At 51.2% G+C, this 140,964-nt stretch overlaps 2 protein-coding genes and 6 non-coding genes across 10 annotated transcripts; 3 read left to right on the top strand and 5 right to left on the bottom strand.

The window, feature by feature from the left end:
- Positions 1-4,062: 4,062 nt before the first annotated feature.
- TRNAA-UGC (transfer RNA alanine (anticodon UGC)) lies at positions 4,063-4,134 on the bottom strand. Its single transcript has one exon. It is a non-coding gene; the product is annotated as a tRNA-Ala (tRNA).
- A 48,309-nt stretch (positions 4,135-52,443) lies between these two features.
- Positions 52,444-52,515, bottom strand: TRNAE-UUC (transfer RNA glutamic acid (anticodon UUC)). Its single transcript has one exon. It is a non-coding gene; the product is annotated as a tRNA-Glu (tRNA).
- An 11,785-nt stretch (positions 52,516-64,300) lies between these two features.
- Positions 64,301-83,446, top strand: LOC127042161 (zinc finger protein 3-like). Its single transcript, XM_050935777.1, has 10 exons — positions 64,301-64,451; positions 65,252-65,301; positions 66,816-67,037; positions 67,675-67,697; positions 69,031-69,146; positions 69,447-69,479; positions 70,340-70,444; positions 73,818-73,906; positions 74,644-74,770; positions 81,428-83,446. Exons 1-10 carry the CDS (start codon positions 64,301-64,303, stop codon positions 82,303-82,305), a joined length of 1,794 nt encoding a protein of 597 aa, XP_050791734.1. The 3' UTR covers positions 82,306-83,446.
- A 9,795-nt stretch (positions 83,447-93,241) lies between these two features.
- TRNAT-UGU (transfer RNA threonine (anticodon UGU)) lies at positions 93,242-93,315 on the top strand. The gene has a single exon. It is a non-coding gene; the product is annotated as a tRNA-Thr (tRNA).
- A 3,169-nt stretch (positions 93,316-96,484) lies between these two features.
- TRNAS-AGA (transfer RNA serine (anticodon AGA)) lies at positions 96,485-96,566 on the top strand. Its single transcript has one exon. It is a non-coding gene; the product is annotated as a tRNA-Ser (tRNA).
- Positions 96,567-103,389: 6,823 nt separating this feature from the next.
- Positions 103,390-124,182, bottom strand: LOC127042185 (zinc finger protein 660-like). Of its 3 annotated transcripts, none has more exons than XM_050935809.1 (5): positions 124,066-124,182; positions 120,154-120,243; positions 119,367-119,493; positions 111,249-111,362; positions 103,390-110,887 (listed from the first exon to the last, which is right to left on the bottom strand). In XM_050935809.1, exons 1-5 carry the CDS (start codon positions 124,129-124,131, stop codon positions 109,674-109,676), a joined length of 1,611 nt encoding a protein of 536 aa, XP_050791766.1. In that variant the 5' UTR covers positions 124,132-124,182; the 3' UTR covers positions 103,390-109,673. The 3 variants fall into 3 exon arrangements, with proteins under 3 accessions (XP_050791766.1, XP_050791767.1, XP_050791768.1); XM_050935810.1 differs by having other exon boundaries at positions 103,390-110,884; XM_050935811.1 differs by lacking the exons at positions 119,367-119,493; positions 124,066-124,182 and having other exon boundaries at positions 120,154-121,378.
- Positions 124,183-132,344: 8,162 nt separating this feature from the next.
- TRNAV-UAC (transfer RNA valine (anticodon UAC)) lies at positions 132,345-132,417 on the bottom strand. The gene has a single exon. It is a non-coding gene; the product is annotated as a tRNA-Val (tRNA).
- Positions 132,418-137,458: 5,041 nt separating this feature from the next.
- TRNAT-UGU (transfer RNA threonine (anticodon UGU)) lies at positions 137,459-137,532 on the bottom strand. Its single transcript has one exon. It is a non-coding gene; the product is annotated as a tRNA-Thr (tRNA).
- Positions 137,533-140,964: the final 3,432 nt, after the last annotated feature.

The following is a 140,964-nucleotide window of genomic DNA, read 5'->3' as shown; positions in this document are numbered from 1 at the left end:
GCTCAAGTCACAACAGCTAGTGGGCAAAAGACAGACTTTCATGGCCTTTGAGGAAGCAAGACAGAGCCTTGGAAGACCCAGTAGGGTTAGGTGCCACAGGAATTGCTCTCAGATCCCACTGAGACTTCAACTCAGATTGCAGGATTCAAAGTCCTGACTGCTGGCCCTTACACCATGGGACCAATAGGGAACACCCAGACCTCTGCTGAGTTCTGGTAAGGATGACCCTGTGTGAGCAACTCTGCATTTGCTCACCAAGTTGTCATGCAGCACTTTGCTGCAGCTCCCAGAAGTCTTTCTTAATCCAGACTGAGAGGCCAGCGGGCATGTGAGGAAGATGCCCCTTCAGTCCTAGGCAATACATGGCCCTTCCTAGGAAAGGCCAAGTCCTGGAAAGAAGAAGCTGAAGTCAAGGAGAGTCCTCAAGCGATACCTTCTGAAGATCTTAGAGGATATTACAGGGAAAACTGTCTTTTTCATTTACCAGTGACTTGAACCTTAGACCCTCATATTAAAAGCCTGATGCTCTGCCAACTGAACTAGCCAGGCTCACAGGGACAAATGGCAAATTTTATGCAGAAGAGAAATTAGTCATGAAAATGAGGGCAAGAAACAATACAGAAAACTTGCTACTCTTGCTTTCTCAGCAGTCCTAGCCCCAGCCTGCTCCTCCATCTGGCGCCCTGAGGCCTTATTCTTTCTTTAGTTAAATATCAAATCCAGGAGAAAACACAGTTATACAGAAATGTCATTGGAAATACAAAAATTAAAAAGGAAAATGCAACTCCCATCACTGTAGTGTATCTGGGCCATTCCTGTATCGTGAGCACCCACTAAGGTCCCTGTGTGCTTACGAGAAACCTGGAGGAACTCATACCACAACCTGAACATGAAACTCAACTGCTCCCAGGTGCTGCAGTAAAACCCTTTCCCTGCTGTGACGTTGCACTCCATAGGATTTTATGAAAATATGCTAATGAGTGTGAATATAAAGTAACTGAAATATGCTTCATGCAAAATGTCTCTTGTAAGGTATCATAACAAAGCTTATTATCTACTGTGTGTGTTCATCCTATTTGTACGAACCGATAATTCCTGTATCTGAAACTAGAAATATGAAATATAACTCTGAGGTCCTATTGTAATGATGCAAAGTGTAGGCCATTAATAGTGGTTTGGACTCTTGATGGCTCCCATTAACCAGGACAATGGACTGGAGATGGCTCTGTCCTGCACCATCTGTGAGTCAGGCCAGGAACAATGAAGGCTTGGGGTCAGCCAGGACATGTGACCATGTCACCTGGTACAGGAATCCATCTTAAACCTGGGCCTTTTCCCCAGGAGAGAGACAAAAGATTCCTGCCTTGTAGCAAAACTGTATAAGGGATGGAACAGAAGAAAGGTGGGTGCAGTCATGAGAAATCCCCTAGCTACCTTGAGCTGGAACAAGGACTAAACCTGGTGAAAAGATTGGGCCCAGACAAGAAATAAGTCTAGTCTGCGAAAGAAGCGTATTGGAAGATCTCTGAGGGTGAGACTTGATCTGTATTGAGTTTCATGCTGTATTAGGCTTGGACTTGCATGTTTTTGTTTTATTTTGCTCTATGGAGAATACAAATGGCGCAGAGAAGGAAAAGATAATGCCATAGAAAAGTCCGTGTGTGTGTTAGATGGGTGGGAGCTTTAGGCTCAGTACATATAGGACCCTCCTACACTGGTGACTGGGGCAGGGAAGGAGCCAGGGGTGTGCTGGAAGAAGCAGGGAGCTCTGGTGCCCACAGACCTGTCCTGGCAGCTTTCTCAGCAGCAGAGAAATCAATTTGTCCTGCCATTGAACAATCTCCTGGAACTAATGGCAGCACAGGGGGGATGTTTCCAAGCTGTGCATCTACTGCCACATTTTGGAACTTACTCTCCTTTTCCTAGCAGGGCACTTTCCATGGGAATTAGGCAAAGCAAACCACATAGGTACGAGGAACAAGCTGGGGAGGGTACATGGGGAACAGAATCCAGGGCTCCAGATAAGGCCTGAATTTCTAATCCCAGCAGCTTGCCCTTCTGCACTAACCAATTGCACCAGTGCAGATGCTGTTTAGATGGATTTGGGAAGCAGGCAGTTCCCAGTCTCTGTGGTTCACACCTTTGCCTGGTAATTGAAAAGCAGCTGGTTCAAACCTAATTCAAGATGCAGCTTTTCAGTGATGAGACTCCAGTAAGTTTTAACAGGAAGAAAATCTCCTCTATTCTGGTTTAGCCCCATTTGACTCCTTCTGCCCATCTCCCCCGCCCCCCAGTCTCTTTCCTTCCCCACTGGGGCCATGCAGAGAGGAGCCGCAGTCAGTCTCTGTCACAGAGAGTCTGTATCCTACAAACGGAGGGAGGGGTCACTCTAAAACACTGATAACGGGGAGGGGAGGGGTGTGCGTGGTTAGGGGGAGAAAGGATGGAGACCTAACGGTGGGGCCCAGAGAGATTCCTCCAAACAGGGGAGATCCCCTGCTGCCCCCCATCTGCCAGCTGTGGGAAGAACAACTGTGTGTGTGGGGTCTCCACATGCTGTCCCCGCCCCAAGAGCCAACTGTGGCAATGGGAGCTGCAGGGCTGGAGTCTGTGGGCAGCAGTGCTCAGAGATGCCCCCAGCCCTCCTGCTTAGGGGCTGCTGCCAGAGGAGGGTGTGGGTTGCTTTTGAGAGATGCCCGAGGTAAATGCTGCACCCTTCATCCTCTCCTGTACCCCCAACCCCCTGCCCCAACCTAGACTCCACACCTGCACCCAAACTCCTTCCAGGACCCTGCTCCTTGCACACCCTCCTGCACCTCAACCCCCTGACTGAGCCCAGACCCTGCACCCAAACTCTCTCCCAGAGCCCAGCCCCTCTTCCTCCCACACCCAAACTCCCTCCCAGAGCCTTAGGCAGGTGTGGGGAGGGTGGGCAGGACTTGGTCCCATTCTGGGCACCACCAAAAATTATACAAACCTGCCACCTCTGTCCAGCCCAACCTTCTGCTGATGCACCTCAGCCCACACCCGTGCAGAGTTTGAAGCTTCCATTGCTTAAATTCCAGGACACTGAGGGATTTCAGCTCCACTTTGCTCAGAGGGAACCTTCACCCCACTCCCAACCAGGTTCTTATCCATGGGATCACTGTAGGGGGGCTGGGTCCCTCGATGTCTTTTCTCTCTCTACGACAGGCCAGGGTGCAGTAACTGGGGCATCTGAGCACCCAGAACCTTCTGCGGGGCTGCCATTCCCCTTCCCCTTCTGTGGTCTCATCTGTCATTGACTCCAGCTTTTTTCTATCCATCGTCAGCACCATCCCAAGCAAGCTGCACTCACCTCAAAAAGACATAAAGTCCTGTGGCACCTTATAGACCAACAGACGTATTGGAGCATAAGCTTTCGCAGGTGAATACCTGCTTCGTCGGATGCATGTGGCAGAAATTTGCAGGGGCAGGTATAAATATGCAGGTAAGAATCAGTCTAGAGATAAGGAGGTTAGTTCAATCAGGGAGGATGAGGCCCTCTTCTAGCAGTTGAGGTGTGAACGCCAAGAAAGGAGAAATTGCTTTTGTAGTTGGCTAGCCAGTCACAGAATTCCCACTACATTCATCTGATGAAGTGGGGATTCACCCCTCAAAGCTTATGCTGCTGTACATCTGTTAGTTTATAAGGTGCCACAGGACTCTCACTTTTTACAAATCCTGGTTAACGCAGCTACCCCAGTGATACTCAAAATGACAGTGTCCCCTGTTGGGAGTACATCACTGACCTGTCTCCTCTCTGAGAACTGACTGCCCCTCTGTTTCCTTGCCTCTCAGTCTGAGCAGATGGGACCTTTCCCTCCAGTGCTGGAGGATTCGCCCTTCTCGTCTACCCTTGTCCCAAGCAGCGCAGCGGGTGGGAATCTTAAATGTACCAAGGTGACTTAGGAGCAGAACCCCTCCAGACCTTCCATGCAATTGGCACTTGCCTCTCACTGAGCAGGACTGAAACTGGTGCAGGGAGACTGGTAGGCCACATCCCCTCTTGGCATTAGCAAAGAGCAGGGTGAAAAATGAGCATGGAGATGCTGGGGAATGAACCCAGGACCTCATACATGCAAAGCATGTGCTCTACCACTGAGCTACATCCCCAGCTGGGCTGTATTTGCTATAGGTTACACTCAGACCCCTCCTGTTCTCACTGCATCCAGTGACCTATAAGCTTCACAAGAAGCCCATTCCCCGCTCTGAGGGCCAGGCCTGCTCTCCTGGAGTTTACTTGTTCATAGGGGTCACCTTTCAGCAGGGCAAGTTTCTATGTGTGGGGCGGAGAGAGTTTGTGCCCTGGACTCAGGGGGCAGGGATACACTCAGCCCTCTCTCCTGCACTGGGTGGCGGGGGTGCTGCAATCCCCTGCTGCAAGGTCATGGTGGGGGATGCTGTGAGCAGCTCAACACCTCACCCTGGTGGCAGAAATGGGGTGGGGGGCTTTAGGTGTTTCCACCTGCCTATGAAGTCCAGCCTTCCCCAGCACATTCACTGCGGTGCAATTGGGTCAGTGTTTCCATGGCTGAACAGCAAAGAATCACTCCCAGTTTCCCTTCTAGCTGCAGCAGGATTAGCCTGTGTCAGTGGTTAATGAGGTGGATCTGGTTGTAGATTGTTATTCATTCCCCACCTTGACAATTCACACAGTTCCTTTCCTACTCAAATCCCCAGCACCTCAGTGATCCTGGTAGCAGGGGTTGGGTCCTGAGACTTTGAGGGTCCTTTTTACCCTCCACCTGGAGTGAACTCAGCTTTTCCCTCATCCCAGACAATCCATTAAATAACAACAGGAGCATAAAGAAAGAGGGGAGGGAACATCTCACTGCCAGGGCTGGATGTGCCCAGGGCCCCAACTCATCCATTGTTTCCATGGAATTTGGCCCCCTGCTTTGCACAAGGGACAGAGAAAGATCTAGCTGTTCCTGTGGCTGTGCAAGGAAAATTGTGATTCTGTATAAAAGAGAGGAGGGAAATGGCCCCATGATGGGACAATATCCTCAGGATTAAGACCTAAGGACTCAGGCTGAGAACTGATAGAACTCCACTCATCTGGGATTTAACAAATTGTCTTCCATGGAGCAGGGCCAGATCCAGCATTTTTGTCACCCCAAGCGGAAAAAAAAATAAAAAAGCTGCAATCAGCAGCAGCTCTACCTCTGCCACTTTTGGCACTGAGTCTTTCCCTCCAAGAGGGACTGAGAGGACCCAATAGCCACAAAAGCCTCCCCATTCCATTGGCCATCCCTAGTGCCTGGAGCCATCCCTGCCATGGAGACACTGGGAAGATGGAGGAATCAGGAAACAGCCACAGATTTATTTACATTGCAAGTGAAGAATAAGTGAAGCTTTTTTTAAATTGAAGTCACTTTTCCCTGATTGAGAATTAAACCCAGGTCTTGGCAATGAAAGTGCCAAATCCTAGCCAATAGACCACCATGGAGCTGATAACACAGCTTTTTTTCTCACTTATGCTACACTTTCTTAGGTTACTTTCTATCCACTTTCTGACAGTATTCCATTGTCCACTCCCTGAGGGGTTAAGAACAGAGAGTACAGGAACCCCTGTACTCAGGGTCACAACCTCAGCCCAACACAAGCCACTGAAATAAACTCTAAGGATGCTTCCTCCAGCAGGATCACAGAGCCACACAAAAAAAACCCAGGAGGAACAATCCTCCTCTGTCTTCATTTACCCCATCGCAACCCTCTCAGCAGCCGACTCTTGCAGGAAGGACACTCAGATGATAGGAGCTCTGGCATAGAGACCAAGGGAGGGGTGTTGCTTTCTCTCACTGTGAGCTGATCACAGTCTGACTCTGTGCAACAGGGCTCTGAACTTTGCCATCTTGTGAGTTCTGAGAGCAGAGCTCCCCGGACTCTTCTGCTGAGAGCATAGTGATTGCACAACAGCTGCAAGGCCTTTTTCCCCTCTCCTTGGCTTCCCCAGACTTTCCCCACAAATGATTCTATCAGGAGCTGAAGGGATCTAAGGACCTGCAGGTTTCCCTCACCCATCTCTTAAAGAAAACAGTGATTCCCTTCTCTGACACTCCTGGGTCTGGGCTTCTTTTGAGTTTTTCCTAAGGGGGGGCCTGATTCCCTGTGAAAATGTGTGTGGCACCAGCTTGTCTGCCCCCTCTCTGGGAACCGAGAATCTTTTTCAGACTCTCCCCCACTAGATGAGTCCAACAGCACCTCCCCTTGGTGGGAGAATCCTAAATTCCGACCTCTCGCCCTCGTTGCTCTGACCAGCTGATGGCGGCAGCATGCTTAATCAACCCCAGCTTTCTGGTCTAAAAAGCAGCATCTAACCAGCCTTGTGACAGCTCTGGTTTGCTCGCTGGAGACATAACAAAGCAGGAAAGAAGGCAAATGTAAGACAGGGAACCTCAGCTCACAAATAAAAACCGTCAGGGCACCTTCTACACTGCATCTGGGCAGTTGACTGACTTTAAATCTAGCTAGCTCTGTTGGTAGAGCATGATGCTCTTAATCCCACCATCATAAATCCAAGCCCCATGGTGGGTGGTAGCGACAGCCCTTAGGTGTCACTCTTCTGCTAATAGTCACAGATCAAAATGAAACAAACTCTCTATGCTCTTTGGCAGGTCATGTTTCTTCTTCTCTCTGAGCTTCACTAAAACATGAAGAGAGAACAAACTGACATTTGCATCCTATGTTAACAGAGTATTTTCTCCTCTTCCATTGTACCCCAAGCAAGAAGAGGGGATAATAACCATTTAATGGATGATTGCAGAGGGAAAAGTTTGGTCTTAAGAAAAAGGACAATGATCAATTGGTCTCCATGTCCACTGATGGTAGGACAAGAAGTAATGGGCTTAATCTGCAGCCAGAGAGATTCATGTTATATATTGGGAACAGCTTTCTAACTCTGAGGGTAGTTAAGCTCTGGAATAGGCTCACAAGGGTGTCTGTGGAGTCTCTGTCCTAGGAGACTTTTAAGAGCAGGTTGAACAAACCTCTGTCAAGGATACTCTGCATATACTTGGTCCCATAGACAACCTGCTCTGGCTCTGGTTCCCTCCTTCTGCTCCCTGCCTGAGCCAGCTGCTGTGGGCACTCGATCCCACATGGCCCCCAATGCATCGTCTCTGCTTGGCCCTGCTTCAGCAGTGAGGGCTTGATTTCATGACCTCTCCAGGGCCCTTGCAGCCGTACAGCTCTATAATTCGATGCCATCACAATATAATATAAACAACAACAAAAGTGGAAACACACTAATCTAACATCTAACAATTCAGCGTGAAATGACATTCCACAGCACAAAGTGACAACACGTAGGAGTGCAAAGCCCGACAATTCAGCACCATGAAAATGAACGCCCCATGGGGCAAAATGACGCACTGCAAAAGAGCTCAGCTCAAACTGACACAACACAAGGCGGTGCAAAAACCATACAAAGCGAAACAATGTGTCAGAGTGCAAAGTGACACTGTGCAAAACAGCTCAGCGTGGAACAACGACACAGCACAAACCCACACAATAGAATCATATAGAAAGGTAGGGCAGGGAGGGACCCTGAGAGTCCGGGCCAAGTATCCCTAGGCCACCCCGACAGGTGTTTGAAGAACAGGGAAACAGAGGGCACCATGAACTTATGTTTTTCAGATGAGCCAAGAAAAGGGAGCAGCATTGTCCCCCTCGGGTAGCCCCTGTTCAATTCCAGGTCAGAAAACAAAACTCTTCTGCAAGATTATCCAAAAAATGTTGTGTTTCACTTCACTTCATAAGTACAGTTGTGTGGCAATTAAATGATGAGCCTAATGTTTCATAAAAGTGTGGGAAACACGGATATATTTGAGAAAATGGCTTGGAATGAAGGAAGACAAAAAATTGATCAGTCGAGAGAACAGGCACTGTTTCCACCTGGTTTGGAGCTTCTCTCACAGCTACTGGAATAGAAAAGCTAAGCAAATGGTGTTCTATTGTTCCAAAGGAGATTGAAGTGAGGCCATTTTCTCCAGATATAATTAAATCATAATGTCAGGAGTGGGATGTGAAACCACGTCTCTATGCAGAGACCAGAACACCCATGGGACTGGAAGAAAAAGAGTCTTATAACTAGCACTTTAGACCAGTCCACCATCCTGATACTACAAAGAATATGATTTATCAATCCTAGTTTTCATTAATAGTTGATGAACTCTTTAGGGAGGTCGAGATGGCACATCTCTTCCAACTCCTAGAGACCTTCTACAGCGCACCTGATTTTTAGACACATTCACCTGGACCTAAAGTTACATGTTTCCTGGAGAGCCATGAGTTCTGAGGTGTTAGAATCTCCCTGCTCACATTTTAAGTGAACAAAAGATGGGTGCTGGCATTCTGAGACAGTAATGATGAACCTCAAAATCCTGCCCTATGGGCCAGAGAGTTAAGCAACCAGCTTCTACCAGGATAGCATCCTATCTGGGAACAACTCACTGGTCAATAGCTGGGGTGTGAAATTCTCATTTCTTTGTTGTTCTGTCACTGTAGTCCCCACTTTGCTATTGCTTGTCTGTATAATCTCTGTCTGGTGCTGTGATTGTTTCAGCCTGCTGTATAATGAATTTGTTGGGTGTAAACCAATTAAGGCAGTGGGGTATAATTGGTTAGATAATCATGTTACAATATGTTCGGATTGGTTAGTTACATTTCAGTAAAATGATTGGTTAAGGCACAGCTAAGCAGAACTCAAGTTTTACTATATAGTCTGCAGTCAATCAGGACGTAAGGGGGGGAATGCGAATGGGAATAGGGTTAGGGGAATTGGAATTATGTTTTGCTAAGGGGGGGAATAGGAACAGGGAAGGGGAACAGAGACACAGGCAAGCCTCTGTAGTGTCAGAGCTGGGAAGGGGGATACTGAGGAAGGAAACTGGAATCATTGCTTGCTGGAAGTTTACCCCAATAAACATTGAATTGTTTGCACCTTTGAGCTTCGTGCATTGCTGCTCTCTGGTCACGTGAGAAGGACCAGGGAATGGGAGGGTGATGGGATAAACCCTCTAACAAGTACATCTTTCAGGGTGTGAAAAACCCTAGGACCAGTATAATTAAGCTGACCTAAGCCATGGTTAGATAGTGCTAAATGAAAGGAAAGATTATTCTGTCAATGCAGCTACTACAGGGATGGAAAACCTCTCCCCTCACTGTAGCAACTGTCTACTCCACAGTGCTACAGCAGTATTTTAAGTGTAGACAGCCTCAGAGTGAGACCAGATTTGGCTCCATGGATGCTCAGGCACTAAGACAACAACAACGACAACACACTAATGCTTCCGTAGTTGACAGGATTTGAACCTGCATGGGGAAACCCCTCCCCTCTCGTGGATTTCTAGCCCATCACCTTAACCACTCAGCCACAACTACTTGATGTGTAACTGCTTCACTACACAATATTTCTGTTCTCACAGAATTGTCACTTCAAATTGCTCAGACCAGCTCCCCCAGCACACTCACGGCTGTGCATTAGTGTGTGTCCATGGTGACAGGGAGCAGCGGGGGTTGGATGGTTAAGAGATGGGGGGGGCAGTCAGCGGACAGGCAGCGATTGGATAGTCATGTGAGTCCCAGGGGTTTGTCAGGGGACAGGTAGGGGTTGGGGTCCTGGGGGGAAGTTGATGAGGTCTCAGGAGGGGGCAGTTGGGGAAAAGGCGAAGGGAGGCTTAGAAAGGGGATGGGGTTCCAAGGGGCAGTTAGGGGCAGGGGTCCTGGGAGGGGGCAATCAGGGGACAAGGACCAGTGGTGCTTAGATAGGGGGTGGGGTCCTGGGGGGCAGTTGGGGCAAGGCTCCCAGGAGGGGGTGATCAGGGGACAGGGAGCAGGGGGATTGGATGGGTTGGGGTTTCTGTGGGGGGCAGTCGGAGGCAGTGGATGGTGGCAGGGTGGGGCTTCCCTTCCCCTGGAGTGTCCTGTTTTTTGAATGTTAAAATATGGTCTTCCTGCCATTCACAGTGCAACTCTCCACTCACAGCACGCTGCCGCATGAGGTCCCCCCCTTCTTTTCCAGTTGGTAGTGGCCAAGGGAATGCTGGGAAATGTAGTTCTTTCCCTGCTCCAGGGCTGGCTCTATAGGCAAGGAGCTAACGAAGAAACTACAGCTCCCAGAGCCCCCTGTTGGTTCTCAGCTCCCATGCTGCCCCTGCAAATGGGCTGCCCCAAGCAAGTGCTTGCTTTGCTGGTGCCTAGAGCCGCACTAGGGGGGTGACGCTCCGGCTCCGCAGCAGCAGGGCAGCCTGACCTGCAGTCCAGCCTGTGCACCTCAGGCTGCCGTGAGCGCCATCTTGCTACTGAAGCCAGAATTGCAGGGTCAGTTCCAGCTCAGCCTGAAAGCCTCAGCTGACAGAGAACATCTTGGTTCAGGGCTGGCTCCTGGCTTTTTGCACGCCCCCCTTCTCCAAAAAAAGGGGGGGCAGGGGCTGGAGTGCCGCCCCCAAGCACATCCTTGGAGCACTGGTGCCTGATCCCAGCACTGGAAATGGAACCTAGAAGTCCTGGCTCCCAGCCTCCCTTCCTCTAACCACTAGACCCCACTCCCCCCACTTTTGGGGAGCCAGGACTCCTGGGTTCTAGCCCCATCTCTGGGAGCAGAGTGGGGTCTAGTGGTTAGAGCAAGAGGAGCCAGGACTCCTGGGTTCCACTCTCAGTGCTGCTGTGTGACCCTGGGCCTCTGTTTCTCCTCCTACTTTTTGGGTATGGCAGCTTTAAACTTTCTGGGGCATGGCTTGTCTCTCGCTGTGTCTGGGCAGCGCCTGGCCCAACAGGGGTTTGACTCTGCCCCGCTCTCTGTAGGTGCTGCTGTTGTACAGATAAATAGTCACAATACTAAAAGGCATGGCAGTGTGTGAGTGCACCACCATTACCATGCAAGGGAAGAGCCGGTACAAATTACCGGGGCCCGGTGGTCCAGAAGAGGGCCCAAGGCCTAGTTTCCCTGGCTTCATTGCCCTGTTTAGCTAGTCCACCTTGCTGGGGGGCCTGAAAAAAAATTTCACTGGGCCTGAACCCGCTTTCAGTGGCCCTGAGGGTATGGCGGGACTTGCCCCCCTTCACAGAACATGGGAGTGTCAATAGGCATCTATGCAGGATGGAAATAGGGGACCTGTGCACCCGAACATGGAGAATCTGGTGTGCAACCTTGCTTAATGGGTCAGTCTGTCCTTTCTCTGACTGTCCCATTCCAGCTTCAACTAGCACTTGTGGTTCATTCGTTCTTTTTCATTCCTTTCCTTCTCTAGCTTGCATGTTCTGGCTTTCTTTTTTCTCCTCTATCTTTCATGCTCTTCCTTTCTTTCCTTCTTTTTCTATCTTTTTCTCTCCCTTTATTTCTTTCTCTGCCTTCCATGTTCTTTTTGCTCTTGCTCTCTCGTTGGTTATTTTTTTCACTCGCTCTTTTTCCTCGCTCCCTTCCACGCCAAGCAGGTTCTCCTCGCACATACTTTTTGACAGGTTTTCCTCCTGATCACTGAGTGTATTAAGCACGTCTTCAGTGGGGGTTTGGCATGGCAGAGAGCAGGGAGCAGGCTGACCGGGTGTCTTTGTGGCTGTCTGCTGGCCACACATAAGCATGGTCCTTCCCAGGGCCGGCTTTAGGCCGATTCGACCGATTCCGGGGAATCGGGCCCCACGCCTAAGAGGGACCCGCACCTTAGGCACCTTTTAAATTATTTTTTAACTTACCCCGGTCCCCGACTGCGGTCTGCTCCGGGGTCTTCCATGGTCCCGCTCCTTTGAGCGAAGCGCCGGCGGGAGCGTGGCGCGGCCCCGCTCTCCCAGCTAGAGCTCCAGCCAGGGCAGCGGGGCTTGCCGCGCTCCAGCCAGGACTCCAACCGGGAGAACGGGGCGGCAGGGCTTTGCCGCGCTCCGGCCAGGGCTCCAGCCGGGAGAGCGGGGCGGCGGGGCTTTGCCACACTCCGGCCGGAGTGCAGCAAGCTTGGTGGCTCCGGCTGGAGCGCGGCAAGCCCCGTGACCCCGGCTGGAGCTCTGGGCCTTTTAAATAGCCCTCAGAGCCTGAGGCAGTGAGGGGCTCCGGGGGCTTTTTAAAGGACCCGGGGCTCCAGCTGCCTTTGCCACCCCGGTCCTTTAAATAGCTGCCGGAGCCCCGCCTCCCCCATGCATTCCCCAGCGCTCCCGTGGCTATTTAAAAGGTCCGGGGTGGGATAGAAGGGGGTTTGGGGGCTACTTAAAGGGCTGGAGTTCCAGCTGCCTCTGCTGCACCCCCTGACCTGCCCACAGCAGTCTGGCCCCCCCCCGCCTGCAGCCAGCTCTGCACCCCGTGCCCACAGCCAGCCCCTGCCACACACCCCTGCAGCCCTGCCCAAAGCCAGCCAGCCCACCACACACTGCTGTCCGCACCAGCCCTGCACACCCTGCCCAGCCCGCACCCTCTGCCCTGTCGCCAGTCAACCCCTGCTGCACCCCACTGCCTGACGCCAGCCAGTTCCACACTCCGCTGTCTCCAGACCTGCAAACCCCTGCTGCACCCCCCGCGGCCCTGCCTGAAGCCAGCCCGCCCTACACCCCCTGTCTCCAACCAGCCCCACACCCATTGCCCTGCCTGCAGCCAGACCCTACCTCCAGTCAGCCCCTGCCCTGCCTCCAGCCAGCCCCATGTCCACTGCTGCCCTGCAGTTTCCAGGGCAGTAACCCTACACACCTGCTTCAATGAGGGGGGCAGGGAGCAGCTGGGACCAACACATGTGCACACCCCCAGGGAGTGGCGAGGACCCACACATGTGAAATGGTAGTCATTAATAGCCAAACAACAGCATATATGATGCAATGTATATAATATATAATTTTATTATTCATATAGTTATGGACAGTAAATAATACATGAAAGAAATGGAAGGTTTTTTTTTTCCACTTTTTTTTTTAAGTCATCCCTGCCAGGGCCCCTCCAAAAATGTTCGAATTGGGCCCTGCACTTCCTAAAGCCGGCCCTGGTCCTTCCCTCCTCTTGTCCTTCCCTCAGTTGCTCTGCAGCTTTTAAGCCTTCCCTTGGAGCTGTCAGCACCAGCCGCCTCTGCTCTAGGTGCCCAGAGCAGAAAAGGTGTGTTGGGCTCCAGCCTGGGACTCTTCCTCCATCCTGCCTAGCCCTGACTATCAAGCCTGGCCCTGGCACTCCTTCCTTCAATTGCCATGTGGACAAGAGGCAACATGTAGCTGCAAGCAAAACGGCCAAACTTGTGGGCATCAGGCAAAGCTGAGAGAATCCCAAGCATCTGGTCAAACCACAGGACTGCAGGTATCAGCAACCAGAGTAGCAATTCTAGAGCCCCAACCCATTGCAGCCATCACAACCAGGCTCTAGAGGGCAAGTCACCCAGCAAGAGGAGAAAGATTTGTTCTTGCACAGCTGGAGACAGGGACGTTAAGCACTGTGAGCTCAAGGGGTTTGTCATAACATCCTACTGAGATTTGAACTCAGAAGGCAGGATTCAGAGTCCTGAGTGCTGCCCGTTACACCCTGGCACCAGCTTATGCTGCTGTCTCTGCACATTGGTGACCCTCATGGGGCTGGCTTGTGTAAGGGACTGTTGGCCCCTTACTAAAGCTCAGTGGGTTTTTGGTTGGCTAGTTCCCAGTACCAACAGAAGAGGGAAGGATCAATAGGAAATCAGGACCCTAAGACTGACAGTCCCCAGGAGCAATGGGGAGAGGCCAAAGCTCCAAAGTTAGCCCGACTGACAGGCCAGGCAGTGTAATGAGGGAGTCACCAGGGCAGGGAATCCCATCATCTGTGTGAGCTGGAACTACCTGGGCCAGAGTGGGACACAGCTAAGGAGAAAGCAGGAGCCGGAGAAGAGGCGGGGAGAAGAGCTGCGCCAGCCAGGGAGAACCAGAGCAGATCCATGCTAGGAACTGAGCCAGAGCAGCATAAGCCACAGAAGCTTCCCAGGGAGCAGATCTGTGCTGGGAGAAGAGCTGCAGCAAGCAGAGCCAGAGAGGCCAGAGGAACAGCCCAGGGAGATGGAGGCAGAGCCGCAGCAGCACTGGGGCTGGAGGTGGGTGCAGTGAGCAGCTTGGGAGAGTGAGAGGGACCCTGGGCAGAAGGCCCAGCACAAGGAGATGCCACCAATCGAGAGGCCTTGCAGGCCAGACCTTCAGGGGTGGGGGGATCATATCCCCTACATGGGGGCTGACACTGGGAACAAGGGTCCTGTCACCTAGAGCATGTGGCCACTGCCAGAGCAAGTGTCCAGCCAGTGGTGTCCCTGCAGCACAGCCAGGACCTGGGAAGGAAGCCTGGGACATGTGAGGAGGAGACTGTGACCTGCCCTGACACTCCAGAGACACTGGTTGTGATCTCCCTGTAGCCCTTTTCAAGTGAGCACAAGATTCCTGGGCCCAGCCTCGCTGAGGTTACGAGGACTCTGCCACACGTGAGAGTAGAAAGAGCATCCTTGGGGTCAGGCAGGCCTCTGAGTAAGGGGGTGGAGACTCAGATCCTCTCTCTGGCCAATTGCACCAGGGTCATGTATAAACCAGGGAAGTTCCCCACAATAGCTTGACTTGAAACCCCTGTACACTTGCCCTCTGTCCTCATTGCTTCTCTGTCTCTCTTCCCTTCATCTCTGCTGGTCTCCCTCTGAGCTTTCTCAGCACCTAGCCCCACAGCTCTTCCTGCCAGCCAGAGACTGCTTGTTCTAGGCCTGCTCCTGTGGATGTGGCCTCTCTCCTGATTCCTGAGGAAAGGAACCTTTCCAGGAAATGGCCATGGATTCTGGGAATCTGCATGTGGCTGGTGGACAACACCAGGAATCATTTGGCTGCTGGCACACAAGGCCACTTAAAAGCTGAGTTTTTAGACAGGGGCTTGAACCCTGGATCTTAAGATTAAAAGCCTGATGTTTTATCAACTGAGCTAGTTGAGACCATTTTCCCCATTCACCACAAGAGCAAGCAGGTAGGCAAAGAGAGGCAAAAAAAGTCCCAGGAACCCCTCCTCTTTTTCTGCACATCCACTGCCTGTCAGCAGGATTCCTCCTCCTCCTCCCTTCTGTTCCTCAGTGTGACTAAATCTCCACACTTAGACAGCTGATCCATCAGCTGCACCCCAATCCCCCCATGCCTGAGCCTCCCTGCCAAAGTCCTGCACCTGGCTCCATAGAATTAAGTCTCACGTGTTGCTGGGAACTCGTCTTCTTGTGCCCACAGAGTCTTGGCTCCCCTCAGTAGATGACCTGAGAAACACAATGTCCACCTTTTCCAAAGAAGTGCTTGGAGTTTTTTTTTGTGTGTGTTACCATGTGGCCTAATGGATAAAGTGTCTGAGTGTGGATCAGAAGATTGAGAGTTTGAGTCCCTTGGTGGTTGTGTTTCTGCAGTTTTACCATTGTGCTGAACGCCCTGCTCCCTTCAGGGCTGGAACCTCTTCTTGGCAGCTCAGGCCAATGCTCTGGCTTCAGCTAGAGCCCCGGGAAGGAGTTGGGGGGCGGGCATCACAAAGGCTGGGACATGAGACCCAGGTGCTTCCAGTCTAGCCTTTGCCCTTCCTGATTTGCCAGAGAAAATGGGCGGCTGCCCAGGCTAGCGTGTGAGCCTGTCCCTGCGCTGGAAGCTACTTGCTACATAGCGTCTTCGGAGCCTGGGTGTTTCACTGCTTCTCTCCAGTTGGGGAAAAGCCTCTTGGGGTAAAATCTCCTGCCCCACTGCAAAACTGAGCACCTTGAGTGGGACCAGTCAGAGGTCCCACCATGGGGGCTGGCCCTGCTTTCCTACCAACTTGTGATGTTATCCACAGAGCATCAGCAGCTGCACCACGTGCTGGTGACCTTCAGTGGGTGTTTGGCATGGCAGGGAGCAGCCTGGCTGGGTGATTTTGTGCCTGTCTGAAGGCCACACCTAGGCATGGTCCTGCCCTCCTCTATCCCTGACCTCAGTTGCTCTGTGGCTTTTAAGCCTTCCCTTGGAGCCGTCAGCACCAGCTGTCTCTGCTCTAGGTGCCCAGAGGAGGAGAGGTGTGTGGAGTCACTTTTACAGATGCCCCTTCCCTGCACAGAGGAGCTTCCATCCCCAATCCCTGCCTGTCACTGCCCAGCAGCCCTCTGGCACCATTCCTGAGGACTACCCCTGCCTCACTTTCTTCCTACCATGTTGGGAAAGACAGTTCTCATTATTAAAGGTCAGGTGAGCCAACTAGGGGCAGAAGCCTGTTCTATGTTTTCCTACTGCAGAGCCCAAGCTCAGGAACTCACCTTGGGTCCAGGCACTGCTGTGCTCCCAGAAAACAAGCCACCCCTGCACAAAGAGGGATGACAGGGCCTGCCAAAGCCTCGGATTGAACCAGGGACCTTTAGATCTATCAGTTTAACACTCTGTAATAGTCAGTGCTTCCCTTCAGGGCTGGCCCCAGAGGGGATTGGGACAAATCCCCCCCTTTCCTCCTCAGGCCCAGACCCCACTCCACCCCTTCCCACAAGTCCCCACCCCGTCCCATCTCTTCCCTTCCTGCACCTTCCTGCCCCATTCCTCTCCCACCCCCACCTCTTCCCGTCTCTGTTCCTTCCCCTCCCCACCCAGTGCCTCCTGCATCCAACTGAACAGCTGATCACTGGCAAGTGGGAGGCACTGAAAGGGAAGAGGAGGAGCTTGTCAACAAGGCCTGTAGTGTGTGTGTGGGTGGGGGGAGCTGGCTGTCAGTGGGCGCTGAGCACCTATTTTTTCTCTGTTGGTTCTGCAGCCCCGCAGATCCCATGGAGTCGCTGACTTGGCTTCTTTCGCACTCTAGAGAGAGGAGCAGAACCAGGGCTATGGCTGATCTATGGGGCACCAGGTTAGTGGCAGAGGCATCAGGTGCTGAGAGTTTGCCTGACCTCTCAGGGACACAGTGTGAGGTGGTGTCCCAGGGATCTCTATGAAAGGAGCAGAACCGGATTTACTTGGGGTGGGGAGAGAATTGAGAGTGTCTCAGGGGGTTGTACAGAGGTGTTGCCCGGGTGAGAGACTGGCTAAAACACAGGCCATGCTGTGAGCAGAATTCAAACGTGCACAGTGGAACCCTATTGGATTTCAACTCCCACATCTTAACCACTCAGCCATCACAGCTGTGAGTGAAAAACTACCCCAATGCCAGATAAACTGGTAAAGAATCACAATGACCAGGTGTGAAGTCATCTGAACTACAGAATTCCCACCGCAAACCTGGCTCCCAAAGCACGGGGGGGATTTTGGGTTTGTTCTCTTTGCTTAGCCATGTGCAGTCGCACAGAGAGTGAGTTTAAAAGTCTCCCCTCCCGCAGAGCAGGAATGGGAAATGATTCTCAACTTGAAGCCTGATGTAGGGTGACCAGATGTCCCGATTTTATCTGGACTGTCCCTATACTTGCTTGTTTGTCCCACGTCCCAACCGATCGGGACCCTGGACAAACAAATAACTTTGTCCTCTTCTCCAGCACACAGACATAGTCTGGAGGGATACTTGCCCCCCCCAACTCCGCCCCCTCCTTCCCCCATTGGATCCCTCCCCAAATCCTCGCCCTGGCCCTGCCTTTTCCCCAAGCACGCGGCATTCTTCCTCCCTCCCAGGTTTGCACACGGGCCATGGTCATGGCCGGGAGCGCAGCACGAAAGCTGCTCCAGCCCTGCAGCCTGCGGGGCAGCGCAGTGGGGCTGGGGGCAGCATGGAGCAGGCAGGGCCCAGGTGGGTGGGGGATGGAGACACAAGTGGGGCGGACACACTCCTGTCAGGAGCTGCCTGGTTCACCCCTTACCCGGGAGCTGCAGGAGGGGCCTGGATCATGGCTCGGCTGCAGAGCTCGGAGCCCAGGCTGGGCCCAGGAGTGAGGGGATGGGGGAGCTAGGGGTGTAGTGGGAGTTTTAGCCGAGAGTTGGTTGGAGATGGGGCTGTGCCACTGCCGCTTGGTGGCGGGGGGGCCCTCCAGCTTTTATTTTTGCTCCGCCCCCCGCGTCTCGATATTTCATCTTTGACATCTGGTCACCCTAGGCTGATATGAAGGAGGATGTCTGGACCAAGGGGCCAGGGACTGGCCTTTGCTAGAGAAACCACTGTCAAGTTTTAGCCACTTAGGGCAAGTCAGCAAATAAGAACAACCTCAGGTATCAGTAACTGCTACAGGTTGCAAATTCCTACATGCAGCAGTTTCTGGCACTACACCTGCGCAGCTTTGCTCCCCTGCTCTTCTCGGGCTCCTGCTCTCTCCTTAGCTTTGCCCCACTCTCGCCCAGGCAGTTTCAGCTCACATGGAGGATGGGACCCCCTGGCCTGGTGACTCCCTCATTACACTGCCTGGCCTGTCAGTGCAGCTAACTTGGAGATTTGGCCTCTCCCCATTGTCCCTGGGGACTGTCAGTCTCAGGGTCCTGATTTCCCATTGATCCTTCCCCCTTCTATTAGTGCTGGGAACTAGCCAACCAACCCCCCCCGCACACACACACACTAATTTTTAGTAAAGGGCCAAGAGCCCCCTTACACAAGCCAGCCCCATGAGGGTCACCGATGTGCAGAGAAGGCAGCACAAGCTGGTCCCATGGTGTAAGGGGCAGCACTCAGGACTCTGAGTCCTGTAATTTGAGTTCAAATCTCAGTGGGACCTTGTGTTGGCTTATGGTCATAAGCAGCAGGTTATGTACATTTGTGGTGCTCGGGCTCCAGGAATATTCAGGGCTGGGGGCCCTGCTCAAGCAATATTTGGAGTTGGGTCTCTTCTCCTGGGCCCTGGCCCCTGCCTGGCACCCCTCCCACTGCCGCGGTGCGTCCCTGCCTGACAAAAAGCAGCAAGCGCCTCTCCCCTGCCCGCTCCTGCTGCTGGAGTAGAGGGATATTAGGCAGAAGTGCTGTTTGCTGCCCCAGGGTGCTAGTGCCCACCTTCCAGTAATGGCAAGGCAGGCTGCCCTGAGCCTCTCCAACGCCCTGAGCTCCCTCATCCTTACCCCATCTCTCTGCACCCTGATCCTCTGTCCCAGTCCTGAGCCCCCTCCTGCATCATGAATCCCTCATCCTCAGCCATGCACTCCCTCCCAGAGTCTGCACCTCTCACCCCTTCCTACAACCCCAGCCTGGAGCCTGCACCCAGCAACCAAACTCTATCCCAAAGCCTGCACCCCTCCTGCACCCTAATCCCCAGCCCAGGATCTGCACCCCAGACCTCCCCCCCAAACCCCCTCCCAGAGCCTTAGGCAGGTGGGGGTGGAGTATGGGGGAGGAGTTGGGGGTGGGTTTTGGACACCACCAGAATTTCTACAAACTTGCCATCCACGCTTGTGGTAAAGCCCCAGAGCTCAACTTCCCTGTCTCCAGCTGTGTAAGAGTGAATCTTTCCCCTCCTGCTGGGTGACTCACACCTCCTACAGCCAGGTCTTTGGCTGGGATGGCCACAATGGATGAGGGCTCTAGAACTTGCTACCCTGATTGTTGGGATACGTGATGTTCACAAGTTTGGCCCTTTTGCTTCCTACCACACTTTTCCTCTGGCCCACATGGCGCCTGAAGAAAGGAGTGCCAGGGCTGGGATTCATAGTCAGGCCTTGGCAGGAGGGAGGAAGAGTCCCAGGCTGGAGCCCCACACACCTTCCCTCCTCCAGGCACCTAGAGCAGAGGCAGCCCAGCTCTGTCCACTGGATACCTCGGCAGAGTAGGTGAGTTCATGTAAATACAGTCTGGTCCCAAAGCCTCCTCCCAACCCTGGTCATCAGTAGCTGCCAGGGGAGAACTCATTCACACCTCGCTTACAAATCATCATTTGAAATTCTAAGGTTGGCCAACACTGCCGAAGCCAATGCACCCACATTGTCAGCAAACACAACAGCTGGGTGAGGAAATCCGGCTTTGTCCAGACTTTCCAAACCTATTTTACTTTCTCAGGTACAAGTAGTTTTCATACGTTGTATCTGCTTTTAAAGTGTGTGTTAACGTTTCAATTTCCATTCAAATTTGCAACCAATGACAACATTGGCAGCGCTGCATGTAACTACCTGACCACTGAGGGAGGGGGTGTTGGGGAAAATCGGGGAAGGGGGAGTACAGCCCCCTGGCTGTGGGGCGCATAGGGAATGCCCAGTTTCACTGAATTGAGTCTCCTACTGCAGCACCTCAGTAGGTTACATCAGAGAGGAGCTGCAGTGTCTAGGGGGTGGGATGCCTGTGCCTTTAAGAGCCCAGCCCTGGGAAGCCCAGGCTAAGAGGTGCTGCCTGTGAGAGGGGAAATAAAAAAGCCCTCTGCTCCCCCCACCCATGTTTGCAAACACTGGAGTCTCAGCCCACCGGGATAACTGTTACCCCTTGGCCCCTGCCTGTGCCAGGGTTTAACCCTCTGGCAGCGCCTCCCTCAGGGCTTAACTCCGGCTCCTTCCCCCCTCCCTGACTTTGTCCTTCAGTCCCTCTCCTAACTCTGCCTCCAGCTGCTTGACCCCCCGAACAGTCAATTTCCACCCCCTGCTCAGACCCTGCCACCCACTCCTCTGATTTGCCCCCCTTTGCCCCTTTTTAATCCCTGTAAAAAGTAGGGGGTGCTGGGTCCCATTCTCTGGAGGGAGTGCTGGGTACCTGGCCCCTGCCTGCCCAATGCTCAAAGTGCCCCATGATCTTGCGGATGTTTGCCGAGTGCTGCAGGGTCACCTGAAGTGGGAGAGAGACGCGGTTAGGAGCTGATGCAGTCAAGGGTGCCTCACCCAACACTGAGATGCAGCCACCTCTGGGGTGAGTTACACAAGTCAGCAAATGAATTTGGAACAAGAAATGCACTGAAAGGACCGAGGCTGCTGCAGGAGGTGGAGAAAACCAGAAAAAGCAGTAGCCCTTGATCCCAGCCCTGCCCCTCCCCCACTCTACCCCCTAACCTCCACTCCCCTCCCACCTGTGAGGGGAGAACCCAGGAGTCCTGGTCCCCAGCCTTGCACACCCCCATATTTTGATATGGCTCCATCCAACGGCTGCCCCCACAATTACAAGGTAGTGCCATGGGGCACACCGGGGCCTGCCTGTTTGCACAGGACGGGTGATGCCAGTGCTCCAGAATGGGGAGAGAGGATGCTAAGGGAGAAGCAAGCAGCAGACAGCTCCCATGACAGAGAAAGAAATGCTGGGGGGGTGCTGTGCTGCAAGGAGTGAAGGGGGTTGGCAGGGAATGGGAGGATCTTCCCTCACAGCTGGTGCATCTGTCTCCCTCCCAATTCCTCCCCAACCCTACCCCAGCCCAGGCTAATCCCAGCCCAGCTACCAGGGTTAAATTTGGCCTGGATTCCCCAGCTGCTGGGGATGGGGCCTGAGACTGGGAAGCATAAGCCTTTACTCCCCCTTCCCCAGACACAGTTGCATGGGCACTGACCAAAGGAGCCTGCAGCACTGCGGCCTAGAGGAAACTGAGTCACCAGCCAGTGACAGACACATCATGGCTCTCCTCATCCTCATCCTCTTTTCTATATACAACTTGGGGAAAGGAGGAGGGGTAAGCTCAGGGCAGTTGCACAGTTAACCTGTGGAACTCCTTGCCAGAGGATGTTGTGAAGGCCAAGACTATAACAGCGTTCAAAAAAGAACTAGAAATGTTTACGGTGGATAGATCCATCAAGGGCTATTAGCCAGGGTGGGCAGGGATGGTGCCTGTAGCCTCTGTTTGCCAGAAGCTGGGAATGGGCAATAGGAGATGGATCACTTGATGATTCCCTGCTCTGTTCATTCCCTCTGGGGCACCTGGCACTGGCCACTGTCAGAAGACAGGAGGATACTGGGCTAGATGGACTTTGCATCTGAACCAGTCTGGCCGCTCTTATGTCTCCCTTGGCGCAGCAGTGACACCGAGTGGCCAATCAGGGTAACACACAGAGCATGTTTCCCACCAACCTGGGTAATGCACAGAGCATGTTTCTGTGAAAGTAGAATGAATTATATTGTGAAAATAGGAAGGATTAAAGAAATGCTGTCTGTACCTTTAAGCAAAACTGTTGGAATGCTGCAATCCAGGTGTCAGGAATACAGACATTAACATAGAACAATTGGACCGTTTAAGGGCAATTGGTGAAGTATTAGCCTTAGATCTATAAGAGTTAGTAAGGAAGTAGGATATGCATGCTGTGCCCCAGGTGAATTTTACTGTTTCGCTTTCTTTGTCCCTTTGTCTAATTCCCACTCTTTTATATGTATAAATAAGATAGTTTGTGTCTTGCATGGTGCTCACATTATCTGGGTGTTATTAGCAGAGCGCTGTGCTAATAACACAGAGTGGTCTGACAAACTGTGAGTCCTGAGTTTAACTCTGACAGGAGCAGCTGTTCCAGCAGGGGCGGGGCGCTGGGTTCCCTCCCCAGCTCTGCCTGGAGACTTGGGAGCGGCTGTTCCTGCAGGGGCTGGGCTCTGCCTTCCTTCCCCAGCTCTGCCAGGGGACTGCGGAGAGGCCGTTTCTGTGGAGTGTGGGCGCAAGGTTCCCTTCCCAGCTCTGCGAGGTGAATGAGGAGTGGCGGTTCCTGCGGGAGTGGGGTGCTACCTTCCCTCCCCAGCTCTGTGAGGGGTCTGTGGGGCTGCCGCTCTGGCGGGGGCGTGCACTGCGTTCCCTCCTGAGATCTGCGAGGGGACTGGGAAGTGGCCGTTCTTGCGGGGGCGGGGGGCTGGGTTCCCCTCCCAGCTCTGTGAGGGGACTGGGGAGCTGTCATTCCTGTGGTGGTTTGGCGCTGAGTTTCCTTTGAGCTCTGCCATGGGACTGGGGAGAGGCCGTTCCAGCGGGGGCGGGGCGCTGGGTTCCCTCTCCAGCTCTGCGAGGGGAATGGGGAGCGGCCATTGCTGCGTGGGTGGGGTGCTGCCTTCCCTCCCCAGCTCTGCAAGGGGACTGGGGAGCAGCCGTTCCAGCGGGGGTGTGGCACTGCCTTCCCTCCCCAGCTCTGGCAGGGGACTGGGGAGCATCCGTTCCTGCGGGGGTGTGAGGTTATTGATATAAACTCGGACCATATAGAACATGGTTTGCAACCAAGGTCCTCTAATGGCACCAGATCTTATGTAAAGGGGGTCATATAAGGTGTCTAAGACCAGGTTCTGTGTTGCTGGTTATGATTATGCTGTCTGTATGCATGTGTCATTATGTAGCTGAAGTTATGAATATTGGCTGTATACTGTCTATCTTTCAAACTTGTGCTGTGTTACTGGGAGAGATCCCAGACAAGTGGGTGTTAGCTCTGCTTAGCCTGCTTGATGGCCCATTAAGGACCATCAGCTACACAATTAACCCATTGAGAGGAGGCAGATACACCTTGTAACTCAGCCAGGTGTGCAGAAACTGGCCCATGTGACTGCAAACTCCATTTTGCTGTAATTTTCCACAGTAAGAACAAAGAAGTGTTCTTACTCCTGGAAAAGCCTATATAAGGCTGATGCCTCATCTCCATCTTGTCTTCAATCCTGCTTCTTACCTCCGAAGGGACTTTGCTACAAGCTGAAGCTCTACACAAGGGACTGAATACCCATCCCAGTGGGGAATGTTCTCCAGAGACTTGATTTGAACCTGCAGTTTACTCCATCACTGCTACAAGCCTGAACTAAGAACTTTGCCATCACTGTATGTAATTAATTCCATTTAACCAATTCTAGCTCTCATCTCTACCTTTTTCCTTTTAGGAATAAACCTTCAGATTTTAGATTCTAAAGGATTGGCAACAGCTTGATTTGTGGGTAATATCTGATGTGTATATTGACCTGGGTCTGGGGCTTGCTCCTTTGGGATCGAGAGAACCTTTTTCTTTTACTGGGGTATTGGTTTTCATAACCATTCATCCCCAGGACGACTGGCACTGGTGGTGATACTGGAAGACTGGAGTGTCTAAGGAAATTGCTTGTGTGACTTGTGGTTAGCCAGTGGAGTGAAACCAAACTCCTCTTTGACTGGTTTGGTTTGCCTTAGAAGTGGGAAAACCCCCGCCTAGGGCTGTAACTGCCCTGTTTGAGCAATTGGTCCTGAATTGGCACTCTCAGTTGGGTCCCGCCAGATCTGCATTGTCACAGGGTGTGGGGCGCTGGGTTCCCTCCTGAGCTCTGCGAGGGGACTGTGGGGCCACCATTTCATCAGGGTCGGGGCGCTGTTTTCCCTCCCCAGCTCTGCGAGGGGACTGGGGAGCAGCCTTTCATGCGGGTGCGGGCGCTGTGTTCCCTCCCCAGTTCTGCCAGGAAACTAGGGAGCGGCCGTTCCTGCGGGGGTGGGGCGCTTCCTTCCCTCCCCAGCGCTGCGAGGGGCTTGGGGAGCGGCCGTTCCAGCGGGGACAGGGCTCTGCCTTCCCTCCCCAGCTCTGGGAGGGGCGTGAGGAATGACGGTTCAAGCAGCGGAGGGACTTTGGCATCCCTCTCCATCTCTCAGATGAGCCTAGGGAGAGGCGGTTCCCGTGGGGTCAAGGCGCTGGCTTCCCCCGCAGCTCTGAAATAGTTCTGGGGAGTGGAGGTTTGAGCAGGGGAGGGGCGCTGGTTTCCCTCCCCAGCTCTGGGAGGGGACTAGAGAGTGGCCATTCGAGCGGGGCCTGGGCACTGGATTCCCTTCCCAGCTCTGCGAGCGGCCTGGGGAGTGGCAGTTCCAGAGGGAGTGGGGCGCTGGCTTCCCTCCTGTCATAAACAGATGGTTAAGGGTTAATGTCTCTTTTACCTGTAAAGGGAAGAAGCTCAGTGAACCTGGTTGACACCTGACCAGAGGACCAATCGGGGGACAAGATACTTTCAATTCTCGGTGGAGGAAAGTCTTTGTTGTGCTGTTTGTTTTGTTCTTTGTTCGCTCTTGGGGCTAAGAGGGACCAGACATGCAACCGGGTTTTCTCCAATCTTTCTGAATCAGTCTCTCATGTTTCAAAGTAGTAAGTACAGCCAGGAAACGTGGATTAGTCTTACGTTTGTTTTCTTAGCTTGTAAATGTGTCTTTTGCTGGAAGGATTTTTACCTCTGTTTGCTGTAACTTTGAATCTCAAGCCAAGGGGAGCGGGAGGTCCCTCTGGGCTTTATAAATCTGAATACCCTATAAAACATTTTCCATCCTGATTTTACAGAGATAATTTTTACCTTTTCTTTCTTTAATTAAAAGCTTTCTATTTTAAGAACCTGATTGATTTTTTCCTTCTTTTAAGACCCAAGGGGATTGAGTCTGAACGCACCAGAGATTGGTGGGGGGAAAAGGAGGGGGGGAAGGTTAATTCCTCTTTGTTTTAAGATCCAAGGAGTTTGGATCAGTGTAGCCTCTCAGGGTAACCCAGGGAGGGGAAAGTCTGGGGGGAAAAAGAGGGGGGGGAAGGCTAATTTCTCCTTGTGTTCAGATCCAAGGGGTTTGAGTTTTGGATTCCCCAGGGAAGGCTTTGGGGGAACAGGTAGTGTGCCAAACACTATATTTTTGGCTGATGGCAGCATACAAAATTTAAGCTGGTAATAAAAATTAAAAGTGATCATGCAGGTCCCCACTTTTTGGACGTTAAATTTCAAAGTGGGGAAAAAACCTTGATACCCCCCCAGAATGGACCTTGCCTGGGCAGACTCGCTGGGGGAAATGCACGGAGAGTCAGAGGATGCTGAATGCTCCAAGGAGAGACCCAGGAGGTAAAGACTTTTGAGCTTCTTGCCCTAAAAACTTCTGCTCCAAGGGAGAGGAGGCTCCTCAAAGTCCTGACTGGCTTTGTGGGGAGCAGTTCCAGAGCATCGCCCATGGTCTCCCTGAAAACTGGTGGCAGAGGTGGGATGTACTGCACCCCGTGAATGGCGCTGCTTGCAGTAAGTGACTGGGGAGCAGTAAAACAAAGGAGGGATAATGAGAACCAGGAGTGCTAAGGATCAGAGAGGGACGGTTTCAGGGAGCGGTTAACCTCTGGGAGCGTGTGACCAGCGAGAAGGACTGTTGGAGTAACAGGGTCCCCCTGAGGAGTGCAGTGAGCAGTCTCAGGGGCGGAGGAGCTTGCCGCTCTGCCCTGGGAGAGAGGATTTTTGCAGTAGCAGGGTTCCCCTGGGGATGGCAGGAGCAGTCCCAGGGCGGAGGAGTCTGCAGCTCGACCCTGGCAAAGAGGTGGTGACCATGAGAAGGGCTGGCACACCAGGGGTTCTTCCTGGAAACCATGGGGGAGCCAAGAGCACACAGGCCTGTGAGTCCAGAGCCACTTGGGAATGGTGAAGTGATGGCCTATCACCATCTCCTTGAGAAGGACATTGTGATCCTGTGTACAAAGAGGGTTATGCATGGGGAAGTTCACCAAGGCACAGTTAATCGTGAGTGGGAAGAGAAGGACACGTCTGAGGAGCAGATTCCTGACCCAGATGGGGCTACAAAAGTATCTGGGAGCAGCTGGAGCAGCAGCCAGACTTTCCCGAGAGTCTGGTCTCCAAACAGATGATGGTTTTCACGATCGGGTTCCCCATCAGGGGATCGAAGACGTATGGGATGGGAGCAGAGCTTGAGAGTGTAAGAGGATTGTGAGAGCAAGAGCCTGAGGAAAAGCTGCAGGAGAAGCAGCAGCACCATGGACTGGGGATGGTGGAGCAGAGAGACATAGGGGGCTGCCCAAGGGTCAGTGGGGAAACATGCATGGGGTGGCAAGACCCTGGGACAGAGAGAGCTGTGGTGGTGCAGCCGCAGATGCTGAGGGGCTGTGGGACCTGGGTGAAGGTCCCCAGGGTGAAGCTCCCCATCCTGCATATGGCCCGGATCCCTATGCAGACCTAGGAGGGGTCTGGCTGGCTGGTTGTTGGGACTCTCCAGGATATTGGCTAGGAGGCCCTGTTGGGGGTGACTGTGTCTCTTTGGGACAGGATCCAGGCCCTGCTCCTGTAACGGCCAAGGGTTTGAATTCGAATTCAAATCCAGGGAACCAATTGGATAAGACAGAAATGGTCTGTGAAAATGCAAATGACGTGGCTGGCAGGGGGGAAGGGCTGCTGGGCTCAGGATACCTGCCTACCTGTAACCAGCCCCCTGGGGCTGAGTGGGAGGGAGAGATGCTCCCCACCCCCCCTGCACACCGGAGAGGGGGCTCACGCTGGCTCTGAGGCTGTGACCAGAGCAAGGAGCTCGCTGCCTGCCCCCACTCGAACCGCCACTCCCCAGACCCCTCGCACACCTGGGGAGGGAAGCCAGTGCCCTGCCTCCGCTTGAGCGGCCACACCCCACGGCCCTCCCACAGCTGGGGAGGGAAGCCAGCGCCCCGCCCTTACTGAAACCATCACTTCACAGGTCCCTCCCAGAGCTGAGGAGGGAAGGCAACGCCCCAACCCCACTCGAACCGCTACTCCCCAGGCACCTTCCAAAGCTGGGGAGTGAAGCTAGCGCCCCACCCTTGCTGGAACTGCCACTCCCCAGTCCCCTGGCGGAGCTGGGGAGGGAAGCCAGTGCCCCGCGCCCGCAGGAAAGACTGCGTCCCAGTCCCCTCTCAGAGCTGGGAGGGGAACCCAGCACACCAGCCCCGCTGGAACGGCCACTCCCCTGTCCCCTCGCAGAGATGGGGAGGGAAAGCAGTGCCCCGACCCTCAAGGAACGGCTGCTCCCCAGTCTCCTGGCAGAGCTGGGGAGGGAACCCAGCGCCCCGACTTTGTAGGAACGGCCGCTCCCCAGTCCCCTGGTAGTGCTGGGGAGGGATGGCACTGCCCTGCCCCAGCAGGAACGGCCACTACCCAGTTCCCTCGCACAGCTGTAGAGGGAACCCAGCGCTCCGCTCCCGCTGGAACGGCTGCTCCCCAGTCCCATCCTAGACCTGGGGAGGAAAGGCAGCTCTGGAACGACCACTCTCCAGTCCGCTGGCAGAGATGGGAGGGGAACCCAGCACCCCTCTCCCACTGGAACTGGTGCTCCCCAGTCCATTTGCAGAGCTGGGGAGGGAAACCAGTGCCCCCAGTCCCACCGCTGCAACGGCTGCTCCCCAGTCCCGTCGCAGGGCCAGGGAGGGAAGGCAGCGCCCTGCCCCCACAGGAATGACCACTCCCCAGTCCCCTCGCAGAGCTGGGGAGGGAACTCAGAGCCCTGCCCCCACTGAAACAGCCGCTTCTCAGTCCCCTCGCAGAGTCGGGGAGGGAAAGTTGCGCCTCGCCCCCGCTGGAAGGACCTCTCCCGAGTCCGCTGGTAGAGACGGGAGGGGAACCCAGCGCCCCTCCCCCACTGGAACGGGTCCTCCCCAGTCCATTCGCAGAGCTAGGGAGGGAACGCAGCGCCCCACTTCCGCAGGAACGGCCACTCCTCAGTCCCCTTCCAGAGCCGGGGAGGGATGGCAGCGCCCCATGCCGCTGCAACGGCCGCCACCCAGTCCCCTTGCATAGCGGGGGAGGGGAGTCTGCGCCCCCCCTGCTGTTACGGCCACCCCCCAGTCCCCTTGCAGAGCTGGTGAGGGAAGGCAGAGCCCCGCCCCCCCTGGAAGGGCCGCCCCCCAGTCCCCTTGCAGAGCTGAGGAGGGAAGGCAGCACCCTGCCCCAGTTGGAAGGGCCGCTTCCCAGTCCCCTTGCAGTGCCGGGGAGGGAAGGCAGCACCCCGCCCCCACTGGAATGGCCGCTCCCCAGTTCCCTGGCAGAGCTGGGTAGAGAAGGCAGCTCCCCGCCCCTGCAGGAACAACCGCTCCCGAGTACCCTCGCAGAGCTGTGGACAGAAGGCACCGCCTCTCCTGTGATGATGCGGTTCTGGCGGGACCCAACTGAGAGTGCCAATTCAGGACCAATTGCTTAAGCAGGGCAGTTACAGCCCTAAACTGGGGTTTTTCCACCTCTAAGACAAACCAAACCAGCCAGACAAAAATGACTTCAGTTTCACCCCACTGGCTAACCACAAGTCATACGAGCAATTTCCTTAGACACTCCAGTCTCCCAGTATCACCACCAGTCCCACATGTACTGGGGAAGAATGTTTCATGAAAACCAACACCCCAATGAAAGAAAAAAATGTTCTCTCGATCCCAAAGGACCAAGCCCCAGACTCAGGTTAATATATACATCAGATCTTACCCACAATCACGCTGTTGCCAATCCTTTAGAATCTAAAATCTAAGGGTTTATTCCTAAAAGGAAAAAGGTAGAGATGAGAGCTAGAATTGGTTAAACGGAATCAATTACATACAGTGATGGCAAAGTTCTTAGTTCAGGCTTGTAGCAGTGATGGAGTAAACTGCAGGTTCAAATCAAGTCTCTGGAACATCCCCAGCTGGGATAGGTCATCAGTCCCTTGTGTAGAGCTTCAGTTTGTAGTAAAGTCCCTCCAGAGGTAAGAAGCAGGATTGAAGACAAGATGGAGATGAGGCCTCCACCTTATATAGGCTTTCCCAGGTGTAAGAACCTCTTTGTTCTTACTGTGGAAAATTACAGCAAAAAATTGAGTCTGGAGTCACATGGGCAAGTCCCTACATACTTTGCTGAGATACAAGGTGGATCTGCCTCCTCTCAATGGGTCAATTGCATAGCTGATGGTCCTTAATGGGCCATCAAGCAGGCTAGTCAGAGCTAAAACCAACTTATCTGGTGAGTTTAAAATTTAAAATACAGACAGTATAGAGCCATTACTTATAACTTCAATTATAACGCGATTCCTACATATAGACACCATAATTTTAACCAGTCACCCATAATCTGGTCTTAGACACCTTATATGACCCCCTCTGCACAATATTTGGTGCCAGATTATATCCATAACGTCACACCTCCCCAGCTCTGTGAGGAGCCTGGGGAGCAGCTGTTCAAGTGGGGTCAGGGAACTGGGTTCCCTTCCCTGCTCTGGGACGGAAGTGGGGAGCGACCGTTTGAGCGGGGGCGGGGGGCTGGGGGCTGGGTTCCCTGTCCAGTTCTGGGAGGGGAGTGGGGAGTGGCAGTTCCAGCGGTGGCTGGGAACTGGCTTCCCTCACCAGCTCTGGGACAGGCGTGGGGAGGGGCGGTAGCAATGGGGTCGGGGGGCTGGGCTCCCTCGCCAGATCAGGGAGGGTTGTGGGGAGGGGCGGTTGGAGCAAGGGCGGGTGGCTGGGTTCTCTCCCCAGCTCTGGGAGGGCAGTGCAGTCTGGTGGTTAGAGCGGGGGTGAGGGGCTGGGTTCTCTCCCCAGCTCTGGGAGGGGAGTGGGGAGTAGTGGTTAGAGTGGGGGTTGGGGGCTGTGTTCTCTCCCCATCTCTGGTAGGGGAGTGAGGTCTGGTGGTTAGAGCGGGGTTGGGGGGCCGGGTTCTCTCCCCATCTCTGGGAAGGGATTGGTGTGTAGTGGTTAGAGCAGAGGTCAGGGGCTGGGTTCTCTCCCCATCTCTGGGAGGGGAGTGGGGAGTAGTGGTTAGAGTGGGGGTAGGGGGCTGGGTTCTTTCCCCAGCTCTGGGAGGGGAGTGGGGAGTAGTGGTTAGAGTGGGGGTTGGGGGCTGTGTTCTCTCCCCATCTCTGGTAGGAGAGTGAGGTCTGGTGGTTAGAGCGGGGTTGGGGGGCCGGGTTCTCTCCCCACCTCTGGGAAGGGATTGGTGTATAGTGGTTAGAGCGGAGGTCAGGGGCTGGGTTCTCTTCGCAGCTCTGGGAGGGAAGTGGGGTGTAGTGGTTAGAGCAGTGTGGGAGGGGGCTGGGTTCTCTCCCGAGCTCTGGGAGGAGCGTGGGGACTAGTGGTTAGAGCGGGGTCGGGCGTGACGGGCACTGGCAGCGCAGTGACTGGGGAGCTCATCAGGAAGCTCAGGGGGCTGCGGGTCGGGAGTGAGGAACACCGGCAGCGCAGTGACTGGGGAGCTCAGCTTAGAGCCTAGGGGGCTGTGACTCCGGAGTGAGGGGCACCGGCAGAGCTGGGGGAACCCAGGGGGCTGCAGGTAAGGAGTGAGGGGCACCAGCAGAGATGTTAGTCTGGAGTTGAGGACTGGGATAGCAGAGAATGCGGGCTGGGAGTAACGGAAAACAGCAGCACAGTGACTGGGGAGCTTAGCGGGGAACCCAGGGGGCTGCGGGTCAGGAGTGAGGGGCACCGGAAGCAAAGTGACTGGTGAGCTGAGTGGGAGGCCCAGGGGTCTGTGGGTCAGGAGTGAGGGGCATCAGCAGTGCAGTGACTGGGGAGCTCAGCTTAGAGCCTAGGGGGCTGTGACTCTGGAGTGAGGGGCACCGGTAGAGCTGGAGGGAACCCATGGTGCTGCTGATCGAGAGTGCGGGGCACCAGCAGAGCTGTGACTCTGGAGGTCAGGACTGGGACAGTAGAGGCTGCGGGTCGGGATTGAGGGGCAGCAGCAGCGCAGTGACTGGGGAGCTGAGCACGGAGCCCAGGGGTCTGCGAGTCAGGAGTGAGGAGCACCAGCAGATCTGTGAGCCTGGAGGTGAGTACTGGGATAGCAGAGGCTGTGGGTCGGGAATGAGGGGAACTAACAGCACAGTCACTAGGGAGCCTAGCGAGATGCCCATGGGGCTAGGGGTCAGGAGTGAGGGGCAGCAGCAGAGCTGGGGTGAAACTAGGGGGCTGGTGGTTGAGAGTGAGTGGCACCAGCAGCTCAGTAACTGGGCAACTCAGAGGAGAGCCCAGGGGCAGCGGGTCGAGAGAGAGGGGCACCAGCAGAGCTGTGAATCTGGAGGTCAGGACTGAATAGCAGGGGCTGCAGGTCGGGAGTGAGGGGCAACGGGAGTGCAGTGACTTGAGAGCTCAGAAGGGTGCCCAGGGGGCTGAGGATCGGGAGTGAGGGTCACCGGTAGAGCTGGAGGGATCCCAGGGAACTGCGGGTCAGGAGTTAGGAGCACAAGAAGAGCTGTGAGTCTGGAGGTCAGGACTGAGATACCAGAGGTTACGGGTCGGGAGTGATGGGCACCATCAGAGCTAGAGGGAGCCAAGGGGGCTGTGGGTTGGGAGTGAGGGGCAACAGCCGAGCTGTGACTCTGTAGGTCAGGACTGGGATAACAGGTGCTGCGGGTTGGGAGTGAGGGGCACCGGCAGGGCAGTGATTAGGGAGCCTAGCGGGGAGACTAGGGGGCTGTGAGTCCGGAGTTATGGGCAGCCGTAGAGCTGGGGAGAACCCAGGGGGCTGTGGATAGGGAGTGAGGGGCAACAGCAGAGCTGTGATTCTGGAGGTCAGGACTGGGATAGGAGGGGGTGCGAGTCGGGAGTGAGGGGCACCGGAGCACAGTGTCTGGGGATCTCAATGGGGAGCCCAGGGGACTGTGGGTCAGGAGTGAGGAGCACCGGTAGAGCTGGGGTAATCCAAGGGGCTGTGGTTCAGGAGTGAGTGGCACCAGCATAGCTGTGATTCTGGATGCTAGGATGGGGCTAGCAGGTGCTGTGGGTCGGAGATGACTGGTACCAGCAGCGCAGTGACTGGGGAGATTAGTGGGTAGCCCAGGGGCTGTGGGTCGGGAGTGAAGGGCAGCATCTCGCAGTGACAGGGGAGCTCAGTGAGGAGTCCAAGATGCTGAGGGTAAGGAGCAAGGGACACGAGCAGAGCTGAGATGCTGGAGGTTTGGGCTGGAATACCAGGAGCTGTGGGTTCGGAGTGAGGGGCATCGCTACAGCTGGCGTAACCCAGGGGGCTGCAGGTAGGGAGTGAGGTGCACCGGCAGAGCTGTGAGTCTGGAGGTCAGCACTGGGATAGCAGGGGCTGCAGGTCGGGAGTGAGGTGCACCAGCAGAGCTGTGAGTCTGGAGGTCAGCACTGGGCTAGCAGGGGCTGCAGGTTGGGAGTGAGGGGCACCAGCAGCGCAGTGACTGGGGGGCTTTGCATGGAGCCCAGGGGGCTGCGGATGGGGAATGAGGGGCATCACTATAGCTGGCATAACCCAGGGGCCTGCGGGTTGGGAGTGAGGTGCATCATCAGCGCTTTGAGTCTGGAGGTCAGGACTGGGATAGCAGGGGCTGCGGATCGGGAATGAGGGGCACCGGTAGAGCTGGAAGGACTGAACTGAGCGAGGTCACTTTAGCCAGTGACCTGGGGAAGTTCAAACCCACCAGCGTTCCCAGGGATGCCCCAGTATCTCTCGCCCAGTGGGGGCAGGCAGCGAGCTCCTTGCTCTGGTCACAGCCTCACAGCCAGCGTGAGCCCCCTCTCCGGTGTGCAGGGGGCAGGGAGCATCTCTCCCTCCCACTCAGCCCCAGGGGGCTGGCTACAGGTAGGCAGGTATCCTGAGCCCAGCAGCCCCTCCCCCCTGCCAGCCACCTCATTTGCATTTTCACAGACCATTTCTGTCTTACCCAATTGGTTCCCTGGATTTGAATTCAAACCCTTGGCCGTTACAGGAGCTGGGCCTGGATCCTGTCCCAAAGAGACATGCTCACCCCCCAATAGGGCCTCCCAGCTGATATCCTGGAGAACCCCAACTACCAGCCAGCCCGACCCCTCCTGGGTCTGCATAGGGATCCAGGTCATAGGCAGGACGAGGGGCTTCACCCCGGGGACCATCACACAGGTCCCACAGCTCCTCAGCATCTGCAGCTGCACCACTAAAGTTCTCTCTGTCCCAGGGTCTCGCCAGCCCGGGCGTGTTTCCCCACTGACCCTTGGGCAGCCCCCTATGTCTCTCTGCTCCACCATCCCCAGTCCATGGTGCTGCTGCTTCTCCTGCAGCTTTTCCTCAGGTTCTTGCTCTCTCTCATGATCCTCTTGCACTCTCAGGCTCTGCTCCCATCCCATACGTCTCCGATCCCCTGATGGGGAACCCGATCGTGAAAACCATCATCTGTTTGGAGACCAGACTCTCGGGGATGCCTGGCTGCTGCTCCAGCTGCTCCCAGATCCTCTTGTAGCCCCATCTGGGTCAGGAATCTCCTCCTCAGACGTGTCCTTCTCCTCCCACTCACGATTAACTGTGCCTTGGTGAACTTCCCCATGCGTAACCCTCTGTTTGTGCACAGGATCACAATGTCCTTCTCAAGGAGATGGTGATAGGCCATCGCCTCACCGTTCCCAGGTGGCTCTGGACTGACAGGCCTGTGTGCTCTTGGCTCCCCCATGGTTTCCAGGAAGAACCCCTGGTGTGCCAGCCCTTCTCATGGTCACCACCTCTTTGCCAGGGTCGAGCTGCAGACTCCTCCGCCCCGGCACTGCTCCTGCCATCCCCAGGGGAACCCTGCTACTGCAAAAATCCTCTCTCCCAGGGACAAGCGGCCAGCTCCTCCGCCCCTGAAACTGCTCGCTGCAGTCCTCAGGGGGACCCTGTTACTCCAACAGTCCTTCTCGCTGGTCACACACTCCCAGAAGTAAACCGCTCCCTGAAACCGTCCCTCTCTGAGCCTTCAGCACGCCTGGTTCTCATTATCCCTCCTTTGTTTTACTGCTCCCCAGTCACTTACTGCAAGCAGCGCCATTCACGGGGTGCAGTATTTCCCACCACTGCCACCAGTTGTCACAGAGTCCCTGGGCGATGCTCTGGAACTGCTCCCCACAAAGCCAGTCAGGACTTTGAGGAGCCTCCTCTCCCTTGGAGCAGAAGTTTTTAGGGCAAGAAGCTCAAACGCCTTCACCTCCTGGGTCTCTCCTTGGAGCATTCAGCATCCTCTGACCCTCCGTGCACTTCCCACAGCGAGTCCGCCCAGGCAAGGTCCATTCTGGGGGGGTATCAAGGTTTTTTCCCCACTTTGAACTTTAGCGTCCAAGAAGTGGGGACCTGCATGATCACTTTTAATCTTTATTACCAGCTTAAATTTGGTACGCTGCCACCAGCCAAAAATATGGTGTTTGGCACACTTCCTGTTCCCCCAAAACCTTCCCTGGGGAATCCAAGACCCAAACGCCTTGGATCTGAACACAAGGAGAAATTAGCCTTCCCTCCCCTCTTTTTCCCCCCAGACTTTCCCCTCCCTGGGTTACCCTGAGAGGCTACACTGATCCAAACTCCTTGGATCTTAAAACAAAGAGGAATTAACCTTCCCCTCCTCCTTTTCCCCCCACCAATCTCTGGTGCGTTCAGACCCAATCCCCTTGGTTCTTAAAAGAAGGAAAAAAATCAATCAGGTTCTTAAAATAGAAAGCTTTTAATTAAAGAAAGAAAAGGTAAAAATTATCTCTGTAAAATCAGGATGGAAAATGTTTTACAGGGTGTTCAGATTTATATAGCCTAGAGGGACCTCCTCCCTCCCTTAGCCTGAGATTCAAAGTTACAGCAAACAGAGGTAAAAATCCTTCCAGCAAAAGACACATTTACAAGTAAAGAAAACAAACATAAGATTGATCCACGTTTCCTGGCTATACTTACTACTTTGAAACATGAGAGACTGATTCAGAAAGATTGGAGAAAACCTGGTTGCACGTCTGGTCCCTCTTAGCCCCAAGAGCGAACAAAGAACAAAACAAACAACACAACAAAGACTTCCCTGAACCAAGATTTGAAAGTATCTTGTCCCCCGATTGGTCCTCTGGTCAGGTGTCAGCCAGGTTCACTGAGCTTCTTCCCTTTACAGGTAAAAGAGACAATAACCCTTAACCATCTGTTTATGACAGGAGGGAAGCCAGCGCTCCACAGCCTCTGGAACGGCGACTCCCTAGTCCCCTGGAAGAGCTGGGGAGGGAACCCAGAGCCTTGCCCCAGCAGGAAAGGCCGCTTCCTGGTCCCCTCGCAGAGCTGGGAAGGGAACCCAGCACCCTCCCCCACAGAAACAGCCGCTCCCCATTCCCCTCGTAGAGATGGAGATGGAAGGCAGCGCCCCACCCCCGCAGGAACGGCCGCTCCCCAGTGTTGGCGTCACTAGGCATAAATCTAGACTTCAGTGAACCAAAGCTCCTCCATGTTGAACTCTACTTGATCTAGAAAGCTAGCAGCTGTGAAATGAAATGTGTAACTGTAAGTTATTAGTTGCAGCACAGCTAAAACCGGTCTAAAGCAGTAGCAATAAGGCCTGTGCACCTTTAGCAGAAGGACAAGGTAACTTGCAGAAGGAAAACTTACTAACGAGGTGCCACGGCCAAGATTACTTAATGCACCTGCGCTTACGTAACTGCTACAGGGGAGGAAGGAGGAGGAGGAGGGTGGGGGAAGAAAGAAGAAAGAGAAAAAAAACAACGTATAAAAAAGGAAAAGCTGCATGTGTAGTGGTGCATGATTTGAGGCATTCATCTCCTTACACCGCTTTGAGATCCCAATAAACTTTGCTTGCTTCTCCACCCTGGTGTGTGTTCATTGGCGCTTCGCACTCTGGGCAATGAACCACTGTTGCTTACCTCGGGCACCCTCTGTGTTGGCAACAGAAGGCATCGCCCCGACCCCCGCTGGAACAGCCGCTCCCCAGTCCCCCCACAGAGCTGGGGAGGGAACCCAGTGCCCGGCCCCCGCAGGAACAGCCGCTCCCCAGTTTCCTTGCAGAGCCGAGGAGGGAAGGCAGCGACCTAACACCACTCCTGTCTTGGAGTGTGGGATAATCCGGTCCTGCACCCCTCTTCCTGGACTCCCAGTGACTCTCAGCCAGCCAGTAAAGCAGAAGGTTTATTCGACACAGGAATGGAGGTTACAGCATAGCTTGGAGGCACAACCAGTACCACTCGATCTAGTTCTTCTGGGTGTTCAGGGTACTTGGATCCCAGCTTGGGATACCCTGAATTCCAACCACCCAGCCCAAAACAGAAACTGAACTGCCCTTCCTCCAGCCGGCCGATTCCTTTGTCCAGCTTCCTGGGCAAAGGTGCTGACACCCTCTCCCCGTACCTGGCTCAATTACAGGCTTAAAAATCCTGTCCCTCACCTAATGTCCTCCCCAGCTTTCCCATCCCCCCACACAGACAGTCCCTACTGCATCAAATCTCTCCCCCCTTCGAGACTGAACTGAGCGGGATAACTCTGACCAGTGACCTGGGGAAGTTCAGGGCCCCGCTTCCCGGGATATCGCGTCTGCTATCAGTTGACACTTCCCTTCACATGGACCATGTCAATGTCATAGCCCTGCAGGAGCAGACTCCACTTCAGGACCTTGGCATTGGCTCCTTTCATCTGGTGCAGCCAAGTCAGGGGAGAGTGGTCGGTGTACACAGTGAAGTGTCACCCAAAGACATATGACTCCAGTTTCTTAAGGGCGCAAACCATAGCCAGGCATTCCTTCTCGATGGCCGCATAGTTCTGCTCCCGCGGTAGCAACTTCTTGCTCAGGTACACGATGGGGTGTCTCTCGCCCTTTTCATCCTCCTGCATTAACACCACCCCCAGTCCCATGTCTGAGGCGTTGGTGAACACCATAAAGGGCTTGTTGAAATCTAGGTTTGCCAGAAATGGGTCACTTATAAAGTCTTCTTCAGCGCCCAGAGAGCCTGCTGGCACTGCTCGGTCCAGACCAGCTTGTCTGGCTTCCCCTTCTTGCACAGCTCAGTGATGGGGGCAGCTATGGCTCAAAAGTGGGACATGAACCTTCGATAGTACCTCATCATCCCAATAAAGACCTGGACCTGGTTTTTGGTTTGGGGAGCAGGCCAGTCTCTAATCACCTCCACCTTGGCTGGTTCCGGCTTTAGGCAGCCATTCCCCACCCGATGGCCCAGATAAGATACTTCAGCCATCCCCACCTTGCACTTCTCAGCCTTTACGGTTAACCCAGCCTTCCGCAGTTGGTCCAGCACTTGTTTAACCTGGGACACGTGGTCCTCTCAGGTCTGGCTAAAGACGCAGATGTTGTCAATATACGTCACGGCAAAATGCTCCATCCCCCTCAGTAGTTGATCCACCAGGAACTGGAAGGTGGCTGGGGCTCCCTTTAGGCCGAAGGTCAGGGTCAGAAACTCGTAGAGCCCCAGAGGGGTGATAAAGGCCAATTTCTGCCTGGCATCTGCGTCCAGTGGCACTTGCCAGTAGCCCTTTGTAAGATCCTCGGAGGTGAGGTACCGAGCGCCTCCTAGCTTCTCTAGGAGCTCATCAGGCCTGGGCATGGGGTAGGCAACAGATACGAAGATGGCATTGAGCTTTCGATAGTCCACACAGAATCGGATCAACCCATCCCTTTTGGGGACCAGCACCACTGGAGAGGCCCAAGGGCTGGAAGACGGCTGGATCACCCCCAAAGCCAGCATGTCCCTGACCTCTCTTTCTAGGTCCTGGGCAGTTTTCCCGGTGACCAGAGAAGGGGATCATCTTATAGGAGGATGTGACCCAGTCTTCACCCAGTGGACAATCAAATTAGTGAGCCTAGGCTGGTTGGAAAACAGCTGTCGGTATAGAGATGCAGCACCCCTGTGATCTCAGCATGCTGGCCCAGGGTCAGCTGATCAGAGAGGGGAATTGCCTCCAGCGGGGAACCAGCTTTTGTCCCAGGAAATAGATCCATTAAAGCTTCATCTCTCTGCTCCTCCCAATGTCCACACACGGCCAACACCACATTCCCCCTGTCATAATATGGCTTCATCATATTCACATGGTACACCCGGCGGTGGTGCGCCAGTTTGACAGCTCCACCAAATAGTTTATCGCATTTAGTTGCTTGACAACCTTGAAGGGCCCTTCCCGGGGTCCTGAAGTTTGTTCTTTCTCATGGGGATGAGAACCATCACCTGATCCCTGGTGGCGAAGGCGCGGGCCCGCACCGTGTGGTCATATCAGACCTTCAGCTTCCTCTGGGTTCGGGCCAGATTCTCCCTGGCCAGGCCCATGAGCTCTGCAAGTCTTTACCGGAAGGTCAGGACATACTCCACCACTGATTCCCCATCGGGAGTGGCCTTCCCCTCCCATTCGTCTCTCATCAGGTCCAGGGTCCTCCTTACCTGCCTTCCATGCAACAGTTCGAACGGCAATAACCCAGTAGATTCCTGGGTACCTCCCTATACGCAAACAGCAGGTGATGTAAGTACTTGTCCCAGTCCTGCGGATGCTGGTTCATAAATGTTTTTAGCATCAACTTCAGCGTCTCGTTGAATCTTTCCACCAGCCCGTTGGACTGGGGGTGATACGCTGAGGCCCAGCTGTGCCGGATGCAACGTTTCTCCCACAAGCACCGGAGCAGGGTCGACATGAAGTTGGACCCCTGGTCCGTTAAGACTTCCTTGGGGAACCCTACCCGGCTGAAAATGGACAGCAGCGCATCTGCCACAGTATCTGCTTCGATAGAGGACAAGGCCACCGCCTCAAGGTAGCGAGTGGCGAAATCTACCACCAGAATGAGGGATTTTTCTGCAACTCAGCCTGGATCTCAGCAGCTGAGACAGGGATGGAGACATGCTCTCTCTCTAGTTGGCTTGTTCTGAGGCCGCAGCCTTTCTGAGCCATGTCCCTGGGCGTTCTCCTTGGGACGGGATTCTCCCTATTACCTCTTTGGGAGGTCCCAGGATGAGACTCTCTCTGCATCGCTGTGGGCCTGTTCCTTTGGGACTCCTCCCTGCTACCTCCCGACCGGATCTTCACAAACTCATCGGCCAGCCGTCCTCTATGTCTTGGGTCCTCTGGTTTTTGGTCCCTCAACCACAGTCTCAGGTTGGATGGGTACCGCTCATACAGTTGCTCCAGTCCTGGCAGTTTAACCAGGTCCCCCTTCATCTGGGCCCCACTGGCCCACTTGCTGGTATATCCCTCCATGCGGACGGCTAGTAGCAGATATGAGACCTCAGGGGTTTTATACTGACCCTGGAAACTCTCTCAGTACATCTCAGGAGTCAGCCTGAACTCGCGCAGCAGGGCCTGTTTGAATAGTTCGTAGTTCCCTTTCTCAGCATCTCCCAATTGGCGGTGCAATGCCATGGCCTTGGGGTCCTGTAAGGGAGTGAGAACTTGGAGCCTGTCCACAGGATCTACCTGGTGCAGCTCGCAGGCCCTCTCAAAGGCATCCAGGAAGTCATCCATGTCCTCCTCCTCCTTACACTGAGCCAGAATGCACCTACCAAAGCTCCTCGCAGTCCTGGGCCCCCCTCACTCCTTGCAGTTGGGGGCCCCGCTGTTCCTCATCCTAGCCAGTTCTAGCTCATACTGACGCTGTTATTCTTCATATTCCCTCTTTCTCGCTTTTTCCTCCTGTTCTTGCTGTCTTTGTCTCTCTTCATGTTCTCTCTGTTGCTCATGATCTTCCAGCTCTCTCAGTTTTAGCTCTCTCCCCCATTCCAGCCGCTTCTGCTCCACGGATGCCGAGCGTAGCCGGGACGATCCCCTGCTGGCGGGTGAGCTTTGCCTGGAGGATCCTCTGCTGGCCGGGGGTGTCACGGTGCCCTCGGTATTCGCTGGGCTCCTCCTGACCCTTCCCCTAGGCATAGGAAGGGGGGGTCTCGGGAGGCCCTCAGCCACCAGCTGACCACTCCCAGTGGGGACAGACACTGGTGTCTGCGCTGCATCTATCAGGCTGCTTCCCTCAGAGTCAGTGATCAGTTCATTCAAGTGATCTCCCTCCTCCAGCTGGGCAATCAGCTGGTCTTCTGTGAGCCTCCCTCTGCACAGCCCCCTCTGCTTGCACAGCCCAACCAGGTCGCACTTAAACCGCTTGGCATACATCTTCCTGCTGGCCACTCCCAGGCCGGGGTGCTCACTGCTCCCCACGGTTTCCAGGGAGACCCCTAGTGCACCAGCCCTTCTTGAGGTCACCACCCATCTGCCAGGGTTGGTCCGCAGACTCCTCCATCCCTGGGATCGCTCACTGCAATCCCCTGGGGGACCCTGTTACTGCAAAAGTCCTTCTCTCTGGTCACACAATCCCAGGGCTTAATCACCCCTACAATCGTCCCTTAGTTTTACTGCTCCCCAGTCACTTACTGCAGGAAGCATCGTCCACGGGGTGCCGTAGATCCCGCTGCTGCCACCAGTTGTCACAGAGTGTGGGGGAGTCCGGTCTTGCACCCCTCTTCGTGGGACTCACAGTGACTCTCAGCCAGCCAGTAAAACAGAAGGTTTATTAGACAACAGGAACGCAGGTGACAGCAGAGCTTGTAGGCACGACCAGAACCCCTCAATCTGGTCCTTCTGGGGGTTCAGAGTGTTTTGTCCCCAGCTTGGGATTCCCTGAATTCCAACCACCCAGCCATAAAACTGAAATTGCCCAAACCCTCTCTAGTCAGCTCTCTGCCTTTGTCCACATTCTCGGGCCAAGGTGTTGAACTCCCGTCGCCCCTGCATCACTCAGGTTACAGGCTCAGGTCCTGTCCCTCACCTAAAGTCACCTCCTGTTCTCCCATCCCCCACACAGACAGTTCATACTCCATCACAAGGGGCACCAGTAGAGCAGGGGGAATCCCAGGGGACTGCGGGTCTGGAGTGATGGGCATCAGCAGACCTGTGAGTCTGGAGGTCAGGACTGGGATAGCAGGGGCTGCAGGTCAGAAGTGAGGGGTACTGGTAGCGCAGTGACTGGGGAGCCTAGCGGGGAGCCCAGGGGGCTGCAGGTCGGGAGTGAGGGTCACCAACAGAGCTGGAGGGAGCCCAGGGGACTACGTGTGGGGAGTGAGAGGCACCAGCAGAGCTGAGAGTCTGGAGGTCAGGACTGGGATAGCAGGGGCTGCGGGTCAGGAGTGGGGGCACAGGCAGTGCAGTGACTGGGGAGCTCAGCGGAGAGCTCAGGGTGCTGTGGCTCGGGAGTGAGGGGCACTGGTAGAGCTGGAGGGAGCCCAGGGTGCTGCGGATTGTGAGTGAGGGGCACCGCTAGAGCTGGGGGAATCCCAGGGGGCTGCGGGTTGGGTGTGATGGGCAGCAGCAGAGCTGAGAGTCTGAAGGTCAGGACTGGGATAGCAGGGGCTGCGGGCAGAGAGTGAGGGGCACCGGCAGCGCAGGGACCGGAGAGCTCAGCGGGGAGCCTAGGGGGCTGTGGGTAGGGAGTGAGGGGCACTGTCAGAGCTGGAGGGAGCCCAGGGGGCTGTGGGTCGGGAGTGAGGGGCTCCGTTAGAGATGGAGGGAGCTCAGGGGGCTGCAGTTCGGGAGTGAGGGCCACCATCAGAGCTGTGAGTCTGGAGGTCAGGACTGACATTTCAGGGGCTGCCGGTCAGGAGTGAGGGGCACCAGTAGAGCTGGAGGGACCCCGGGGGCTGCAAGTCGGGAGTGAGGGGCACCAGCAGAGCTGTGAGTCTGGATGTCACGATTGGGACAGGAGGGGCTGCGAGTCTGGAGTTCGGGGCACCAGCAGCGCAGTGGCTGGGAAGCTCAGTGGGGAGCTCAGGGGGCTGTGGGGCTGCAGTGAGAGGCACCATCAGAGCTGGAGGGAGCCCAGGGGGCTGTGGGTTGGGAGTGAGGGGCACCAGCAAAGCTGTGATTCTGGAGTTCAGGACTGGGATAGCAGGGTCTGCGGGTCGGGAGTGAGAGGCAATGGCAGCACAGTGACTGGAGAGCCTAGCGGGGAGCCCATGGGGCTGCGGGTCGGGAGTGAGGGGCACCGCTAGAGCTGGGGGAAGCCCAGAGGGCAGTGGTCGGAAATGAGGGGCAACGGCAGCACAGTTACTGGGGAGCTCAGTGGGGAGCACAGCAGTCTGCGGGTCGGGTGTGAGGGGAACCTGTAGAGCTGGGGGAAGCCCAGAGGATTGCACGTCGGGAATGACAGGCATCGGTAGAGCTGTGGGACCCCCTGGGGGCTGTGGATAGGGAGTGAGGGGCATCAACAGAGCTATGAGTCTGGAGTTCAGGACTAGGATAGCAGGGGCTGCGGGTCGGGAGTGAGGGTAAGCACTAGAGCTGGGGGGAAATCCAGAGGGCTGAGGGTTGGAAGTGAGGGGTACCAGCAGACTTGTGAGACTGGATGTCAGGACAGGGTTAGCAGGGGCTGCGGGTTGGGAGTGAGGGACCCCAGCAGAGCTGTGAGTCTGGAGGTCAGGACTGGGATAGGAGGGTCTGCGGGTCGAGAGTGAGGGGCTCTGGCAGTGCGGTGACTTAGGAGCTCAGCGGGGAGTCCAGTGGGCTGCAGGTCGGGAGTGAGGTGCATCAGCAGATCTATGAGTCCTGATGTCAGGACTGGAACATCAGGGGCTGTGGGTCGGGAGTGAGGGGCACCGTCAGAGCTGCAGGGAGCCCAGGGGCAGCGGGTCAGGAGTGAGGGGCACTGGTAGACCTGGGGGAAGCCCAGGGGGCTGCGGATCTGGATTGAGGGCCACCAGCAGAACTGAGAATCAGCAGGTCAGGACTGGGATAGCAGGGGCTGCGGGTCGAAAGTAAGGGGCTGCGGATCGAGAGTGAGGGGCTCCAGCAGCGCAGTGACTGGGGAGCTATGCGGGTAGCCCAGGAGGCTGCGGGTTGGGAGTGAGCGACACCAGCAGATCTGTGAGTCTAGAGGTCAGTAATGGAATAGCAGAGGCTGTGGGTCAGGTATGAGGGGCACTGCTAGAGCTGGGGGGAAACCAGGGAGCTGCGGGTCAGGAGTGAGGGGCACCATCAGAGCTGTGAGTCTGGAGGTCAGGACTGGGATAACAGGGGCTGCGAGTCAGGAGTGAGGGGCACTGGCAGAGCTGGAAGGTGCCCAGGGGGCTGCGGGTCGGGAGAGAGGGGCACCACTACAGCTAGGGTGAACCCAGGGGGCTGGGGGTCGGGAGTATGGGGTACCAGCAGAGCTGTGAGTCTGGAGGTCACGATTGGGATACCAGGTGCTGCGGGTCGGAAGTGAAGGGCATGGGCAGTGCAGTGACCAGGGAGGTCAGCGGGGAACCCAGAGGGCTGCGGGTGGGGAGTGAGGGTCACCAGCAGAGCTGTGAGTCTGGAGGTCAGGACTGGGATATCATCCAAACTGATGGTAAGTGATACCCAGGTTAGCCCATGGCCAGTACATCCTGCTCCACCCGCAGCCTGGCTGGGAGCCAGGACTCCTGGTTCTTATCCCCACTCCGGGAGGGCAGTGCAGTCTAGTGGTTAGAGGAGCGGATGCTGGGAGCCAGGCATGGGCTTTGATTAGAAGGGACCTGGGGAGGCACCTGGCCCATGCTCCACTCAAAGGCCCTGATCCCACTCGTCCTCTCCCCCCCAAGGCCCAATCCTCACTCTGTCCTGTCCCAAGTTCCCATCCGCCCACATGGAGCCACAGGGAGAGGGGCAGGGGTGCAAACATCAGGCAGGCAGGTGGGGGCCTTGGGGTAGGGGGCGAAGGGGCACAAGTGGCAGGGCCTTGGGGGAAGAGACATGAGAGGCAGGCGGAGGGGGTCAGGGGAGTGGAACAAAGGTGGCCTGAGGGTGGAGTATGGGCGGGGCTGAAGGGGGAGTGTGGGGGGTCTTCGGCAGGAGGAGGCTGAGTGGGAGAGGGCCTTGGGGCAGGGCCGCAGTCTGGGACCTCCCAGCCCCCCCAAATGGAGGAGTCCCAAGCTGTCCATGGAGCCAGGACTCCTGGTTTTATTCCTGGCTCTCCCACAGAGTCCCAATTGGAGCTGGCGCAGGCCATATCACTCTCCCTGGTGCCTCAGTTTCCCCATGTGTGAGACATGTAACAGTGTGAGTGGATGCAAAGCTGTGGAGAATCTGCTCCCTTCTCCTAGTGGCTCCTTGTAGCCCTCAGTAAGCAGCCAACTGCTCCAGACCCTGGATCCCGTATGGGTAGACCGGGGCTGAGGGCTAGATCTGGGCAATGGAAAGAATAAATCCACCCTTATCCGACCCCACCCCGGGATACATGGCAAGGAGGCTTGTGTTGGAGGGGGCAGGGAGTCCTGCAGCCCTCGCAGGGGAGAAGGGGGGGCGATTCCCCGGCTTGACTGCTGATGATGGTGGTGGGGCGGGGGGCACTGGGGGATTGTGGTCTCATCCCAGCGGGGCTGGAGATGGAGCACGGCCTGCTGGGAGCTGACATCTCCTCTGTATTTAGGAGGGTGACACTGAGCCAAATTGTGGGACTCCTGCCCCCCCGGGACAAGGGAGGGTCCTCAGCCTTGCCCGCTCTTCTCTCTTTTACCAGGATCTGCTCAAGCAGCTGGGCCAGCCCAGACTCCACCTTCCTCAATGCCAGCAGCTTCCAATTCTGGAGAGTGGAGCGGTCGGGGAGTGGGGGCCTCTCAAGCCCACCCCGGGGAGCAGGGGCCAGGGCACTAGGGGGGCAAGGGCTGTGATGGGGGGAGGTGGTATTGGAGAGATATCAGGGGGTGAAGCTGGGACTCAGCAGGGAATGGGGCAAGCTGCAGGGAGAAAGTGTAGAGGGGGGGATGAGACAGGGGTGGGAGCTGGGGGGGAGGGGACACAGCCGGGGGAAGGACTGGGCAGACTGTTAGGGGGGGCTGCTCAGAGGCAGTAGCATTGGGGGGCAGAGAGGGAGCTGGGGGGGACAGCTGGGGGAGGGACTGGGCAGACCATATGGGGGGCTGCTCAGAGGCAGTAGAATGGGGGGGCAGGGTAGGAGCTAGGGGGGAGGGGAAACAGCAGTGGGGAGGACTGGGCAGACCGTAGGGGGGGTTGCTCAGAGGCAGTAGCAGGGGGGGAGGCAGGGCAGAAGCTGGGGGGAGGGGACACAGCCGGGGGGAGGGACTGGGCAGAACGTAGGGCGGGCTGGTCAGAGGCAGTAGCATGGGGGAGCAGGGTGGGAGTTGGGGGGAGGGTACACAGCCAGGGGGGGACTGGGCAGACTGTAGGGGGGGCTGCTCAGAGGCAGTAGCATGGGGGGGAGGTAGGGTGTTAGCTTGGGGAGGGGACACAGCAGTGGGGGAGGACTGGGCAGACCGTAGCGGGGGCTGCTCAGAGGCAGTACCATGGGGGTGTTGGTGTCACTAGGCGTAAATCTAGGCCTCAGTGAACAAAGGCTCTTCCATGTTGAACTCTGCTTGATCTAGAAAGCTAGCAGCTGTGAAATGAAATGTGTAACAGTAAGTTATCAGTTGCAGCACAGCTCAAACCGGTCTAAAGCAGTAGCGATAAGGCCTGTGCACCTTTAGCAGAAGGACAAGGTAACTTGCAGAAGGAAAACTTACTAACGAGCTGCCGCGGCCAAGATTACTTAATGCACCTGCGCTTACGTAACTGCTACAGGGGAGGAAGGAGGGGGGGGGGAGAAAGAAGAAAGAGAAAAAAAACTTATTAAAAGGGTCAAGCCGGTTGTGTAGTGGTGCATGATTTGAGGTGTTCGTCTCCTTGCACCGCTTCGAGATCTCAGATAAACTTTGCTTGCTTCTCCACCCGGGTGTGTGTTCATTGGCGCTTCACACTCTGGGCAATGAACCACTGTTGCTTCCTCGGGCACCCTCTGTGTCGGCAACAGAAGGCAGCGCCCTGCCCCCCCGCTGGAACGGCCCTCCCCAATCCCCTCGCAGAGCCGGGGAGGAAACCCAGCGCCCTGCCCAGCAGGAAAGACGGCTCCCCAGTCGCATCGCGGAGCAGGGCAGTGAAGGCAGCTCCCCGCCACCAGAGGAAAGGCCGCTCCCCCATCCCCTTGCAGTGCTGGGGAGGGAACCCAGCTCCCCGCCCCCACTGGAATGGCTGTTGCCCAATCCCCACGCAGAGCCGGAAAGAGTCCAGTGCCCCACCCCTGCTGGAACGTCTGCTGTTAAGTCCTGTCGTAGAGCTGGGGAGGGAACCCAGCGCCCCACCCCTGTATTAACAGCCACTCCCCAGTTCTCTCCCAGAGCTGGGGAGGGAATGTAGTGCCCGGCCACCGGAGGAGCGGCCGCTCTTCAGTCCCCTGGCAAAGATGGTGTGGGAACCCAGCGCCCCTCCCTTGCTGAAAGGGCTGCTCCCCAGTCCCTTAGTAGAGCTGGGGAGGGAACTCAGAGCCCCGCCCCCACTGGAATGGCCGCTCCCCAGTTCCCTGGCAGAGCTGAGGAGGGAACACAGCGACCAGCCCCCTCTGGAGCCACCACACCCCAGGCCCCTCCCAGAACTGAAAAGGGAAGCCGGTGCCCTGCTCTCCCTGGAACTGCCATTCCCCAGGCCCCTCCCAGAGCTGGGGAGTGAAGCCAGAGCCCCACCTGTGATGTTATGAGTATAATATAATATCTCACTGAAAGGAGACAGGGCCAGAAAGAGTTAATTAACTCACCTCACAGACTGACCTGACCCATGGGTGAAGCTTAAGGACTGATTAGCAAGATATGTAAATGAATAAAGCTTTGAAATGCAGTCTGCATTGTCAGAGGTAGAAGGGCAGATGTTTGCTCACGTCTTGGGATGTCAACAAACAGGTCTTGTCTATTGCTATAGTTTTAATTCAAAGATCAAAAAAGAGAATATTAGCATTTAAGATCATACTTGAGTGAAATAGTATTATTGTCTATATGTCTCTTTGAAGGTTGTGGTAACCTGTATCTCAACTGTTTAATGGATAAATAACTCTGTGCTAATTGCCAGGATGTTTGGGAGAAGGAGTTAAGCCTATTGTTTTCTCAGGCCAAAAGGCTGCTGGAAATGTATAAGAAGCCTGGGACACGATCCTTCTCATCTCAGATCTGCTTTGGGTTTCAAGAGTGGGAAACCTTAAGCCATGAGGATTGAGATCCCCAGTCATTGACTGGAGCCACCCTGAATCTGGACATTGGACTATAACCTATGGAATATTTCTAAAAGGACTTTTGGCTACTACAAGCTCACCTCTACTATGTATCTAAATCTCAAGAACTGAATTCAAGTCTGTATGTATATGGATCTTTTAACCAACACTCTCTTTTCTTTTCTAATAAATTTTAGCTTAGTTAATAAGAATTGGCTATAAGCGTGTATTTTGGGTAAGATCTAAGTTGTAATTGGACTTGGGTATGTGGCTGATCCTTTGGGATTGGAAGAACCTTTTCTTTTATATGATGAAGGAAGATTTTCAGGAATCATCATCATATCTGACAGGTGTGTCTGGACGGAGGCCTGAGGCTGGGCACTTTAAGGAAACTGCATGGTTTGGACTTTTAAGTAACCAGTGAGGTACTATAGAGGCTGTTTTGTGCTGGCTTGGTAAATCTAAGTATTGAAATAACCACCAGCGTTTGGGGTTTGTCTGCCCCATTTTGTTTGCAGTTCACCCTGATTGAGTGACCTCAGCTGGCTCCCATGGGCAGCACCATCACAGTAGCGTAGTCGTGCAAGGATCCACAGAACCAGGTCAATTAGGCTTTGGGTCAGAACCCCATGCTATCCAAAATTGAAAATTGGGATTGAGAGTTTGGTTGGTTAAAGATCAGTGACCATGAGCCAGAAAGCATCTGCAAAAGCAATGAAACTGCAAGCCCTGATGGACGGCCTGCAGTTTGAATATGAGCAAAAACTGGCAGAAATTCAAATGGAAGAGAAGCAAGCCTTGGCCAGCGGGAGGAAGAAGCTGCTGAAAGAAAGAAGGAGGCTGATGAGAGAGAAGAAAAAGCTCGTAAGAGGTGTCTGGAATTACTGGCTGCCGAGGAGAAAGCTCGACAGAGGCAACAAGACCTGGAACAGGAGACTCACAAGATGCAACAAGAAACTGCCAGACTTCAGCTCCAAGTCAAAGAAGGAAGGAAAGAACAGCAGAAACTGTATCCTCTTGAAAATCCAGCTTATAACACATTTTAGAACGTACTCTCCTTTTCCTAGTACGGCACTTTCCATGTGAATTAAGCAAAGCAAGCAGGGGAAACTACACAAGGAATAGAAACCAGTGCTCCAGAGAAGTGTTGAATTCATAACCCCGGTAGTATCCCCCTCTGCACTAACTAGTTGCACCACTGCAAGTGCTTCTTAGACAAAGTTGGGAGACAGGCAGTTATCAGTCTCTGTGGTCACACCTTTGCCTGGCGATTGTAAGGCTGATGCATCAAACCTAACTCAAGATGCGGCTTTTCAGCCATGAGACTCCAGGACATTTTAACAGGAAGAAAATCTCCTCCTTTCTGGTTTAGCCCCATTTGACTCCTTTTGTCTGTCTTCTCCCCGCCCCCCTCCAGTCTCTTTCCTTCCCCATTGGGGCCATGCAGAGAGGAGCCCCACTCAGTCTCTGTCACAGAGAGTCTGTGTCCCATAAAGGGAGGGAGGAATCTCTCTAAAACACTGATAATGGGGAGGGGTTAGGTGTCTGTGATTAGGAGGAGAAAGGATGGAGAATTAACAGTGGGGCCCTGAGAGATTCCCCCAGATTGGGGAGATGCCCTGCTGCCCCCCATCAGCCAGCTGTGGGAAGAACAACTTGGGATTGATTGGGGAAGCCACCTTTAAAAACACAAATGTAACATGCTAGTTATATTTTAATAAGACCAAAGCCTCCTCAAACCCATGGTCACGATCACTGGAATGATTTTGTCCTGATTTTTTACTGGCCGCAGACAAAAAGCGAGTCAAATTACAGTTTCTGTTTGGAGTCAGTGCACACACATGAATCTGGAGGCTTTTAATTTCTTAGGTTCTGCTGCTATTTCATTTCTCTCCTGTTCCAAGATTTATTGTTGTGAAAAGCAACGTTAGTCCTTTGGGAGTGTCCCCCCTGGTCCTGCCTGCCACCTCTGGGCAATTTAAAATGGCCCGGGGCAGGAGCGGCGCCAGGCTTTTTGGCGCCTTAGGCTCACGGCTATTTCACTGCCCTGTGCGCCAGTCCCGTGGCTCCAGTGGACCTGCCACAGGCCTTCCTGTGGAGGGTCCGCTGGTTCCGCAGTTCCGATGGACCTGCCGCAGGTGTGCCTGTGGATGCTCCACCGGAGCCACGGGACCAGCGGACCCTCTGCAGGCACGCCTGCGGCAGGTCCACCGGAGTCGCCTGCCATCCCCCTGGCAAAAGGTCGCCCCCCATAATCCTGGTAGCCTAGGTGACTGCCTAGGTCGCCTAAATGGAAGTGCCGGCCCTGGCCCGGGGTCCCCTGCCACCACCAGCAGCAGCACAAACGGACTAAGGCGGCATTCTGCCCACCCTTGCTCCATGTCGCACACCACTCCCGGAAGCGGCTGGTATGTCTCTGTGGCCCCTGGGGTGGAGGGGTCTCCACGCGCTGTCCCCACCCCAAGTGCCAACTCTGCCAACTGTGGCAATGGGAGCTGCAAGGGTGGAGTCGTTGGGCAGCCATGCTCAGAGAAGCCCCCGGCCCTCCTGCTTAGGGGCTGCTGCCAGAAAGGGGTGCAGGTTGCTTTCGGGAGATGCCCGAGGTAAATGCTGCACCCCTCACCCTCTCCTGCACCCCCATCCCAGACCCCACACCTGCACCCAAACTCCCTCCAAGCGCCTGCCCCCTGAACACTCTCCTGCAGCACAACCCCCTGACTAAGCCCAGACCCTGCACCCGAACTCTTTCCCAGACTCCAGCCCCTCTCCCTCCCTCACCCAAACTCCCTCCCAGAGCCTTAGGCAGGTGTGTGTGGGGGATGGGGCAGGACTTGGTCCCATTCTGGGCACCACCAAAAATTATACAAACCTGCCACCTCTGTCCAGCCCAACCTTCTGCTGATGCACCTCAGCCCACACCCGTGCAGGGTTTGAAGCTTCCATTGCTTAAATTCCAGGACACTGAGGGATTTCAGCTCCCCTTTGCCCAGAGGGAACCTTCACCCCCCTCCCAACCAGGTTCTTGTCCATGGGATCACTGTTATGGGGGCTGGGTCCCTCGGTGTCTTTTCTCTCTCTATGACAGGCCAGGGTGCAATAACTGGGGCATCTGAGCACCCAGGACCTTCTGTGGGGCTGCCATTCCCCTTCCCCTTCTGTGGTCTCGTCTGTCATTGACTCCAGCCTTTTTTCTATCCATCGTCAGCACCATCCGAAGCAAACTGCACTCACCTCAAAAAGACATAAAGTCCTGTGGCACCTTATAGACTAACAGACGTATTGGAACATAAGCTTTCATGGGTGAATCCACACTTCGTCAGATGAATGTAGTGGAAATTTCCAGGGGCAGGTATAAATATGCAGGCAAGAATCAAGCTAGAGATAAGGAGGTTAGTTCAGTCAGAGAGGATGAGGCTCTCTTCTAGCAGTTGAGGTGTGAAAGCCAAGGAAGGAGAAATTGATTTTGTAGTTGGCTAGCCAGGCACAGAATTCCCACTACATTCATCTGACGAAGTGGCGATTCACCCATGAAAGTTTATGCGCCTGGATGTCTGTTAGTCTATAAGGTTCCAGAGGACTCTTGTCTCTTTTTACAAATCCTGGCTAACGCAGCTACCCCTGTGATACTCAAAAAGACAGTGTCCCCTGGTGGGTGTAAATCACTGACCTCTCTCCTCTCTGAGCACTGACTGCCGCTCTTTTCCTTGCCTCTCAGTCTGTGCAGATGGGACCTTTCCCTCCAGCGCTGGAGGATTCGCCCTTCTCATCTACCATTGTCTTAAGCAGCACAGTGAGAGGGAATCTTAAATGTACCAAGGTGACTTAGGAGCAGAAACCCTCCCAGACCTTGCATTCAGTTGGCACTTGCCCTCACTCAGCAGGATTAAAACTCCTGCAGGGAGACCGCTGGGCCACATCCCAGCTGGGCATGAGCAAAGCAGCAAGGTGAAAAAAAGAATCTGGCAATGCTGAGAATTGAACACAGAGCCTCATACATGCAAAGCATGTACTCTACCACTGAGCTACATGTTACACTCAGGACTGTCCTATTTCCAGAGCATCCAGTGGCCTAAGAGCAGCATGGAGGACACATTCCCTTTTCTGAGGGCCAAACCTGCTGTCCTGGAGGCTGCTGGTTCTTAAGGTCACTTTTCAGCAGAGCCCGATTCAATGTGTGGGGCAGAGAGATTGGGTGACCTGGACTCAGGGTGCAGAGATACACTCAGCCCTCTCCCTTGCATTGGGTGGGGGGTGCGGCCACCTCCTGCTGGAAAGTAATGGGAGGGGAGGGGCGCTGTGAGTTGCTCAACACCTGACTCTGGTGGCAGCAGTGGTGTGGGAAGCTCCAGGTATTTCTAGAATTTGCTCTTTCCACCTGCCTGTGAAGCCCAGCTTTCCCCAGCACATTCACTGCGGTGCAATTGGGTCACTGTTTCCATGGCTGAACAGCAAAGAATCACTCTCAGTTTCCCTTCTAGCTGCAGCAGGATTAGCCTGTGTCAGTGGTTAATGAGGTGGATCTAGTTGTAGATTGTTATTCATTCCCCACCTTGACAATTCACACAGTCCCTTTCCTACTCAAATCCTCAGCACCTCGGTGATCCTGGTAGCAGAGGTTGGGTCCTGAGACTCTGAGCGTCCTTTTTACCCTCCACCTGGAGTGAACTCAGCTTTTCCCCCATCCCAGACAATCCATGAAATAACAACAGGGGCATAAAGAAAGAGGGGAGGGAACATCTCACTGCCAGGGCTGGATGTGCCCAGGGCCCCAACCCATCCATTGTTTCCATGGAATTTGACCCCCTGCTTTGCACAAGGGACAGAGAAAGATCTTGCTGTTCCTGTGGCTGTGCAAGGAAAATTGTGTTTCTGTATGAAAGAGAGGAGGGAAATGGCCCCATGGTGGGACAATATCCTCAGAATTAAGCCCTAAGGACTCAGACTGACAACTGATTTAACTCCACTCATCTGGGATTTAACAAATTGTCTTCCATGGAGCAGGGCCAGTTCCAGTGTTTTTGCCACCCCAAGCGGAAAAAAATATAAAAAAGCTGCAATCAGCGGCAGCTCTACCTCTGCCACTTTTGGCAGCAAGTCTTTCCCTTCGAGAGGGACTGAGAGGGACCAACTGCCGCATAAGCCTCCCGATTCCATTGGCCGTCCCAGGTACCTGCTTGCTGCTCTAGTGCCTGGAGCCAGCCCTGCCATGGAGACACTGGGAAGATGAGGGAATCAGGAAAAAACCACAGATTTGTTTACATTGCAAGTGAAGAGTAACTGAAGCTTTTTTGGTTTAAAGCCTCTTTTCCCTGACTGGGAATTGAACCCAGGCCTTGGCAGTGAAACTGCCAAATCCTAACCACTAGACCACCAGGGAGCTGATAGCATAGTTTTTCTTCGCACTTATGCTACACTTTCTTCGGCTACTTTCTATCCACTTTCTGAAACCGCTCCATTGTCCACTCCCTGAGGGGATAGGAGCAGAGTGCAGGAATCCCTGTGCTCAGGGGCACAATCTGAGCCCAACCCAAGTCACTGAAACAAACTCAAATGATGCTTCCTCCAGCAGGACCAGAGAGCCACACAAAAAAAACCCATGAGGAACAATCCCCCTCTGCCTTCATTTACCCCATCGCAACTCTGTCAGCAGCCGACTCTTGTGGGAAGGACTGAGCTGATAGGAGCTCTGGCATAGAGACTAAGGCAGGGGTGTTGCTACCCCTTGATGTGAGCTGATCACATTCTCACTCTGTGTTATGGGGCTCTGAGCTTTGCCATCTTGTGAGTTCCGAGTGCTGAGCCCCCCGGACCCTTCTGCTGGGAGCATGGTGATTGCACAACAGCTGCAAGCCCCTTTCCCGTCTCCTTGTCCTCCTCAGCTTCCCCAGACCTTCCCCACAAATGGCTCTATCAGGCGCTGGAGGGATCTAAGCACCTGCAGGTTTCCCTCACCCACCTCTTAAGGCAAACAGTGATTCCCTTCTCTGACACACCTGAGCCTGGGCTTCTTTTGAGTTTTTCCCCAGGGGACCTGATGCCCTGTGAAAATGTGTGTGTGGCACATGGGGAACTCAAACTCAGACTCTCCCCCAGTAGATGAGTCCAACAGAACCTCCCCTTGGTGGGAGAATCCTAAATTCCACCCTCCCACCCCGGTTATTCTGACCAGCTGATGGCGGCAGCATGCTAAATCAACCCCAGCTCTCTGGGCTAGAAAGCAGCATCTAACCAGCCTTGTGACAGCTCTGGTTTGCTAGCTGGAGACATAACAAACCAAGAAAGAAAGCAAATGTCAGAGAGAGAACCTCAGTTCACAAATAAACACCCTCAGGCTCCTTCTACACTGCGACTGGGCAGTTGACTGACTTTAAATCTAGCTAGCTCTATTGGTAGAGCATGATGCTTTTAATTCCACCATCATAAATCCAAGCCCCATGGAGGGTGGTAGCGACAGCCCTTAGGTGTCACTCTTCTGCTAATAGTCACAGATCAAAATGAAACAAACTCTCTATGCTCTTTGGCAGGTCATGTTTCTTCCTCTCTCTGAGCTTCAGTAAACCATGAAGAGAGAACAAACTGACATTTGCATCCTCTGTTAAGAGAGTATTTTCTCCTCTTCCATTCTACCTCAGGCAAGAAGAGGGGATAATGAACCATTTTACGGATGTCTGCAAAGAGAAAAGTTTGGTCATTATTAATAGGACGATGATCAATTGTTCTCCATGTCCACTGACAGTAGGACAAGAAGCAATGGGCTTAATCTGCAGCCAGGGAGATTCACGTTAGATGCTGGGAACAGCTTTCTAACTCTGAGGGTAGTTAAGCTCTGGAATAGGCTCACAAGGGTGTCTGTGGAGTCACTGTCCTCGGAGATTTTTAAGAACAGGTTGAACAAACCTCTGTCAAGGATACTCTACATATACTTGGTCCCATAGACAACCTGCTCTGGCTCTGGTTCTCTCCTTCTGCTCCCTGCCTGGGCCGACTGCTGTGGGCACTTGACCCCACATGGCTCCCAATGCATCGTCTCTGCTTGGCCCTGCTTCAGCAGAGAGGGTTGGATTTCATGACCTCTCCAGGTCCTTTGCAGCCGTACAGCTCTATAATTCGATGCCATCTCAATATAATATAAACAACAACAAAAGTGGAAACATCACAATCTAACATCTAACAATTCAGCGTGAAATGACATTCCACAGCGTAAACTGACAATACTTAAGAGTGCAAAGCCCGACAATTCAGCACCATGAAAATGAACACCCCATAGGGCAAAATGACGCACTGCAAAAGAGCTCAGCTCAAACCAACGCAACACAAGCCAGTTCAAAAACCATACAACACGAAACAATGCATCAGAGTGCAAAGTGACACTGTGCAAAACAGCTCAGCGTGGAACAACGACACAGCACAAACCCACACAACAGAATCATATAGAAAGGCAGGGCAGGGAGGGACCCTGAGAGTCAGGACGAAGTCTCCCTAGCCCATCCCCGACAGGTGTTTGAAGAACAGGGAAACAGAGGGCACCACAAACTTATGTTTTTCAGATGAGTCAAGAAAATGGAGTAGAATTGTCCCCCTCGGGTAGCCCCTGTTCAATTCCAGGTCAGAAAGCAAAACTCTTCTGCAAGAATATCCAAAAAATGTTGTGTTTCACTTCACTTAATAAGTACAGTTGTGTGGCAATTAAGTGATGACCCTAAAGTTTCATAAAAGTGTGGGAAATACGGATGTATTTGAGAAAATGGCTTGGAATGAAGGAAGATAAAAAATTGATGGGTCAAGAGAACAGGCACTGTTTCCCCCTGGTTTGGAACTTCTCTCACAACTACTGGAATAGAAAAGCTAAGCAAATGGTGTTCTATTGTTCCAAAGGAGATTGAAGTGAGGCCATTTTCTCCGGATAGAATTAATGGTAATATCAAGAGTGGGATTTGAAACCACGTCTCCATGCAGAGACCAGAACACCCAAGGGATTAGAAAAAAAGAGTCTCATAACTAGCACTTTAGACCAGTCCACCATCCTGATACTACAAAGAATATGACTTGTCAACCCTAATTTTCATTAATAGTTGATGAACTCTTTAGGGAGATCGAGATGGCACATCTCTTTCCACTCCTAGATACCTTCTACAGCACAGCTGATTTTTAGACACACTCACCCAGATCTAAAGTTACACATTTCCTGGAGCTTCATGAGTTCTATGGTGTTGTAATCTCCCTGCTCACATTTTAAGTGAACAAAAGATGGGTGCTGGCATTCTGAGAGAGTAATGGTGAACCTCAAAATCCTGCCCTGGGGGACAGACAGTTAAGCAACCAGCACCCACAACCTCTACCATGACAGCATCCTGTCTGGGGACAACTCACTTACCAACAGTTGGGGTGTGAAATCCTCATTTCTTTGTTGTTCTGTCACTGTAGTCCCCTTCTTCCTATTGTTGTCTGTATAATCTCTGTCTGGTTCTGTAACCGTTTCTGTCTGCTGTATAATTAAATTGTTGGATGTAAACCAATTAAGGAGGTGGGGTATAATTGGTTAGATAATCATGTTACAGTATGTTAGGATTGGTTAGTTACATTTCAATAAAATGATTGGTTAATATAGAGCTAAACAGAACTCCAGTTTTACTATATAGTCTACAGTCAATCAAGAAGTAAGCGGGGAATGGGAATGGGAATGGGGGTAGCGGTAGGGGTAGGGGAATTGAAATTATGTTTTGCTAAGGGGGGGAATAGGGACAGGGAAGGGGAACAGGGACACAGGCAAGCCTCTGTAGTGTCAGAGCTGGGAAGGGGGATACTGAGGAAGGAAACTGGAATCATTGCTTGCTGGAAGTTTACCCCAATAAACATTGAATTGTTTGCACCTTTGAGCTTCATGCATTGCTGCTCTCTGGTCACGCGAGAAGCACCAGGGAATGGGACGGTGATGGGATAAACCCTCTAACAAGTACGTCTTTCAGGGTGTGAAAAACCCCAGGACCAGTATAATTAAGCTGATCTAAGCCACGGTTAGATAGTGCTAAGTGAAAGTAAAGATTGTTTCGTCAACATAGCTATTAGAGGGATAGAAAACTCCTCTTCTCATTGTAGCAACTGTCTTCTCCACAGTGCTATAGCAGTATTTTAAGTGTAAACAGCCTCAGAGTGAGACTAGATCCTGTTCAGGCACTAAGACAACAGCACTGACAACACACTAATGTGTCCCATAGTCAGCAGGATCTGAACCTGCAGGGGGAGACACCAAGGGCTTTTTAGCCCATTACCTTAGGCACTCAGCCACAACTACTCAATATACAGCTGCTTCACTACACAATGATTCTGTTCTCACAAACCTGTCACTTCAAATGTCTCAGACCAACTCCCCCAGTGCACTCACGGCTGTGCATTAGTGTAAGTGTGTCCATGGTGAAAAGCAAGAGTTTCTACCCATTTTCTTTCCAGCTGGAGCACGATGAGAGTGTGTTTGTGGCTAACGACATTGCTATAGATTGTTGTTGTCATAAACAGATAGTTAAGGGTTAATAGAACAGAAGTACTTCATGTCTCTTTTGCCTGTAAAGGGTTAACAAGTTCAGTGAGCCTGGCTGTCACCTGACCAAAGGACCAATCAGGGGACAGGATACTTTCAAATCTTGAGGGAGGGAAGTTTTTGTGTGTGCTGTTAGTGTTTGATTCTTGTTCTCTCTGGGTTCTGAAAGTGACCAGACGTGCAACCAGGTTTCTCTCCAATCTCTCTGATACAGTCTCTTATATGTCCAGAATAGTAAGTACTAGGTAGATGAGGCGAGTTAGGCTTATGGTTGTTTTCTTTATTTGCAAATGTGTATTTGGCTGGAAGAAGTTCAAATTTGTATTTTGCTGAAAGGATTTTAATTTGTACTTGTATACTTAGGCTGGGAGGGTATTCCCAGTGTCTATAGCTGAAAGACCCTGTAACATATTCCATCTTAAATTTACAAAGATAATTTTTACTGAGATTTACAAAGAATTTTTCTTTCTTTAATTAAAAGCTTTTCTTGTTTAAGAACCTGATTATTTTTTTTATTCTGGTGTGAGACCCCAGGGGACGGGGTCTGGATCCACCAGGGAATTGGTGGGGAGAAAGGAAGGAAGGGGGAGAGAAAGGTTAACTTTCTCTCTGTGTTAGGATTACTTTCTCTCTCAGGGAGAGTCTGGGAGAGGGAGAGAGAAGGAGGGGGGAAGGTGCATTTTCCTCTCTGTTTAAGATTCAAGGAGTTTGAATCACAGTGATCTTCCAGGGTAACCCAGGGAGGGGAAAACTGGGAGACGCAACGGGGGGAAAGGGTTTACTTTCCTTGTGTTAAGATCCAGAGGGTCTGGGACTTGGGGGTCCCCGGGCAAGGTTTTGGAGGGACCAGAGTGTACCAGGCACTGGAATTCCTGGTTGGTGGCAGCGCTACAAGTTCTAAGCTGGTAATTAAGCTTAGAGGAATTCATGCTGGTACCCCATCTTTTGGATGCTAAGGTTCAGAGTGGGGGTTTCTACCATGACAGTTGTTCATTCCCCACACTGACAATTCAGACAGTCCCTTTCCTATTCGAATCTCCACCATATCATTCCAATAGCTGGGGGCAGGATTTCTCTGGGGCACTGAAATGTTTCAGGGGGTTGATGCATGAATTAAGCATTGCATTCCATCCTTGATGTTTCATGGACTGACAACAGCAGTGTAAAGAAAAAGCTGAGCCAATATCTCACTGTCAGAGGTGAAGGTGGCCAAGTCCCCTCTGTCTCACCATTGCCATTGCAGAAGAGAAGGGTTCACTGGAATTGAATGCCCTGGCTCAGACAAGAGACACAGGGAGGCTTTGCTGTTCATGGATCTGTGCAAAGGAAATTGTGTCTCTGTGTGAAACTAAGGAGGGAAATGAAATGTTCACATGGTGGCCCAATGCCCTAAGGAATGTGGGTGAAGGACTCGGCTGGGAAATGATTTTACAGGAGTTCGTATCAATTTATTGCCCTGATTAAAAGCTATGACTAAAAGCAGCCACTGTTGTTAGTACTTGAGCTGAGTGGTTATCAAGTCAATTGCCTTAACCGGGGTAGTCGATTATTTTATCAAGACCCAAATTTCTTGGTCAAGATATAGTCATTGACTAGACTCCAGAGAAAATAATACATCGATGATAATAAGAATTTAGAAATAATTTGCAGTCACTATGGGCATAACTATGATGATTGTCTCGTGTTTCACTCTTTATATCTGGCACCACCATCACCTTTCCCTTTAGTCTTGTAGTTTACCAAGGGTAAAACTAAACATCTCTTCAGATACAAGGGAGTGTTTGTGTTCATTCTTGTTAGCTACACAGGCATTTGTTGTAGCTGCTTTCAATCCTCCGGTTCTGCCCTGATAAGTAACATTTCAGGGTGTCACTGAACTGAAGGAAGGAGATCACTTTTTGACAGATTACGCCTCCTCTTAAATGTGTTTGGCTGGCTGGCAGCCCTGGTTCCCAGGTCTCTCCTGAGGGAAGAAAGTTTCTGTGCAAAATACTACAACTTTTAACAGAGAGGAGGGAAAAGCAATGGCCACATGATGGGGCCAGTATGTACCACAACATGGTTCTTTTATGTGGGATGACTCTGAACATTGACTGATCTCCACTCCCTTGGATTTGAAGAGATGTTTAGTTGTGCACTTGGGAACCTATAAGGCTGAAGCAATTTTATGGATGGTGACACTACGATTGAAGGGTTTTTTAATGTTGTAGAAATTGTTAAAAACACTTAGCTTAAACTGGAACTGCCTGTTATTAAAGGCTGGTTTCCCCACATCAGTTCCATAAGCTCTGCTAGAAACACTCTGGGTTCTCTCCTGCCTTGGTGGGAACTAGAGGGAAACCATCCCCTGCTGCCCTTGGCTCTAGGCTGATTTTTCTGGGGAGGGGACGTGGAATTGATTTGTTTGCTGTTGAGAAGGGAGCCGGACCAGTTCTCAGGGAACCAGAACTCCCAGCACCTTCCCAGACCAACCCAGGCTGCTGCCCTGTCCCAGCCTCTGTTGCCCTGAGTGCCCTGCATGTTTGACTCTAGAGCAGGCCTGGAGCAGCAGCTGAGGCAGAGGACAGCCTGGGCGGGGCAGATAAGAAGGAGTTTAACAAGCAAAAAAGGTAAAATGGCAGTGGAGTATTACCTTGGACTTGACGGTATTTCTCCATTGGTCTGTCTGCTTTGGGGCAGGGACAATAACACGTCCTGCTGCATTCGTTATTTCAAAATGCAATTTAGGATTTTCATTCTCACACACGATGCACAAAGCAGGACTCAACCTTTGTCGTAAACTAAACAAGCTGCTCACAGATTCTGGCAGCCACAATGAGCATTTGGGTGAGAGCTCAGACCTGCCCCTTTCCCAGAGGGAGGGGGTCATCTGTGTGGGGACTGGACCACTGACCTACCCGCTCCTAACTCCCAAACTTTCAGTAGCTCTATTACCAGTGCCTGTGAGTGTTATTTAAACAATAAGAAAAACCACACTGGGCTAGACCAAAGGCACATCTAGCTCTGAATCTTATCTTCTGACAGTAGCCAATTCCAGGTGCCCTAACAACCAGTCAACAAGGCACTACTGTGAGTTGAACTCAGGATCTCCTGTTTACTGAGCAGGTGCTTTAACCAGCTAAGCCATGGTGCCTGCTGTTATTTAAAGCAGCCTGTCTGCCCAAACTTGACTGTCTGCCAACCCCCATAGGGGCCAGAGAAGCTTTGCTTGTGTTTGGATTCTGTAAAGCAGAGGAGCGGTAATGTTTTACTCCCAAGGTTTGTGTGAGTGATTCTTTGGACAGGTCTACGCTACAAAATTTGGTGGGTGTCACTACATTACACAGGGGTGTAAAAAATTCACACACACCCCGAGCAATGCAGTTATATCAACTGAATCCTGATGCAGATAGCGCTGTGTGAACAGGAGGGCTTCTCCCAGCCACAAGGCTGTTGAAGGGGCTTGGTTAGTGAATACCCAGAGAAAAGGTGGCCCATGACTCTTGCATGTGGGGAGGCTGGACGTGAGCGCTGGAAGCTCCCTAGAAGCTAGTCCGCCTCTTGCTTGCTCCTCTCTTCCCCTGAGGCCTCCTTGCCTGCTGCTCGTGCCTCTACACCCTCTGCCCCAAGGTCTGCCCACCACCCGCACCACTTTGTCCCTTGTCCTGCCCACCACCCACACCCCTCTGTCCCTCCCCTGAGACCTGCTCCACCCATCATCCACACCTCTTTGTCCCCTGTCCTGCCCACCACCCCCACCTCTCTGCCCCTCCTGTGACACCCATTCTGCCTGCCACTCACGCCTCTCTGCCTCTCCCCTGAGACCTGCACTGTCCACTACTCGCACCTCTCTGCCCCTCCCATGACACCCGTCCTGCCTGCCACCCACACCTCTTTGCCCCTCCCCTGACACCTGCTCTGCCCACCACCCAAACCTCTTTGTCCCCTGTCCTACTCACCACCCACACCTCTCTGCCCCTCCCCTGAGACCTGCTCCACCCACCATCTACACCTCTTTGTCCCCTGTCCTGTCCACCACCCACACTTCTCTGCCCCTCCTGTGACACCCATCCTGCCTGCCACCCACACCTCTCTGCCCCTTCCCTGACACCTGCTCTGCCCACCACCCACACCTCTTTGTCCCCTGTCCTGCTCACCACCCACACCTCTCTGCCCCTCCTGTGCACCCATCCTGCCTGCCACCCACTCCTCTCTGCCCCTCACCTGAGCCCTGCTCTGCCTACTACTCGCACCTCTCTTCCCCTCCCCTGACCTGCACTGCCCACCACCCACAGCTCTCTGCACCTCCCCTGCCCAGCCCAGCCCAGCCCACCGCTTGCACCTCTCTGCCCTTCCCCTGAGACCCGCGGTGCCCACCTCTTTCTTCATGTTGCTGTTGTTATTCCATGAAACATCAAGGATGGAATAAAAAGTTGAGTTTACTCCAGGGTGAGGAAAGAAAGGAGCCACCAACCCCCTGGCAAAGCTCAGTGCCTCAGAGAAAACCTGCTCCCTGCTATCGCAATCACTGATGTGCTGGGGATATGATGGGAAAGGGACTGTCTGAATTAAGGCAGGCCCCAGGGGATCGGGGAAGTGGGGGGGGGCGAGCACTGGGGGCGGGCAGGAAAGTGACTCTCCACAAGCGGCCCCTCCTCAGCTCATCTCTGCCCACCGTGTCTGTGGCTCCCAGCACTGCTGGCCCCACTGACATCCCCCTTGGCTCTGGCTCCACTCAGGAGCAGCCGATCCAGATCCAGGAGAGCACGAGCCCCCTGGGAATGGGACAGGGGTCAAGTGTCCCAGCCAGAGCGGGAAGGGGGCAGCCCAGGAGTTCTCAGACTGGGGATTACAGTCCCTCATGGGGGGGTGAGGTTATTATGTGGGAGGTCACAAACCGCCCAGCTCTGCAGGCAGCAGAAATGAGGGTGGCAATGGAGCAAAGTCTGCTGTGAAAAGTGATATTGACAAATGTATTCACACCCCCAGTACTGAACAGTAACTATTTTAAAATCCCTTTTCTGCTTATAACAATAATTCAATCAAAGTGTGTTCTAGGCTTAATTTAAAAGTGGTGAGAAAAGTTAAATTCATTTTAAAGAATTGGGTTATAAATTAAGCATTTAAAATAATGTTAAATATGAAAAAATGTGTTTTGAATTGATGGGGAGGGGTCGCACTCAGCACCTTGCTTTGTGCAAGGGGTCACCAGTTCAAAAAGTTTGAGAACCACTGGGTTACACAGGGAAAGAGCAAAGAGAGACACTGAAACAGGCCTGCAGGGGAACTATCCAGGGAGAGGAGTTCCCAGCTCACAAATCTTCCCCGCTCCATTTATTGTCCCATCCCTGGGCTGTATCGCCAGTGCCGAGGACATCACAGATCCCCCTCTCTGCCAAGGGTGCTTGCACAGGTAGTTCCTTCCTGCCGGGCCTCTGCCTCACTGAATAATTGCATATATTAATTGGTGCTCCTCCCCTCCCCCTGCTTCTTTCTGTGACCCTTCTGCCAACTGGAGTCAGCAGCAACATGGCCCAGGGTTCAATATCTTGGGGATCCTTTTTAACAACACAACACAGAACCCGCTCGAGCCCACATCACCCCTGGGTGACTCTAGAGGCAATACTTCCCCTCCCCAGCACCGAGTCTGAGGCTGTGTCTACACTACCAGTGCCAACAATGGGTTCCGCTCGACAACGATCCACAGCAGTGTGGCCCGACACACATTCATTTTCATTCTCTGAGTCAGGAAAGCCACAAAAGCCTCTTCTTTTGTACTGGGGCAGACAAAAATAAGGTGACACTAAATTATTCTGATTGCTAAAAGCAGGTTTAGGGGGTTGTGTATTTTTGAAAAAAAAAATCAATACTGATCCTTCTAACTAGCAGCATGAGCTAAAGAAAAGAACGCGGACAAACCTTGTCAGTAACGGCTAATGTCCTAAATGGGAAATCAGCAGTGGGGAGAGCGTACAGTCTGAATGTGTATGACCCGACCCCAGCCCCCACCCCCACATAGCAGTAGCACTCTCTGTGCATTGGTGTGGTGGCTGAGTGGTTAACCAAGCAGTGACAATCCAAGGAGGTTCCCTCAATCAGTTTCACTCCTGAGGAGGTTCTGCACCAAAAAAATAAAAATTCTCTGCACTATATTTTAAAATTCTGCAAATTTTATTTGCCAATAAGTAAATGTGGAGGCTCCAGCATGGTAGAGGGGAGCAGAGGCTCCTGGCTGCACAGAGGTGACAGATCACTCTACAGTCCCCTCTCTCTTCCAGGGAAACAGACTTAGTGGTGAGGTTGCACCTCTCTGCCGCCTACTCCAGGAGCCCCAAAAAGACTCCCCAAAGCTGCTCATGAGGGGTGCATGACCACTCCTGTGGTTTCCCTATCAGAAAGTCAGATCAGCTGGCCCTGGGGGCTCCTGCCACCACTACCGGCAGCACAGTGGGGCTAAAATGGATTCCTGCCCACCCTCGCTCTGCACGGAGCACCGCTCCCAGAAGCATCTGGCACGTCCCTGCGGGGTGTGTCTTTCACACACTCCCCCTGTCCCAAGCGCCAACTCTGCCATTGGAACTGCGGCAATGGGAGCTGCAAGGATGGTGCCTGCGGGTAGTGGTCCCAGGAGATCCCCCCCGGCCTCCTCCATGTAGAAGTTGCTGCCAGATGTGGATGCAGGTCACTTTCAGGAGCTGCCCAAGATAGGTGCCACACCCCAACACTCTGCCCCAGCCCAGATCCTGCACCCAAACTCCCTCCCAGAATCTGCCACCGCCTCCCCGGCCCATCCCAGAACCTGCACCTCATGTACCCAAACTCCCTCCCAGCACCTTAGGCAGAGGTTGGGGGAGGGGAAGGACTTGGACCCGTTCTGGGCATCAGCAAACATTACATAAACCTAGCAACCCTGAGCTGGTGCCCCAGTCACTGTACATCTCTCGCCTTCCAGGAGGGGGCTTTGTGTGGCAGGGGCTTTATTCCCTCCTTTAATCACTGTGGAAGGGTGAACAGGGAGATAATTTGTTCTTTTCTCTGCAGACAACTGGATTATTGCCAGGGCTGTAAATAAAGCCCAAGCTAGCAAAGGACAGTTTCAATCCATTGATCTCTGGGTTATGGGCCCAGCACGCTCCCCCTGCACCACTCTGCTGTTGGGGCAGGGGCTTCCTGCAGGATATACTCCCAGTGTAGCTCCCAAGCTGTGCCCTGGTGAGCTGTGCCCCCAGGATTTAGAGGCAGGTGATTGACACGTGCTGGGTCCCAGCTCCAGCGCTGAACTGACACGTGCTCGCTGCATTCTCAGCCGGGGGCTCCTTGGGCTGATGGTTCAGCAGCACCAGCCGCTGCCCCTGCTTTTCTCCTGGGGAGACCCAGCCCCTCTCCTGCCCCCTTCCCAGCTCCCCGCTTCCCCGCCTGTCCCAACCCCCCTGCAAGGGGCCCGGGGGCAGGGGCAGGGCCAGGCCCGGGGAGGAGCCGCCCCTTGCTGCCCCCCCCCACTGCCCGGCCCCACCACTGTGTGCTGGCAGCGGGGCCATGGCCGGGGCAGGGAGCGCAGTGCGGAGGCTGCTCCAGCCCTGCAGCCTGCGGGGCAGCGCGGTGGGGCCACGGGCAGCGCGGGGTGGGCGGGGACACGCGTGGGGTGGACATGCCCTTGCCCCTGCCCCTGCCGGGAGGGGCCGCCCCGAGTTCCGCGCGGCCGGAGCGGGGCTGCCTGGGGCTGCTGGGAGCGAGTGGCCCGGGCGGAGCGGAGCGGCCCCTGCTGCGGGGCCGGGGCGACGGAGAGCGGGAGCGGCTGGGCCAGGAGCTGCAGGAGGGGCCCGGAGCGCGGCTCGGCTGCAGAGCTCGGAGCCCAGGCTGGGCCCGGGAGGGGGATCTGGGGTGTCAGAGCCGGGCTGGGGGGTGACTGTGGGGGAGCTTGGAGTGTATTGGGGGGTCAGGACTAGGGAATGGGGGTGTTGGAGGGCTCCATGTTCGGACATGGCTCTGCGGGAGCTTTGGGGTGTATTGGGGGGTCAGGACTAGGGGTTGGGGATGTTGGGGGGCTCCATGTTCAGACATGGCTCTGCGGGAGCTTTGGGGTGTATTGGGGGTCAAGACTAGGGGTTGGGGATGTTGGGGGGCTCCATGTTCAGACATGGCTCTGCGGGAGCTTTGGGGTGTATTGGGGGGTCAGGACTAGGGGTTGGGGATGTTGGGGGGCTCCATGTTCAGATATGGCTCTGTGGGAGCTTTGGGGGCTGGAGCTGGGGAAAGTTGGGGACTATCTGAAGTTGGCTGCTTGGGATGTGGGTGAGGCCCCGGGGAGCAGGGGTTGGGCTGCAGCCCTGTCACTGCAGCCTGGGGCCCTATGTTTTCTCTGGAAAAGCTTCTCCCTGTTTCACCATCTCCTCTCAGTCTGAGTCCCAGGGACCCTGCACAGGCGTCTGCAGGGCAGGAGGGGCCCTGAAATCTGGCAGCTGGGAGGTTTGCAGCAGTTTCTAACCCTCCCTCCCCTGCTTCTTGCAGGAGGCACCACAAAAGTATCTGGCCCCTCTGGGAAAAGAGGGAGAAGCAGCTAAAGCCGAGGAGGAGCGATAAAGTGAGGAGCTGCTGGTAGGTGCCCAGAGACCCCAGCCACTGAGGTTTGCCTGGCATAAGAATGATCTGGTGAATGCAGGGCTCACCCTGCCAGCCTCAGCCAGGGACCCATCCCCACTGAGTCCAGGGAACCTGCAGGGTCAGACACGGGGGTGACATGATGCCCTTAGGATGCAGGAGGCTGCTGGGCAGGAGAGGGTCAGTCTGTGTTAGCCAGAGCTCCTGCCCACGGACTGTCTGGATGTCACAGTGACCACGGATCCTTTCTAGCTCCTGGGGGGTTGGGGAGGAAGGAGATGAAATGTGGGCTGCAGAGATGGAGGATTTGGCTCAGTGCAAGTTGATGAGGTTTTAGGGAGAAGTGTCCCTCCTGTTGGTGATGTACAGCTCACCCCGGCCCTGATCCCTCCTCCCTTTCTGGGATAAATGAACTTCCCATCACTCACTGCAAGAGATCTTGTGTTCTGGTAAATAACTCTGCCACCTGCCCCGAGGCGCATTTATGATGTTCCCCATTTACCGAGCAGATGAATTTCGGTGTTGATAAATGCAAAGTAATGCACATAGGAAAAGATAATATCAAATGGACATAAAATGATGGAGTCTAAATTAGCTATTACCACTCAAAAAAGAGATTTTGGAGTGGCTGTGGATAGTTCTCTGGAAACATCCACTCAATGTGCAGCGGCAGTCAAATAAGCAAACAGAATGTGGGGAATCATTAGGAAAGGGATAGACAATAAAACAGAAAATATCCTATTGCCTCTATATAAATCCATGGTACCTCCACATCTTGAATACTGTGTGCAGATCTGGTCACCTCATTTCAAAAAAATACATTGGAATTGGAAAAGGCTCAGAGAAGGCCAACAAAATGATGAAGGGTCCAGAACAGCTTCCATATGAGGAGAAATTAATAAGACTGAGTCTATGGCTACACGCCGCAGCTTTTAGCGACACATCTGTGCCGCTACAGCCGTGCTGCTAACAGGCATGCAGCGTAGCTGCTGTTTGTCAGCAGGAGAGATGTGCCAGTGCAGACAAAGCCTGAGACTGTTCAGCTTGGAAAAGAGACTACTTTTGGGGGGAGGGGAATATGGTAGAGGTCTATAAAATCATGACTTGTGTGGCGAAAGTAAATAAGGAAGTGTTGTTTCTGCCTCATAACACAAGAACTAGGGGTCACCTAGTGAAATGAATAAGCAGCAGATTTAAAACAAACAAAAGGAAGTATTTCTTCACACAACACACAGTCAACCTGTGGAACTCCTTGCCAGAGGATGTTGTGAAGCCAAGACACTAAAAAGAACTGGAGAAGTGCATGGAAGATAGGTCCATTAGTGGCTATTAGCCAGGATGAGCAGGGATGGTGTCCCTAACCTCTGTTTGCCAGAAGCTGGGAATAGGCGGCAAGGAGTGGATCACTTCATGATTCCCTGCTCTGTTCATTCCCTCTGGGGCACCTGGCATTGGCACTGTCAGAAGACAGGGTAATGGGCTAGATGGACCTTTGGTCTGACTCAGTCTGGCTATTCTTATGTTCTATGTTCCCCTGTTACTGAGCCGCCCTCTCCCTGTTGCAGAAACAGACGGCAGCCGAGAGGCAGAAGATCGTCTGGGAGTGGCAGGAGCTGCGAGGGTGTCTGGAGGAGCAGGAACAGCGTCTGCTGGCCCGGCTGGAAGAGCTAGAGAGAGCCATTGTCCAGAGAAGGGATGAGGGCGTCTGCAGCCTGTCGTGGGAGATTTCCCTGCTCAGCAAGAGGGGAGGAGAGAAGGGGCAGCAGCCTCTGAGCCAACCCCTGCAGGTCTGGCTGTCATTGCAGTGATCATACGCAGCATTTATATGGGCGCTTCTGAGCTCTAGACCCCAAAGCACTTTACAGAGTGGGGTCAGGGGCATTATCCCTATGAGACAAATGGGGAAAGTGAGGCAGAGGGAGGGGCAGAGCCCTGCCCAACGTCACACAGTGAGTCTGGCAGTGGCACCATGGATGGGTCCTGGGAGTCCTGGATGCCGCAGCCACAAGACCTTCTCTCCTGGAAATTACTCTCTGCATTGGCACTTGGAGGGTGAAATCCCCTCCACCACCATGCTGAGGTCCCGAGCCAGGCCCAAGGCCCCTCGCACTGCAGGTTAATGGGTTTAGTGGGGCCAGGGGTCTTCTGGATCTCTCAGCACTGGGTGAAATTTGATTCTCAATGCAGAGAAATATCTTCTGCCTGTAAAGTGCCTGGGTAGAAGATTCCTGCAGTGGTGACCTGCCCACAGGGATTGCTGGGGCTGCGTAGGGGAAAGTCCCTGGTGAGGGGGGCAGCTGCTCTGGGAATGTAAACCTGAAATTCCCCTACTGCCCGAGGCCTCAGTGGTGACCCCTGCAGAGCAGGAGGCTTCCCCACCCAGGAACCCCCCACTGATAGCCTCCTCTTTCTCTCCCTCTTTAGGGTGTTGGGAGCACTGGGGGCAGGTAAGTCCTGGGCTCCATTTCGCTCCCCCTCATGGGCCGTTAGGTTTGATAACTGCACTGAATAGGAAGCTGCCCCCTGTCCTTGGAGCGTGTGATTCTGTCTCCCCTAGTGGCTGACTCAGGTAGGAGAAGAGCCGTTTACTGTCCGATCGCTAATGAGGTCACAGCAGGGCTGCTAGACACAGGGCCGATGGGACAGATCAGGCCCGTCTCCTGGACTGATGTGGCCACGTCATGTATTCCAAGGGTGCAGAATCTCAGCTTTCACATTTGTTAAAGTGAGTTGCTGGCCCTCAGCACCTCCCTAGTGTAAACAGAGACAGCGTTGCCTTGCTGGGGTTGCCAGCAGCCTGAAGCCGTAGCTCTGAGAGCGTGAACTCTCCTGTCTCCTGTTAATGTCATCGGGGTGTCAGCTGAAATGATGACACTTTGATGTCAACATTGAATGTTCCCTGGTGATCATCTGAGCAGGTGGATCAGGGAGAGGGCGGGAGTGAAACCTTTGCAGGGTGGGAATAGGGGGTTGCTGTAGGGAGGGAAGAACAGAGGAGAGACACAATGACAAGGAAGCAAGAGAGAAATGGAGAAAGGAGGGTGGGAAAGGAAGGGAAGAACCAGCAGGGCCCTACAGGGTGTCCGGGAAGGGGCTGTTTTCCTCCCGAGTGACACTGAGTGTGACAGACAAAGACTTGGCAAAATACTAAGAAGTAAAAAATTTTTCTGATACGAAGGGCAGATTCTCCCCTTGTTCTTTGTATATGGGTGTCCCATGGAGAGCAGTGGGTGTTCTGCTGTGAATGGAGCAGGGCACAGAGTCCTAACCTGATGCCCTGGCCACTGGCCATAACGGACAGGGCAATCTGGCCCTCTCTGCGAAATGAGCTGGACAGCCCAGGGTTACTGCTTCAGCTGAAGGGCTGGAAGGTTTTGGTGTTTAAGGGCCCATGTTCATTCTCTGCTGGAGCCCTGAGCTCTGTCTGTGGCCACTGTCAGCATGTAGGACCTGCCCACTCTTTGGTCTGTGTCTCCTTCCTTTCCACGTAATCCCAGTGCTGGTGGTCCTTGTTCCTGCAGTAAACTAGCGTAGGGGGTGGCTCTGCCCCCCACAGAACCAGAGCGTCCCTAAGAAAGCTCCTGAACAATGTCTCCGTTCCTTGCTCTAGTGTCTCCCCACTTCCCGTCTCTCTGTCGAGCACAGGGCTGAGGTGACTCACCATGACAACGACCATCTCAGGCTACAAAGCTCAGATCCAGGTTTCCTGGAGTTTTGGGGTTGCTGGGCCTGAGCCCAGTTGCTGGGCTCAGGCCTATTTCTCACCCCTCCTTTCCCCAGCAGGGAGGACAGGACATTTCGGAAGCTAGAGCCGTCGTTCGCGGAGCTGGAGAAGAGACTCAGCGATTTTTCTCTGAAAAGTGCCATGCTGCAGGAGGTGGTGCTGAGATTCAAAGGTGAATTGGAGTCTGGGGGTGGCGTCTCCTCTGGTTAGAGCGACCCTGGCCCTTGGGAGGAGTTGGGGACTCTAGTGATGTCACTGATCCTCGGCTCCATCTCACAGCCCAGCTCAGCGAGTCGACCTTCCCCATGGAGCAGCCCTGAGGGGCTGGCTCTGTCTGCAGCGGCTGCCTTGTTGGCCTCTGATCTCTGTCACCATCTCGTAGTTAACAGCAGTTCCATTAATAAGCAATGGGGATTTCTCCATGAATGCGAGGACCTGAATTCTCACCTCTCCCATCTTCTCCTTCCCCTAGAGACGCTGCGACGGGGGCTGGGGAGCGACACAGGTATGTGTCTGTCTCTGACTGGCCATGGGGAGATTTCAGACCAATAACCATATTAACGACAGGGAATCACAGCCTCCAGCACCTGGAAGCTGTGTAACAATGGGAAGGGATGTTACTTTCTTCTTGCACCACTATATTTTCAACTGACTTGTCTCTTAAATATTTTAGCTCAACAATATCCCATAAGCATTTAAAGTGTTTTGCAGTTTTTTTTAGTACTCATTTTTTTGCCTTTGCTTTCTTTAATTATTGCATTTTAACACTACATTAAATTTAAGAATTTTATTTTGCAGTTTTAATTGCAGTAATATTAATAGTGTTTAACTAAGTTTACATAGTCTGATTTTAAAGCTTTTTTTAAAGACCACTAAGGTCTTTGACAACTTTTCCTGTGTTTGAGTGGTTGCTTGATACTTTTTGAAAAAAATACAAAGGCTGAGGTTTTTTTAAACATATTTATTTGAAAGTTTGTTAGTATAGTTAGAGTTTTTTAAAAAAAATACAGACTTTTTTTGTTGTGACTCTAAATTGGTAATGTATTCACATTTTAAACCTATAATTATTTTAGTGCACTATTTACCTCTTGTGAGACAGGTTGTAGCTGATTTTTACACTTTAAATAAATAAAACAGCTATTAGCATCTAATTTGGTTAAAACAGCAATTCAATATATATATAAATATTGGCATAACCTGCACTACTTTAAGAATGCAACGTTTGTTTGGTTCTTTTAATTAACTTTTTGCTCTAACCTTTTTTTTTATGCTTACATTATGCCTTACATTAATTTATATTTCTTGGAATGATTTTATTCATTTAAGATAGAATCTTAATTTTTTTTTCTCCCAATACATTTCTAGCCATCCCGATGATAATTAATTTCTGGGAAACATCCTCAGCAGAATTATTTGAAGGTGTTGTACCAGACAGTAAAGGCACAGAGGCAGTGGCTTGTGGGAAAGAGGGTAAGTTTCATTACTAATCCTGCTCTTAAAAAGAGGCTCTTTTTAGTAAACTAGTTTAACTTACAAGCACTGAGAGACTTTAAGAAAGTCACTAATCACGGGAGCAATGGGTCCCTTTGGAACATATTTTAACTGACAAGCCCTTAGAGCCTTTCTGAGAAACAGGATAGAACTATGGTCAAAATGAAGTGCAAATTAATGAACGTGCATCATGAGGAGAAAGAGAAGGGAACACAAATTAAAATATAATGAAAACAAAGCCTCTCAGAAAGGAACTGTTATCAGTTTAGTAGCAGTGTTGCCATGTCAGGGGTGAGGTGGGAGATGATTTTCTCCCCTCACCCCATCGCTTTTTAAAAGTCCCAAAAGGAATAAAAGTAGGTGGCATAGTTAATTTTTTATTATTTTGTTTACTAATTAAATCCATGTTCCTAAGGCCAAATTTGGTCTAGGTAACTTTGTTGCCACATTTTCTTGTTTACCAAGCAGAGGGCTTAGTACTGGCCCTGAACTACATCATTAGCCCCCTTTTGTTTGGACTAATTTAATTTTCTGTAGTTGGTCGTCTTGCACCTGTGCATGGCATTCATGGCTGAAAAGAATTTAACCTACTTTTCATCAACTTGTTGCTATAGGGTATTGTAAGATCTTATGAACTTTTGTCGTCTTATTACAGTGAAGTAAGGCAGAGAGTTCAAAACGTGGGTGTTACTGGAATTAACAGTTCCCAGGGTTGGTCCATGTATGCCATTGCACTGGGCTCATTCACGCTTTGTCCGGGTACCATGTAGCACTCTCTTCCCATGCGTAGTCAATGCTGATACAAAAGAATGCTCTAGGCTTGTGTTTCTCAGCTGGTGGTTTGTGACCCCCGGGGACTCAGGAAAGGCAGTCAGGAGGCTGTGAGATGTTGAGTATTTCATTATGATCTAAAGCAAAGAAAATCTCACTCCCCCACTCCTGCACTCCCCTGTTCATTGTGACCAGTGTTCTCTGTCAGCCTCTTGAAATATACAAGTTATATATAGACTCAGCACGGATACATGTTGTATTCTTACTTTTATAGTAAATGTTCAAGAGTCAGAAAAGATTTGGCTTCCAATAAGTGGTGCTTGCTTACTTATCTCAGCTGTGAAATGAGGCAGTTTGCAGCTGTGCACAGTAACCCTTTCATTGCCTGTATCCCAGCCAGTGAGACTGAAAGCCCTGCGGTGGTTAGTAGAAATGGGGATGAAGCAGAAAGTTTTGATGCAAACCGGCATTGAGTGAGGTCAGCGATCGCAGGAGAGCAAAGGAACCCAGGAATCGTTGGTCACTAAGTCTCCCAGGCAGAGGGAGGGGAGTGGGGGAAAGAGAAGACAGAAAATGAAGGAGAAATAAGTGGGGGGTAGGAAGTTCACAAGCTCCCAAACCTGCGCACATCCAGTCATAGAGTCTGTCATGGTATAAATCCCCACTCTGAAGCTTAGCGTCCAAAAGATGGGGTACCAGCATGAATTCCTCTAAGCTCAATTACCAGCTTAGAACTTGTAGCGCTGCCACCAACCAGGAATTCCAGTGCCTGGTACACTCTGGTCCCCCCAAAACCTTGCCCGGGGATCCCCCAAAACCCAGTCCCTCTGGATCTTACCACAAGGAAAGTAAACCCTTTCCCTCACCGTTGCTTTTCCCAGGCTTCCCCTCCCTGGATTACCCTGGAAGATCATTGTGATTCAAACTCCTTGAATCTTAAAACAGAGAGGAAAATTCACCTTCCCCCTCCTTCTCTCTCCTCCTCCCCGACTCTCCCTGAGAGAGACAGTAATCCTAACACAGAGAGAAAATTAACCTTCTCTCCCCCTTCCCTCCTTTCTCCCCACCAATTCCCTGGTGAAGCCAGCCCCCGTCCCCTGGGGTCTCCCACTAGAATAAAAAAACAATCAGGTTCTTCAACAAGCAAGGCTTTTAATTAAAGAAAGAAAAACAGTAAAAATTATTTTTGTAAATTTAAGATGGAATATGTTACAGGGTCTTTCAGCTATAGACACTGGGAATACCCTCCCAGCCTAAGTATACAAGTACAAGTTAAAATCCGTTCAGCAAAATACAAATTTGAACTCCTTCCAGCCAAATACACATTTGCAAATAAAGAAAACAAACATAAGCCTAACTCGTCTTATCTACCTAGTACTTACTATTCTGAGCACATATGAGAGACTGTATCAGGGAGATTGGAGAGAAACCTGGTTGCTCGTCTGGTCACTCTCAGAACCGAGAGAGAACGAGAACCAAACACTAACAGCACACACAAAAACTTCCCTCCCTCAAGATTTGAAAGTATCCTGTCCCCTGATTGGTCCTCTGGTAAGGTGACAGCCAGGCTCACTGAACTTGTTAACCCTTTACAGGCAAAAGAGACATGAAGTACTCCTGTTCTGTTAACCCTTAACTCTCTGTTTATGACAGAGTCATAAAGTCTAAGGCCAGAAGGGACCACTGGATCATCTGGTCTGACCTCCTGTCTAGCACTGGCTGCCAACACCCCCCAGTACCCGCCCACTAAACTCAACAGCTGGAGTGAGATCAAAGTATTGCAGCCCACAGGAGACTAGACTGTTATATGCCCCAGGCAGAGAATAGGAGGGACCGAGGTGCCCCAGTGCCCCAGACCCCTGCAGTGGCAGGGAAATGATTAAGTGAGATATTTCTGGGTGATCCTAGTAAGTGCCCCACACCCCACGCTGTAGAGGAAGATGGAAAAAACCCCAGATCACCTACAACCTGACCCAAGGGGGAAATTTCTTCCCCATCCCACCTATAATGATCAGTTAGACTCTGAGCATGGGAGCACAAAGAGAGAGAGAGAGAGAGATTCACCCTGCCCAATATCCTGTCTTCTTCTCTGGCTGTTCCTGAAGCTTCAGAGGAAAGAGATAAAAGAACCCTCCAAAAATATATAGGGGGGAAAAATCACTTCCTGACCCCTAGCAGTTATGGATGTACCTCTGAAGCATGAGGGTGAGGAACATAATACATAAAATGGAAGTGAGCCCCACTTCATGGTCCACTATATGTCTCTATTGACCAAGCCTTCCAGCTATCACCAGCAAACTTCATTTAATTTACTGCACCTACACTGGACAGACTTTGTCCTGTCCCTGCCTCCGCCTGCTCCCCACCGTTGGGGGAGTTGCCCTCAGGGTTTTAAAACTAGCACAGTGGGTTTAGCACTGGTGGGAAGGGCCGGGTCTGGGCTGTGATAAAGTGATGGAATGTTTTCCCAGCATGTGAGTCAGAAACATCTTGTGCAGGGAAAGGGCCAGGGAAGATCATGATGTGACAAGAACTAAAGGTCCTTCTGAAATCTTCCCTGTCACCCTTCTCACCCTGACAGGCGGCAGAGTAATGCCCACCTTTGGCTCCAGATTGTTCCAGCCTCCCACGGGACAGGGAAGGGAACTGGCTGTAGTGGAGCCAGTCCAGGTAGGGATTATTGCGGGGTGGCTAGTGGGTTCCTGCTGGAGGGGGAGGGGCAGGGGCAGGAAATACTGAGGGCCTGGGATCTTTGGGGGAGCTCAGTGTGGAGGTGGGATGGGGGCAGGAAATACTCAGGAGTGGAGAAAGGGAGGGGGACAAGGCATGTGACAAACTTGCTGGGAATTGTTTAACCCAAGTCCTGGATTCTAGGAACAGACCCATGGGGTTTGGGGGAGGAAATTACCCTATTTGTGGAATGGGGCTGGTGGGGGAACCCTGAACAGCGCTGGGGGAAACGTATCAGATTCCCAGTGCAAGAACATGAACCTACTGGCCAGAGGCTGCTAGGAGATTGGAAGGAGGGGTGGGAGGTGACCCACCAGTGGGGCTTAGAGTAGATAACCCCTCCCCTTCCTTCCAGCTGCCGGCAATGGGAAATCTGTTGGGATTCCTACTGGGGAGCTGACCCTGGAGCCTGCTGGGGGCCCCATCCCCCGCATCAGCCTCTGGCTTGTAGGTGTGTGATGGATGAGAAGACCCTTCCGCCTCTGTCTGCTGGGGGGGTGAGGGGATCTCTATCTCCCCTCCTGTTTTGCCTCCTGGCTGCTCTGAGCAGGGTGGGGGTGGGACCCTGCTGACTGTGAGCCTGCCAGAGCTTCCATTTGATTGGCTCCTCTCCCCTATGAACAGTGGGGCTGTGAGTGGGGCAGCAGGTTGTGAGTGGAGGGCTCTTGCTCTTTCAGGGGCCGGTGACCTTCGAGGAGGTGGCTGTGTATTTCACCAGTGAAGAGTGGGCTCTGCTGGACCCCCGTCAAAGAGCCCTCTGCAGAGACGACATGCAGGAGAACTATGAGAATGTGACCTCGCTGGGTAAGGATTCCAATCCCCTCCGTTTTTAGAACGGGAAATGAAGAGTTAAGGTTCACACCACCCCCACAATGCCTCCTCTGCTCTGCCCTGTCTCAGCAACATCCCACAGAGTGCATTGAAATGGGCAGACTAGGTCTCTCAAGGTTCCTATGCACCTCCCTTCATATCACAGTCACACCTCTGCCAAGCTGCTCCAACTCCTCCCTTCACCATCCAGTTACAGCTACAGCTGACCCAGTGCACACGGCTGGAGGCATGTGGAGAAATGCTGGGATTCCCATCTGTGAACACAACACAAACAATGGCACGTTCTTAGTCCTTCATAGCTATATTGGAATCATAGATTTTATGGCCAGAAAGGACTATTAGGTCATCTAATCTGACCTCCTGTATAACCAGGTCATAGAATTTCATCAAGTTACTGCTGTACTGATCTGAATACCTTGTGTTGGACTCAATCCGCCCCCAGAAAGGCATCCACTGCGACTTGAAGACTTCAAGAAATGGAGAAACCTCCACTTCCTTTGTTAGTTTGTTAACCTTTGCACCAGACTTACTGAGCCATTCCTAGTGGCTAATACCAGCTGCAGGCCCAGGGGCAGAGTTAAGGTTGCATTTTAGGGGTGATGTGTATGGTCTGCATGAGAGAGTTTTCCAGCATAATTATATCAATTAAGGATGTGTTCTTTTGCATCCCTAACAAACAGAGCTATGCTGACAAAACTTTGCAGCTCAGAAGAGGCCAGAGTGGATTTTAAAACACTTTCCAAAATTTCAGGGCTGAGAGCAATATTTTAATCAGGAGAAACGTCTAAGAGGAACTCCTTCAGAATGCAAACAAAACGCACAATACACCTAGTCTGAAAGTAAACAGTGGTACGGCTCCGACTCAGATGAATGGGTGTAGCTCAGAGGCAGTGGCCACAGCATGTCCTCTTGACCCAACCAACCAATGACTATGAGAGCAGTGTGAGGTTCCTATTCAGGAGTTCTTGGGGGGTAGGGGAAAGGAGAGCAGGGAGCAGTGGGAGTGGAGAAGATGATGGGAGCTAGTGCTTGTGGGGTGCCACAAGGTAGGGAAGGCTGAGTGTAGTGGGAGGAAAGGGATAGGTATGTGGAAGACTACAGGGAATCAGGGAGGGATGGGTACCATGGAAGGAAGCAGAGGTGAGGAATCAGAGACAGAATCTCCTGGGAACAGGGAGTGTGGTAGTTTGGGGGAGTGGGAGCCTGGGAATGGAGAAAGGTGATGGAGGTCCCAGCAGTGGTGCTGTTGGAGTGGGGGGGATTGGGTAGGAGATGTGGGATACTTGGAAGTGGAAAAGACTGAGGATAGTGGGAAGAGGATGGGGAGTGTTTGCTCCAAGGAGCAGGAAGGATCTGGTGGCAGTGGGAAGGGAAGGTGTCAGGGAGGCAGATATTTGGGGCCTTCCACTGAGAATGCTTTTGCCATAGTCTCTAATGACCTCTCCCTAAGCAAAGCTCAGAACCAATGCTCCACCCTTATTCTTCTTGACCCGTCAGCCACCTTTAATACCACTGACCATGGTCGTCTTCTTGACATCTTGTCTGCTTCCTGGTTCTCCTCCTACCTCTGTAACCGCTTCTTCAGCGTGTCCTTAGGAAGATCGTCCTCACCCCCACTCCATTTTTCTGTGGGGGTTCTACAGGGCTCAGTCCTTGGTCACTTCCTCCACACTTTATCTCTGGGAAATCTCACCCCCAAATACAAATTCAGCTACTGTCCGTATGCTGATGAATCACAGATCTACCGCTCTACTCCAGACCTGTCTTCCTCTGTCCAAACTGAAATCTCCGCCTCTCTCTGATGACTCCTCATGGATGGCTAGCCATCAACTCAAGCTCAACAGCTCAAATGTTGATAACAGAGCTCTTAATCCCCCAAGCCAGCCCCCCATCTCCTTTCTTGCTGTTCAGCCCAGAATTAGCTGATGAAATCTCAGAGCCTCTGGCAATATTTGCAAACTCAGATGACAGAAGGGGTCCCAGAAGACTGGAGAAGGGTTAACATAGTGCCCATCTTTACAAAGGGGAAAAAGGAGAAGCTGGAGCCTAGTCAGCCTGACCTCAGTACCAGGGAAGCTACTAGAGCAATGTATAAAACATTCAATTTGCGAATACCCAGAGGATGAAGGGGTAACCGATAGCAGCCAGCATGGATTTACTAGGAACATAGCATGACAAACCAGCCTGATATCCTTCTTTGATAGGGCAACTGGTTTGGTGGCTAAAATGGACCTGGACTTCAAAAAGGCTTTTGACACAGTCCCATGAGTAAGCTGGAGAAATGCGGGCTCAACAGAACTCCCATTAAGTGGATATATAATTGGTTACACAACCGCAAACAAAGAATAACTATTATTGGAATGATGTCACATTGCAGGGATTTCTCAAATGGGGTTTCACAGGGATCTGTTTTGTGTCTGTTGCTATTTAACATCTTCATTAACGACCTGGATGTAGGAATAGAGAGCATACTGATCAAATTTGCAGATGACACTAAGCTGGGTGGGCGGTTGTCAACACTTTGGAGGATAGAGCAAAACTTGAAAGAGGTTGTGATAAACTGGTGACCTGGGCTATAGACACCAATGACATTCAACAAAGACAAGTGTAAGGTGCTACACTTCGGGAAGAAAAACCCAGTGCACAAATCCTGACTGGGAGATAACTGGCATGGCAGCAGCACCGCTGAGAAGGATCTGGAAGTTGTGGTGGATCACAACCTCAACATGAAGTCAACAGCGTGATGGTAATGCAAAAAGAAGCAAATGCATTAAGAGAAGCATAGCATGCAAATCACAGGTGGTGATAGTACTGCTCTACTCAGCACTGGTTAGGCCTCAGGGGGAGTCCTGCATCCAGTTTTGGTCACCAGTGACTAGACAGGATGTAGAGAAACTGGAAAGAATCCAGAGGCAAGTGACAAAGATGATCAAAGGAATGGAAAACAAACCAGTGAGCAAAGGCTGATGGAATTGGATGTGTTTAGTTTGGAAATGAGTTAATGGGGAGGATATAACAGCGATCTTCAAATACTCAAAAGGCTGTGTGAGCGTGTGTGGCCGTCCCTCCTGGTCTGTCTCAGGACAGAGCTGCAAAGTCTCCAAGCCCAGGCCCTCAGACAGGGTGGGGCAGCAAACAATTAGGGGCTTTGCCCAGGTCAAGCACCAAACAGTCTAGCGTCCTTGCTTGGCGGCCGGTCGACCAACACAGGCCTCCTGGCCAAAGGCAGGGTGGCAGGAGGTAGGGGGATCCTGGCCTACCTGACTCCACTGGGTCCCAGCCCCTGGTCCTAACAGTGGCAGTGTAATCTGCCACTGGATCAAGGGGGGTCCACCCACAACACCCTTACTTAGTGTCAGGCCAACACTCAGCCAGACGATGGTCTAATTTCCCTGGGCTACTTCCTACAATCCCCAAGGTTTGGTACCTCTGGCCTCCATTTCCCCAGGGATCGGTGGTCTGTGGCAGCCCCATCAGCTCATTGGCACCTCGACTGGCTGGTGATCCTGGGAGCTTTGCCCAGTCCTCTGGTGGCAGCCCTAGTGGGTCCTCAGTGTCCCACTCTGGCAGCGGGTGATAAGCGTCTGTCTCCCTCGGCAGCTCCAGCCCAACTGAGCTGCAGGGCCCCCTCTTGTACTTCTGCTTCCTGTCCTCATCTTCCAGAGGGGTGGAGGTGGCTTTCCTGGCTCTGTAGCCCAACAGGCAGGTTGTGGTCCCTGCTGGTCTTCCCTGCTACAGGCTGCCATACAGAGGATGGAGAACAGTTCTTCTTTCTTGTCACAGAGGGCAGGAGAAGAAGCAGGGGGTTCAAACTACAGCACAGCAGATTTAGATTAAATCTCAGGAACAACTTCCTAACTAGAAGAACAGTAGGACTATGGAACAGACGCCTAGGGCGGTGGTGGAAAGTTATTCACTGGAGGTTTTCAAAAGGAGGCTGGTTTAGTCACAGCAAATCCTGCACCTTGGCAGGGGGTTAGACTAGATGACCTTTGCGGTCCCTTTTAACTCTATGGTTCTAAGGGGAACCAGGGTTCACCCTTGGAAAAAGCTAAAGCAAGCGTGTCACTCATTAAGGGTATGTCTGCACTGCGTCTGGAAGCTGCCTCCCAGCCAGAGTCCATGCTGACTCACTACAAATAACGGGTGTAGGCTCTGTTGGTTGGGTTGTAGCTTGGGTTCTAAAGCCAGAGGTTGAGGGGGGTGGGTGGGCTGGATGGTCTGAACTCCAAGCAGAGCGCTAACATCAAAGCAATGTCTCCACAGCCATTTTTAATGCACTAGCATGAGACTCAGCCTGGAAGGCGGCCGACTCCCTGATGCACCTTAGACGTATCCTAAAGAGGGCGGTCCCAAGGGAGACTGTATGAACGTTGGGTCACCTAACTCCCTGTAAATCCATGACCCAGCCCCCTCCCTTGGCACCCTGTCACCGAGCCTTAGCGAGTCACAACTGAGGATGCCAAATTCAGGACGAACTGCTGAGAAATAGGGCAAACACAACCCAAAACTGGTGTTTATTCTTTTATAAGTTTCAGAGTAGCAGCCGTGTTAGTCTGTATCCACAAAAAGAACAGGAGTACTTGTGGCACCTAAGAAACTAACATTTATTTGAGCATAAGCATGCATCCGATAAAGTGGGCTGTAGCCCATGAAAGCTTATGCTCAAATAAATTTGTTAGTCTCTAAGGTGCCACAAGTACTCCTTTTATAAGATAAATCAAACCAGCCACAAAAGTAATTTCTGTTTCACCACACTGGCTAACAAGAAAACATAAAGGCAGTTTTCTCAGGCATTCTGGTTCTTATAACACCACCAAACACACTGGATTCAGAGATGAGTGGTTCTTTACAACCAGTGTCATTAAATGATAGTTTCTTCTGATCCCAAAGGGCCAGCCACTCCCAGGTCAATATACAACTTAAAACTCACCCAAAAATCATGCTGGTGCCAATCCTTTAGTATGTAATATCTAAAGGTTTATTCATAAAAAGAAAGAAAGGTGAGAGTTAGAATTGGCTAAGGGAATCAATTACATCCAGTAATGGCAAAGTTCTTGGTTCAGGCTTATAGCAGTGGTGGAATAAATTGTTGGCTTAAGTCAAGTCTCTGGAGTACATGCACAGCTGCGATGGGTCATTCAGTCCTTTGCTCAGAGCTTCAATCTGTAGCAAAGTTCTTCCAGAGGTAAGAAGCAGGATTGAAGACAAAATGGAGGTGTTTCCAGGACCTTTTATAGCTTTTGCCATGCGGAGGGCATCCCATGGTTCTTACTGTGGAAAATTAGAACAACAGGATGGAGTTTGGAGTCACATGGGCAAGTCACATGTTCATGCCCAGTTTCCCTCAGTCATTGCAGGAGGCCATTACCTAGATTCCAGACAGCACATTTCCATGACGGTCCACTCAGTGTAGATGAGCTTCTCCCATGATCTGCTGTCAACCAAGTGTGTCTTGATGAACCACTTAATTTGAACAGTCCCTCCAAGATGTGCTAGCTAGCTGCCTTGTGGGCATTACCCCTTTATGCTTATAAGAAGCATACAGCATCTTTTTCAGGGGAAAAGGCAATACTCCGCATTTATTGAAAATAGAACAATTCGCATAAGTGTTCAGTCACACATCACACACACAAACACACACACACTGTCCCGCCAGTCAGTGTTACAGTTACCAGTCCAGAGTCTAGATCAACCTAGTGGCCAGCTAGGTTGATCATGGGTAGGAGGAGCTGGGTTCCGTTGGTCATGACACGATGCTCCGGGGAAGTCTTGGCAGGATGAACCCAAAGTTTCATGGCAAGGCACCTTGTTTATATAGTGATTTTCCTTCATTGGGACCAATGAGTTTTGCACTGTCATGCTGTATTCAATTGTTTGACGAGTGCTTGTTATCTTAAATTGTCCTTCTCATCCTTTATCTTATTCTTTCATTAAGTCCCTCAGGGAGTTCTCCCAGGCTGGTTTTGATCACAGCTATCTTGTCCTCACTGATAGGTGCCTGTCTCATCTTTAAAATCATCAGTCTGCCCTCCTCTGACATTTCAATAGGAGCGTGTTGCAGCCTCCTGGTGTCCTTGCGTCTTTCTTCAGTTCTTCCCTCATACATATGGTTCAGCGATGACCTTCACACTTATCTCTTAACATGTACATTCCTTATTCACACATAAAACAGAATTAATTTACACAGAACATTTTACACAGGAACATCAAATTGCCATGCAAAAGAAAACAACCATGGCATTCTTTTACTTATTTTAAAATGCTAAACCTACAACAAATTGGTGACCCTCAAAGGTCTGTTACTGCCTTGAAATCAGTCCAGACACAGATTCTGGCTGATGTATCTCTACCCACTGGCCCATTAGCCATTCCTTTCTGTTACTCAAAAAGGGTGGCTGGCAGGATGTGCTCAGATCATACACCAATACACTTAGTGCACGCTACAAAATTATTAGTTCTCCTTCATTCCAAATTATATAAAATACAAACATAAAATCCTACTACAACATTTGGGGGAAGAGTTTGGGGGAGTTCAGTTCCTGGTTTTTATTTGACCTCTCTCCAGTACTTGTTTTGGTTTGGCCTTCCCCTTTCCATCCCTGACTGAGGTTTCTGTCTCTATCACAGCAGGTGATGCAATGATACGTGAGAAAGAGGAGCAGAATTCTCTGAAGGAAAATGTTGAGCAAGTGGATAAACACAGAGAATTATCGCAAAGATCGAAAAGGAATGTGTCCAGGAGTCATGAGCAGGGAAACTCCTGTGAGAGTCAGCACAGACCAGAAAAAGAGCAGGGAAACCAGCCAGGGGAGAAAGTGGGTAAATTAATTTCACGAGAAGGAACTCAGAAGGACCTCAAGGAAACCACAACACAGCAGGAAATCCTTATGGAAAAGAGCAAAAATACATGCAGTGAGTGTGGGAAAAACTTACGTGACTATTCAGCCCATAAAGAGCATCATAGAATCCACACAGGTGAGAAACCCTGTGAATGCAGTGTGTGTGGGAAAACCTTCAAGCACAGCTCACATCTTACTTCCCATCAGAGAATCCACACAGGGGAGAAGCCCCATGGATGCAGAGAGTGTGGGGAAAATTTCACTCACAGATTCAGCCTTATTAATCATCAGAGAATCCACATGGGGGAAAGGCCCTTTAAATGCCATGAGTGTGGAAAATGCTTCATTAACACCTCAACTCTTTCTAAACATCAGAGAATCCACACAGGGCAGAGGCCCTATGAATGTAGTGAGTGTGGGAAAAACTTCACTCACAGATCAGGCCTTTCTGAACATCAGAGAATCCACACTGGGGAGAGGCCGTATGAATGCAATGAGTGTGGGAAAACTTTCAATCGGAGCTCAAACCTTAGTACTCATCAGAGAATCCACACAGGAGAGCGACCCTATGAATGCAGTGAGTGTGGGAAAACCTTCGCTTGGCACTCAGCCCATGTTAGTCATCAGAGAATCTGCCAGGGAGCTCAACACCATAAAAACCTCTAGGGCAGGGCTGCACAACTCATAAAGCAGTGAGGGCCATATTACTCCAAAGAAAACATCTGAAGGCTGAACTCCCCTCCCCGCTCAGCACCGACAGAACACCACCCCCACCAAAACACACACACACACACCCAGTGCTGCCTGCACTGTGGAAACAAACCCTCCTTCCCCAGTGCCACCCTGCTGAAACAGCTGTGGGCCAAAAAGGAAGATTGGGGGGGATACTTTATTAAGAATTTTTCAATTAAAGCAAACAATTTTTTAATTTTTTTTTAATGAATCAGGGAAAAATGAAAAACACCTGTTTTGTTGAAAGAAAATTTTGTACTTTTCATAATTACCTTGCAAATTTAATGAGAGATATTACATCTCTTTTGGGCAACAAGCTTGTCGTATTCAGGGGTCATATCTGAAGTGGATATTTTCATTATGTCTTCCAAATGGTCGTCAGTCAGAGAAGAACATTGCTTGTTTTTATTCATGTTCGTGGTGGAAAATGATTTTTCACATATGTAGGTGCTTCCGAAAATGCTGAATGTTTTCAGTGCAACTTCAATAAGATTCTTGTATTTTTCATCATCCAGACTTTTGTAGAAGTCCCACAGGCTGCTTTCTCTGTGCTTATATCGGTAAACTGCCGAACATTGAAGTTCAGTAACCTCCAAATGCAAATCTACTGGCACTTCCTCTGGATCCACAGAAAAGGGATCTTCAATCAGCTTCAACTGGACATCGTCGTCTTTAGACAAAGTAAGTCTTCTGTCAAATTCTTCAATCAAAAGATTGATGTGCTTTGCATATTTTTCTCCTAACTCAGCGTGTTTGTGCTGAGGGATACACTGTGCACAAGTGGGAAAGTGACACATTTCACCTTTTGACAGCCGACTTCTGAAAAGTTTCAATTTCATTTTGAAAGCTTTCACTGCTGCACACATTTGAAATATAAGTTGATTTTTTCCCTTTGAAGTTGAATGTTGAGATCATTCAGGTGTGCTGTAATATCACAAAAGAAAAAGAGATCTTGATTCCAGGACTCATTTTCAAGCTCTGGGAATTTTATTGGCCCATTTTCTACGAATTTTGCTACCTCCTCTTTCAAAGGAATGAAATGGCGGAGCACTTTTCCTTGACTCAACCACCTCACTTCCGTATGGTACATCAAGTGACTGCACTCAGTGTTTACCCCTTCAAGAAGGGCTCCGAATGTCCTATGTTTTAGTCCTCTAGAACGGATGTAGTTTACAATGGAAACTATCACTGACGTTACATGCTCAGATTTTAAGACTTTCTACACAAAACCTGCTGATGTAAATGCAGTGATGTTTGGTTATTTGTCTCCCAATAAATTCTTCAAGAAGAGTAACTGCTCCAACATTTTTTTCCACACATAGCTGGAGCACTATCAGTACAAATGGCCATCAAGTTTGTGAAATCTAATCCTGACTTATCATTCATGCACTTTATCACTTCACTGGAGATTTCTTTTCCGGTTGTGTGACCTGTCATGGAGCACATGCCAGCAAGTTCTTCAGTAATTTCAAAGTTATTATCAATACCTCTAATAAAAATAAGAAGTTGGGCGGTGTCTTTTAAATCGGTGCTTTCATCCCTAGCTAGGGAGTAAAAGCAGAATTCACTGACTCTCTGCTTTAACTGATCACTTAGATTGGTAGAAATGTCAGCTATTCTTCTCTGTACAGTCCTGCGTGCTAGACTGACATTCTCAAATATTTCCCTCTTTTCTGGACATAACTCAGATACAGCAATCAAGATACACTTTTTTAAAAACTCACCTTCTGTGAAGCATTTCCCAACAGCAGCAATTTCCTTAGACATTTGAAAGCTTACTTTAGTAACTGTATCATTCTCAGTATGTACGTATTTCTTCGTCCATTCAGTGTTGAAGACGCTGTGCTCTGATTCTCTTTTTCTTTTCACTCATGGTAGCCATTATGAAGCTCAAGATTTTATTGAATAAATTCATGCACAAGGGAAACACTCATAGTCACACACAAAGAGAAGAGATCTCTCACGGTGCATGGCCCACTAGCAAGGCACTGACAGTGTGTGGAAGCCTGTAGAGGGGGAAAGAAACAGCGCGCATAGGATGACCAGATCACAGCAGTAAAATAGAACCCATCCCCTCCCCTCTCAACCCCACCATCACACCCCTCTTCACTCCCTAACCCCTCGCTGGCTTGCTGCATCCCTCCTAGTCAGTGCCCCACTTACCTCTTTTCAATTCCTCTCTCCGCTGCCAGAAACCCCCATGCCCACCCCTAGAATCCCTGCTGCCTCACTGCTCGCCTCTTTGCCCACTCGCCTGCCTCCAACTCGCTGCTCTCCCCAACGCGCCCCCCCCAAGTATAAAGCCTCATTCAAAGACCCAGGGATCACTATATTACTGCACACAGCAGTCAATGCAGTTGTAGATAAATCTCTGCATTATCCATTTTTGTATAACTTGTATATCACTTTGTATTGAACCTTGGTAGTATGTTATAGCGAGCCCCTAAGGTAGTATAATTAAGGTAAAAGAAAAATGTCTTTTTGCTAGAAGTAGAATAAGATCTTCCCTCCACTTGGTAATCAGTTGCCCTGTTGAATGAATAAGGTGTGAATGAGAAAGGCGTGGAAGGCAGCACTTCCAGACAGCTGCAACCCTTGTAGAGGGGCTGGGAGCCAGAGCAAGGGTTCATATTACAAATAAGGCATAAATAGTCAACAGCGAGGATGATTCACCACAGGAACAAGCTACCAAGGAAAGTGGTGGATTTGCCATCTCCTGATGTCATTTAATGAAGACTAGATGCCTTCTGGAATGTGTTTGCCCCAAAAGTAGCTCTTGTGTCATACAGGAGGCCTGTGATATGCAGGGGGTCAGATTAGATACTCTAACGGTCTCTTCTGGCCATAAAGTTGACTAATGTCTGAGAAAACTGAGTGTAGCATTGGGAGCAGCGTCTGACGTTTTCCTGTCTAGCCAGCTTGCTTCCTAGAACGAACGCTCCTTGAGTGGGGTGATCCACAGGGAGTAGCTCAAACCTCCAAAGTTCCTGGCCAGGGGCAGGACATTAGCACAGCAAGGGAGGGGTGTGGCAGTGACATCACAAAGGCCTTTTGCAGGACCTCAGACTATTGGTCAAAGGTGGTGGGGAGGTGGTGACCTCACAGAGAGATGCTGACATCAGCCAGGCAGGACAGAGGAAAGGGGCCAGGGAAACCTCAGAGACCCCTGTGGCTTTGCTTCAGCAAGTCTCCTTCTCCAGGTCTCTCTTTGAGGACTGAGAGAGTATTCGGGTCCACGGATGTGAGCGCCAGGAGGAACCTCTTTGGAATTTTCTCCTTCCCTTTTGTCAAGGTATGATTCTCCACTCTGACCCTTAGCATCCAAAAGATGGGGTACCTGCATGAACCCCCCTAAGCTTAATTACTAGCTTAGAAATGGTAGAGCTGCCATCACCCAAAAATATAGTGTTTTGGGACACTTTCTGGCCCCCAAACCCTTCCCTGGGGACCCCAAGACTGCAAACCCCTTGGATCTCAAAACAAAGGGAAATAAACCAATCCCCTCCTTTCTTCCTCCCAGATTCACCCCTCCCTGGGTTACACTGGGAGATCACTGTGATTCAAACTCCTTGAATCCAAAAACAGAGAGGAAATTCACCTTCCCCCCTTCTCTCCCCCTCCCAGATGCTCCCTGAGAGAGAGACAGTGATCCTAACACAGAGAGAAATCAGGCTTTTCCTCCCCCGTTTTCTCCTTTCTCCCACCAATTCCCTGGTGAGTCAAGACCCCGTCCCCTGGGGTCTCACACAAGAATAAAAAAAAATCAGGTTCTTAAAAAGGGGAAAAACTTTTAATTAAAGAAAGAAAAAAAGTAAAAATTATCTCTGTAAAATCAAGATAGAAAATGTTACAGGGTCTTTCACCTTATAGACACCAGAGAGAATCCTTCCCCCAGCACAAATACAAGTTGCAGCAAACAGAGATACAATCCTTTCAGCAAAACACACATTTGCAAATAAAGAAAACAAAAGACTAAACCGTCTTTCTAACTGGTACTTACTAAATTGACCAGAAGAGACTGTATCAGAGAGATTGGAGAGAAACCTGGTTGCACGTATGGTCCCTCTGAGCCCCCAGAGTGAACAAGAACCAAACACTAACAGCGCACACACAAACATTCCTCCATCAAGATTTGAAAGTATCCTGTCCTCTGATTGGTCTTCTGGTCAGGTGACAGCCAGGCTTACTGAACTTGTTAACCCTTTACAGGCAAAAGAGACATGAAGTACTCCTGTTCTATTAACCCTTAACTATCTGTTTATGACACCTTTTAGTGATTTTACTAGAAAACAACCATCCCTGTTTAGAAGGTAAGAGCTTCCTCAAGGTTTGAAACCTGTTCAGTCTGATCCATCTGGTGACAGTTGAATTCTAGGCATGGAAAACACGAGCTTAAGGAGGCTGAATTTTATTCCACACCTGGGATTTTCTCCCTTAGAATCACTGGGGACATTAGGGTTTGTCCTTTTTGTTTCACCTTTTCCTCCGTCCATCCCTCCCTCCTTTCTCTTTGTCTCTTGCTTCTTTTGTCCTTTCACCTGTTCCCCTCCCAACACCAAGAGTGAGGGGTGTGTGTGTGTGTGTGTGTGTGTGTGTGTGTGTGTGTGTGTGTTGCGGGGGAGTGCTCGGCAGCTCCCACTGTGGGAGGTCCACCCAAAAATGTGGGGCTGAAATAGTGCTCGGGCAGTGACCCCACCAGTGACCTGGGCCATCCTTTGGGCTCTCTGGTGAGAACCCTCAGCCTCCCGTCCTCAGTCTCTACCCTGACTGGCTGAGCAGGGGGTTATTGACAGGGAGGAGACTCAGGTCCTTGTTGTTCTCTTTGAAGACCAAGTAAATAAGTCATAACCACTTATATGTTTGATGAATTTTGCTGCTTCTCTGCATTAATAGTCTCTGAGCAGTTCATGATTCTCTCTAACATTGCAGTTCTCCTAAAATACTTGCTGAATAATTACTATGCATTGTTGTTGGTGTGGAGCTCATTCGAGAACACTTTATTCAGGTCGTTCAATGTCTGAAATTCAAGATCCAATGGTTAGTTTGTGAATCAGGGGTCCTATTCCCTCTTGGGTCCTATTCCTAACTCTGCCAGTGACTGGCTGTGTGACCTAAGACAAGTCAATTCTCCTTTCTCAGCATTAGCTTCTCCCTCTTTCAAGTAGGGATAATAATGATCCGCTCCTACCTACCTCACGGTGGGTGAAGTGCGGGGATCCATTGGAGAGTGTCACTAGTGTAACCCTTCTGCCCCTCTGAGTTGGCAGCAACAAGGGCCGGGTTCAGTATCCAGGGGTTCAGTTTCAATAACACAATGCATAACCGGCTCGAGCCCCCACCCAGTGACCTGGGACAATTACATACCACCCCACCCGGGCGCCTCTAGGAGGCAATACTTCCCCACTCGCAAGCACGGAGTCCGAGTATAGCAAAATCCTTTTAATAAAGGAGAGAAACAATGCAGCATTATGTTGAAGAAACACCACAAACAGGATAACACAAACCATGAGCAAAAAACCCCACCTCGAAGTACATTTGGCAATGTCTAAAGTCCAAATCACCTCAGAGTTCAAAAGTTCATCTGCAGGGTTCTGCCCCACCCGCAGCCTGGGTGGAAATGGGGGGGCACACAGGGTGTAAAAGTGGCACCTTACGTGGGCCGAGGCCGACTGCCCCGCCTCTCCGTGGAGATCTGCTGCAGCCTTCACCACGATCAGCTCTGCTCTGCTCCTCCAGCCATCCCCGCAAACTGCTCTGCTCCACTTGCTGTTCCACAAGCCGCTCCAACCGTTCCACACACTGCTCCGCTCCACCATATGCTCCACTCCACCAGCCATCCCATGAACTACTCCAGCTGTCCCCACAAATTGCTCAGTTCTTCTCTGCTGCACTAGGCCACTCCAACCATCCTGCAAACTGCTCTGCCAGCCACTTAGCAATATATCTCTTAAGCTCCCCCACTAGTTAACACAGCACTCAGTGATCTCAGCTCTTACTGATTTCAGCTTGTAGTAGTGGAGCCCCAGTGCTGGTCCAAAGTGAATTCAGCTCAGCAGCCTCTAGCTAGGTTCCAGAGAGAAGGAGGTGCAATTGGTATGCCAGGCACTCAAAGGTGCCCCATACCATCAGGTACACATACCTATCCCCCACCTCTCTCAGTTCACTGGGTTTTGGCATCCATGTCCCTTGTCTAGCGAGTGCTACTTAATTGATGTTGAGACTTTCTGTCATAAAGCAGTCTCATAGTTCCTCATTCACGTAATCAGGGTGACAACACTTTATTCCTCCTGCCACAGTAATGAAGAAATTGGGGATCTTAGAGCTGTCAAAATAACCATCTCAGGCTGCCATGGGCTATGCTAGGCAGGGTGGGTGTGCCAATGCAAACACCTGAAATTCCTTTCCACACTCCCTGAAATTCTTTCCACACTCCCCATAGTTCACCAGCAGATGTCAGGGTAGATCTCATCCTGACTCTGCTTACATCCACCCCCAGTCGAGAATTTGTCATCCCGACAAATCACATTCCCTAATATACCAACTCACTGGTCACCTCCAAAGGGCCTCAGATAGCCCACTTTAGCTTCCACAAACCTGTGTGCTAAATGTATTGGCTCTTCACTAGTCACCCCAGGTGCATCATAAGTTAACCGTTTCACTGGTCTTATTACCCTGTCTCGCCTATTGAGAATCCCTGTTGATGTGATAGGGGGGACATCCTCTTGAGTGATGGATGGAGAGGTTTCCCGTGAGGTCCCCTCAGATACTGGCATAGGCCCCTGCATTTCTAGTTCTAACAGTGGAGGGTCAAAGGTGCTCAGGACATCCTCCATCTGTATGTCACCACTGTCCAATAACCTGTGTATGTCATCGCATGGGGGTCCCACCAGTGGCTCAGGAGTGTCAGGAATGGGCCTAAATACTTCTGCCATGGGGTTTAGGGTGGAAGAGGAGGTGCTCTCTTGATTCAGCTTATCGAGACTGAAATCTTGTCTTCATCCCAGGTTACACCACTGTTGTGTCTTCCTCCTCAGACTCACTCTCAGATGTGCTGAGTAGGTGTAGGTTAGCTGCAGGGGGCCATCTGTCACGTTGGAAGGCGGCTTTGGTACAGCACCTTCGTTCTGCCCAGTTGCCCTCTTGTGGCCCATCTCATAAGGGGTGCCTACCAATTCCCCCACAGGGAGCAAAAGGTTTCTATGAACGGTCTTTGTCTGCTCTGGACCCTCTTCAGGTTTGATCTTGTAGACCGGCAGGTCTAGCGTTTCCATCAGCAAGTAAGGTATTGCCTTCCATCTTGCAGACACACCCTAGCATCATGCTGATGTTTGTTGCAGTCTGCGTTCTTCCAGGCTGCAGATGTAGCTAAGTGATAAGCATCCCGCAGCTTTTCTCGTAGTCGGGATACATATTGCTGATGAGTTTCATAGCTGTCGCCATCCTCTGATACACCAAAGCACAGGTCTATGGGTAATCTTGCTTCTCGCCCAAACATCAAGAGATATGGGGTGACTCCCGTAGCATCGTTCTTTGTGGCGTTGTAGGCGTGCACCAGAAATGCGACATGTTGGCTTCCGGTTGCCTTCTGCTCTGGCCGCAAAGTCCCTAACATATCTAATAGGGTTTGGTTGAACCTTTCGGGTTGAGGTTCACCTTGTGGGTGATAAGGCATTGTCCTCAACTTTTTAATTCCTGCTGTCCTAGCACCTTCTAGTGCATAATATGAGGTGTCCTATCACATTTACTCAGAGCAGATTATGTCGTAATAGACTAGCTGAAATAGTCTATTATATTTGTATTTTTTTATTTTGAAATTATTAAGAGCATCAACTACTTAGCTCAGATTGAAGCATCTTAGCTAATGTTTGTGATCTAAGTGTCTCCTCTTTGTGTGCGACGAGACAATTTAACAAACTCTGACAAACAGGAGATGTTTTTGTTTTGCAACAAAATATTTTTGCAAAGAACTTTCATCCCACTTGTTTTGATTTCGAGAAACAAACTGGTTTAGTCTGAAGGGGATTTTCTGACAAAAATGGTTTCAATGAAATTTCCCCACCATCTCGATTCCTGGGCTCTATCCCTGCCTCTGGGGGGGGTTTGCTGTTTGTTAGAACAGGAGTCAGGACTGGTGGCTTCTCTTTCTGGCTCTGCCATCGCCTTGCTGTGTAGGCCCTTGGTTAGATCACTTCCCTTCTCTGTACCTCAGGCTCCTCCCCATCTGTCCAATGGGAACAGGGACAATTCTCAAACTCTGGGCAGTCATGAGCTTGAGTGAGATAAGGGGCGTTAAAACCCTCTGTGAAGGAGAAAGGGGAGTTTCACGGTGTTTAGCACCAAGGAATTCTAAAGTTTGCTAAAATGTCTAGTCTGTGGAAACAAGAAATGGTCAGGACCAAACTTTTTAACCACTGCCTTTTTTAAGTCCATTCAGGGATGTGAGTCCCTGTCTCTTAGGTACCTGGGGTTCCTTGCCAGCAGGACAGAAGAGGTTCCTGCCTCTGTTTTTGTGGCCTAAACAAACTAGGTGTTGTGCCCCAGGTCTCCTCTGAGATACCTGAAAAAGAACATCTTCCCATCCATGAACAGGACAGGACCTATCTTAGAAAGGGGAACAAAGAGACCCCTGAGACTTACAGACTAGCTAGCCTTACTTCCATAGCTTGAGAGATACTGGAATACATTCTTAAACAATCAGTTTGTCAGTAGCATCTACAGGATACTTTGGTTCTTAGGATTAGTGAGCGTGGATTTGTCAAGAACAAATCATTCCAAACCAATCCTCTTTCCTTCTTTGGCAGGGCTCCGGGCCTAGTGGAGGCCGGTAAACAGTAGATGGGATCTAGCTCGGTGTTATTAAGGCTTTTGACAGAGTCCCGTAGGACATTCTCACAAGTAAACGAGGGAAATGTGGTCTAGATGCAATCAGTGTGATGTGGGTGCAGGGCTGTTGAAAGCCTAGATTCCAAGAGCCCTTCTCCATGTCTGGCTGTCCAACAGAGAGGGTGTACCTAGTGGGTCCGGCAGGGATCAGTCCGGGGTCTGGTACTATTCAATATTTTCATTACTGATTTGGAAAATGGAGTGGAGAGCATGCTTCTAAAATTTGCAAATGACACCAAGCACTTTGGAGCACAGGACTGGAATTCAAAACGCCTTTAACAAATTGGAGAATTGGTCTTCTTGAGCCAAACTCCATAGCTGGGCCCCTCTCTCTAGACTGGGATGAAGTGAAACCCCAGAGCCAAACACTCCTCTTCCTGGACAGTGCGCTCGCCCTTGAATGGTCAGATGTTGCTTAGCACTGTCAGAGCAGCTTTGGCTGGGGGATTCTCCCAGAAATTTCCAATAGCGAGAAAGTATGAAATCCTCATCAAATAAATTCAGGAGTCTTGACTCCCAGTCCCCTGCTCCATTAACTCCAGTAGAGCACACTCCCTCTCAAAGGCAAGGGGAGCGGCCATGAGGGCCTGCTTGTAATTGCCAGCTGTGAGAGGGAGTGTGCAGCAGTGGTTAGCAAAGGGGCCTGGAAAGAAGGACTGCTGGGTCCCATCCATCCTTCTGACACTTGGTGTGACCCTGAGCCAGTAGCTTCCCCTCCCCAGGCCTGTTTCTCATCAGTAGGGTTGGGGTCGCAGTTCCAACAGCCCAGGGGGGTTGGCAGGCTCCATGAAGGTGCGTAAAGTGCTGGGATTTCAGGATCCCAGAGGCGCTGTCACCCCCACGCTAGGGTGATGTTCTGCACCCCCTGCTGCTGGCCAAGTTTCTCCTTTCCCTGGCAAAAAGACAGACTCTTGTTTTCCCAAACAGCCGATCACCCAGTGTCATCACCCTGTCTAGGGAGTAGCTCAAACCTCCAAAGTGCCTGGGCAGGGGCAGGACATTGGCACAGCAAGGGAGGGGTGTGGCAGTGACATCACAAAGGCCATTTGCAGGACCTCAGACTATTGGTCAAAGGTGGTGGGGAGGTGGTGACCTCACAGAGAGATGCTGACATCAGCCAGGCAGGACAGGGGCGAGGAGCCAAGGAAACCTCAGAGACCCCTGTGGCTTTGCTTCAGCAAGTCTCCTTCTCCAGGTCTCTCTTTGAGGACTGAGAGAGTATTTGGGTTCACGTATGTGAGCACCAGGAGGAACCTCTTTTGAGTTTTCTCCTTCCCTTTTAGTGATTTTACTAGAAAACAGCCGTCCCTGTTTAGAAGGTAAGAGCCTCCTCGAGGGAAGGGATGTCTTGGGCGTGTCACAGTTCAGATGCCAGTGGCCCCCCACACTGTAACGAAGTTCCCACCACCCTGCTCTGTGTTCGCAGTGCGGGAGAGAGCAGCATTCCAAGGCAGTGATTTGCTCCTGGCTGCCAGAGCAGAGCAGCAGGCTCAGCTGTCAGAACTTCCCAGAGCAATGAAAAGGGAGGGGCCCATGGCTCTGTAGCAGGAATGCAGGGCAGGCAAGTTCACGGCAGGCATTGTGGGATACTGGAGGAGGCCAGCTATGGTGATATAATGAACAGCAGTGTCTATTCTGTCACTTTAAGTTTGTTGCAAAAAGCTCTAGACCTCCCATCGAAGTTGTTTTATTTTGTCAGCAAAATAGGGCAGTTTTGTCACCAGACGTGGCATTGCAGTGTGTACACCAGCCACAAGCTGCCGACCGAGGTAGCCTTGTCTGTTTTTTACACACTTGAGCAATATAATTCTGCTGAAACAACTTTGTAGTGCAGACCTGGCCAAAGATTCACTCACACACAACTTGTAAGGACAACATCACCTGCTCCTCTGCTTTGCAGAATCCAAACACAAACAAAGCTTGTCAGGCCCCGGTGACAATGGCAGGGAGTCAGGTGTGGGCAGACACGGGGTTTTAGCCATCCACAGGCACCATGGTTTAGCTGGTTAAAGCATCTGTTTTGTAAACAGGAGATCCTGGGTTCAGCTCCCAGTGGTGCCTTGTTGACTGGTTGTTGGGGCACCTGTTTTTGGCTAGTGTCAGAAGACAGGATTCAGAGCTAAATGGGCCTTTGGTCTAGCCCAGTGTGGTTTTTCTTATGGTTTAAATAACACTCACAGGTACTGATAATAGAGTTACTGAAAGTTTGGGAATTAGGAGCGGGTAGGTCAGTGGCCCAGTCCCCACACAGATGACACTCTCCCTCTGGGACAGGGGCAGATCTGAGCTCTCACCCAAATGCTCATTGTGGCTGCCAGAATCTGTGAGCAGCTTGTTTAGTTTACACCAAAGGTTGAGTCCTGCTTTGTGCATCGTGTGTGAGAATGAAAATCCTAAATTGTCTTTTGAAATAACGAATGCAGCAGGACGTGTTATTGTCCCTACCCCAAAGCAGACAGACCAATGGAGAAATGCCATCGAGTCCAAGGTAATACCCCACTGCCATTTTACCTTTTTTGCTTGTTAAACTCCTTCGATGTGCCCAGCCCAGGCTGTCCTCTGCCTCAGCTGCTGCTCCCAGCCTGCTTTAGAGTCAAGCATGTAGGAGCCCCAGGGGAACAGGCTGGGACAGGGCAGGAGCCTGGGTTGGGCTGGGAAGACGCTGGGAGTTCTGGTTCCCTGAGAACTGGCCTGGCTCCCTTCTCAACAGCGAGCAAATCAATTCCACGTCCCCTCCCCAGAAAAATCAGTGTGGAGCCAAGAGCAGCAGGGGAGGATTCCCTCTAGTTCCCACCGAGGCAGGAGAGAACCCAGAGTGTTTCTAGCAGAGCTTTTGGAACTGACGTGGGGAAACCAGCCTTTAATAACAGGCAGTTCCAGTTTAAGCTAAGTGTTTTTAACAATTTCTACAACATTAAAAAACCCTTCCACCGTAGTGGCACCATCCATAAAATTGCTTCAGCCTTATAGGTTCCTAAGTGCACAACTAAACATCTCTTCAAATCCAAGGGAATGGAGATCAGTCAATGTTCAGAGTCATCCCACATAAAAGAACCATGTTGTCATACACACTGGCCCCATCATGTGGCCATCGCCTTTCCCTCCTCTCTGTTAAAAGTTTTAGTATTTTGCACAAAAACTTTCTTCCCTCAGGAGAGACCTGGGAACCAGGGTTGCCAGCCAGACAAACACCTTTAAGAGGAGGCGTCATCTGTCAAAAAATGATCTCTCTCCTTCAGTTCAGAGACACCCTGAAATGTTACTTATCCTGGCAGAGCCGGAGGATTGAAAGCAGCTACATCAAACCCCTGTGTAGCTAACAGGACTGAACACAAACACTCCCTTGCATCTGAAGAGATGTTTAGTTTTACCTTTGGTAAACTACAAAACTAAAGGGAAAGGCAGTGGTAGTGTCAAATATAAAGAGTGAAACACAAAACAATCATCATAGTTATGTCCATAGTGATTGCAAAATCTTTCTATATTCTTCTTATTATCATCAGTGTATTATTTTCTCTGGCATCTAGACATTGACTAGACCTTGACCAAGAAATTTGGATCTTGATAAAATAATAGACTACCCCTGGTTAAGGCAATGGACTTGACACCCACTCGGGCAGTGATTAGCTGCCAAAATCTTAACAACCGGTTCCCTATAAAAAGTTCTGATTTAAGGGGGGGGAGTGGAGGAGGGGCTGGAGGAGGGGAGACATACCCGTGGGGCTGGGAGCCCCTGCAGGGCTTGGGGCAAATTACCCCACTTGCCCCCCGGCAACCCTAGATCTTGCAGCCCCCTCCCCCCTTACCTTGCCAGCAGCTCAAAGCAGCGGGACAACTCAGGAGCTCAGCTGAGCTGCCCAACTGCTGGCCATGCTGCAGCTCTGCGGGGGGGGGTTGGGGCCTGGGGGGAGACATCCTCGTGGGGCCAAGGGCCCAGGACAAATTGCCCCACTTGCCCAACCCCCCCCCACAGCCCCGGCGCTTGCAGCCTCCTTACCTTGCTGGCAGCCCAGAGCTCAGCTGAGCTGCCTAGCTGCTGGCCATGCTGCAACTCTTCAGGATGGGGGAAGCAGGGGAGGGCCCGGGAGAGACATCCTCGTGGGGCCAGGGGCCCCTGCAGGGCCTGGGCCAATTGCCCCGCTTGCCCCCTCCCCTCCCCTCTGACCAGCCGTGGAGCTTGCAGGAGGACCCCTCCACACACCTTGCCAGGCCTCTCAAAAAGCGGCAGCAGGACGACTCTCGAGCTCAGCTGAACTGCCCAGTTGGTGCCAGCAGCTGGCCACGCTGCAGCTGGGGGAAAGCCAGGGAAGGGCCCGGGAAGCCTCAGCCTCCCCAGCTGGGAATCCTGGGAGCAACAGGATGGTCCGGCCCACGGACTGGAGTTCTTTGTCCACCTCCTGGCCCTTTAACAACCGGTTCTCCATGGAGGTCTAATTTTAGCAACTGGTTTTTGGCAACTTGTGGGAACCGGCTCCAGCTCACCACTGCACTCGGGTGTCTCCATGCAGGTTCAGTACTAACAACAGTGGCTGCCTTACAGCCATAGCTTTTAATCAGGGCAATACATTGATACAAATTCCTGTTAAATCATTTCTCAGCCAGAGTCCATCGCCCACATTCCTTAGGGCATTGGGCCACCATGTGAGCGTTTCATTTCCCGCCTCAAATTCACAGAGACACAATTTCCTTTGCACAGACCATGAACAGCAAAACCTCCCCGTGTCTCTTGTCTGAGCCAGGGCATTCGATTCCAGTGAACCCTTCTGTCCTGCAATGGTGATGGGCAGACAGAGGGGACGTGGCACCTGCATCCCTGCCAGGGAGATATTGGCTCTGCTCTTTCTTTCTGCTGCTGTTGTCAGTCCACAAAACATCAGGGATGGAATGCAAGGCTGGGCTCACACACCAATCCCCTGAAACATTTCAGTGCCCCAGAGAAATCCTGCCCCTGGCTATTGGAATGATATGGTAGAGATTTGAATAGGAAACAGACTGTCTGAATTGTCAGTGTGGGGAATGAACAACAATCTACAGCAATGTCGTTAGCCACAAACACACTCTAATCATGCTCCAGCTGGAAGGGAAATGGGCAGGAACTGTTGCTGTTCAGCCATGGGCACACTTACACTAATGCACAGCCGTGAGAGCGCTGAGGGAGCTGGTCTGAGCAATTTGAAGTGACAATTCTGTGAGAACAGAAACATTGTGTAGGAAAACAGCTGTCCCTCAAGTAGTTGTGGCTGAGTGGTTAAGGTGATAGACTAGAAATCCATTGGGGTTTCCCCATGCAGGTTCAAACCCTGCTAACTACGGAAGCATTAGTGTATTGTCATTGCTGTTGTCTTAGTGCCTGAGCATCCATGGAGCCAGATCTGGTCTCACTCTGAGGCTGTCTTCACTTAAAATTCTGCTGTAGCACTGTGGAGTAAACAGTTGCTACAGTGAGGGGAGGGGTTTTCCATCCCTGTAATAGCTACACTGACAGAACAATCTTTCCTTTCATTTAGCACTATCTAACCATGGCTTAGGTCAGCTTATTTATACTGGCTCTGGGGTTTTTGATACACTGAAAAACGTACTAGTTAGAGGGTGTGACAAACTGGGAATGTTCCTAATGTTTTCTCGGAATACTGTGTTGGTGCCTGTGTCCCCTGTGCAGTTCTTAAGTATCTAGGTGGTGGAATAAGGGTGTGTGATTGCTACAGAGCAAGGGGCCAGTGCACCTAAATGCCTGGCACCCTGTCTCCTAGCAACTGATGGTCTGGGCCCCTCCTCTGCAAAGGTGCCAACTGAAGGTGTTGGAGACGAAGAGATCAGATGACCTCCTGGCCCGGGAAAGGGGCTGAGCAGAAAGGAGGGGCTGGAGGGGGTGGTTAGTCTGCAGCTGGCTGGGGATGAAGAGTGAAGTGCAGATGTGGGGGTCTGGCTCACTGCCCCCTAGAATGGACCCGGCTGAGGGGTCCAGTTCGCGGTACCTACAAGCTCTGTTTTAGACCTTGTTTCTGTCATCGAATAAACCTCTGTGTTACTGGCTGGCTGAGAGTCACGTCTGACTGCAAAGTGGGGGTGCAGGACCCTGTGCCTTTCCCAGGACCCCGCTGGGGCAGGCTTGCTGTGGGAAGCGCATGGAGGGGCAGAGGATGTTGAATGCTCCAAGGAGAGACCCAGGAGGTGAAGACGTTTGAGCTTCTTGCCCTGAACAGTCTGCTCCAAGGGAGAGGACGCTCCCCAAAGTCCTGACTGGCTTGGTGGGGAGCAGTTCCAGAGCATCGCCGGGGACTCCGTGACAGAGGATTTATTCCATCACCCTCCCATTCCCTGGTCCTTCTTGCATGACTAGAGAGCAGCAATACCCGAAGTTCAAAGGTGCAAACAATTCAATGTTTATTGGGTTGAACTTCCAGCAAGCAATGATTCCAGTTTCCTTCCTCTGTATCCCCCTTCTCAGCTCTGACACCACAGAGGCTTGTCTGTGTCCTTGTTCCTATTCCCCCCTTAGCAAAACATAATTCCAGTTCCCCTACCCCCATTCCCATTCCCCCCTTTACTTTCTGATTGACTGCAATCTATATAGTAAAACTGGAGTTCAGCTTAGCTATACCTTAGCCAATCATTTTACTGAAATGTAACTAACCAATCCTAACATACTGTAACATGATTATCTAACCAATTATACCCCACTGGCTTAATTGGTTTACCACCAACATATTAATTATACAGCAGACAGAAGCAATCACAGAACCAGACAGAGATTATACAGACAAGCAATAGGAAAGTGGGAACTACAGTGATAGAACAACAAAGAAATGAGGATTTCACACACGCAGCTGTTGGTAAGTGAGTTGTTGCCAGACAGGATTCTATTATGGTAGAGGTTGTGGATGCTGGTTGCTTAACTGTCTGGCCCACAGAGCAGGATTTTGAGGTTCACCATTACTGTCTCAGAATGCCAGCACCCATCTTTTGTTCACTTAAAACGTGAGCAGGGAGATTCCAACACCGCAGAATTCATGGACCTCCAGGAAATGTGTAATTTAGGTGCGGGTGCGTGTATCTAAAAATCAGCTGTGCTGTGGAAGGTCTCTAGGAGTTGAAAGAGATGTGCCATCTCGACCTTCCTAAAGAATTCATCAAATATTAATGAAAATTAGGGTTGATAAGTCATGTTCTTTGTAGTGTTAGGCTGGTGGACTGGTGTGAAATGCTAATTTTACGACTCTTTTTTCCTATCTCTTGGGTATTCTGGTCTCTGCATAGAGATGTGGTTTCAAATCCCACTCCTGACATTACCATTTAATTCTATCTGGAGAAAATGGCCTCACTTCAATCTCCTTTGGAACAATAGAACACCATTTGCTTAGCTTTTCGATTGCAGTAGTTGTGAGAGAAGTTCCAAACCAGGGGGAAACAGGACCTGTTCTCTCGACCGATCAATTTTTGTCTTCCTTCATTCCAAGCCATTTTCTCAGATACATTCGTATTTCCCACACTATTGTGTTTAGCGTTCTTTACTTCTATGAAACTTTAGAGTCATCATTTAATTGCCACACAGCTGTACTTCTGAAGTGAAGTGAAATACAATATGTTTTAGATATTCTTGCAGAAGAGTTTTGTTTTCTGACCTGGAATTGAACAGGGCCTACCTGAGGGGGACAATGCTACTCCCTTTTCTTGGCTCATCCAAAAAACATTAGTTCTTGATGCCCTTTGTTTCCCTGTTCTTCAAAGGGAAATCAGCTGGTGTAGCAGCTACTGAGAAAACCTTAGAAAAGGGCTCCAGATTTGACAGGAGCTGGTTTCTGTAGTGTAGTGGTAATCACATTTGCCTTACATGCAAAAGGTCCCTGGTTCAGAAACAGTGCTGCTTTCTCTCCCTTGGTCTTTTATCACTCCAAGTCCTTTCTCAACTACATCCATAGCTTTTATGGTTTCTTCCTCGTTATTTTTTTTCCTTTCATGGAGCTTTAAATTCAAAAGGAGAGGCTTAACCGGCATTTTGAGGGAAGGAACAGACCATCATTTGGGAGACTGCCAGTTACATAACAAATCTGAGTGTAGAAGAATCCCAACCCATTGTCCTGCATATTTAGCTCCCAGCCAGCAGTTTTTCCCTTGCCTTTTTCTTTTCTTTTTTTGAGCTAACCTTGAGTCCAGGGCGCACACACTCTTTCTGCCCCACACATCAAACCTGCTGCAAAGTGACCCCTAAGAACCAGCAACAAGCTTATAAGCCACTGAATGCGTTGGAAAGAGGCAGCTCTGAGTGTAACAGTCAGCAAAGAAGGTCTGTTTGGGGATGTGGCTCAGTGGTACAGTGCCTGCTTTGCATGTATTAGGCCCTGGGTTCACTCCCCACATTTGCCTTTCAGCCCTGCTGCTTTGCTCATGCCCAGCTGGCATGTGGCCCAGCCAGTCTCCCTGCACAAGTTTCAGTCCTGAGCAGTGAGGTCAAAGTGCCAATCGCATGGAAGCTCTGTGGGGGTTTCTGCTCCTAAAGCACCATGGTGACTCTAAGATTCCCATCCACTGAACTGCTTGATCAGGAAGGACTGGAGAGAAGGGTCCCATCAGCACAGAGGGAGGGACAAGGACATGGAGGAGCAGTCAGTGCTGAAAGAGGTCAGTGATTTACACAAGACAGGGGACACTGGTTCTTGGAGGGGACAGGAGGTGAGGGCAGCTTGTTTACAATGATGCTGATGATGAATAGAAAAAAAGGCTGGAGTCAATGAAACATGAGAGCATAGAAGGAGAAGGGCAGCTCCACAGAGGGCCCTGGCTGCTCATATACCCCAGTTCATAAGTACACAACATAAGAATGGCCACACTGGGTCAGATCAAAGGTCCATGTAGCCTAGTAGCCTGTCTTCTTTCAGTGGCCGATCCTAGGTGCCCCAGGGTTCCACTGTGTGTTATGTGAAGAAATATTTCCTTTTGTTTAGTTTAAACCTGCTGCCTCTTCATTTCATTTGGTGACCCCTAGTTCTTGTGTCTAGAGGAGTAAATAACACTTCCTTATTTACTCTCTCCAACCCAATCATTGTTTTATAGATGTCTATCATCTCTTTTCCAAGCTGAAAAGTCTATCTTATTAATCACTCTTTATATGAAAGCTTCTTCATACCCCTAATCATTTTTGTTGCCCTTTTCTGAACCTTTTCCAATTACAATATATCTTTTATCAGGTGGGGTGACTACATCTGCATGCAGTATTCAAGATGTGGGTGTGCCATGGATTTCTGTAGAAGTGCCCTGGCTTCTCCTAGATAGCGAGAATAGACAAACAGGGACCCAGACCCCTACAGTGATCCCATGGACAAGAACCTGGTTGTTAGTGGGGTGAAGGTTTCCTCTGGACAAAGGGGAGCTGAAATCCCTCCGTGTCCTGGAACTTAAGCAATGAAAGCTTCAAACCTTTCATAGCCGTGCGTTGAGGTGCATCAGCAGAAGGTTGGGCTGGAGCAGGGGTTGGCATCCTATGGCACACATGCCAAAGGTGGCACGTGAGCCAATTTTTAATGGCACGCTGGGGCCTGCCAGGACTCCGGTGTGTCATTAAAAATCCTGCTGGTGCGGCAACCTGCTAGCTCCTCCCCTGCCTTCCTCCAGAGCCCTGCCGCCACGTGCGCTGCGCTCTGGGGGCCAAGGCTCCACATTCCTGTGGGGCAGCATTTGGCTCTGCGAGGAGTGAAGGACATTCCCCGCTCATCCGGCGCCCTGCCACCTTGCACGCAGCACTTTGAGGGGCGGGGCTGCACGCGTGGCGGCAGGGCTCCGAATGAGCGGTAAGGGGTCTGGGGTTCGGGGGGGTTGGGGTAAGCGGGGAGGGCAATCAGGGGACAGGGAGCAGGGTGGGTTGGATGGGGGTGTTGGATCCTGGGGAGGGTGGTTGGGGTGGGGGTCTCTGGAGGGGGCAGTCAGGGAGAGGGAGGAGTGGATGAGGCATGGGAGTCCAGGGTCTGTTAGGGGGTGGATAGGAGACAAGGCAGTCAGGGAACAGGGATCAAGGAGGGTCCTGGAGGCACAGTTAGGGGTCTCTGGGGGGGGGGTCAGGGAACAAGGAGCTGGGTAGGTTGGATGAGTCAGAAGTTCTGAGGGGGGCTGTCAGGAGGTAGGGGTGTGGAGAGTGGTTGTGGCAGGCAGAGAGCGGAGGGGGATGTATGGGTCCAGAGTTCTGGGGGTTCTGTCAGGGGGTGGGGAGGGGTTGGATAGTCATGGGAGTCCGGGAGGGTCTATCTGGGTGTAGGGTTGTGGATAAGGGTTGGGGCAGTCAGGGGACAGGTAGGGGGTAGGGTCCTAGGGGAGCAGTCAGGGGACATGGGGAAGGGAGGCTTAGATATGGAGTGGGGTCCCAGGAAGGGGTAGTTGGGACAAGAAGAGGGGGGATGTGGGTTCTGGGGGAGGCAGTCACTCAGCCCTCTGCCCAGAGCCCTGACCCCCCCACACACACCTCTCAGGCCCCTGCGCTGAGCCCTGTACCACCCAGCCCTCTGTTGACTCCTTCACCACTCTACTCCCCCATGCCCCCAGCCCTGACTCTGGCACCCCCCATATACCCAGCCTCCCCACATCCCATGCACCCCACACATCCCCAACCCCATCCTGAGCACCAAATGGGAGCTCCTGCACCCTTCACATACATTCCCACCTGCACCCCTCACGCCAAATGGGAGATGACCAGGTAAGTGCCCCCACATCCAAACCTCCTGCCCCAACCCTGAGCCCCCTCCCTCATTCTAGCTCCTGGCCAGACCCTTCATCCCCAGCCCTGTGCTCGGTCCACTCCCACCCTCAGCTCAGTGCAGAGAGGAAGAGAATGGGCCAGAACCAGGGAGAAGGTAGGTATGTGGGCAGGGCCGGGACCCCAGACCGGCAGCAGGCTGAGCGGGTCTGGCAGCCAGGATCCTGGCTGGCAGGAGCCAGCGGATGGAACCCCTGAGCAGCAGTGGGCTGACTCTGGGGTCCTGGCTGCCAGCCCCGCACAGCCCGCTGCCGGTCTGGGGTTCTGGCTGACAGACCCTTCCTAGCTGGGGTCCTGGCTGCAGGCCCCACTCAGCCCACTGCCAGCCTAGATGAACAGAAACCCAGACCGCAGCAGGCTGAGCAGGCCAGCGGTGTAAGATCAACATTTTAATTTAATTTTAAATGAAGCTTCTTAAACATTTCAAAAACCTTGTTTATTTTACAATACACTAGTTTAGTTATATAATATACAGACTTGTAGAGAGAGACCTTCCAAAAAACATTAAAATGTATTACCGGCACACAAAACCTTACATTAGAGTGAATAAATGAAGACTTGGCACACCACTTCTGAAAGGTTGCCAACCCCTGGGCTGGAGGAACCTGGAGAGTACATTTCTATTCTAATCTAATCTACATTTCTATTTCTTTGGGTTTTGTAGGTTAAATTAATGCAGCCTCTGCTCCACTCTCTCCCAAGGGTCTAATGTTGCTGTGCACAATGAGAAATCTTGGGATAAGATTGAAATGAAATAGAAGCAGCATATGGTGGCAGAACCTAAGGAATTAAAAGCCCTTTGATTCTTATGTGTGTGCACTGACTTTGAACCAGAAGTGTAAGTTTTCTCACTTTGTGGCTGCAGCCAGTAAAATATTTAACTATCTATCAGGGATGGTCTAGACAGTATTTGGTCCTGCCATGAGGGTAGAGGACTGGACTCGATGACCTCTCGAGGTTCCTTCCAGTCCTAGAGTCTATGAATCTATGAAACTGGCTTTTCCTAAATGCTGTAGAGTGTGAGTTCCTGGGAATGGGCACGGGGAGAAGGAGTAAGAGGAGAAAAGCAGAGACATTGGAGAAGAATAACGGGGGGAGAAGAAAGAGACAGAGAACACAGAGAGACAATAAATGATTGAAGATGTCCCAACTCGATCTTGCTCATCACAGGTGTTCAGAAAGCTGGGTAGTTATAGGTTTCAAATATCAATTGGGTCTCCACATACCTGCTCTCTCTCCCCCGGCTCTCATTTTAGTATTCATTTTTATTATGAAATGTTCAGCTTACCCCGATCTTCTCTTTCCCTAACTGTAGTGCAATTTGGGTGGGGGGGTTTGTTGTTTTTTTGCTTCCCTTTTGTTCATATCAATATAATTGTAACAGTAAAGGAATCTGTAGGAGCAAAAACTGACTCAAAACTTTATTTCCCCATCATGCAGGAACATGATACAAACATCGCACACAGCTGGAATCATAACACAGAAGGCCAGGAGATGGGAGATGCAGGTTTCCAAGTGTTCTGTCTTCTCAGATGACACATTCCAGCCCCTTGTATTCCTCCCTCCTGTGTGACCTGCTGGGCTTTGACACATTTATTGTTTCATTCTATTGATAATGTGATTGTAACACAATGTGACTGAAATTAAACCACTTCTAGACAAGGAACCAACAAAAGAGTAAAGCCATTATTGCATTGGCTGAGAATTGAAGCCAGGTCAACTGTTTGGAAGGCAGCTATGCTCACCACTATACCACCAACACAGCTGGCAGGAGCAGCTTTCCTGCAGGCTACGTGTGCTGGCAAAGGGGGTTACACATGACCATGGAGCTAGTAAGCAGAGTGGATGGGCTGGAAGCTGCCGGACAGCTGGGAGCAGAGTTAGGGGGCAAAGGTGAAAACAGATATCATTGGGAGCTGGCCCCACACCCAACCTGCCCCCAGGAGAGGGGAACTGAAGCTCAACTTCAATCATAGAAAAATCTTCCCTAAGAAGGAAGGGGACAGCTTGTTTTAAAGACAAGATGTGTGGTTTTTGCCCACTACATACAGAGGGGCTGGAAAGTGCTGAGTCCAGACAAGACTCTGGTAGGATAAGGAAGAAATTCAGGCTGCCAGTGAGCTGAAGGAGGGAGATATTTTGACAGTGATGGACACCTCATCTTAAAGGCTTTTGTCTGCCTCCTTCTAGTGACTATTTGGCACAGGAATGCAGCCTCCTCTGTCAAGCCAGGCCTTACAAACCTCTAAGGATGGCGATTGTACCACCTCCCTAGGGAACCCATTCCAGTGCTTCACCACCCTCCTAGTGAAAAAGTTTTTCCTAATATCCAACCTAGATCGCCCCCACTGCAACTTGAGACCATTGCTCCTTGTTCTGTCATCTGCCACTACTGAGAACAGCTGAGCTCCATCCTCCTTGGAACTCTCCTTCGGGTAGTTGAAGGCTGCTATCAAATCCCCCCTCACTCTTTTCTTCTGCAGACTAAATAACTCCAGTTCCCTGACCTTCTCTTCATAAATCATATGCCTAGGTCTCCTAATAATTTTTGCTGTCCTCCACTGAACACTCTCCAATTTGTCCACATCCTTCTGTAACAGGGGGCCCAAGACTGGATGCAGTACTCCAGATGTGGCCACATCAGTGCCAAATAGAAGAGAATAATCACTTCCCTCGATCTGCTGCCAACATTCCTACTAATGCTGCCCAGCATGCTGTTAACCTTCCTGGCAACAAGGGCACATTATTGACTCACATCCAGCTTCTTGTCCACGGTAATCCCCAGGTCCTTTTCTGCAGAACTGCCACTTAGCCAGTCTGTCCCCAGCCTGTAGTGGTGCATGGGACTCTTCTATCCTAAGTGTAGGAATCTGCACTTGTCCTTGTTGAACCTCATCAGATTTCTTTTGGCCCAATCCTCCAATTTGTCTAGGTCCCTCTGGACCCAAACCCTACACTCCAGCGCTTGGATTCTTTGTGTGCTTTCACAGAGCAAAGAGCACATGTTCCATGATTTCATAGGGCAGAGTTTTATATTATAGGGAGCTTTCCCTGTGTGAATCAACATAGATGGACATTGTGACCCTTCCCAGGTTGCTGAGGGCCGTGAGTCTGCTTGTGGCCACCTGCCACGAGGAAGAGGGACTTTTGCATTTGGCAGCTGGATGTTAGTGACCAAACTCACCAGCCTGTCAGACAGCCAAGCACCCTCCTCTGAGCTACAGCAACCTTGACAGTTGGCAATAAAGGAACCTTAACCCCCGTGTTCCTTTAATGTGTCCCCTCTGGGGTCCAGCTCCAATCACCAGATACTCGGGGCATGTCTATACTATCTGCCGAATCGGCGGGCAGCGATCGATCCAGTGGGGGGGTCAATATATCGCATCTAGTGTAGATGCAATAAAATCGATCCTCGAGTACTTTTCCGTCGACCACTGTACTCCAGCTTGGTGAGAGGCGCAAGCAGAGTCTACTGGGGAGCTGCAGTAGTCGACTCACCGCGATGAAGACACCATGGTAAGTCGATCTAAGTACATCGACTTCAGCTACGTTATTCATGTAGCTGAAGTTGCATAACTTAGATTGATTCCCACCCCTAGAGTAGACCAGGGCTCAGAAAAATCCCAGATCCTCTCTGCCCGAAGCAATGGTACATCCCAGGTTACCAGTTTTACTGTAGCCCACTGCTACTGGATCACACATAGCACTTGAGCACAGTTATTGAACAAAGGGAAATTTCTTTAACAAGGGACAGAGATTTAAACAAACAAACGTGAATGATGGAAACCAACTGTTACCAACAAAACAAAATCACAAAATGCAACCAACACTTCTTAATAGTTACCTTTCCTACCTAAGTAGATTGAAGTCAGAGGTGACAGTCTATTGCAGTGATTGCTAGTTCCTAGGAGCACCACTGGTCATTAGTGATCTCCTTGGTGAATGGACCCAGAGTGTTTCTCTCCACCCTGTTATAAAATGAATCAGTATTTTGTGTATATTCACAGAAATGACAATGAGGAAATGGTCCTATTGTTGTTTACACTGCCACAGGGTTTCGATGTCTATAATTTGTCTTTGATAGTTTTCCATTGGCTTTTCTGGGCTGGTACAAAGGTTGACAATGCAGCAACACATCACAAAACTGGCAAGCAAGGGATGGGTGACAATTCCCTCCCACTTGAATGGGCCATTCCCAGCAAGACCTTTGATTGGGGTGACTCACTTTCATGACAATACCATATGGGCATAATTTTCCATATACTTACATGACTCCTTCAATAGGACTCATACACACCTCTTGCAGTGACCAGGAGTAACAATAATTTACAAGCTTTCAGTAGAGATCTCACTGCTATGCTTCCTGGATAAATATCATAAAAATCAGTGCATTAGGTGTGAGTTTGTCAGGTCTGAGGCAGGAGTTTCTTGTGAATTACTTTGACCTCTCTGCCAAATGGCACCAAAGAGCATTTATCACACATGCACTGAGCTATACAGTCACACTCTGATAGAACAGAAAGGCCAACACAAAAAAAAAGAGAAAGGAACAATAAAATACTAAAATGACAATGGTTGGAACTCTACATTTCTCTCAGTCTTTGGACTGATGGGTATTAAGAGCTTTTCCCTCAGCTGAACCAGGTCATCGGACAGCTGGCTCAGCCCTCCATACTAGCAGCTTTCTCACATATAGGGAGATGGGTCAAAATTGGAATTGATGTCATGACTCGTTTCCCAGAGGGGATCAATCTGTCTAAGGCTATGTCTACCCTTCAAACACTGGAAATATTCTTCTGACAACATAACCCTGTCTATACTGGGGCTTAGGTCACATTAACTACTTCTCTCAGTGGAGTGGATTTTTCACACTCCTGAGAGATGTGGCCATGTCAACATGGCTTTTCAGTGTAGACCAGCCTCTAGATGGCTTTTAGATATGAAAGGCAATGGACTTCAGCCTTTTCCTTGGTATTGATGGTTGCCAACTGCAACTTTCCTACCTGCTGGACACATTCTATGACAGATGTCAGGCCTTTTCTTTGCAAATTAGAGAAGTGGGGAAGTCAATGATGCTTACAGTGTAAGTGGGTAAAAACTTCTACAACTTGTCTCCTCGAGTGGTTTTCCTTTTAATAGAAATTGACTTTGAAGCTAAGCAAAATATGCTCTATCTGAAATACAAAAAAATAAAATCTACACAGACCCAATATTCTCTTATACACTCTTTCTAACACCTATTCTCCCACCCCAACCTTTGGAGTGAGGTTTTCTACCAGAACTCCTTACACTACAGGGGGTAAATTAAATCAAATTAACTTTTGAAGATTAACCATCATTTCCTGTACAACTAAAAAAAGAAAACAAGACAACTTTCAGTTTTCCAAAATAATTCAGATTATCAAACAATTAGTCTCTTACTCTTTAACCAATAACATCACCTATCATTTCATTTTCACTAGTAACACTAATATATTCAAAGATCACAAATTCTGGTCACATACGTTAGTTTTCTTTTAATGCCCATTGCCAACAACTGAACCTGGGCTCAAGTTGTGGTCTGTCCCAACACTTCTGTGAGTTCATATACCTCTGGTTCTTCTGCCATGCGTGTTGGTGGAAGGTGTCTCCTATGTGGGAATGTTAGCATCATGAGGAAAAATACCTCTTTTCACACTTTAAATCTTTCGAAGTAGTAGGAAGTAGGGGAGAAGTAATACAAATGCAGAAAACACAAGAGAAAACTGTCTGGTCTACACTAAAGACATTTATCGGTATAATTATTGCTCAGGGGTGTGAAAAATCAACACAGCTTAGCAACATAGTTACACATCTCTAATCCCCTGTGTAGATAGCGCTACATTAGCAGGAGGCCTTCGCCTGCCAACATAGCCATCTGAGACAATATTGATTTAAAAAATTGAACTACATTGTGGTCATATGCACTTCCTTCAGTTAGTCGGGGGTCTGCTGCTGTTCACCATGTCCAAGTGGAGATTTTAAATCACTGCTGTGTCTTTGTTAGCATGGCCAGTAAATTGGAGAGTTCTCTCCTATTGACAGAGCTGCACTTGAACTTTCTCCATGTCATCATGGAAGGATGGGGAAAAAGCAAAGCTGAAGTGAGAAATGATGACTTCAGCAAATGGTCATTTGTCTTAAATTCTCCAATAAATCTGAGCTGAACTAATATCTAATTGTGTGACCACACAGCCATCAAGAAAGATAGAAACCCAGATCACAGAGAGAGAGAATACATGACAATGAAAGTGTAAACTGAAATTCCAGAGCAGGTTACATCTAATTATTTAGAATCAGGACAAGATATTCTCCCATCACATTCTCCTCTGATCCATTCAAACAGATTTCATTGAGCACTGTCTCAATAGTCAGTTATGTTATCCTAGCATTCCCATAATGGGGAAAAAGCAGCCACCTTGCCATTATTGGCTTTACCAATAGATGGAACCTGGGATTTAAACTCGAAATGATCACACTGCATTTAGAATCCATTTGAATTCCCCTTCCCGGTTGTTGATACTTTCATCTCGTCATAGCAACTCTGGTATAGGATTAAATAAGTCAAAGCATCATCTCCAAAATCAGACAACTGAGAACACTTCATCACATGACAATTTGAGAAGTGGAGGGGTAGAATGTGATGACGATACCTTTTGTCTGAGCCAGGCAGAGTTTAACCGTTCTGCCATGATGGGGAAGGAGGAAATCTCTGAGTCACCCCATCTCCTTCCAAGTATCAGAGGGGTAGCTGTGTTAGTCTGGATCTGTAAAACGTGACAAAGAGTCCTGTGGCACCTTGTAGACTAACAGACATTGGCGCATAAACTTTTGCGGGTGAAGCCCCACTTCATCAGATGCATGTAGTGGAAATTTCCAGAGGCGAGTATAAATATGCAAGCAAGAATCAGGCTAGAGATAACAAGGTTAGTTAAACCAGGGGGGATGGGGCCCTCTTCTAGCAGTTGAGGTGTGAACACCAAGGGAGGAGAAACTACTTTTGTAGTTGGCTAGCCGTTCACAGTCTGTTTAATCCTGAGCTGATGGTGTCAAATTTGCAAACGAACTGAAGCTCAGCAGTTTCTCTTTGAAGTCTGGCCCTGAAGTATTTTTGCTGCAGGATAGCTACTTTTAAGTCTGTTATTGTGTATCCAGGGAGATTGAAGTGTTCTTCTACAGGTTTTGGTATATTGCTTATGCTCCAATACGTATTTTAGTCTATAAGGTGCCACAGGACTCTGTCGGTTTTTACATCTCCTTCCAGTATCACAGAGGCTGACATGACACTTTTTTCCTGCCCCTGCTCCTCTTCACTTAAATCTAATATGAAAAGATCCCATTATAACTGCTCTTTAGCACAACATGAGAACAATTGGCCATGATACAATCTGTATCACTGGTGACTAACAAGAACTTTGCAATAGGAGGAATGGTATAAATGTGATGCTCCCTAGTTCCTGATAGGAAGTGCACACTAGAATTACTCATGAGAGAATGGAGTTGATAGAAAGGACAAACGAGTCCATCTGAAAGAGGTCAAACTGCAAAATGCAAAAATGGGCCACTCATTCATCTGGACAAGCTGAGGGATATCAGTGCTTCAAACAGCTTTTAAAAGTTACTCTGTGGGAATCAGGAAAGTATTAAAGCATTGATAGCCCTAGAGGGTTTTATGGTGTTGATCCCCCTTGCAGATTCTCTGATGGCTCACATGGGCTGAGTGGCAAGACAAGGTTTTCCCACACTCACTGCTTCCATTGGGTCTCATACCTGTGTGGATTCTCTGATGGCTAATAAGCTGCTGGCGGTGAATGAAGTTTTTCCCACAATCACTGCATTTATGGGGCCTCTCCCCTATGTGGATTCTCTGATGTTTAGAAAGGCCTGAGCTGTAGGTGAAGGTTTTCCCACAATCACTGCATATATAAGGCCTCTCTCCTGTGTGGATTCTGAGATGGGCAAGAAGGTGAGAGCTGTGATTGAAGGTTTTCCCACACTCACTGCATACATAGGGCCTCTCTCCTGTGTGGATTCTCTGATGCCCAGTAAGGTGAGAGCTGTGAGTGAAGGTTTTCCCACACTCATGACATTCATAGGGCCTCTCGCCTGTGTGGATTCTCTGATGCCCAGAAAGGTGAGAGCTGTGAGTGAAGGTTTTCCCACACTCATGACATTCATAGGGCCTCTCCCCTGTGTGGATTCTCTGATGTTTAGAAAGGATTGATCTGTAAGTGAAGGTTTTCCCACATTCACTGCATACAAAGGGCCTCTCCCCTGTGTGGATTCTCCGATGTTGAGAAAGGCCTGAGCTGGTAATAAAGCTTTTCCCACACTCACAGCATTCATAGGGCCTCTCCCCTGTGTGGATTCGCTGATGTTGAGAAAGGGTTGATCTGTAAGTGAAGGTTTTCCCACACTCACTGCATCCAAAGGGCCTCTTCCCTGTGTGGATTCGCTGATGTTTGAAAAGGCCTGAGCTGGTAATAAAGCTTTTCCCACACTCACGGCATTCACAGGGCCTCTCCCCTGTGTGGATTCTCTGATGAACAGAAAGGGCTGAGCTGCAAGTGAAGCTTTTCCCACACTCAGTGCATGTATTTTTCCTCTTTCCCATGAGGATTTCCTGCTGTGTTGTGGTTTCTTTGACACTCTTCTGAGTTCCCTGACAGTAAATAAATTTACCCATTTTCTCCCCTGGATGGTTTCCTTGCTCTCTTTCTGGTCTGTGCTGAATCTCACAGCATTTTCCCTGCTCATGACTCCTGGACACATTCCTTTTCGATCTCTGCGATAATTCTCCGTCTTTAGCCACTTGCTCAACATTTTCCTGCTGAGAATTCTGCTCCTCTTTCTCACATACCATTGCATCACCTGCTGTGATAAGAGACAGAAACCTCAAACAGGGATAGAGAGGGGAAGGCCAAAACAAAACAAGTGCTTGAGAGAGGTCAAATAAAAACAAGAACTGAACTCCTCCAAACTCTTCCTCTAAACAGGAGGGAGGAGGGGATCAAATTGGTCCTCACATCCCATCCAAATTCACAGGGGGAAGGGAGGAAGCTACTGCCTGGTGTCTGCTAGGGTCTACAGGAAGCCATGAGCTATATTTACTCTGAGGATATGACCCCTGCTAGGAACAATAATGAACTGAAAAACCTTCCAAGGGCATTGTAAAGCATCCCAGATGTTTCCTTCAGGCACTTACAGATTCTGAGTTGGTTTAATGTTTCCTCACCTGTGCAGGTAACTCTCAGGATCTCTCTTTCCTCTGAACCCCGGAGGTCTGGGACCGAGGGCTCTTCCCCTTGTTCCAGCTTGGAGATTATATGAGGTTTGGAAACTGGAAACCCTGCTCAGATGAAAGAAAACAAAGGAGTTCAGTTGATTTCATATGACTGTGTCGTAGAACACACTATTATTTTAACTTCAGTGCTTAGTGTGACCCAGTGTGCCTGGGGCAGTCCACACTGAAAATGCCAAGATCAGGGCAGGCTGAAAAAGGGAGAGCAGATGCTCCCAAAACTGGGGGTTAATATGGAAGTCAAATTCACCAACCAGTCACCAACTGTGCTTCTGATCCCCACACTGGTTATCGAGAAACTGAAAAAAGACATCACATGGCCCCCTTTAATGCATTCCAGTTCTCTGACTCCCAGTCAGCACCTAGTTCCGGCACAGTGAGAGGTGATTTAAAAACTCTGCTCACATAAACGAAGTGTTCTTCTGACCCCAGTGTCAGCCACATTACCAGCTCTGTATAGGTTTGGATCTTACCCAGAATACTATGATGCCAGCCAATCTTTAGCATCTAAACTAAAGGTTTATTATAAAAGAAGGAAAGAAAAAGGAAGTTGTCAAAATGGGAAAACAGTCAGATACATTCAGAAATCTATATATCTGGTTCTTAGCAGTATTGGTGAGTTTCTGGCTTGAAAGGCTCTCCGGTACACATCCACATCATTCACTCCTTTGTTCCAGGGTTCAGTTTGTAGAGAAGTTGCTCCAGAGGTAGGAAGGGGGATTGAAGACAAAATGGAGATGATGCAGCTTCTCTTTATATTCCTTTTGCCAAGTAGCTTCTACTTCCTGTGTCCCAAACACAAGCTTCACAGCACATGGCATGGAAAAGCCTTTGAGCTCTCAGTACACAGGCATACCCCTGCATGTCTTGCTGACTCAATAGGTGTATCCTTTTGGGTTCATTGTACAGCTGATGACCCCAGATGGGCCATCGAACAGGCTGGGCAGCACTGATGCCAATATGTCTGGTGGTGTCACTCAGAAACACTACACAAGTCTGGAATACAGATATACCCTACATATCTATAACTCACAATACAAAGATAGAAACAAGATTATCAAACCTGGAAAATCATAACATTTTCATTGACACCTTACATGGCATATCTAGCACGATTCAGTGCAATTTCATCATATTGGTATTTATAATAAAATAATAATAACAACAAGTGTCTCTAAATTCCATACAGTGTCACTTAATAAACCAGTGAATTCCCAGGACCGGTTCCCCAGTTGTTTGAAGATGCCGAACACCTTGCTTGCGAGGGACTGAAATACCCACAGATATGTTGGGAACACACAGACACTGTGCAAGACTGTGCCTCTATGTTCACTCTTCTAGAAAATTAGGATCAATTTTGTTCATAGTATGTGTCAGGGCTGAATCTCCACTCTGTCACTCCGAGTGCAGAAAGTGGAGGCCTGCCAGGATTCTAAAAATTAATTTGTGCAACTCTAGGCTTGTATTAAACCCCCAAAGTTACAGCTTTTCTCTAACCTTGTCTTGGTAAATGCTGCCACCACTCAAATGCAAAATAACCCCAAACACTTGGACCTAGGAAGGAGCACTTGAGAATTCTTCCCTCTGGGGTACCCTCAAGACCTTTCACCTCCCCTCCGGGAAAGAGCTGAGAAAGAAAACAAAGGAAATTAGCTGTGGCTACTAGATAATCAAACAACATGCACAAACCTCTTAGGACACCAAAAATCCAATCCTGTTCTTAAAAGAGGTAAATTTTATTAAAATTGAAAAGGAAAACAATACACCTGGAACTTGGGCTTTTGCTAGATCTTAAAAGAAACAATTTTTGTAAGCACCCAAAATAGCTTTCTCAGGGGCTCATCTTAAAGCTTAGAAGCAAACAAAAGCATCTGGGATAGCACAGAGCAGCTCCAAAAGTCAAAATAAAAAATATAAACCTGATTGTGTCTGTCTAAACATTTCCTGTCCAAATCATTTCTTCTAGGTATGGAAGATGAATTTTCAAACCTGCTTCAAGCCATACACAGCAATGCTACTCCGTGTCGCCTCCCTTCTCCGGAGAACAACAGACAAAGGGAAAGTTACTGTCCCATTTGAAAAAGTTCTTGCCTTTCCATTGGCTCTTTTGGTCAGGTGCCCACTCCTTTTCTTTTACTAGTGGGCTTGTTAACCCTTTACAGGTAAAGCAAGCAGAGAAGTCATACCAACAAGGATTTTACAGCAATCTGGCTGGCTGGGTGTTTATAAAAGGGAGATCCCTCTCCTCCCCTTCATTTATCACTTTATGGCTTGTGAGATAACATTTGAAAAGACACAATCCACTGAATACCCTCCTTAAAATGTGTAGCAACATTGTATGTAAAGTGATGAGATTTTACGGTATGATATTACTGAAAAAGTTGCAACCCTAACCCTAAGTTCCTCAGAGACAGCAAGGCAAACAGCTGGTCAAACAGCCATTCTCCAGGAGGGGGAAGGTGTGAAGAAGACATTTACATTCCATCACAGGGACCACTTGAAGCTCATATCAATGACAGCCTGTCACCATGACTCAGCTGAGAACTGAATTTGTTTCTAGTACAAAGGACTGAATTATAAAAAGAGGTGAGGAAAATGCATGAGACACTCTCTTCCCTTTCCCTCTGCTCATGACAACTCCTGAAGAACTGAATGTGGGCAGCAGGGGCAGATTAGAGGGATTCCTGGCTGAAAGGAAAGCCAGCCTGTCTCAGCACATGGTGAGAGAAACATTTGTTTTAAATCTGTTTTAGCTTGTTAAGTTAAACATTAGTTTGTGTTTTCTCTTGCATTTCTTTTGTCAACAATTCTGACTTTTATGCCTCATTACTTGCAGACACTGAAAATCTTTTTTTTTTTTTAAATAGTTAACAATCTTGGTTTATTGTTTTATCTAACCAGTGTGGTTGGTTAAAGTGTGTAGGAAACTCCATTTGGAATAACAAGGCTGGTGCATGTCATTTTCCATTGATGAAATAACATGAGCTCCCATTGTTTAGTAGTGTCTGGGCAGGACAAGATGCACATTTCTGGGGGATGTCTGAGAGGAGAGAATTTTCTGGGGTTCTTTGGGGTACTGTCATTCGGGAGTTGCTGACTAGCAGCACTCAAAACCGTGTAGCTGGGAGCGAGTTACATGCTGGAGACTGCGTGTTAACTGCCCAGGAGTGGCTGCTCTCACAGTAAAGCAGTGAAGCAGTGTAAAAGGCACCCCAGCCTGGGGAACTGAGGGGACACAGCTGTTCAACAGTCCAGATTGTATTGTGCTTAATGTCACAGACACTCAATTTCAAAGTCTCCTAAAACACATAGAAAGTAAATCCACATCCCAGAAATCGAAGTCTTCAGAGAGAGGGCAAGTCTCCCTGGCTCTGCTTCTGGCTGACAGAGAGGTCCAGAGACAAAGAGAGAGTCTCAGGGAAGCTGGGAACATAAGCGTGGGGCTCAGTGGAGAAAGAGAACAGGAAAGGCAGGGATATTACTGAATACAGGATCTTAGCAGTACTGAATGTCAGGATGGCACATATTGCAGCCCATTGGAAAACAATCGCAAATATACATATAAAATGATGGGGTCTAAATTAGTTATTTCCACTGATTTATATAAGGGCAATAAGATATTCTCTGTATTATTGTCTATCCCTTTTAAAATAATTCCTAATATCCTGTTTGCTTTTTTGACTTCTGCTGAACACTGCTGGATGTCTTCAGAGAACTATCCATAATGACAAAAAGATCTTTTTCCTGACTCGTTGTAGCTAAAATTAGCCCCCGTCATATTGCATATATACTTGGGCTTATTTTTTCCAATGTGCATTACTGTACATTTATCCACATTACATTTCATTTGCCATTTTGTTGCCCAATCACTTAGTTTTGTGAGATCTTTTTGAAGTTCTTCACACTCTGCTTTGGTCTTAAGCCTAATTTTGGCAATTGATCCTTGATTATCGCCAGATAAGTATGCCCAGTGGTTGGTGATGGGATGTTGGATGGGATGGGATCTGAGTTACTGCACAGAATTCTTTTCTGAGTGCTGGCTGGTGAGTCTCGGCTGCCCACGTGCTCGGGGTTTAGCTGATCGCCATATTTGGGGTTGGGAGGGAATTTTCCTCCAGGACAGATTGGCAGAGGCCCTGGAGGTTTTTCGCCTTCCCCTGCAGCGTGGGGCATGAGTCACTTGCTGGTGGATTCTCTGCAGCTTGAGGTCTTCAAACCACAATTTGAAGACTTCAATAACTCAGGCATAGGTTAGGGGTTTGTTATAGGAGTGGATGGGTAAGGTTCTGTGGCCTGCTTTGTGCAGGGGGTCGGACTAGATGATCACATTGGTCCCTTCTGACCCTAGAATCTATGAAACTATCTTGAACAGTTTAGTATCATCTGCAAACGTTGCCACCTCACTGTTTACCCCTTTCTGCAGATCATTTATGAATAAGTTGAATAGGATTGGTCCTAGGACTGAACCTTGGGGAACACCACTAGTTACTCCTCTTCATTCGGAAAATTTACCATTTATTCCTACCCTTTGTTCCCTGTCTTTTAACTAGTTCTCAATTCATGAAAAGATCTTTCCTCTTATCCTATGATAACTTAATTTATGTAAGAGCCTTTGGTGAGAGACCTTGTCAAAGGCTTTCTGGAAATCTAAGTAAACTATGTTCACTGGATCCCCTTTGTCCACTTGTTTGTTGACACCTTCAAAGAACTCTAATAGATTAGTAAGACATGATTTCCCTTTACAGAAACCATGTTGACTTTTGCCCAACAATTTTTGTTCTTCTCTGTGCCTGACAATTTTTTTCTTTTCTACTGTTTCAACTAATTTGCCTGGCACACACGTTAGACTTACCGGTCTGTAATTGCCAGGATTGCCTCTACAGCCCTTTTGAAATATTGGCGTTACATTAGCTATCTTCCAGTCATTGGGTACAGAAGCTGATTTAAAGGACAGGTTACAAACCATAGCTAATAGTTCCCCAATTTCACATTTGAGTTCCTTCAGAACTCTTGGGTAAATACCATCTGGTTCCGGTGACTTCTTACACTTAAGTTTATCAATTTGTTCCAAAACCTCCTCTAGTGACACTTCACTCTGTGGCAATTCCTCACATTTGTCATCCACAAAAGGTTTGGGAATCTCCCTAACATCCTCAGCCATGAAGACTGAAGCAAAGAATGCATTTAGTTTCTCCGCAATGACTTTATCGTCTTTAAGGGCTCCTTTTGTATCTCAATCGTCCAGGGGCCCCACTGGTTGTTTAGCAAGCTTCCTGCTTTTGATGTACTTAAACATTTTGTTATTACCTTCTGAGTCTTTGACTAGCTGTCCCTCAAACTCCTTTTTGGCTTTTCTTATTACATTTTTACACTTAATTTGGCAATACTTATGCTCCCTTCTATATACACCTCACTAGGATTTGACTTCCACTTTTTAAAAGATGCCTTTTTATCTATCACTGCTTCTTTTACATGGTTAAGCCAAGTCACAGTGGCTCTTTTTAGTTCTTTTGCTGTGTTTTTTAATTTGGGGTATACATTTAAATTGGGACTCTAATATTGTGTCTTTGAAAAGTGTCCACACAGCTTGCAGGGATTTCACTCTAGTCACTGTACCTTTTAATTTCTGTTTAACTAACCCCTTCATTTTTGCACAGTTCTCCTTTCTGAAATTAAATGCCACAGTGTTGCGCTGTCCTTACCACCACAGGTATGTTAAATTTTGTTAGATTATTATCACTATTTCCAAGCGGTCCTGTTATAGTTACCTCTTGGATAAGATCCTGCGCTCCACTCAGGACTAAATGGAGAGTTGCTTCTCCCCTTGCGGGTTCTTGTACCAGCTGCTCCAAGAAACAGTCATTTCAAGTATCGAGAAATTTTGTCTCTGCATTTTGTCCTGAGCTGACATGGACTCAGTCAATATGGGGATAATTGAAATCTCCCACTATTATGTAGTTCTTTATTTTGACAGCCTCTCTAACCTCCCTTCGCATTTCATCTTCACTATCACTGTCTTTTAATAGGTGGTCGATAATAGATCCCTATTCTTATATTCTTATTAGAGCATGGAATTACTATCCATAGAGATTCTATGGAACATGCGATTTCATTTAAGATTTTTACTTCATTTGAGTCTACATTTTCTTTAACATACAGTGCCACTCCCCTCCCCACCTCCCGAGTATGACCTGCTCTGTCCTTCTGATATATTTTGTACCCTGGAATGATTGTGTCCCTTTGATTGTCCTCACTCCACCAGGTTTCTGTGATGCCTATTATGTCAAAAGTCTCTCTTAACACGAGGCACTCTAATTCACCCATCTTATGATTTACAGTTCTAGCATTTGTGTACAAGCACTTTAAAAACTTGTCACTGTTGATTTGTCTGCCCTTTTCTGATGTGTTAGATTCTTTTGTGTGTGAATGTTTCTCGTCTGATCTGGCCCCTACTTTATCCTCTTCCAGCCTCTCTTCCTGACTAAAACTAGAAAAATCTCTATCATTACACTCTCCTCTAAGAGAAGTCTCTGTCTGATCCCCGGGCTCCTCTGCAGCCATTGGCTTTCCCCCATCTCTTAGTTTAAAAACTGCTCTGCAACCTTTTTAATGTTAAGTGCCAGCAGTCTGGATCCACTTTGGTTTAGATGGAGCCCATCCTTCCTGTATAGGCTCCCCCATCCCCAAAGTTTCCCCAGTTCCTAATAAATCTAAACCCCATCTCTCTACACCATCATCTCATCCATGCATTGAGACTCTGAAGCTCTGCCTGCCTACTTGGCCCTGTATGTGGAACTGGGAGCATTTCTGAGAATGCCACCATAAACGTCCTGGATTTCAGTCTCTTTCCTAGCAGACTAAATTTGGCCTCCAGGAGGTCTCACCTACCCTTCCCTATGTCATTGGTATCTACATGTACCATGACCACTGGCTTCTCCCCAGCACTACACATAAATCTATCTAGATGCCTTGAGAAATTCGCAGCCTTTGCACCAGGCAGGCAAGTCACCATACAGTTCTCCCGGTCATCACAAACCCAGATATCCCTGTTTTTAATGATCAAATCTCCCACTAACAGCTGCCTTTTCTTAATGACTGGAGTTCCCTTCCCCGGTGAAGTAACCTCAGTGCAAGAGGTTACCCCAACACTATCTGGAAGGAGGTTCCCAACTATGAGAAGCTTTCCCTCTGCTCCTGTTGACTGCTCTCATTCCCTGGGCCTATCATCCTCTTCAATAGTGCGGGGGGCTGTCTGACCAGAGTTTGGACAATTCTAATGTGTCCCGAAAAGCCTCATCAACATACTTCTCTGCCTCCCTTAGCTCCTCCAGTTCCAACACCTTGGCCTCCAAAGCCTCCACACAGTCTCCGAGGGCCAGGAGCTCCTTGCACCAAATGCACACATACATACATAAAATAAGAACGGCCGTACTGGGTCAGATCCAAAGGTCCATCTAGCCCAGTATCCTCTCTACCGACAGTGGCCAATGCCAGGTGCCCCAGAAGGAGTGATCCTAACAGGCAATGATCAAGTGATCTCTCTCCTGCTATCCATCTCCATCCTCTGACAAACAGAGGCTAGGGACACCGTTCCTTACCCATCCTGGCTAATAGCCATTGATGGACTTAACCACCATGAATTTATCCAGTTCTCTTTTAAAAGCTGTTATAGTCCTAGCCTTCACAACCTCCTCAGGTAAGGAGTTCCACAAGTTGACTGTGCGCTGCATGAAGAACAACTTCTTTTTATTTTCTTTAAACCTGCTGCCTATTAATTTCATCTGGTGACCCCTAGGAAGCTTCTGTTGATTATGCTGCACTTAACCCTCAGTTTCACTTGAGCAAACAGGAGATATTTGACACTGTGCAATACGGCTCCTGTGCTCTGTTCCAAAGTGTTCTGCAGCAGGGGAGGGTCTCTGGTCGTGTGTGTGTCACTGCCATATTGGAGTGATGCTGAAACTGGGCAGAGTAGAGGTGGCATTGTGGGGCTGGTGTAAACCTTAACTCTCCATGTCCACTTCCAAGAACCGAGGGGACAGTAACCCTTACCCAGTGAGGTCACATTCTCATAGCTCTCCTGCATGACATCCCAGTAGAGGGCTCTCTGAGTGGGGTCCAGCAGAGCCCACTCTTCCCTGGTGAAATACACAGCCACCTCCTCGAAGGTTACCGGCCCCTGAAAGAGCAAGAGTCCAACACTCAATACCTGCTGCCCCATTCACAGCCCATCAAAGGGTAGCCCTAGGTGGATTGCAGTCAACAAAGTCCCACTCCAACCCTGCTCAGAGCATCCAGGAAACATCAGAGTGAGGGGACAAAGAGAGAGTCCCTTATCTCTCCCAGGAGATCCATCACATACCTACTAGACACAGATTGATAGAGGAGAAGGAGGCCCTAGCAGGGACCAGGGAGAAATCCCTAGTAGGAAACACAACAGCTTCCTCATTGTGAGGAGCTGGATATGAAGAGAGGGGAATCTCCCCTAACCCTCACTGGTGGTTATCTCACAGCAGCCACTGGTTAGTCAGGTCAGGCTCCAGCACTATGAGTCTGGTCAGTTTTCCCAGCCCCATATAGTTGGGTTATTTTCTGCTCCACAAACTAGAGCATTTCCACCTCCAAACCTTATGGGTCTGTTCCTTGAATCTAGGCCACTTATTAAACAACTCCCAGCAGGTTTGTCACCCCCTGCCCTCCCTTTCTCCAACCTGTGCATTTCCTGCCCCATGCCAACCTCCAAACCAGACTGTGCAAACCTTCCCATTTCGGGTGTATTTGCTGTCCCTCTCCCTCCTGTAGGAACCCATCAACCCTCACTCAAAAAAATAATCCCTACCTGGGCTGGCTCCACTGCAGCCATTTCTCTTCCCTGTGTCATGGGAGGATGGGATAAGCTGGAGAAAAACATGGACATCATTCTGCAGCCCTGGCAGGGCGAGAAGGGCAGTTGTGGAGGTTTCAGAACAGGCTTTAGTTAATTTCACATCACGATTCCCCCAGGTCCTTTCCTTCCAGACAGATATCCTAGACTCTGCCGTGCTAGGAACATGCTTGATCTCTTTATTAGAGTGTAAACCTGGCCCCTCTTGCCAGGCTAAGCCCACAGACATTTTTAACCTCCTTTCTCCCTCCCCTCACCCCCTAACAAAGTCTCTGAACACAAGGCTAGAAAAGAGCAGAACCAAAGGAGTCACTGTGGGGGATTCCCTCGGACACTGACCAAAGGCAGCCACATCCCAGCAGGGCAAATATGGAGTCAAGAACCAGCTTTTCCTCTGTCTGAGCCTTTTCTTGTTCACTGGAAAGTGGTTCTGCCCAACGATGCTGCAATACCTATGTCTGGGTGGACTAGAGAGCTGGAAATCTCTCCCCCCACTCATTTCTCCCACTGCCCCTTTCAGTCTCTCCTTCCCCTGTCCTCTCTCCCTGCTCCTCTGGCTGGGAAAGTCCCATTCCTGGGGGCTTTGCTCTCCAATGGCTGGATTTTCTCCTGGCAATTGCTAATGGGAGGAGAAATGACAAGGGGCTGTTTGCGCAGAGTCACTTTCTTGCCAGTCCCCAGCACTTTTCCTGAGGTCTTTCAGTTACCTGGAGACTCTGGCTCAGAATTTGTATTAACAGGGCCCAGAGCTGCCCCAAGGGGCTAGTATCAGCTGGAGAAAGTCATCCCCTGGGCCGGGCAGAGAAGCAGCTTTAATTGAGGTCACATCCCAGCACAGAACCCCCGCTGGGGGAGCAGCAGCTGCTAAGCCTGGTCTCCCAGATCACAATGGAGGCTGCAGCATCTGACCCAGGAAGCTGAACCCCAATATCCTGAGCAGAGAGGGACACAGTGTTTGAGCAGCTTCCCTCCTTTAGCTCTCTGGGGAGAGTAGCTAATGAGAGACCCTCCTCACAGGGAGAATTGCTAATCTCGTTTGCCCCACTGTGCATCTGGAGTCACTCCTTGTCTTCCCATGCACTGACTCTGGATTAACAATGTTCTCAATGAAACCAGATTTCAGAAAGAATGTGTCCAGAATGCTGTGGAAGAGACCATAGTGTGGCATTTCTAGCCCCCTTCCCACCTGCCTCACCCATCAGATCTAATATAAGGACTTGGGGCACAAATTTTCCCAATGGAACTGGAAGGTCCTGGAGTTTTCAAGATGTTTGATAAGTGGATAGAAAGTTATCATGATGACTGGGCGTCGCTGAGGAAGGCTGGGCAGTGCTTGGAGCCAGGATTCTGGCACGAGCTGATCAGAGAGAAGGAGCATGGTTAGTAGCAGACTCCAGAGCCTCCATCCAGGGGCCCCCAGACACCCCCAGTACCCAGGCCCCGCAGTCAGGGTCCCACCAGATATTCCCTGGGACTCAACCCCTAAAATCCCTGAACAGGGACTCCAGATACCCCTCAGCACCCCACTGGCCAGAGATCCCCCACCAGACCATCACTGGCAGCCTGGGAATCCTAAAGGGTTCCCTCTACCAAGAGCCCCCAAGAGCCAGGGACCACGCCCCCAGGGAACACCTCACTGGGAATTCAGTCCCTCACTGCCTGCCCAGGATTCCCTACTGTCTGCCTAGGACCCCCACCTGTCCTCCAGCAGGATCTGCCACGCCGTTTGCCTGGGACCCCCTGATGCTTTACAATGGGACCCTTCCCTCTGCTTGCCTGGCATCCCGACCTAGCTCCTGGAACTCCCCCACCCAGTTCTGTGCATTGGGCATGACAGATCCCCTGGCACAGCACCAGGCTCCCTCTAACCCCCTGCCCCACCTCCCCAGGAGACGCCCACCCTCACTGTTCTGCACCATCAAGTCCCCAGCGATACCCACCTCCAGGACCCATAGCCTCAGGGCTGGGCACATGAGAAACCCCCCCTCCCCAAACCTCCAGAACCCACCAATTTGATTAGGGTACTCCCTGCCCAGTCACCCAGAGGCCTCCCCCACCCACAATGCCCCTTCAGCTGCAATCTCCCCATACAGACACCCCATCCCCTACCCCAGCAACAGTGTTAGCTCACTGTGTCTGCTAAGTGGATAGAAAGTTATCACTTCCCCCTGCTGGCCAGTCACACAAGCAGAGGGATCCCTGGGGGGGGTGCTTCTTTAACAGGAGAATGGAAGGCCTGGAGAGCAAGAAAGGTCCAGGCCCTGTCACTAGCTACATCTTAGCACTGTGGGAAGCAACCCCTCACAGAGACCATTTGTCATGGGCTTTGGGATACTTCTGGACCCATGCTGCACTCACAGTGACCTCCTCACCCAGTGCCAGCTGGAGAAAAGAAAAGGGTCCAGCCAACTCTCCTGTTACCAGCTGGGAACGACTGATCCCCCAAACGGGGGAGGCCTCTGGATTTGATGGGTATTAAATACGTTTAGAGAGGAAAGTGAAACATCAGAGGGATTTTATATCAGTTGTTGATACGAGGTAAAATCTGAGTGTTTCACATCAATATTTGATAACTGAACAGTGAGAAAATGGGCAACATTTGCCAACATTTTATATCCGTGTTCAGGAATCTGAGAAGAGGTGTAACTTTGAGATTTTCTTAGTATTTCATAATTAGAGAGACAGGGAAAAATCTCAGGCCACAGTCACTTAGAAATAGACAATTAGAGAAAAAGTGGGGTTAGGATATTTTTTTATGAATCTTTGAGATTTGCACAGAATACGTGTCAGAAAGTATGCAATTGATAACATGGGAGAGGGAGGAGGGATAGCTCAGTGCTTTGTGCATTGGCCTGCTAAACCCAGGGTTGTGAGCTCAATCCTTGAGGGGGCCATTTAGGGATCTGCTGCAGGATTTAGTTGGGGACTAGTGCTGCTTTGAGCAGGAGGTTGGACTAGATACCTCCTGAGGTCCCTTTGAACCCTAATATTCTATGAACACCAACAAGATCTGAGGAGATTTTATATTGCTGTTAAATAACTAGAGGGAAAAGGGGGACTGTTGGACTGGACTTTATATTACTAATCCAATACATATACAGAAAGTGATGGCTCCCCCCCCACACCATTCACATGGGCAGCAGGGAGCCCTTTGAGGAGCTGCTTTAAGAGGGCAAAGGGGGGGTGGGGGAGCTGGAAGGTCCCTGCATGAGGGAAGGGGGCAGCTGTGGGGGATGGGCGGGTGAATGGAAACTGGCGGCTGGGGAGATCTGTGCTGGTAGTTCGGGGGCAGTAACTGGGATCGGGATACGAGGGTCCGGGCAGCCCCATGGGGGACACGTGCCCCTCCCGTCCCCGCCCTGGCAGGGAACGGGCATCTCATCGCAGCCCCACGCCAGGGGCAGCCACGTTCTGGGGAACGACCCACCAACACAAGGACAAATCGCTGCAGATAAAACGGGGGGGAATCCCCCAGCTCGGAGAGATTTTAAACGGACATTAGAGACTCATGGAGAGACCGGGGGAAAGAGAGGGATGGGGGGGGGATCTCCCGGATTTCACACCCCGGTGAGGTGCGGAGAGAAAAGGGGCAGAACCAGAGAGAATTTGTACCGGGGGCGAGAGGCGCGAACAGGGACAGGAGCCAGTTAACTCCCCCCCCCCCGCCCGCCCGCCACTTCCCCTCCCCCCCGGAATTTCCTGATGCCCAGAGACAGTTCAACCCCCCCCCGCCGCGTCCCACTGACCTTCCCCCCTCCCCGCCCGACCTCCCCGGGCCCAGGCTCCGCCCCCCCCATCCCAGCGGGGCCGGGGCAGCTCCGAGGCTTCTCCCAGGCTCCCCGGGGCCCCCCCGGGTCTCTCGCTCACCGGCTCACATTGAAGCGGCAGCAGCAGCTTTATTCTCCCGACCCCACCGGGGCTCGCATGGAGCATGCGCAGTTTCAGTTGCTGAACCCCTCCCTTAGCTGGGCTGGAGAGGGCGGACGCGCCCCGGGGCAGTCTGGGAGATGTAGTTCCGCGCTCTCCCTGGAGCGGAAGTGACGTCAGCCAGGGAGGCGGAGCTGGAGCTGGAGCGCGGATGCGCGCGGGGCGCTGAGGTTCTGGCTGGCGCGCGCGGGGCCGTTGGAGCCTCTCCCGGGCCGGAAAAGGGTTTGTGCCTGGAGCGCTGGGCATGCGCAGATCGCGGCGGGAGAGCCCTTCAGTAACCCCTCCCCCCCGTGCCCGGCCCGGCTCCGCCCCCGCTGCGGAGCTGCAGCCTCCAGGGACCGGAGCGAGCCCGGGGGCGGGGCCGGGCGGTGACTCCGCCCCCGTGTCCGTGGGGGGGACCGGCCCCACTGGGGTCCCTGCGTGGGGCCGGGCGGGGGTGTCCGTGGGGGGACCCGGGAAAGCGGCGGGTGGAAGGTGTCGGTGCAGCCCGGACATGGCCGGGGGGGGGGGGAAGAGCCGGTGACCCCCGAGGAGCGGGGAGAGAAGGGGGGGGGCTGAGATCCCCTCGGATTTACCGCTGCCCCCCCGTGGGGTCCCCCCTCCTCTCCCGTCCTGCCCCCTTTCTCCCTAGAGAGCAACGAGCAGCACCCAGAGTGACCCCCCTTCCCCCAAACCCTGAGAAGTTCCCTGTTCCCCTCCCCCATTGTGCCCCATTGTCTCTCCATTGCACCGGTGTCCAGCTCCCACTGCGGCTGCTGGGGGCTCGGGGGGGATCTGGGTCCCTGGCCGGGGGCTCTGGGGACTGGGGGCCAGGGAAGATCTGGCGGGACCCTGACTGGGGCTGTGGGGGTGTCTTGGACCCCTGGCTGTGGGCTCTGGGCTCCGGGTACTGGGGGTGTCTGGGCCCACTGGCTGTGGGCTCTGGGCTCCGGGTACTGGGGGTGTCTGGGGCCCCTGGCTGTGGGCTCTGGGCTCTGGGTACTGGGGGGTGTCTGGGCCCCCTGGCTGTTTGCTCTGGGCTCCAGGTCCTGGGGGTGTCTGGGCCCCTGGCTGTGGGCTCTGGGCTCCGGGTACTGGGGGTGTCTGGGGCTCCTGGCTGTGGGCTCTGGGCTCTGGGTACTGGGGGTGTCTGGGGCTCCTGGCTGTGGGCTCTGGGCTCCGGGTACTGGGGGGTGTCTGGGGCCCCTGGCTGTGGGCTCTGGGTACTGGGGGGTGTCTGGGCCCCTGGCTGTGGGCTCTGGGCACTGGGGGCCAGGGAAGATCTGGCGGGACCCTGACTGGGGCTGTGGGCATGTCTGTGCCCCCTGGCTGTGGGCTCTGTGCTGAGGGTGTCTGGGGGTGTCTGTGCCCCCTGGCTGTGGGCTCTGGGCTCCGGGTGCTGGGGGTGTCTGGGGCCCCTGGCTGTGGGCTCTGGGCTCCGGGTACTGGGGGAGCCTGTGCCCCCTGGCTGTGGGCTCTGGGCTCCGGGTGCTGGGGGGTGTCTGGGGCCCCTGGCTGTGGGCTCTGGGCTCCGGGTACTGGGGGTGTCCGGGGCCCCTGGCTGTGGGCTCTGGGCTCCGGGTACTGGGGGTGTCTGGGGCCCCTGGCTGTGGGCTCTGGGCTCCGGGTACTGGGGGTGCCTGTGCCCCCTGGCTGTGGGCTCTGTGCTCCGGGTACTGGGGGTGTCTGGGGCCCCTGGCTGTGGGCTCTGGGCTCCGGGTACTGGGGGTGTCCGGGGCCCCCTGGCTGTGGGCTCTGGGCTCCGGGTACTGGGGGTGTCTGGGCCCCCTGGCTGTGGGCTCTGGGCTCCGGGTGCTGGGGGGATCTGGGTCCCTGGCCGGGGGCTCTGGGCTCCGGGTACTGGGGTTGTCTGTGCCCCCTGGCTGTGGGCTCTGGGCTCCGGGTACTGGGGGTGTCTGGGGCCCCTGGCTGTGGGCTCTGGGCTCCGGGTGCTGAGGGTGTCTGGGGCCCCTGGCTGTGGGCTCTGGGCTCCGGGTGCTGGGAGTGTCTGGGGCCCCTGGCTGTGGGCTCTGGCTTCTGGGTACTGGGGGTGTTTGGGGCCCCTGGCTTTGGGCTCTGGGCTCCAGGTACTGGGGGTGTCTGGGCCCCCTGGCTGTGGGTTCTGGGCTCCGGGTGCTGGGGGTGTCTGGGGCCCCTGGCTATGGGCTCTGGGCTCCGGGTGCTGGGGGTGTCTGGGGCCCCTGGCTGTGGGCTCTGGGCTCCGGGTACTCTGGGTGTCTGGGGTCCCTGGCTGTGGGCTCTGGGCTTCGGGTGCTGGGGGTGTCTGGGCCCCCTGGCTGTGGACTCTGGGCTCCGAGTGCTGGGGGTGTCTGGGCCCCCTGGCTGTGGGCTCTGTGCTCCGGGTGCTGGGGGTGTCTGGGGCCCCTGGCTGTGGGCTCTGGGCTCCAGGTGCTGGGGGTGTCTGGGGCCCCTGGCTGTGGGCTCTGGGCTCCGGGTACTGGGGGGTGTCTGGGGGCCCTGGCTGTGGGCTCTGGGCTCCAGGTACTGGGGGTGTCTGGGGGCTGCTACTAACCACGATCCTGCTCCCTGATCAGCCTGAGCCAGAATCCTGGCTCCCAGCGCTGCCAGGCAGCCCCCAGCCAGGCCAATCGCCCTGGTAACTTTCTATCACTTATCAAACACTGTCAGGTGAAATCACACATTTTTCTTCTCTCCCCTCTTGAAAACTAGGGAATATTCATGCCCCACCCCCTGAAGTCCTTGTCCTAGATCTGGGGGGTGAGGGAGGTGGGAAGGGGGTCAGCAGTGCCAGAGGATGGTCTCTTCTGCAGCATTCTGGACTCATTCTTTCTGAAATCTGGTTTCATTGAGAACATTGTTAATCAGAGTCGCTGCATGGAAACACAGGGAGTGACTCCACATGCACAGTGGGGCAAATGAGATCAGCCATTCTCCCTGTGAGGAGGGTCTCCCATTAGCTGCTCTCCCTAGAGAGCTAAAGGAGGGAAGCTGCTCAAACACTGTGTCCCTCTCTGCTCAGGATATTGGGGTTCAGCTTCCTGGGTCAGATGCTGCAGCCTCCCTTGTGATCTGGGAGACCAAGCTTAGCAGCTGTTGCTCCCCCAACGGGGTTCTGTGCTGGGATGTGACTTTAATTAAAGCTTTTTCTTTGCCTGGCCCAGGGGATGACTTTCTCCAGCTGGTACTAGCCCCCTAGGGCACCCCTGGGCCCTGTTAATACAAATTCTGAGCTATGGACTCCAGGTTATTGAAAGACCTCAGGGAAAGTGCTGGGGACTGGCAAGAAAGTGACTCTGCACAAACAGCCCCTCGTCATTTCTCCTCCCATTAGCAATTGCCAGGGAAAAATTCAGCCATGGGAGAACAAAGCCCCCAGGAATGGGAAAACTGACCAGACCCCATCCACCCTGCTTACTAGCTCCATGGTCATGTGTAACCCCCTTTGCCAGCACACGTAGCCTGCAGGAAAGCTGCTCCTGCCAGCTGTGTTGGTGGTATAGTGGTGAGCATAGCTGCCTTCCAAACAGTTGACCTGGCTTCAATTCCCAGCCAATGCAATAATGGCTTTTCTCTTTGGTTGGTTCCTTGTCTAGAAGTGGTTTAATTTCAGTCACATTGTGTTACAATCACATTATCAATAGAATGAAACAATAAATGTGTCAAAGCCCAGCAGGTCACACAGGAGGGAGGAATACAAGGGGCTGGAATGTGTCATCTGAGAAGACAGAACACTTGGAAACCTGCATCTCCCATCTCCTGGCCTTCTGTGTTATGATTCCAGCTGTGTGCGATGTTTGTATCATGTTCCTGCATGATGGGGAAATAAAGTTTTGAGTCAGTTTTTGCTCCTACAGATTCCTTTGCTGTTACAATTATATTGATTTGACAAAAGGAAAGCAAAAAAACAACAACAAAAACCCCACCCAAATTGCACTACAGTTAGGGAAAGAGAAGATCGGGGTAAGCCAAACATTTCAAAATAAAAATTAATACTTAAATGGGAGCCAGGAGAAAGAGATCAGGTATGTGGAGATCCCGTTGATATTTGAAACCTATAACTACCCAGCTTTCTGAACACCTGTGATGAGCAAGATCGAGTTGGGACATCTTCAATCATTTATTGTCTCTCTGTGTTCTCTGTCTCTTTCTTCTCCCCCCGTTATTCTTCTCCAATGTCTCTGCCTTTCTCCTGTTGCTCCTTCTCCCCGTGCCCATTCCCAGGAACTCACACTCTACAGCATTTAGGAAAAGCCAGTTTCATAGATTCATAGACTCTAGGACTGGAAGGAACCTCGAGAGGTCATCGAGTCTAGTCCCCTGCCAGGACCAAATACTGTCTAGACCATCCCTGATAGACATTTAAATATTTTACTGGCTGCAGTCACAAAGCGAGAAAACTTACACTTCTGGTTCAGAGTCAGTGCACACACATAAGAATCAAAGGGCTTTTAATTCCTTAGGTTCTGCCACCATATGCTGCTTCTATTTCATTTCAATCTTATCCCAAGATTTCTCATTGTGCACAGCAACATTACACCCTTGGGAGAGAGTGGAGCAGAGGCTGCATTAATTTAACCTACAAAAACCAAAGAAATGGAAATGTAGATTAGATTAAATAGAAATGTACTCTCCAGGTTCCTCCAGCCCAGGAGCTGGCAACCTTTCAGAAGTGGTGTGCCAAGTCTTCATTTATTCACTCTAAATGTTTTTGTGTGCCGGTAAATGGTTTTGTGTGCCGGTAATACATTTTAATGTTTTTTGGAAGGTCTCTCTCTACAAGTCTGTATATTATATAACTAAACTAGTGTACTGTAAAATAAACAAGGTTTTCAAAATGTTTAAGAAGTCTTTATTTAAAATTAAATTAAAATGTTGATCTTACGCCGCCGGCCTGCTCAGCCTGCTGCTGGTCTGGGGTTCTGTTCATCTAGGCTGGCAGTGGGCTGAGTGGGGCCTGCAGCCAGGACCCCAGCTGGGAAGCGTCTGTCAGCCAGAACCCCAGACCGGCAGCGGGCTGTGCGGGGCTGGCAGCCAGGACCCCAGACTCAGTCCATTGCCACTCAGGGGTTCCATCCGCTGGCTCCTGGCAGCCGGGATCCCGGCTGCCGGACCTGCTCAGGCCGCTGCTGGTCTGGGACCCTGGCCCTGCCCACGTACAGTGGGTACCTACCTTCTCCCTGGTTCTGGCCCATTCTCTTCCTCTCTCTGCACTGAGCTGAGGGTGGGAGTGGACTGAGCACAGGGCTGGGGGTGAAGGGCCTGGCCAGGAGCTAGAATGAGGGAGGGAGCTCAGGGTTGGGGCAGGAGGTTTGGGAGTGGGGGCACTTACCTGGGGAGCTCCCATTTGACATGAGGGATGCAGGTGGGAATGTGTGCAGAGGGGTGCAGGAGCTCCCGTTTGCTGCTCAGGGTTGGGATGTGCGGGATGCATGGGATGTGGGGAGGCTGGGGATGGGGGTGCAAGAGTCAGGGCTGGGGCCATGTGAGGGGTGCGGGTGTCAGAGTAGGGGGGCTGGGTATGTGTGGGGGTGCCAGAATCAGGGCTGGAGTAATGGGGAGGTAGAGGAGTGAAGGAGTCAACAGACGGCTGGGTGGTACAGGGCTCAGGGCAGGGGCCTGGGCGGGGTGTGTGGGTGCAAGGCTCAGGGCAGGAGCCTGGGGGGGGGTCAGGGCTCCGGGCAGAGGGTGGATGACTTCCTCCCCCAGAACTCTCATCCCCGCCCCTCCTTGTCCCGACTACCTCCTCCTAGGACCCTACTCCCTATCTAAGCCTCCCTGCCCCATGTCCCCGGACTGCCCCCATAGGGCCCTACCCCCTACCTGTCCCCTGACTGCCCTAACCCTTATCCACGCCCCTGCACGCAGACAGAACCTCCCGGACTCCCATGACTATCTAACTGCTCCCCGCCCCCTGACAGGACCCCCAGAACTCTGGACCCATACACCCCCCCCCACTCTCTGCCTGCCACAACCACTCTCCAGACCCCTACCTCCTGACAGCCCCCCTCAGAACTTCTGACTCATCCAACCTACTCAGCTCCTTGTTCCCTGACCCCCCCAGACCCCTAACTGTGCCCCCAGGACCCTCCTTACTCCCTGTTCCCTGACTACCCTATCTTCTATCCACCCCCCAACCCCTAACAGATCCCAGGACTCCCATGCCCCATCCACCCCCCTGCTCCCTGACTGCCCCCTCCAGAGACCCCCGCCCCAACCACCCCCCCCGGGATCCCACCCCCCATCCAGCTCACCCTGCTCCCTGTCCTCTGCCCCCTGCTTACTCCAACCCCCCCCAACCCCGGACCCCTTACCATGAGGCTTCCCGCTCATTCAGAGCCCTGCCGCAGTGCACGCAGCCCTGCCCCTCAAAGTGCTGCGCGCAAGGTGGCAGGGCGCCAGATGAGTGGGGAGCATCTTTCACTCCCTGCAGAGCCAAACGCTGCCCCGCGGGAGTGCGGAGCCCTGGCCCCCTGAGCGCTGCGCACTTGGCGGCAGGGCTCCGAGGAGAAGGCAGGGGAGGGGCCAGTGGGTTACCGCGCCAGCAGGATTTTTAACGGCACACTGGAGTCCCAGCAGGCCCCAGTGTGCCATTAAAAATTGGCTCACGTGCCATAGGTTGCCGACCCCTGTTCCAGCCCAACCTTCTGCTGATGCACCTCAATGCACAGCTATGAAGGGTTTGAAGCTTTCATTGCTTACGTTCCAGGACACTGAGGGATTTCAGCTCCCCTTTGTCCAGAGGAAACCTTCACCCCACAAACAACCAGGTTCTTGTCCATGGGATCACTGTAGGGGGCTGGGTCCCTGTTTGTCTATTCTCGCTATCTAGGACAAGCCAGGGCGCCTCTACAGAAATCCATGGCACACCGACATCTTGAATACTGTGTGCAGATGTGGTCACCCCACCTGATAAAAGATATATTGTAATTGGAAAATATTCAGAAAAGGGCAACAAAAATGATTAGGGGTATGGAGCAGCTTTCATATGAAGAGTGATTAATAAGACTGAGACTTTTCAGCTTGGAAAAGAGATGATAGAGGTCTATAAAACAATGATTGGGTTGTAGAGAGTAAATAAGGAAGTGTTATTTACTCCTCTAGACACAAGAACTAGGGGTCACCAAATGAAATGAAGAGGCAGCAGGTTTAAACCAAACAAAAGGAAATATTTCTTCACATAACACACAGTCAACCTGTGGAACCCTGGGGCACCTAGGATCGGCCACTGTAAGAAGACAGGCTACTAAGCTACATGGACCTTTGATCTGACCCAGTGTGGCCATTCTTATGTTGTGTACTTATGAACTGGGGTGTATGAGCACCGAGGGCCCTCTGGGGAGCTCCCCTTCTCCTTCTGTGGTCTCATGTTTCATTGACTCCAGCCTTTTTTTCTATTCATCATCGTAAACAAGCTGCCCTCACCTCCTGTCCCCTCCAAGGACCAGTGTCCCCTGTCTTGTGTAAATCACTGACCTCTTTCAGCACTGACTACTCCTCCATGTCCTTGTCCCTCCCTCTGTGCTGATGGGACCCTTCTCTCCAGTCCTTCCTGATCAAGCAGTTCAGTGGATGGGAATCTTAGAGTCACCATGGTGCTTTAGGAGCAGAAACCCCTACAGAGCTTCCATGCAATTGGTACTTTGCCCTCACTGCTCAGGACTGAAACTTGTGCAGGGAGACTGGCTGGGCTACATGCCAACTGGGCATAAGCAAAGCAGCAGGGCTGAAAGGCAAATGTGGGGAGTGAACCCAGGGCCTAATACATGCAAAGCAGGCACTGTACCACTGAGCCACATCCCCAAACAGACCTTCTTTGCTGACTGTTACACTCAGAGCTGCCTCTTTCCAATGCATCCAGTGGCTTATATGCTTCATGGGAAACCCTTTCCCCCCAGTCATGCTCTCATGCAGGTTGCTGGTTCTTAGGGGTCACTTTGCAGCAGGGCCAGATTTGATGTGTGGGGCAGAGAGTGTGTGTGCCCTGGACTCAAGGTTATCTCAAAAAAAAAAGAAGGCAAGAGAAAAACTGCTGGCTGGCAGCTAAATATGCTGGACAATGGATTGGGATTCTTCTATGCTCAGATTTGTTATGGAGCGGGCGATCTCCCAAATGATGGTCTGTTCCTTCCCTCAAAATGCTGGCTAAGCTTCTCCTTTTGAATTTAAAGCTCCATGAAAGGGGAAAAAATAACGAGGAAGAAATCATAAAAGCTATGGATGTATTTGAGAAAGGACTTGGAGCAATAAGAGACCAGTACTGTTTCTACCTGGTTTTGAACCAGGGACCTTTTGCATGTAAAGCAAATGTGATAACCACTACACTACAGAAACCAGCTGCTGTGAAACCTGGAGCCCTTTTCTAAGGCTTTCTCAGTAGCTGCTACACCAGCTGATTTCCCTTTGACGAACAGGGAAACAAAGGCCATCAAGGAACGTATGTTTTTTGGATGAGCCAAGAAAAGGGAGTAGCATTGTGCCCCTCAGGTAGGCCTTGTTCATTTCCAAGTCAGAAAGCAAAACTCTTCTGCAAGCATATCCAAAAAATATTGTTTCACTTCACTTCACTTCACTTCAGAAGTACAGTTGTGTGGCAATTAAATGATGACTCTAAAGTTTCATAAAAGCAAAGAACGCTAAACACAATAGTGTGGGAAATATGGATGTATCTCAGTAAATGGCTTGGAATGAAGAAAGACAAAAATTGATCGGTCGAGAGAAGAGGTCCTGTTTCCTACTGGTTTGGAGCTTCTCTCACACCTACTGGAATAGAAAAGCTAAGCAAGTAGGGTTCTATTGTTCCAAAGGAGATTGAAGTGAGGCCATTTTCTCCCGATAGAATTAAATGGTAATATCAGGAGTGGGATTTGAAACCATGTCTCTATGCAGAGACCAGAACACCCAAGAGATAGGAAAAAAGAGTCTTAAAACTAGCACTTTAGACCAATCCACCAGCCTAATGCTACAAAGAACATGACTTATCAACCCTAGTTTTCATTAATATTTGATTAATTCTTTAGGAAGGTCGAGATGGCACATCTCTTTCAACTCCTAGAGACCTTCCACAGCACAGCTGATTTTTAGACACACTCACCCGCACCTAAAGTTACATGTTTCCTGGAGCTCCGTGAGTTCTGTGGTGTTGTAATCTCCCTGCTCGCGTTTTAACTGAACAAAAGATGGGTGCTAGCATTCTGAGACAGTAATGGTGAACCTCAAAATCCTGCCCTGTGGGACAGACAGTTAAGCAATCAGCACCCACAGCCTCTACCATGATAGCATCCTGTCTGGCAACAACTCACTGCTCAATAGCTTAGGTGTGAAATCCTCATTTCTTTGTTGTTCTGTCACTGTAGTCCCCACTTTCCTATGGCTTGTCTGTATAATCTCTGTCTGGTTCTGTGATTGTTTCTATCTGCTGTATAATTAATTTGTTGGGTTTAAACCAATTAAGGTGGTGGGGTATAATTGGTTAGATAATCATGTTACAGTATGTTAGGATTGGTTAGTTACATTTCAGAAAAAATGATTGGCTAAGGTATAGCTAAGCAGAACTCCAGTTTTACTATATAGATTGCAGTCAATCAGAAAGTAAAGGGGGGAATGGGAATGGGGGTAGGGGAACTGGAATTATGTTTTGCTAATAGGGGAATAGGAACAAAGACACAGACAAGCATCTGTAGTGTCAGAGCTGGGAAGGGGGATACTGAGGAAGGAAACTGGAATCATTGCTTGCTGGAAGTTCACCCCAATAAACATTGAATTATTTGCACCTTTGAACTTCGGGTATTGCTGCTCTCTAGTCATGCAAGAAGGGCCAGGGAATGGGAGGGTGATGGAATAAACCCTCTAACTAGTACGTTTTTCAGGGTGTAAAAAACCCCAGAGCCAGTATAATTAAGCTGACCTAAGCCATGGTTAGATAGTGCTAAATGAAAGGAAAGACTGTTCTGTCAATGTAGCTATTACAGGGATGGAAAACCCCTCCCCTTACTGTAGCAACTGTCTACTCCACAGTGCTACAGCAGAATTTTAAGTGTAGACAGCCTCAGAGTGAGACCAGATCTGGTTCCATGGATGCTCAGGCAGCATCCATGACAACAGCAATGACAATACACTAATGCTTCTGTAGTTGGAAAGATTTGAACCTGTGTGGGGAAACTCCCATAGATTCCTAGTCTGGTGCCTTAACCACTTGGCCACAACTACTCAAAGCGCAGCTGTTTCCCTACACAATGTTTCTGTTCTCACAGACTTGTCACTTCAAATTGCTCAGACCAGCTCCCCCAGCACACTCACGGCTGTGCATTAGTGTAAATGTGTCCATGGTGAACAGCAAGAGTTCCTGCCCATTTCCCTTCCAGCTGGAGCATGATTAGAGTGTGTTTGTGGCTAACAACATTGCAATAGATTGTTGTTCATTCCCCAACCTGACAATTCTGACAGTCCCTTTCCTATTCAAATCTCTACCATATCATTCCAATAGCCGGGGGCAGGATTTCTCTGGGGCACTGAAATGTTTCAGGGGATTGGTGTGTGAGCCCAGCCTTGCATTCCATCCCTGATATTTCATGGACTGACAACAGCAGCAGAAAGAAAGAGCCGAGCCAATATCTCCCTGGCAGGGATGCAGGTGGCCACGTCCCCTCTGTCTGACCATTGCCATTGCAGGACAGAAGGGTTCACTGGAATCGAATGCCCTGGCTCAGACAAGAGACACGGGGAGGTTTTGCTGTTCATGAATCTGTGCAAAGGAAATTGTGTCTCTATGAAATTGAGGAGGGAAATGAAACGTCTACATGGTGGCCCAGTGCCTTAAGGAATGTGGGCGATGGAGTCTGGCTGAGAAATGATTTAACAGGAATTTGTATCAATGTATTGCCCTGATTAAAAGCTATGGCTGTAAGGCAGCTACTGTTGTTAGTACTGAACCTTCATGGAGACACTCGAGTGCAGTGGTGAGCTGGAGCCGGTTCCCACAAGCTCCCAAAAACCGGTTGCTAAAATTAGACCTCCGTGGAGAACCGGTTGTTAAAGGGCCAGGAGGTGGACAAAGAACTCCAGTCCGTGGGCCGGATCATCCTGTTGCTCCTAGGATTCCCAGCTGGGGAGGCTGAGGCTTCCCGGGCCCTTCCCTGGCTTCCCCCCAGCTGCAGCGTGGCCAGCTGCCGGCACCAGCTGGGCAGTTCAGCTGAGCTCGAGAGTCGTCCTGCTGCCGCTTTTTGAGACACCTGGCAAGGTGCGTGGGGGGTCCTCCTGCAAGCTCCACGGCTGCTCAGAAGGAAGGGGAGGGGGCAAGTGGGGCAATTGGCCCAGGCCCTGCAGGGGCCCCTGGCCCCATGCGGATGTCTCTCCCGGTCCCTCCCCTGCTTCCCCCACCCTGAAGAGCTGCAGTATGGCCAGCAGCTGGGCAGCTCAGCTGAGCTCTGGGCTGCCTGCAAGGTAAGGGGGCTGCAAGCTCTGGGGCTGTGGGGTGGGGTAAGCAAGTGGGGCAATTTGCCCTGGGCTCCTTGCCCCACGAGGATGTCTCTCCCTCAAGTCCCCCACCCCTCCACAGAGCTGCAGCATGGCCAGGAGCTGAGCAGCTCAGCTGAGCTCCTGAGTTGTCCTGTTGCTTTGAGCTGCCGGCAAGGTAAGGGGGGAGGGGGCTGCAAGATCTAGGGTTGCCGGGGGCAAGTGAGGCAATTTGCCTCAGGCCCTGCAGGGGCTCCCAGCCCCATGGGTATATCTCCCCTCCCCCAGCCCCTCCTCCACTCCCCCCCCCCTTAAATCAGAACTTTTTATAGGGAACCAGTTGTTAAGATTTTGGCAGCTAATCACTGCCTGAGTGGGTGTCAAGTCCATTGCCTTAACCAGGGGTAGTCGATTATTTTATCAAGATGCAAATTTCTTGGTCAAGGTCTAGTCAATGTCTAAATGCCAGAGAAAATAATACACTGATGATAAGAAGAAGAATATAGAAAGATTTTGCCGTCACTATGGACATTATGATGATTGTTTTCTGTTTCACTCTTTATATTTGACACCACTACCGCCTTTCCCTTTAGTCTTGTAGTTTACCAAGGGTAAAACTAAACATCTCTTCAGATCCAAGGGAGTGTTTGTGTTCAGTCCTGTTAGCTACACAGGGGTTTCATGTAGCTGCTTTCAATCCTCCAGCTCTTCCAGGATAAGTAACATTTCAGGGTGTCACTGAACAGAAGGAGGGAGATCACTTTTTGACAGATGACGCCTCCTCTTAAAGGTGTTTGTCTGGCTGGCAGCCCTGGTTCCCAGGTCTCCCCTGAGGGAAGAAAGTTTCTGTGCAAAATACTGAAACTTTTAACAGAGAGGAGGGAAAGACGATGGCCACATGGGGGGCCAGTGTGTATGACACCATGGTTCTTTTATGTGGGATGACACTGAACATTGACTGATCTCCACTCCCTTGGATTTCAAGAGATGTTTAGTTGTGCACTTAGGAACCTGTAAGGCTGAAGCAATTTTATGGATGGTGCCACTACGGTGGAAGGGTTTTTTAATGTTGTAGAAATTGTTAAAAACACTAAGCTTAAACTGGAACTGCCTGTTATTAAAGGCTGGTTTCCCCACGTCAGTTCCATAAGCTCTGCTAGAAACACCCTGGGTTCTCTCCTGCATCGGTGGGAACTAGAGGGAATCATTCCCTGCTGCTCTTGTCTCTAGGCTGATTTTTCTGGGGAGGGGATGTGGAATTGATTTCTTCCCTGTTGAGAAGGGAGCCTGGCCAGTTCTCAGAGAACCAGAACTCCCAGCATCTTCGCAGCCCAACCCAGGCTGCTGCCCTGTCCCAGCCTGTTCCCCTGGGGCTCCTGCATGCTTGACTCTAAAGCAGGCTGGGAGCAGCAGCTGAGGCAGAGGACAGCCTGGACCGGGCAGATTGAAGGAGTCTAAACAAGCAAAAAATGTAAAATGGCAGTGAGGTATTACCTTGGACTTGATGGCATTTCTCCATTGGTCTGTCTGCTTTGGGGTAGGGACAATAACATGTCCTGCTGCATTCATTATTTCGAAAGGCAATTCAGGATTTTCATTCTCACACATGGTGCACAAAGCAGGACTCAACCTTTGTCATAAACTAAACAAGCTGCTCACAGATTCTGGCAGCCACAAGGAGCAGTTGAGTGAGAGCTCAGACCTGCCCCTGTCCCAGAGGGAGAGTGTCATCTGTGTGGGGACTGGACCACTGACCTACCCGCTCCTAATTCCCAAACTTTCAATAACTCTGTTATCAGTACCTGTGAGTGTTATTTAAACCATAAGAATAACCATACTGGGCTAGACCAAAGGCCCATCTAGCTCTGAATCCTGTCTTCTGACAGTAGCCAAAAACAAGTGCCCCAACAACCAGTCAACAAGGCACCACTGGGAGTTGAACCCAGGATCTCCTGTTTACAAAACAGACGCTTTAACCAGCTAAGCCATGGTACCTGTGGATGGCTAAAACCCACTGTCTGCCAACACCTGACTCCCTGCCATCGTCACTGGGGCCTGACAAGCTTTGTTTGTGTTTGGATTCTGCAAGGCAGAGGAGCAGGTGATGGTGTCCTTACAAGTTGTGTGTGAGTGAATCTTTGGCCAGGTCTGCACTACAAAGTTGTTTCAGCAGAATTATATTGCTCAGGTGTGTAAAAAACACAAGGCTACCTCGGTCGGCAGCTTGTGGCTGGTGTACACACTGCAATGCCAAGTATGGTGACAAAACTGCCCTGTTTTGCTGACAGAATAAAACAACTCCGATGAGAGGTCTAGAGCTTTTTGCAGCAAACTTAAAGTGACAGAGTAGACGCTGCTGTTCATTATATCACCATAACTGGACTCCTCCAGTATCCCACAATGCCTGCTGTGAACTTGCCTGCCCTGCATTCCTGCTACAGGGCCATGGGCCCCTCCCCTTTCATTGCTCTGGGAAGTTCTGACAGCTGAGCCTGCTGCTCTGCTCTGGCAGCCAGGAGCAAATCACTGCCGTGTGAGCTGCTCTCTCCCGCACTGCGAACACAGAGCAGATGGTGGGAACTTCCTCACAGTGTGAGGGGGCCACTGGCATCTGAACTGTGACATGCCCAAGACATCCCTTCCCTCCAGGAGGCTCTTACCTTCTAAACAGGGACAGCTGTTTTCTAGTAAAATCAGGAAAAGGAAGGAGAAAACTCAAAAGAGATTCCTCCTGGCGCTCACATATGTGAACCTAAATACTCTCTCAGTCCTGAAAGAGAGACCTGGAGAAGGAGACTTGCTGAAGAAAAGCCACAGGCATCTCTGAGGTTTCCCTGGCCCCTTGCTCCTGTGCTGCCTGGCTGATGTCAGCATCTCTCTGTGAGGTCACCACCTCCCCACCACCTTGGACCAATAGTCTGAGGTCCTGCAAAAGGCCTTTGTGATGTCACTGCCACATCCCTCCCTTGCTGTGCCAATGTCCTTCTCCTGGCCAGGCACTTTGGAGGTTTGAACTACTCCCTGTGGATCACCCTACTCAAAGAGCGTTCATTCTATTCAGTAAGCCGGCTAGACAGTAAAACATCAGATGCTGCTCCCAATGCTACACTCAGTTTTTCAGAAATTAGTCGACTTAATGGCCAGAAGAGACCATTGGAGCATCTAATCTGACCTCCTGCATATCACAGGCCTCCTGTATGACACAATAGCTACTTTTCGGGCAAACACATTCCACAAAGCCATCTAGTCTTCACTGAATGACATCAGGAGATGACAAATCCACCACTTTCCTTGGTAGCTTGTTTCTATGATGAATCAGCCTCGCTGTTGATTATTTGTCCCTTAAGTGTAAAATGAATTTGTCTCTTTTCACCTTCCAGCCATTGGGTCTTGTTATGCTTCTCTCTGCTAGATTAAAGAGAGCCAATATTTTCTCTCCATTAAGGAACTTCAATGAAGTCACCTTTCAATCTTCTTTTGATAAGCTAAACAGGTCGAGCTCTTTCAATAGCTCACTAGAAGGCATATTTCTCCAGCCCTTAGAACCTCTGGAGGGACTTTGCTACAAACTGATGCTCTCTACAAAGGACTGAATGACCCGTCCCAGCTGTGGATGGACTTCAGAGACTTGATTTGAACCTGTAGAGTTTACAGAGGAAGCTGTGCAGCTCTGTCCATGATGGCTGAGGAACGTCAGGTAATTGTTGCCTTTTGTAACTTCCACAGGAGCCCAGCACAGACAATCTGGAGAAAGCGGCGGAAGCTATGTGGCTCTGTTTGCCTCAGAGCCCCACGGGGAGAATCTAGAGAAAGGGGAGTCATTGTTCACCTGCGCTCCCAGAAGAGCTGCTAGGACTCCTTCCTTTTCTACGCTCTCCCTCCTAGCAAGAAATGTTATCAAGGACCAGCTTTAGGGGAACTGCTGCCCTGGGCAAAACGTGTACTTAGGCACTTTCCCATCACCCCTGGACGATCGCCCTCCCCCTTTACCGCTAGCTCTGCACTCCCAACCCTTGTGCCTCCTTCACCCCAACTCCTGCCCCCTCCTGTGCCCTAACCCCTACACTGTGTCCCCTTTGCCCTTAACTCCCACACTCCCCTCCTGTGCCACCAGCCATTGCCCCTCTCCTGCACCCCCTTCACCCCTAACCCCTGCACACCCTCCTGCACCCACGGGGGACACTGACCTGTGTGCATGGAGCAGCTGGCATTGCTGCCCGCTCCTCCCTGGAACGCTGCTCCTCCGGGCACCCCTAGGGGTTGTGGGGGTGAGAAGCAACATCATCCGAGCTCCCTGCATCCAGGTCACTTTCCTCAGACAGGCTGCATAAGGGGAGGGCAGAGAGCAGCAGCTTCTGATGCTCCCCTCGCAGCACAGCCCAAGTGGGGAAAGTGACCAGGACGCATGGAGCACATAGTGTTGCTCCTCGCTCCCCGCAACCCTCTATGGGGCCATGGAGGAGCATTGGGGCAGGGGAGAGCAGTGAGTACCTTTGCACTGGCACATAGTGCCCTTTGACCCCCTGGAGCCCTGGGTGGCTGCCGGGGGGCCCCATCCCTAAGGCCAGCCAGGCTCCCCAGCACGAACAGCAAAGAACACAGGGAGACTGGCCACACACTGAGCAGTAGTAGCCTGGGCGGCTCGTAATGGAGGCTCGGGGCTGGGGCTCAGCCTCCCCAAACCTTGCGTCGCCAAGGGGGCAGTGGGGCCCATGACTAGGGGCCCTGGCCAAATTGGGCCCCCCTGGAAAAGTGTGCCCCATGTCAGCCCCAGGGCTGAAGGAGCTCCCACTCCCTGCTATGGCCCGGGGGCTGTAGCAGGGGCACAGAGCTTCTCTGGTCTCAGGGACACAGTGGTGCAGGGGTAAAGGAGTGACAGGGTGGGGCCAGTGGGGGAAGGGGTGGAACAGAGGTGACCTAGTGGATGGGGCCATGAGTGGAAGGTGTGGAAGGGGGCGGAGCCACAGACAGAAATGGGGGGCATGGTTCTGGTGCTGGGGTCCCTGCACTTGTTCTCCCTTTCCCTGGGCTTTGGCATCACTAACCCCTGATTAGCGAGTAGACTTCAGTGCTCCCCAAAATGTGGGGTGTGACTCCTAGGGGGACACAGAGGAACATTCATGGGGGCACCTCAGGGCCCGAGCCAGCCCCCATGAAGGAAGCAGCACTGAGCCCCACTCTGTCCCAGCTTTTCCTCAAGCCCACCTTCAGCCTGGGCCTCTGGCTTGCAGCTCAGCCTTGACCCCCTTCACCCTTGTCTGCACCCCTCTCCACAGCAAGCAACAGCCCCACTCCCAGCCTCGGTTTTCGACTGTGGCTTCTGAGGGGCCACAGACATGGATAAGAGGGCACAGTGTGTAATGTTTGGGGACCACTGGTTTAGGATGATGTCCTCAATCACTTCTATACAGTCCAATAAAAGCTATT

This window comes from Gopherus flavomarginatus, unplaced genomic scaffold (assembly GCF_025201925.1).
Source record: "Gopherus flavomarginatus isolate rGopFla2 unplaced genomic scaffold, rGopFla2.mat.asm mat_scaffold_34_arrow_ctg1, whole genome shotgun sequence".
NCBI lineage: Eukaryota > Metazoa > Chordata > Testudines > Testudinidae > Gopherus > Gopherus flavomarginatus.
This window is presented reverse-complemented; position numbering and strand designations above follow the sequence as displayed.

Bases quoted from the DNA above. Each gene is read 5' to 3' on its own strand.
- LOC127042161 (XM_050935777.1), top strand. From the start codon at position 64,301: ATGCCCTTGCCCCTGCCCCTGCCGGGAGGGGCCGCCCCGAGTTCCGCG. The intron at 69,147-69,446 runs GTGAATTGGAGT...TCCTTCCCCTAG, and splicing joins GGTGGTGCTGAGATTCAAAG to AGACGCTGCGACGGGGGCTG. The intron at 70,445-73,817 runs GTAAGTTTCATT...TCACCCTGACAG, and splicing joins AGTGGCTTGTGGGAAAGAGG to GCGGCAGAGTAATGCCCACC.
- LOC127042185 (XM_050935809.1), bottom strand. From the start codon at position 124,131: ATGCTCCATGCGAGCCCCGGTGGGGTCGGGAGAATAAAGCTGCTGCTG. The intron at 111,363-119,366 runs GTAAGGGTTACT...TCATCTGAGCAG, and splicing joins TGAGAATGTGACCTCACTGG to GGTTTCCAGTTTCCAAACCT. The intron at 110,888-111,248 runs GTGAGGAAACAT...CTCTTATCACAG, and splicing joins CCTGAGAGTTACCTGCACAG to CAGGTGATGCAATGGTATGT.